The sequence below is a fragment of the Cyprinus carpio genome, chromosome B17 (assembly GCF_018340385.1).
Source record: "Cyprinus carpio isolate SPL01 chromosome B17, ASM1834038v1, whole genome shotgun sequence".
In the NCBI taxonomy this organism is placed as follows: domain Eukaryota; kingdom Metazoa; phylum Chordata; class Actinopteri; order Cypriniformes; family Cyprinidae; genus Cyprinus; species Cyprinus carpio.
This window is the reverse complement of record NC_056613.1, coordinates 5,779,064-5,901,563: the sequence shown is the minus strand read 5'-3', so window position 1 is coordinate 5,901,563 and position 122,500 is coordinate 5,779,064. Positions and strand designations below refer to the sequence as shown.

The 122,500-nt window shown below is 35.7% G+C and overlaps 5 protein-coding genes and 8 non-coding genes across 13 annotated transcripts; 2 read left to right on the top strand and 11 right to left on the bottom strand.

Annotated features, from left to right (window-relative positions):
• Window positions 1–2,565: 2,565 nt before the first annotated feature.
• LOC109106848 (synaptosome associated protein 25b) lies at window positions 2,566–47,089 on the top strand. Its single transcript, XM_042743309.1, is given in 11 exon segments — window positions 2,566–2,733; window positions 20,845–20,971; window positions 22,336–22,377; window positions 23,941–23,989; window positions 35,125–35,242; window positions 41,505–41,621; window positions 43,883–43,922; window positions 43,924–44,034; window positions 46,256–46,309; window positions 46,311–46,388; window positions 46,390–47,089. Coding segments are annotated over 10 exon segments (852 nt in total). The 5' UTR covers window positions 2,566–2,733; window positions 20,845–20,899; the 3' UTR covers window positions 46,561–47,089.
• On the bottom strand, window positions 26,651–26,733 carry trnal-uaa. The gene has a single exon. It is a non-coding gene; the product is annotated as a tRNA-Leu (tRNA).
• trnal-uaa lies at window positions 27,046–27,128 on the bottom strand. Its single transcript has one exon. It is a non-coding gene; the product is annotated as a tRNA-Leu (tRNA).
• trnal-uaa lies at window positions 27,860–27,942 on the bottom strand. Its single transcript has one exon. It is a non-coding gene; the product is annotated as a tRNA-Leu (tRNA).
• trnal-uaa lies at window positions 28,258–28,340 on the bottom strand. The gene has a single exon. It is a non-coding gene; the product is annotated as a tRNA-Leu (tRNA).
• trnal-uaa lies at window positions 28,653–28,735 on the bottom strand. Its single transcript has one exon. It is a non-coding gene; the product is annotated as a tRNA-Leu (tRNA).
• On the bottom strand, window positions 29,468–29,550 carry trnal-uaa. Its single transcript has one exon. It is a non-coding gene; the product is annotated as a tRNA-Leu (tRNA).
• Window positions 29,867–29,949, bottom strand: trnal-uaa. Its single transcript has one exon. It is a non-coding gene; the product is annotated as a tRNA-Leu (tRNA).
• Window positions 30,402–30,484, bottom strand: trnal-uaa. Its single transcript has one exon. It is a non-coding gene; the product is annotated as a tRNA-Leu (tRNA).
• A 4,572-nt stretch (window positions 47,090–51,661) lies between the features above and the next one.
• On the top strand, window positions 51,662–69,247 carry LOC109062627 (protein ELYS-like). Its single transcript, XM_042743308.1, is given in 36 exon segments — window positions 51,662–51,957; window positions 54,173–54,298; window positions 54,442–54,695; window positions 55,119–55,299; window positions 55,403–55,610; window positions 57,013–57,129; window positions 57,221–57,305; window positions 57,419–57,569; window positions 57,659–57,791; window positions 57,875–58,056; window positions 58,162–58,223; window positions 58,301–58,429; window positions 58,594–58,684; window positions 59,000–59,089; window positions 59,175–59,315; window positions 59,412–59,516; window positions 59,599–59,698; window positions 59,878–60,001; window positions 60,093–60,149; window positions 60,248–60,396; window positions 60,631–60,819; window positions 60,919–61,063; window positions 61,200–61,331; window positions 61,415–61,562; window positions 61,655–61,805; window positions 61,920–62,027; window positions 62,119–62,275; window positions 62,406–62,621; window positions 62,727–63,741; window positions 63,924–64,014; window positions 64,128–64,225; window positions 64,302–64,555; window positions 64,659–66,699; window positions 66,787–66,899; window positions 66,993–67,063; window positions 68,385–69,247. Coding segments are annotated over 35 exon segments (7,608 nt in total). The 5' UTR covers window positions 51,662–51,957; window positions 54,173–54,177; the 3' UTR covers window positions 68,584–69,247.
• A 5,814-nt stretch (window positions 69,248–75,061) lies between these two features.
• On the bottom strand, window positions 75,062–82,544 carry LOC109062637 (saccharopine dehydrogenase-like oxidoreductase). The gene is made up of 12 exons (XM_042743306.1): window positions 82,209–82,544; window positions 80,610–80,722; window positions 79,812–79,892; window positions 79,346–79,475; window positions 79,155–79,204; window positions 78,895–79,025; window positions 78,530–78,647; window positions 76,625–76,744; window positions 76,443–76,499; window positions 76,251–76,362; window positions 76,081–76,162; window positions 75,062–75,691 (listed from the first exon to the last, which is right to left on the bottom strand). Exons 1-12 carry the CDS (start codon window positions 82,405–82,407, stop codon window positions 75,601–75,603), a joined length of 1,284 nt encoding a protein of 427 aa, XP_042599240.1. The 5' UTR covers window positions 82,408–82,544; the 3' UTR covers window positions 75,062–75,600.
• A 2,969-nt stretch (window positions 82,545–85,513) lies between these two features.
• On the bottom strand, window positions 85,514–108,531 carry LOC109062636 (consortin-like). The gene is made up of 11 exons (XM_042743305.1): window positions 108,378–108,531; window positions 103,421–103,829; window positions 100,471–100,613; window positions 97,978–98,008; window positions 97,560–97,646; window positions 97,370–97,481; window positions 96,179–96,200; window positions 95,956–96,049; window positions 91,696–92,228; window positions 86,175–86,316; window positions 85,514–86,078 (listed from the first exon to the last, which is right to left on the bottom strand). The coding sequence occupies exons 2-11, from the start codon at window positions 103,758–103,760 to the stop codon at window positions 85,870–85,872; spliced, it is 1,713 nt and encodes a 570-aa protein (XP_042599239.1). The 5' UTR covers window positions 103,761–103,829; window positions 108,378–108,531; the 3' UTR covers window positions 85,514–85,869.
• Window positions 108,532–109,316: 785 nt separating this feature from the next.
• Window positions 109,317–114,118, bottom strand: LOC109062634 (dimethyladenosine transferase 2, mitochondrial-like). The gene is made up of 9 exons (XM_042743304.1): window positions 113,963–114,118; window positions 112,752–113,217; window positions 112,582–112,673; window positions 111,348–111,501; window positions 111,066–111,214; window positions 110,868–110,957; window positions 110,686–110,748; window positions 110,233–110,384; window positions 109,317–110,118 (listed from the first exon to the last, which is right to left on the bottom strand). The coding sequence occupies exons 2-9, from the start codon at window positions 113,194–113,196 to the stop codon at window positions 110,055–110,057; spliced, it is 1,209 nt and encodes a 402-aa protein (XP_042599238.1). The 5' UTR covers window positions 113,197–113,217; window positions 113,963–114,118; the 3' UTR covers window positions 109,317–110,054.
• Between the last annotated feature and the right edge of the window lie 8,382 nt (window positions 114,119–122,500).

Here is a 122,500-nt window from a genome sequence, read left to right as displayed (position 1 = left end):
TACTGTAGTACTGTGCAGTAAAAGCTAGTATTCCATTATCTGTCCTTAATACATCACAGCCTCTCATAATTTTGTGGTTAGTCCAATAATGGTCTAAAATACCAAATTGTAAAAGATCATAATTAATGGTTAATTTGCATGTTCAAGTTAGTTGATCCAATTTGACCTCATCAGATATTTGAGAGTGAGTCCTTTAAAAACTGTGATGTTCCATGCTGCTGTAATATGCTGGATGTCATATGCATTTGAATTATTAAGATGCGCACAATATATTTAGAAAGGTGGCTCTCTGTAAATGTGCCTCTTTTTATTATTTCACATGAATTTTCTCCTATATAATTATCTGCATCTGCAGCAGTGCGATTAAGCCTACACAAAGATGGGATATTGTTTCTGCTGCTTATTCACAGTTCAGCATGCAATCATCGATGGTAGGCAGATGATGAGGTTAATGACAGATTTCCCACCTTTTTTTTTTTTTTACCATGAGCAACATAGGATAAGGGCTCTTTCTGATGTGTTGTGGGGGTAGGTTCTGGCAGTGCTGATTGACAAGAAAGACTGAAGGGAATCTGGCTTAAATAAATGAGCTTTAATTGGTAACAGTATGGGTCCTGTAAATGTGCACTTGTGTCAAAGAATTCAGGATTAATCAGCACTCGCTCTGCCGGTGCGAACAGAAAGGAGCTGCAATGGTATGTAAATCACATCTCATAATAAAAACCCAATTCACAACCTAATCTGAATTTAAATGTCATCAAGACATCATTATGCCAGACTTCATTCTGGATAACAGCGGCATCTTCAGACAGTAAACAAGACTTGGGTGCTAAAGACATGGATTTTTTTAGCCGTAATAGTCTTGTAAGTGTAAATCAATATATTTAGTAGGGTTTCCTGTTTGTTGGATGTTGCACTGACTAGCAATACTGTCTCATTTGCATGTGCTGGGTCAATATTCGTATCCTCCAGGAGTTCTTTTCTCCTCTGCTGTCTAAGGGGTGTGTGTGATTTGTTGTACATTGCATGTTTAAACAGTCAAACTGCTTTTTGCCTCTTCGCTGGACAGTACTTTATCTCAGGAGATTCTTGACCTTCATCTGTCCTGCTGAATTAAGTATCCAGATTTTATGTCTTGATTTGTTTTAATGTAGTGAAGCACTTTGCCAGATTGTTTTGTACTACTAGCTTTCTGTTTCTTTCTCTTTCAGGTCCTCCTTCTCCAAAGTCACAATAACCTTGTCTAACACATCCTCTTCCACAGAAACACACTGTAGTTACAAATACAAACTGAAAGAACAGTAAGCAAGAACCTTTAGAAGTCCAAAAGCCATTAAATAATTAAATAAGTGCTATTGATCCGTGCCCCTTATCTGAATCTGTAAGTCTTTATAGCTAAAGCACCTTTATCTGATCTTGCTCCCATTAGAAGATCAGGGAGACTTGATGCTTGGGGCAAGAAACAAACAAGCAATGTTTTTTTTTTATCTTTTATAAAGATATTGGAAATACAAACAAGGCATCCATTTCAAAACCCACTGTAAATGTAGAAAAAGGGGAAAATCAAGGGACTTCAGCAAACTTCTGTTTCATTTGATATTTTACTCAGAGCATTTTGAATAGATTAATGGAGTAGTTCATCCAAAAAGCTGCACGTTTGTAGTGAACAAATCCATCATTAAAATGCTTCCAGTGGAAAACATTGTTTCGTCTGAATCAGGAGAGAAATATGCACAGATCAAGCACCATTTACAAGTGAAAGCAGTCCAGTGTAATTCTATACAAATATGTTAGTAGATTTTGATGTGACAGGGCAACAGAGGATGGACTTTTTCACTGGAGGAAGCGTTATTATAAATTACAGACTGGTATTTTGGCCAGAAGTGATGATTTAAAGTTAAAATGCTAAAGTTGAATTGTTAAATTTTGTTTATTATAAACACACAGCTTTTCACTTCACAAGATATTAAATAATGGATTACATGTGAATTATTGTGATGTTTTTATCAGCTGTATGGACTCTCATTCTGACGGCACCCATTCACTGCAGAGGATCCATTGATGAGCAAGTGATGTAATACTAAATTTCTCCAAATATGTCCCCATGAAGAAACAAACTTATCTTCATCTTGAATGTCCTGAGGCTAAGTACATTTTTTACTACTTTTCTAAAATGTGGTGTTGAATTGTGAAATAACAGTTGTTGATTTTAATTTAACGATGTCTGTAGTTTCAAAATATTGTCCTGAACAATGAAGCTTTGGAGTCAAAAAGGGTTGAGAACCACTGCTCTGAGGCCACAGTCTATTAGGTGATTCCCAAGGTCATTTCCTAGCATTTTAAAGGAGAACTGCTTAATTTCCCAATCACAATTAATCAGATGGAGCCAAAGAACCCATACATTCCAATATAACATAAAGCAGGGATCAACGAGCGCTAAATCTCTAGCAGCCTCGCCCTAGTGCTGAGGGTCATTATGACGTTTGAATGGCTCGTCATCCTGGATGAGGGCGGGGACATTTACACTCACACAGGGGCTGTATGGGCACGCCCTAATGAGGCTCATTATGATGTCAGAGGGGCACGCCATCTTTGATGAGGGATGAGGTTTTTTTCACTCACTCACTCACTCACTCACTCCAGAGCTGTGTGCACGCGCATTAGGTGACCCAAATCAGTGCTGAAGGAGGCAAGGCGATAGTAACAACCCCAACGTGGTTCATCGAGTGCGAGGTAGGTGTTTTGATTTTTTTGCACAGCTTTTTACATGAGCAGTAGGCGCTCAACTCCCACAGGTTCACCTCGTATTTTTTTCATAGTGTAGTTTGCGTGTTTACTTCGATGAAGTTTCGGAGAGATATCACAGCTGTAACTGATCAATTCAAAGCGTTGGCTCGTGCTCATGCCTGTTGTGTGTATTTCAGCACCGCGGAGAGCGCTCATTAAGAGACGCTCCCGCCAAAACATTAAAAATACACCGAACAAGGACAAACCTACTTATTTTAGCATAGAATTAACGCTTTTGTGTAAGTCAAGCGTCTTTTTTTAGACCTGCAAGACGTACATTATAAAAAGAATGTTTACTCAAACAACAAGTAAGGTTATTCTGGACTGCATTTGCAATCATATACTGTAGGAGGGGGAAGGTTTTTTCATATAATGGTTGAGTGCACTTTAAAAATGTAAGTGATTGTAATGGAGAATCCGTGCTATAGGAAAAATCTCTTAAATAATTAACTGCAAGTTAAGTTAATATATTCTAAATGAAAAAAAAAAACATGCATTTTATTCTATATTCATGGAGAAAAATGTAAAGATGTTCAGTATGCATTTGTTAAATATAAATATAAAATGCATGCATAAATGCAGATATACATAACAAAGCAAAATACATTTAAGGTTTTTTTTTTAATAAGGAAAATGTGAAATCTTTTTTTATTTATGGAAAAGGGGCGTTCCTAAAATTACCTGTGTGAGGAATCACATTTTAATGAATTTTATGTAAAATTTTAATTTGATCCTATTTGAGTGTCAGATATGTGCAGTTGATTGTTCTGTGTTGCATTTAGTATATTTAATTGATATTTATTTAATTATTTACTTTGATTTTAATGAAGGTGTTTATTGTTGTGCTTTGCCTTCATGTTATCATTGACCACAGTTGATGAAGAGACCTATTTTAAATTCTTGCATTTTAAAGGTTCCCATAAGTTGGTTTATTAGCATAAGTTGGTTTATTAGCATTAAATAATTTAATGACATATATAGTCAAAAATATGCCATATCATAATGCCAGAAATATTGTCACAGTAATTTTGCAACAAAACTCTGGCAACCATAGCTGTCCTTTTCTTTTCTTTTCTTTTTTATCTATATAACCCTATACTCCATGGTGTTATGTTAACTTGCTCTTATGTTAACGCAATACTATATCATAAGACATTGGTGGAATGTAAGATGAGCTTGTTGATAGATGATAAATGTGTTTGAAGTCACATTGAAGGGCAGCTGGGCCCTGACCATAATTGCATTTAAAGGTTTGGCTGTTCTCTATATCAATCAACACTGCCAAATGTTTGTCACACCTCTCCATGTGCAGTGAGCCAACAGACATCGATGTTCAAGGAGAGCCTTGGGACTTGTAATGTTGACATTGCTATTCTGTTTTGGGGGGAAGTGGCCAGTACAGATTGCATAACTGTTTATCTAGGCCAGGGTGTGTTTTCGTTGTCATCAGGTCTGTTTACAGCTTTATATTTTCCAACGGGGTGTTGGCACCGAACTCTTCCCTCGGAGAGGCTAGTGACATTGAACAGAAAGGCTCTTTGTTCAGGGTTCATGTGTGGATGTTGTATTGTTGCTTTCTTTTTAGATTAGTGTCAAAATTATCCAGTTTTAGAAAATAATTGATGCGCTTGATGCAGGTGGAAATTAACATTTTGGGCACACCTTCTACCTGTATGCATTTTGTTCCAAGGCTGTTCCACAGTGTGAAGTCTAGCACTGCTTTTCCTAACACATGGTGTTTAAAAATGAATCAAAACAGTGATACATTTATCTGAAAAGGATTTGGAGCATTATTTACAGACATCAAAGGCAATATTAACTAAGCTGTAAAAATGACTTTTTTCAAAGTTGTAAATAAAATAAGGATTATTGGAATATGTTTTATAAGGAAAATACAATTGCATTTTTTTTTTACTTCAAAATTTCACATTTAATTCAATGTGTTACTTGCCATTTCTTTGTATTTGTGTTTTGTTTTGTTTTTTAGCAATTTCTGAGTGAAAATTGTTTCTACACCAGATTTATCCATATGGAAATGTAATATATGACATATATTGCCATATATCAAGATGATATTGTCATATATGCTACCTATAAGGCAATAATTTTTCCATACATACATTCTCATTCACATATGTAAAATTCCCATACCAAAATTTGTATATGCACTAAATAAATAGTATATAATTGTTTTGCTGAAAAATTGCAAGAAAATTTCACATTTAAATTGAGTTAAACCTAAAATTTTAAAGTAGAAAAGTAGTATTTAAATAGTAAAATAACTTAAATTTAAATGCAATAATGTCAATTTTCTTGTAAAACGTAATCTAATAATTTTTGTTTTATTTGCAAATATATACATATATATATATATATATATATATGTAAACAATATTATTGGATTATGTTTTGTATATGGTTATGGTTTGTATTCATGCTCTTTTTAAATACATGTGTATCTTTTATATTTTACTTATATAATATCAAGGGTTTAAGATATACATGTCTATTTATTGTATTAAATATATTACACATTCATAAACATACATATTTTATGAGCTATATATATATATATATATATATATATATATATATGTTAATATATGAAATTGTTCCAATAGGCTTCATATATGTTTTTACTGCATATGACAACATATTTCATCCATGGAAATGTAATATATGCACTGTACTTTTTGTCTGATGATTTTCTATTTAAAAAGACCGAATTTGTTTCTAAATCACTTCACGTTGTGTGATTCAGCAGTGATTTTACGTTGTGACATGTACAGAAACATCACATCAGTCAGAGATTGTGATATAACACGCTCCTTAGGCTGCATATGACTGCGTGGATGCGCCGTATGTCAAACAGTCGAATGCGAATTGTCTGTTTGCTGTAATGTTCTCTTCTCTCGATGACTCTGGCGGTGACTAATGCCGTCCATGCTGTGCATACGGGCTGTGCAGATGACACGCTCATGTTCTGCTCTAGGCGTGCAATGCTAACATGTTCGGGCTCCTCTGTAGGGTCAGAGAGAAAGTTAGCAGCCCGCAGAAATTACTATGGCTGGTGGCTTTAATGGATGGCTTCGTACAAGCTACCTCCGCTCCATCAGATTAGTACACTGGGCTTTATCCCTTCCTGAATGGGACACTCACTTTGGTTTTAAAGCTGTAATCCCCTCTGGTAAAGATGATTGCTTTGAACCTCCCGAACGCTGCTGCACTACACAGCCAACGCTCTGACACAAATATGACAATTATATAATCGTGAAGTTTTCGAATAATCATTCCAAACTTTACATGTTTTTAAGGTGGCGGTATCCAGCAGGTTTTGTGGCGTCCTTAGGGTTGCGTCTCTTGTCTGTGTGCAATCTGTGGCATTTACCCAGAATAGCAACATTTTCTAAGGGCAGACTGTCATCTTTTTTTTCCCTCTTTTCAAAAAAGGGACATGTGGTCTTTGATAACACAGCACATTTCACGGCTTGTTCTTCGTAACCGTATCATGTCTGCTGTGCCTCTTCTGCTTGTCACGGGGTAAAACACGGGTTACATCCTTGAAAAGTATGCACGGTTTGCTTTTATGAATGTTTTGATGCTGTTTCATGTGTGTTGTCATTGCATGTTGGCTTACAGTTGAGAAGAATCTTAGAAGAGTTACTCTTAAAAATAAAGATTCTTCATGGCCATCGAAGAACATCCATGGAACCTTTCAGTTGTACAATAGGGGCAAAAGGTTCTTTAGATTATTAAACTGTTCTTCACACTAAGAAAAAGTGGTTCTTTTAAGAACTGTTCACTGAAAGGTTCTTTGCAGAACCAAAAAATGGTTCTTCTGTGGCTTTGCTATCAAAAACTCCATTTGGAAACTTCATTTTTTAAGAGTTTTGGACTAAGTTTTTTTTTGTGTGCTTTGAATGTCAATCACAACCTGTTTTATTTCAGCATACTGATGTATTTCTAAATGAAATATGACTTCTCATTTCTATTAGAAGAAACGTGTGTCCTTCCTTTCGGAATTGTTTGGCTTGTGAAAAATATACCATTTGGAGCCGGAGGGGAGGGGTTTTGTGATAGCAGACGAAAAGAAATATAGTTGCAGAGGTAGAACGGGATATTACTTTCTGATTAAAGATTACAAACACAAGCAATTTTTTTATTTCATATAATGTGCACTGATGCATTGTGCACAAATAAGACCAGGAATGTGCATTGAGAAAGTAAATATATATATTTTTTTTCTTCTTTTTTTTTTTTTATGTGGACCATTTTCACAGAGTGTGACGCATTTACACAGTTATTAACATCACAAATAGTGAGGTTTTTAAATATTTAAATGTTTTAAATTAAATGTAAATTCAATGAACATTGTAAAAAAAAAACTGTAAAATATATTATCATTAACGGCTGAGGCAGTGATGGCAAATTTAATATCTTCCTTTCTAATGTTATCAGTTCCTCAAAAAAAAGAGGAAAAGTCATCAAAACACTATCATGGATTTTTTGCTCTTTTGCTGTTGGGACAAATGGGAATGCACAAAAATTACATATGTTGTTTCTGTTCACCACTATATTTGTTAACCCAACTATGATGACTTCTGAGAACCACCAAAATGTGAAAAGGGTCCATTACATGCATTTATTAATTCATACATTCATAGAGGATACATTTTAATAGTGATCTGTTGTTATAATGCCATTTACTGTAGCCAATGGCCCATGCATGGCTTCTTATAGTACAGTGTTTTTTGGCCTAGTTTTTTTGCTTCATGTTTTATTCACCCTTTCTTCAACTTTAAGATGCCTGCCATGTAGAGTTTTAAATATGGAGCTCCAGTCATACTCTGGATATTGTTAAGTATGTGTTGTTGTTCCTCCTAAAGGCTTAAAAGGTCAGATGTTCACATATATCTTAGAGGAAATGTGATGCATTGAGATACAGATCCCTTGTTGCATTTGAGCTTTATTCATGAATTCCATGCAGAAAACCTGTGAGAAAATTAATTGTTGAATAGTTCATCTCCTCTCCTCTGGCACACTGAATGCATTCCCTCCTTTTAGTAAAGCTATTTGATGCACAGTCAAAAAAACAAACAACAACAACAAAAAAAAAACTAATGAATAATATAAAACAAGAAATATTGAACACAAATAGCCTGTGTCAGAAATAAATTCCACCTTTCTACCTCACATTTGCTTCCCATCCCCATTCTTGCCTTTGGCAAGGAGAGAGAAAATAGACTCACAGCACAAATATGGCCTTGGGTTAAAATCTCCATTTTGCCACTGATTTAGGACCAGTTGCCATTCCACGGATTCTGTCTGCAAACATAACGAGAAAAATACAAAACTGATGTCAGATTTTGTTTACATGCACAATATTTCCAAAGCAACACATAGGAGCATGCTGGTTTGTATCTCTCTGATGAAGACAGTTTCTCAGCAGAAGGCCGGCCGCTGCTCGAGGGACTCTCCTTGATCCCGGGATCAGGGTTTTAATGGAGATAAGCCTGTGGTGTGTTGGAGGCATATCCCGGGGGTCATATGTGACCAGATGGTCCCTTGTGAACTGTGTCATATGAAGGAATCATGGGATAGCATTGGAGGGCGGGACCTTTGGAAGCACAGGGTTGGGTTAAATATGTTGACAAGGACATTTTGGTCATGGAGGCCAGCAAAGGGCTTTTGAGTTACATTCCATCCGCTTTATTTGATGTTTGTTTTGTATAACATGTTATATAATTGAATTAAATGAGCAATAAAACAATACACCTTAAAGGACCAGTGTTATTTTTAATATTGTTTATATACTATATATATATATTTCCTATATATATATATATATATATAGTTTTTTGTTGTAATTACACTATCTTCCAGTTATGGCACTTCAAAAATAGCTGTATATTTTACCAGAATTTTTTTTCAAGCAACTCATCCATTGTAAATAGTTTGTTAGATGTTTTTCCAGTGCTGATTTTCTTCAAGGGCTTTTAAATGCATGAAATGCCTGTGATTTGACATCACAGCTGAGGATAGTGACTATTGAAGGGTCTAAGATGAATGGACTAACGGATAGATCTCTCCAGGTATTATCAATGTCCTTGGTTCAAACAAACTAATAAAAGGAGAAAACATGCCTCTCAACAATCTACTTCATAATGGTCACCTCATCATCTTTAAAAACTAAAGACATAAAACGTATGATATGAGATGAAGTCTTATAAAAGTAAGATGTCTAGTGATAAGCTATGAGAGGCTGTGTGTTACACTGCTTTTACAACAGGTAAAGGGTTAAAAAAAAAGCAGAAGCAGCAATATGTATTATTAATTTTTAGAAATTGACATAAACAGTGTATTCACAGTATAGTCTACATTTTGAAATATTTCAGCTTGCATTAAAGAAATATTGATTTTTAAATTGGATGTTTTATTATTTATTTATTTATTTTATATATATATAAATCTTGGCCACTCTTTTCAATATAATGAAAGTGAATAAAGACTGATACTGTCAAACTCCCAAGTTTTTAAAGCCATATGATAGCTTTTGTTTGAGAAACAGACTCAAAATTAAGTCATTATTATGGAAATTCAACCTTGAAAGCTCATTGCATGAAAATATTTTTTTCCACATAAGAAAAAAGTTATATTACAATAGCTTTGAATGAATAAACAGACTAACAGACTTTAGATTCAAACTATGCATTTTATGATAAATGTAAATACCATTACACAACAGAATCTGGTCCTATTTATTCCTAGTGCATTGTGGGTTTTATATGATCCAGTCATGTCTATGTTCAGCCCAGTGTCTCTACACAAAAACAATGTTGCATTAATAATCTTGACCTCATAGTTCTCGGTGAATAATGTATGTCTTCACTATAAAAGCAGAGACAGATGTGCCAGTGTGCAGCACTGACATTTCCACTGTCCTTGACATAGAAACAGCTGCATCTGAAACCCACAATGCACTTCTGAAGGTTTCTCCATCTTACAGCACATGCTCCAAGCTATGCGTCTTCAAAAGATTTTGAGTTAAAGACTCATTTTAAATGCAGTGGGATCAGAAATTGGAGACCGTTGTGATGTTAATGATGGGAAAGCGTCAAAATAATGAGGAATATAATAATATTCAAGCTTTATTTTTGTATCAAATCTGTTTTAGAAGAGCATAGGGAGTATCATATGAGAAGATGTATTGGAATATTGGCTTCAATGCGTTTTTACTGAAACAAAGAAGAGCAGCTATACGTGACATCCTCTCCATCACAGAGCTGAGATCATGATCGTGTGCCCTACTTTCAGAGTCGACTACGCCTCCTCAAGTGCAACGCCGAGCATGAATAATGTGCTTCAGCATGTTTTCCAAATGGAGGTATTATATCAGCCTTAACTGAAATTCTGTTGACATTAGGACATTAACACTGCCAATTCACTTGCTGCTAACATACCTCCTCTGGAGTTACAGGATTCAATTCTCCTGACATTTTCGTAATTTTATAGATGTGTACGTTTGGGGATAGGTTGTAGCTGACCTGTGCATTTGACCTTGTTGTGCGGCGGAAGCATCAAGACATCGGTCTGAGGAATGGAACCTGTTGTTTTCGTGACAGTTACATTAAAATATTTAATCACACGCTTCGCAGACGGCTGACTCATGTTAACTATACCCCACTTTCTCGGCTTTTTATCACACCTCGGAGAACTGTTGTCTTTTGGAAGGTGTCTGAATGGGTGATTAGGTTTGATGAGCTGTGCTTTAGTAATGAGCAGGATTTAATAGTTGATTATTAGAGTTAAAAGGGCTCTTGGGGGGTTACATGGAGTTTATTTTCTCTTCTTCAAACCATCTTACATGGTGCATGTGATGCAGTCTATTTTTAAAGAGATCGTTCACCCAACAAATGAAAATTTTGGCATCATTTACTCACCCTCATGTTGTTCCAAATCAGTATGACTTTCTCACACTCTTAAATGAATAGTTCACCCAAAAATTAAAGTTTGCTGAACATTTACTTAACCCCAGGCCATTCAGTATGTACTGTAAATGAGTTTGTAGCTTCATCTGAACATTCATTGGAGAAATTCAGCATTACATCACTTGCTCACTAATGGATCCTCTGCAGTGAATGGGTGCCGTCAGAATGAGAGTCCAAACAGCTGATAAAACATCCCAAGGTAACAGACATGGCACCAGTACATTAACATCTTGTGAAGTGAAAAGGTGCATGTTTGTAATAAACAAATCTATCATTAAAATGTTATTAACTTCAAACCGTTGCTTGAGTGAAAAAGTCATCTTGTCTGAATCAGGAGGAAAATATGCACAGACCAAGCACCATTACAAGCAAAAGCAATCAAAAACAGTCCAAAATAAATATGTTGGTGGATTTTGAATGTGAGAGGACAACAGGAGATGGACTAGTTTTCCGTGGTTATGGATTATGGACTAGTATTTTGGCCAGAACCAATGGTTTAAAGTTAAAACAACTTAATGATGAATTTGTTTCTTACAAACGCACAGCTTTTCACTTCATACATTAATTGATGGACTGGCGTGATATGGATTACTTGTGGATTATTGTGATGTTTTTATCAGCTGTTTGGTCTCTCATTCTGACGGCACCCATTCACTGCTAAGGTGGGCAAGTGAAATGCTAAATTTCTCCAAATCTGTTCTGATGAAGAAACAAACTCATTTATACATCTTGAATAGTCTGTGAGTGAGTAAATCTTAAGAAGATTTTCATTTTGGGGGGAACTTTTCCTTTAATATAGGTAAATAAAATAGATGATCTCTTTATTTGATGTGGAACAAGATGGATAGGTTGGATGGAAATCTGCTTTCTATGATTGTATGGTTCTTCAGGTTGCTTGGTAACTTGCAAATTACCCAGCACTTGTCTGTGCTGTTTGGATGTCCCACCATTTTCTCTTTCTCCCTCTATTTCTGTCCTTTACTGTGCCTTATTGTTGTCTGAGTTGGCATGTAAACATCTAGATAGTGATATGTCATGTTTGAAATCAAGTTTGGTTTTCCTTTGTTTTTCCTCTCGTTCTCTCCCTCTTTTCTGGTTGTCATGGTTATCAAGCTTTAAACTGAATGGGATTTGCTGTCTAATGGCTGTCTAGGGAACGTGAGTTCAGGTAATGGTAGAGGAGTGGAAAGAGTTTTGCTTTTACTGATATACAAGGCAGTATCAGCTTCAGGATGGAGGTCACAGCTGGAATATCCAGTGACATGGTTTTGAGTGGAATGCGATCTGATTATGCTGCATATTAAGGGAACATTTGGTGTGGCATGAGACAAAATCATGCATAAAGGCACTTCTGCAAGAGTAAACATCACATATGACTATAATTATTTGTGTGCCTGTGCCAGATAACACAGTGCTGGAAGTGTTTTATGGGGAGAAAAATCTTTAGTAAAAGTTTCCCCACAGGGTCATAGCCAGTTCCTGTCATTATGCCAAGCAGGATAATCTAAAATGTTTTTATAGAGGATTTATTCACTAACTGCAATATTACAGAATATATTTATGTGTAAATACACTCAATTATTATGTATTATACACTATAACTGAGACTGTTTTTAATTTTTAGTATATATATATATATATATATATATATATATATATATATAGAGAGAGAGAGAGACTATTATTTATATTTTCAGTTTTCAATTTTTATTTTACAATTATTTTTATTTTACAATATCACATTAAAAAAAAAAAATAATATATATATATATATATTAAAACACAAATATCTATATATATATAAAAACACAAATATATATATATATATATATATATATATATGTACTGGACATATAATTACATATATATAGTACATAATTTTTATTCATTTTTATTTCAGTTTTTTAATATAAAAAAAAAAAAAAAATCATGAACTCAACTATAGTAATCGGTTGAATTGACAAATAATGGTGTGAGAGATTTCTTTCAATGAATCTCATAAGTTGTTGTAAATGAATTCAACAGAAGAGGCGGGACAACGCCGTAAGCTTGGTATAAAGAGAGCCAGTGGGCCATAAATCCTCTTTGAGTAGTGGGTTAAATCTGTAGCCCCGTGTTGCCCAGCATGGCTGATGTGACGCAGCCTGACGGGGTTAATACACATCAGGCAGCAGGTCTCTAGAGGGGAGGCAGTTCGATCTCTTTTGGAGGATATACTGAAATGTTGAATGACGGCTCTGTTTATCTCACTGACCTCTATCCAAAACATCATTTTCTTTTTATGGCCTCTCTTCTGATATAAAATACACTCTTTCATTGCTCTCTTCATGAGATGTGGAGGAGGACATGGTAACATCTGGCTGTAGATGACTGGGGTCACATTCATCTTCTTCCTCATTGTGTTGAATGCTCAGTGAACTTTTTGTCCTTCATCAGGCAGACTTTTTATTCTATGTTTCATCATTGCCAGCTATTCTTAAGTGTGCAGGGTGACACATCCTGCCGAGCAATGTGCTTTTGGGATTTGTACTGGGATATGTTATAAAGAAGCATCTGCTCTTTTCTTTGTCAGCGCTTACCTGATATTGCTAGCAACATGAAGATTTGCTTAAAATGTGCTCTTTGGAGGTTAATCTGTCATAAGCTACAATAAACTCTTGCATAAAGTCTGACAAAATGCAAAAAGGTTCAGAAACATAGCAAGACAATGGTTAAAATAATCCAGGTGACTTCAGTAGTTAAAAATGGATTGTTTTAACGATTTCCTTGCCATGTTTCTGAGCCTTGATCGTGTAAGGAACCTTACTGTCTATGGGAGGGTCAGAGAGCTCTCGGAATTCATCAAAAATATCTTAATTTGTGTTCTAAAGATGAATGAAAGTCTTACGGGGTTGGAAGTACATGAGGGTGAGTAATTAATGACAGAATTTTCATTTTTGAAGATTAAATTTTTCCCTTTAACAGCCCTATTATATTCATATGCAGTAGCAGAAAAATTTCCCAATATTATTATTTTTTAAAATAATAGTGATTTTGACTGTATGTTGTTCATCATATGCTGTTGCTTTTTTAGTGTGATTTATTTGTTTTTTTGATTGTAAAATTGCATAAATATCTCAAAGGCAGACTCAGCTGGATGCTGTTCTGTGAAAATGTCAGATCACTCTGAGGACTCTGTTAATTATTCTGCTTATTTTATATTCACAATAGCAGCTGAGTCATTAATGGTTTTGGCCTGTCGTTAACATTAAGCATCACATTGCGAGGGTCGTTTTCGCATCAGCTAGTTCTTATCAAAGGTGTCTAGTTGGAAAATCTGCTAAAACGTTGAACTGGAGGTTATTTGATGCAGAAATTAAATTATGTGTCCTTTTCAGTCCAGATGTATCTGATTTATGCGCATCAAAATATTTCAGCCTTTTAAACCATGTTTTTCTTCTGTGCTAGTTCTTTATTTATAATAATCAAGATCCATCACCATCACATTAAATACAAATGGAGATGGCAAATATTGTTTGGAGACAACAGTACAAAGGTAATAATAACCATATTCAGAGAAGGTTTTTCTTTTTCTCTATTAAATGGACATACTGTATAAATAGATGCATAGTTTTTGTCATTTGTGCAACGTAATGGCATGTTTTCACTCATGAATATAAAAAGGTAATTTCTCCCAAATGAATAATCACTAGAAGTATGTAATAAAGTCATGTTCCTGTTTTTTATATAGGCAGAGTTCAACAAACCTGTTCCTCAATGTCAAGGCAATATATATCAACCTTTATACTTGCTCTTCACGTCAGAGGTGGTTTGCACAGCACAACACTTGCCAAAGGGCTAAACGAAATGAACTTTTGTATACTAAAAAGAAAAATGCAATGCACATGCCCTTGTATTGGTGTATACAAATGTGTGTTTATTGAACTCTCATTCTTGTACGTTGAATAATTTACCCTCATTAATTGAAAACAAAAAAAATATGTTAATAAAGGTTTCGCAAAGAGGAAAGTATCTTTATGATTGAAATTTATAACTGCTAGAAAATGTTTTGTAGTTAAGTAAATTTTGTAAATAAATGGCCAAATCTTATTCAGATACACACAAACCCACACAAAAATATATTTTTAAGCTGTAAATTAAAAAGATTATTGGAGTACATTTGACAAAAACTAAATAAAGAAATAAATAAAATAAAATACTATTTTACTATTGCAATTATTTGTGAAATTAACTAGCAATTTCTGAGTATTACACCAAATTTTTTTCAGTGCACTGTAAAAGTGATTTTTAGAGCTTGTAAATAAAAAGATTATTGAAAGTAATAATATAAATTATTGGAGCATATTTTACAAGAAAATATTTGGTTTTTCTACTTTAAAATCTCAATTGTAATATATGTTTCTTGCTGTTTGTTTGTATTATTTGTGAAATTTACTAGCAATTTCTGAGTCAAAACAATGCAACAATGCAAACAAAATAAAAAATAATAAATAAAAAAATTACAGTAAGCCCCGGTGACTCAAACAGTAAAGCCCTTGCTGCTGGCAAGGTCATACACCCAGGTACAACAAAAACATTGTACTTTGTTCCTTGAATGCTTGTATGCAGCATAAATTGCCTTGGATTAATGCATCTGGCAAATAACTGAAGAGTTTGTGATGCCGCCTGCCAAAATTGGCCCTGATGCATCATTCCAGGCCATTTTCATGACAGGAAAAGGAAAGTACGCCCACAGTTGGCATGTTTGGGTGGTGATGTAGTTTTTCTCTCGGGGTGTGGATTAACTGTGGTTCGGCGGATAAGACACGTCCTTGAAGAACAATGATTTACAAGATGGCCTATTCATCCATGGCACTGTAGAGACAAGGCTGGAAGAAAATGCTCGCCAATGAGAAAGCCATTGCTCTTGTTCCTTATCTGACACGTCGTCCATTATTAATGGAATACTGAATTAGGTTGGCTCAGAAGAGATAGTAATGGAGTGTGAGATGGAGAGAAAGCACGTCGATGAGACTGACGTTGTATACAGTGTAACCGGATCTCTAATTTCTTGTTTATCTCCTGAAGAAGATGCAGTTTCCATTGTATTGTTTGGGATAAATCATGCCAGTGTCCTCCTTAAAGACCATGCAAGCTCATGTCTGTTGGATGTTGGTGTAAGAATATTTTAGGTTGCCATGTTCTCATATTTGCATTTTTAGGACGCAACATAAGGTTTACATATAACTGTGATTATGTTGTGTATTTAAATGAATTATGTCTTTTGTGATCCTTGTAAAGATTTCAAGTGCAATATAAATCTAGATAAAATAAATAAAATATTAACAATATTAAAAAATGTTATTAATATTATATTATTTTCATTATATATATATATATGTATATATATATATATATATATATATATATATATATATATATATAGATAGATAGATAGATAGATAGATAGATAGATAGATAGATAGATAGATAGATAGATAGATGGATAGATAGATATTTTAATTTATTCCTGTTTGGCAGAGCTGAATTTACGGTTGTGCTGCTCAGTATTTTTTGTGGAAACCTTTTTTTCCCCTATTCTTTGATTAATAAAAAGTTAAACAGACCATTTATTTGAAAAAAAATGTCATTACAGTGACTTTTGATCAGTTTAATGCATGCTTGTTGAATGAATGGATTAATAGTATTCAAAAAGAAAGACAATTCCTACTGACTCCAATCTTTTGAATTGCAGTGCATTAAAAACATTTGTAAAGTGATAAATGCAATGATAAATGTTTAAGATAAAACATTTCTGTGCTACTTCGTTGCCACATGAGCTCAGCATGTTGCAGGTTTAATTAAGAAATTGACGTCAGATTCTGGAAAATAAAATCATTGTTGCATTTTAATCCAGTTTTGTATAAAAATATCTTAGCACTTCTCAGTACAGCCATAATTCTGAGAGCACAATAAGTCAAGAAGGAGATCCAGGTATTCTGTACGTTTTATTTATTTATTTATTTATTTTGGTGTTTTATTTTTGCATATTATGCAAAGTACACTAAAGCATAAGTATCATGCTATTCTGAACAGCCCATTTCATTGACATGTTTGGACAAGGTCATTTGTGACCTTCAAATTTAATTGTTACTATTGGTAAATGTCAAGTTCAACAGGAGTGCTTTAAATAACTAGCAAGTACTGTTGTTCTCTCCAGGGTGCAAAGAGATGGACAGCAGCCCTTCAGATACAGGTTACAGATGAATATAAAACTTCACTGGTTCATTAAAACTAAGTGGAGGTGTTCGAACTGCACACACCGTGATGCCACACTCTCTAGGGAGTGTGTGATTATTTTTACTCCAACTTCTGAAAAATATTTCATTAATTTGTGTAGATGGTGACAGATCCATAAACAACATGCTCACAATTATTTTCAGCTGGCGTATGCACTCACAAAAGAACAAAATAAAAGCGTAATTAATTTTTCATGCACTGCACTCCTTGCTATGTTGTATGGACATGAAACATTAAATATCTGGCGAGTCATGAAGCAAATATAGTTCTGAACTCACTGCTTGTACCCAACGGTAGATTTCTGCTACATTGACATCAGTCTGCAAAGCACATCATGGGCTTGACCTCAGAGTCCTCACACATTATAAAATCACAATGACATACTTTGCTGTAGGCTTCTGGGTTGCTTTTACATTTAGATTAATTTGTGTTGCATCGTTTTCACATACTATATGTCATGAGTATGTGACCTTATGCTGTCACTTTATGTACTTTTGTAAGCTTTGAGTTATTAAGATTTTCTTAGAAATGTTCTTTTTTCACCCTTAAGATATGTGGCTCTTTCTAAACATAACTGGCACTTGAGGAGGCTTGACAATTTCTTTTGAGGCATTGCATCTCTAGTGTGATAGTGAAAGTGTGAGGCATGGCAGTTTAAGGTTTCCTCACTGTGATTCTTTTATAACATGATTCTTTTATAACAGCTTCTATAGAAAGAACTGGAATAAAAAAAGAGAGCTATAAAGGATGATGCAGGGAGTGGGAATCTTAATACCATACCATATAGGCTGACCTATTTCCACTGTAATAGATCTGTCTCTTTTCTTGCCATGCAGCATGAATGCATTTTTTAACATGCTTTTGAGTTCCCCCAGATTCAGATTGATATAAATTCTGATAAATTTTAAGTTATTAATTACCAAAGTTTTGTCTTGTACTTGTAACTTTAATACTTAAAACTTTGAAATTATTTACATTTTAGTAAATCTGGGAGTTGATTCCAAAAAGAGTCAATTCTTAGGCGTTGAGAATCAAGAGTCAATTCTATAAAGGAATCAACTCTACTGTAGGCCCTGGAATGTTGTGATGATTTTGATTCATCAGTGACTTTGAATCAGTTGATTCAGTTCACCAAAGAGATTCGTTCAGATTTGTTTGCTGTTTAATTCGGTAAATAACCAATCATTATTGTTAGAGATTTCAGTATCACATTAGAGCATCACCAAATAGGCTACATGTTTGGATAACGAATCAGGTCAAGAGAAACTTTACATTTAGCTACAATGTTGATGAAATACAACTGAATATATAATAATTTAAATCTGCCACAATGAAGGATGAGATTCAACTACACTACACGCATATGTGAGTATATGTTAGATAGAATGGGAGCTCTCCATTTATGTATATATAAATGTAGATACAGGTCATAGTAGTTATTTGTTCTGTCAGTTTTCTATATTAAATGTCGTGTTGGTGATTAGAGAGATTCTAACGCTTTATTTATTATTAAGACTATACTAAGATATCATGGAGATATTTATATTGGAGAATAATTATCAGAAGGCTATATATGAACATAAAACCTGCTCCAATCGTTTTAAGTTCGATTAATATTAATGTAACGTAATGCTACATGTTAGCCTTTCCAAAATGACCTCACGGTTTGCCTTTGTTTTTTTTTTGTTTTGTTTTTTTTGTTTTTTTTTATATCTTCATACTTACAATCGTAATAGTGTACATTTTACACTATGTCCTGGTCACTATATAAGCCATTTTTAGAATCCCGTCCATCAATCCCAAATCAAATTTGGAGTTTATTCAAAAGATTATAGAATCAAAGAGCACTTCATTTTAGATACACAATAGAGCTGTTGATAGTTCATTCATTTCATTAGTAAAATAAAAGAGAGCACAATAATAAAAGCAAGAAGTCACAAATGTCATCCCACAGATCAGCAGGCTTTCAGCTTGATGCTCTATATAAATATGATTCTTTAGTTAATCTAATTGTCTTATAATAAAAAAGAGAATAAGTTAATTACTCATGTTTTCTCTGGACCTCTCACCACTGGAGCGCAGAGAGAGCGAGATATATAGAGCAGCCAGGGAGAAGATGGAGTATAAGAGGTCTGCTGCCTTTTCCAGTTGGCGTTAGATGAAATGGCTAATGACAGGGAGCAACGGCAGCAGTTCCAGCAGATTTCTGGCAATATATTTACATGACTTGATGCCAACTTACACTTGATTAAAGTAACATTGCATGCACTGGTGGTCATGTATTCCTGGCACCATCCAACCAGGGAAAAAAAGTGTTGACTCTTTTTGTCTCTAGCTCAACTGGCACAATGCGAGCAATGCAAAGGTCATGGCTTTGGTTCGCAGATAACAGATAAAATGACTAATTTGAAAGCATTGTAAGCGGTTTTGGACAGAAATGTTAGATGCATAAAAGAAATGCCGTCTATTGTCTGTTTAAAGACATTGTGTAGTGCTAAAGTGGTAGATCTTGACAAAATCTCTGATTGGTCCCTATGTTGATCAACAGTAGGCAGATTAAGCATTTTCCGTGCCAGGAGATGAGGAATATAAGGGATACATGCCAGTGCCCGGATGCCAAGATGATGCTGCAGCCAACATGACACACTTGTGTCCAATGCTTTGAGATAAACTAGATTATAAAAGCATCTATATATGTTTGTGCTTGAGTTTTAGTGAAAAGAATAAATTATCTCAAGGTACATGAGACACACTGGCATTTATGAAAGCATCCAAGACCCTTGATACAGATGGATTTGACATGAGTATAATTTCAGTGAACACTCTTGAAAATGACCCTGTGGTCAGTCTAGATAGAGCATTTGTCTCTGAAGTCAACATTAAAAGGTGCTCATGACCCATTTTACTTATGTGATTAGATGTATTTTTAGAAGATATGTAGGATGGTACTTTATTTTATTCATTATACATTGCATTTAGAAAATAAATAAAGTCAGTTTTGTTGACTATAAAGGAATAATTTACCCCAAAATGTAGCATACATCATTGTTCACCAATAGGTCCTCTGCAGTGAATGGGTGCTGTCAAAATGAGAGTCCAAACAGTTATAGTTAATAGTTCACAAGCACTCCAAACCACACCACTCCATCAAATAAAATAAAACAACTTCTATTAACTCCACAATATTATAATCTATTTGCAATATCAATCTGAATTACCTGTGGATTATTGTGATGTTTTTATCAGCTGTTTGGACTCTCATTCTGATGGCACCCATTTACTGCAGAGGATCCATTGGTGAGCAAGTGAAGTAGTAATGCTAAATTTCTCCAAATCGTCTCTCATGAATAAACTATCTCTTTGATGGGCTGAGAGTTAATTTTCAGCGATTCCTTGTCATTTCCTGCATTATTTTTAGAAGTAGCAATGAATTCATAATGTAATTCTCAGTACACATCTTCTATGCCTATCGTTTTTCTCTTTCTATTTTTTGAGCTTTGAGTAACCTGAGTCCTTGAATTGATGAGTCAGTTTCTGAGAATGAGTCTAGATATATTGACTGCCATGCAATACTTGATCGATTATTGTCTTCAGATGGAAATAGAATAAAATTCAGAGACGTTCATGCAATGCACGGCACTGTGAGTCACTTATGAATTCTGTTTGTTCATTAAACAATATATTATTTAACTTTTTTGTGCGTTTCTGTACCAGATCTGTCTGGATTGCTCACTTTGGTGTGTCTTCTTTGGCATAGCCTAAAACAAAGCATTTTTCATCTGTTTTCCAGCCTTCAAAAGCTACACTTCCCATTTAGAGGCGAGCACCTCATCCCTCCAACAGCCATGGCAGACGAGGCCGACATGCGCAATGAGCTGACAGACATGCAGGCCAGAGCTGATCAGCTGGGCGATGAGGTAAGTACACCTTCAACATGCATGGGAGATGCATGTCTAAAAATAAACCCTAAATACGACAGCTTCTGTTTATAAATAGACCTGTCCCAGCGTGAAGGAGAATGAACACACCATGACTTCCAGACGTGCCGTAGAAGACAGAACCACTCTAAAGAGCATCTCTGAATTAAGAAATCCGTTTTGTGAACGTCTGTGAAACGGCTCTATATTAAGATTTCTCATCTATTTGTCATGGAGCAGTGGAGGCTGCTTGGTTATCACCAGTCAGAAGCAGTGGTGATCAGAGAGAGGTTCTCTACTTATTTCAGACAGAAACAGCCTCCCTCACAGCGCCTGCCCAGTGGGGGTTCTGCACTGGCTTTGATAGACCTCTAATCACACAGGTCTCCTGCTGAACAGTCAGAACTTTGACACACAACTGCATGTGGGAGGGGTAACAAAAGGGAACAAAGTGGTTTTATTTTTTATTCAGTGGTGGAAACAGGCTTCCATGGTCTACAGAATGTTCTATATTGAAAAAAATAGTTGCATGTCATTTATGTATGGTGACATGCCACAACTGATAGATTTGAAGTTACGGAAATGTGAAAATAGACTAAAACTGGAGCACTTCGCATTTACAATATATGCACACTGAAAACCAGACTTCTGAAATCATCTGGTTAATTTGAAGCATTCACAAACAAGCCAGGATGCTTACAAAAGTAAACAAACATTTTCCAGAGGCTTTTTTCAAAATTTTCTCTCGATTAACAATAAACAAGCTGATCATTGTGTCAGATAAAAATTTTTACTTGCCAGCTAGTTGACTGTTTGTCTTAATGACTAGTGCATTAAAGTGGCACATGAGACAGTATTAACACTGAAAAAAATGACACCATTCACCTTCATAGCCTCACAATGACGAGGTGGTGCATGCTTCCATATGATCTATCCTGTGACTCTTGGTAATAGCTCTCTAAAAAGAAAATCAAGATCTCAATAATGATCTTTAATCCCAGCCTGCTATTGAGCATCCTGTGCCTCGGCGAAGTCATATTTCTTCAGCTCAGATATGTACACTGGACTGGAATGGGAGAGCTTTAAATATTCATGAGTGGATAATGCTATCTTGAGCTTTCTTTGAAGGAACAGGAAGGAAAGGAGGGGGAACAGAAATGGCTGTACATTCAGCTCTGTCTGAACTTGGCAACCATTAGTAACATGCTGTCGGAACTGACATTATGAACATTATGGCCTTGTACCAACTGTGGTGCTTGACACATAGCTTTCAGATAACAACACGAAGAACCAAACAACAAGCAGGAACATATTAGCTGTTGAGTGCATTGTGGGTAATAAGAAGTGTATTTTTCTTTTTACAGTCTTTGGAAAGTACTCGCCGCATGCTGCAGCTAGTCGAAGAGGTAAGATATTGATCTAACTCAGTAAATAACAGGAAACCATCATGCTGTTCTGTCAACATATTCACTTACATATCGCATATTGAAGATACAAATATAGACTGAAGTCATATATCCGGAAATGTTACATTGTGATCACTAGGAGAAATTCTTGCTCATTGGCTGTATATGAAAAGCTGTTTTTACACAGAGTTTGGTCCACTGCTTGTTTTCATGGCCGCTGAAGGTCAGAAATGGAGATGGTGAAATAGCACCGAAATTTCCGCTCTGTGATAAAAATCAATAATGATTTCAGAGAAGCTCCATCTATGTGTTACTGATAGGGCAGCGGCGAGACACAGGAGAGAAAACCAGTCTTTCTAGTGTCTAATAGAGATCAAACACTCCTGACCCCACATGTGGAGATGATAGATGGTGTTGAGAAAAAAAATGTGTTTGCTTTGGCATTATAAAGATTAGAAACCTAAATTTTAGTTTTAGTATTATAGCGAGTATAAATCACATTGTTTGTTTTTTTATTAAATGTTTTCTTCACCAACAATGTTAAAATATTTACTGTATTTTTAAAATCAATTTAATGCATCCTTGCTGAAAAAAAATATTAATTTCTTATAAAAAAAAATATAGACCCCAATTTTTGAATGGTATTGCTAGTATAATATGAAAGTTCAATTTGAGTTATTGCAATCAAGATGCATAATATTTTTTTATTTCTATATCTTAATGGTTCTTAAAAAACAGGCCCAGGACCAAGTTTTGTGAATTACATCTTGAAATTGGTTATCCAAAGTTATGAACAAATCATTCTCCCACTTCATTTTTGCCATTGCTGGAAGAAAATTGCATACTTGGGCTGCTAATGAACTTCAAAGGTTAGCGGTGCTGAACAAATATAATGTTCCCATCTGGTTCTTGCATCTAATTTCATGTTAAAAGCTTCCAGTTTCCATTATGCCATATGTCATGTTGATTAAGTGCTGAGTAAATGCACATACCTGTTATTATTAGTATAAAATGGGTTGACAGAGCTTATAAGTGGGGATAATTTACTAAATTAAGTATTAATAATTGTTTTTCATTACATATAAAGATTCCTGTAGGTATTTGGTGCTGTAATAATAAACCTCTGCAGTGCTCAATCATCTAGTTAAAATAATGAGGTGATGTGGGATTCGGAATAAAATAATCAGCTGTTTTATTTAGGTCAATAGAACCTGCACGTGCCTCAGAGAACGACTCACCATATTGCACACACACATGCTTTCATACCTTCAGAGTTCAATCCAGTGCTCTGTTTACAATTCTGAGCTAATTTTAGCTTCATACTGTCTGCCACCTCATTGCCTTCTTATAATTACCTGCCAAGTGAATTAAGCACTCTTGAAGAATTTCAATAGTTGTAATAATGCTGTGCGCTACAGTCTGTCCTCTGCTGAAAAGCTCTTTTATTCCCTGCTGTTCTTTTCTCATCTTATATCTATGTGAATCTCCTTTCTGTTCACCAGTAGGCTTCTCTCACTTGTTTATTTCCTCTTTTCTCTTGCTTCTCCATTCTTGATGGATTAGAGTAAAGATGCTGGTATCAGAACTTTGGTTATGCTGGATGAACAGGGAGGTAAGTAACGGTGAAAAACTCATTATGGAATCATTTAATGAGGTTGTGCAGTAAGTCATTTTTATTTGCCTATTTTAACTTTACTTTATGTAGGCTACTTGTAATACTTTGTCAGATGAACTGTATTGCAGATTAAAGAAATGATTTTAAACAATTATAAACATCAGGCAGTCATGTCAGAAGTGAAGCTTTGAGAGTCATGTAAAGAGGTAAATTGAACGATCGATGTTGCTGGTAATGACAAACAGCTTTCCTCTTCACCAGATGAAATATATCTGTGTACAATCCCTGGGGTGAAAGACTTTCCAGTTAACACACAATGCTAATTGTTTTATCAATAGTAATAACATAATCAACAATTTAATAGAAACAGTCACGTCTCTATTGACAAATTAAGCCTTTATAATGCTTGAGGCTTTATACGGTTGTATGTGGATAATAAGAAATGTTGAGTTCCTTTCCACATGGAAGAGAAATTTTAATTAGTCTGTCAAAACAACATACAATCCTTCTTCTCGTTGTGTTAAATTATGGAAGTTGTGTTCCTCAGACTGCCTCAGGACAATCCATTTCCTACCTTAAATGATCCTGCTACCGTTCTTGCCTCCAGTTTTAGAGCAGAACAACAGCACGTCTCATAAAGCTGTGCTCTGATTGCTGAATGTAATAGTCTCTTAGAACTCAGAAGGCTTCCAGTTAGAAGTCCACTTCAGGAGACATATAAAGAGACTTATAAAGAATGTACCTTTTGTAACTAAAGAACTACATAAAGTCAGTTGTCTAACTCAAGGGCACCGCAACAGTAGCTCATTAATCATATTTTCAGCATTTCAAACCAACAACCTCTGGGTACCAGCCTACAGTGTTAACTGTCCCAAAAGGCATGGTAGTTCATCTGTTTTATTTACAGATAGAATATGCTGAGACATTAACCAAGCACAAATTTAAATTTGTTAGGAGCGGGATTCAAACCCTACAAGGACATACATCCATTGGAGCTTAAGTCCGACACCTTAACCACTCTGTTGCTATTTTTTGTGTTGTAGTTGTAGAAATTGCTTCTCCGATATGCTTTCAGTCATCTTCATGAGGTGAAGCAGATTTTCTACAGTTATGCATAATGGATGTAATACTATAAAACTCCATAATAACGGGAAGAAGGAGGCGGGAACCGGCGAACATTCAAATAAATATCTCGGCCCCGCCCCACTCGTCACAATGGAATTGACCTTTTATACTTGGAGTGGGGTTTGAACCCACAAGGACATGTGTCCATTGAATCTAAAGTCCAAAACCTCAACCATCCTGGGGTGTGTTTCCCATACAACGATGTAACTCACTGATTAACCACCATAGTATGATGTGTTGTTGTTGAAACGAACTAGTTAGTTACGACTGTTTCCCGAACATGGTCGCATCTCCGTCGTTTGAACCACATTAGTTCAACAACATAGGGCCATTGTTAATGACGTCACACGCATGTGGTGGAGGAATAACTTCTGCTATTTAACCAATTAGACATCTCTAAGATGCTGCTATATTGAACATGGCACCTGATGACTAATTAAGTATTTTTTGTTTTCTGTCATTTTGCTTTATTTGATGTTTGATTCATCGCAGGTTACCTCTTACGTCATACTCTGGGGTTCCCTTTAGGTATTTGTTCACAGCTTGCACACTCTTCAAAAACGGCACTTTTAGAGGACACGCAAAAATACATAGATTAAAATGCATTTATATTTAGATATAATGGAATGTATAGATTGTACTGCATGTTAGCTTGCTTATTGTTCCCAAGACCATATTTATTTAAATCCATATCCCTTGCTAACAAGAAACTTTGCTTCTAACCACAGCTCAAGAGCTGTAGTTCCAACCACCTAAGTTTGCATCGCTGTTTTGTTGAACTATGTTGGTAATGACTGAACTTGCGACCATAGTTGGCTAATGATGCTTTTGGGAAACGCACCCCTGGTTGTTTTGTCAGGTGGTAGTTGAAGTGACTGCTCCTCTAACATGGTTGCAAAGGTCTGCTTTCTGTCATCTCTATAAGATTTTCTGCAATTATTCATAACAGAATTGACCGTTGATACTGGTTGTGTGGTTTGAACCCCACAGCCATAACAGTCACTTTGGGATGCCCCAACCCTTTTTTATTTTTTTTTAGTGGTATTTCAGAACCAGTTTTGAGAGACTCATTTGTTGGTAACAGAACCACATACAGTTGCATTACTGTATTCTACTCAAAATACAACATAATCTACCAGGACTAACCCACGAACACACTAGTACATTTGACCATAAGACCAAAACCCCAAACACCCTAACAACCCGGCCACCCTTGCCAGGGTTTTTTTTTGGGTGCTGTTGTGGAAATTACTTTTTTAATATGCTCTCTGTCATCTCTATAAGATTTTCTGCAAATATTCATAACAGAATTGACTGTTGATACTAGGAGTGGGGTTTGAACCCAAAAGGACACCTGTCCATTGAATCTTAAGTCCAATGCCTTAACCACTCAGCAATCCTGATGACATTGTTGTGCTCTAACCGTCTTTATTCCTTTTAGATGTACTTCGTAATTAGTTCTTAGAAAGCAGTTTGTTGGTATAACAACCACATACAGCTGCATTACTATTCTACATAAAACTTACAATTATCTACCAGGAGTGGGGTTTGAACCCACGAGGACATTTGTCCATTGGATCTTAAGTCCAACGCCTTAACCACTCGGCCATCCTGGTTGCTTTTTCAGGGTGTAGTTGCAGCAATTACTTTTTCAATATGCGCTCTGTCATCTTTATAAGATTTTCTGCCAATATTCGTAACAGAATTGACCGTTGACACTGGGAGTGGGGTTTGAACCCAAACGGACATCTGTCCATTGAGTCTCAAGTCCAATGCCTTAACCACTCAGCCATCCTGATGACATTGTTGCGCTCTAACCGTCTTTATTCCTTTTAGATGTACTTCGTAATTAGTTCTGAGAAAGCAGTTTGATGGCATAACAACCACATACAGCTGCATTACTATTCTACATAAAACTGAGAATTATTTACCAGGAGTGGGGTTTGAACCCACGAGGACATTTGTCCATTGGATCTTAAGTCCAACGCCTTAACCACTCGGCCATCCTGGTTGCTTTTCCAGGGTGTAGTTGTAGCAATTACTTTTTCAATATGCGCTCTGTCATCTCTATAAGATTTTCTGCCAATATTCGTAACAGAATTGACCGTTGACACTGGGAGTGGGGTTTGAACCCAAAAGGACATCTGTCCATTGAATCTTAAGTCCAACACCTTAACCACTCAGCCATCCTGATGACATTGTTGCGCTCTAACCGTCTTTATTCCTTTTAGATGTACTTCGTAATTAGTTCTGAGAAAGCAGTTTGATGGCATAACAACCACATACAGCTGCATTACTATTCTACATAAAACTCACAACTATTTGTCCATTGGATCTTAAGTCCAACGCCTTAACCACTCGGCCATCCTGGTTGCTTCTTCAGGGTGTAGTTGCAGCAATTACTTTTTCAATATGCATTCTGTTATCTCTATAAGAATTTTTAGAATTTTAATACTTTTAATTTTTCAATATGCGCTCTGTCATCTTTATAAGATTTTCTGCCAATATTCGTAACAGAATTGAACGTTGACACTGGGAGTGGGGTTTGAACCCAAATGGACATCTGTCCATTGAGTCTCAAGGCCAGTGCCTTAACCACTCAGCCATCCTGATGACATTGTTGCGCTCTAACCGTCTTTATTCCTTTTAGATGTACTTCGTAATTAGTTCTGCGAAAGCAGTTTGATGGCATAACAACCACATACAGCTGCATTACTATTCTACATAAAACTCACAATTATTTACCAGGAGTGGGGTTTGAACCCAAAAGGACATCTGTCCATTGAATCTTAAGTCCAACGCCTTAACCACTCGGCCATCCTGGTTGCTTTTTCAGGGTGTAGTTGCAGCAATTACTTTTTCAATATGCTTTCTGTTATCTCTATAAGAATTTCTGCAATTATTCATAACAGCATTGACCGTTGATACTGGTTGTAGGGTTTGAACCCAAAAGGACATCTGTCCATTGAATCTTAAGTCCAACACCTTAACCACTCAGCCATAACAGCCACTTTGGGATGCCCCAACCCTTCTTTATTTTTTTTAGTGGCATTTCAGAACCAGTTTTGAGAGACTCATTTGTTGGTAACACAACCACATACAGCTGCATTACTGTATTCTACTCAAAATACACCTTAATCTACCAGGAGTGGGGTTCGAACCCACGAGGACATTTGTCCATTGGATCTTAAGTCCAACGCCTTAACCATTCGGCCATCCTGGTTGCTTTTCCAGGGTGTAGTTGTAGCAATTACTTTTTCAATATGCGCCCTGTCATCTCTATAAGATTTTCTGCCAATATTCATAACAGAATTGACCGTTGACACTGGGAGTGGGGTTTGAACCCAAACGGACATCTGTCCATTGAGTCTCAAGCCCAATGCCTTAACCACTCAGCCATCCTGATGACATTGTTGCGCTCTAACCGTCTTTATTCCTTTTAGATGTACTTTGTAATTAGTTCTGAGAAAGCAGTTTGATGGCATAACAACCACATACAGCTGCATTACTATTCTACATAAAACTCACAACTATCTACCAGGAGTGGGGTTTGAACCCACGAGGACATTTGTCCATTGGATCTTAAGTCCAACGCCTTAACCACTCGGCCATCCTGGTTGCTTTTTCAGGGTGTAGTTGTAGCGATTACTTTTTCAATATGCTTTCTGTTATCTCTATAAGATTTTCTGCAAATATTCATAACAGAATTGACTGTTGATACTGGGAGTGGGGTTTGAACCCAAAAGGACACCTGTCCATTGAATCTTAAGTCCAACGCCTTAACCACTCAGCCATCCTGATGACATTGTTGCGCTCTAACCGTCTTTATTCCTTTTAGATGTACTTCGTAATTAGTTCTGAGAAAGCAGTTTGATGGCATAACAACCACATGCAGCTGCATTACTATTCTACATAAAACTCACAACTATTTGTCCATTGGATCTTAAGTCCAACGCCTTAACCACTCGGCCATCCTGGTTGCTTCTTCAGGGTGTAGTTGCAGCAATTACTTTTTCAATATGCATTCTGCTGTAATTATTCAAAACATTAGAATTTTAATACTTTTAATTTTTCAATATGCGCTCTGTCATCTCTATAAGATTTTCTGCCAATATTCGTAACAGAATTGACCGTTGACACTGGGAGTGGGGTTTGAACCCAAACGGACATCTGTCCATTGAGTCTCAAGTCCAGTGCCTTAACCACTCAGCCATCCTGATGACATTGTTGCGCTCTAACCGTCTTTATTCCTTTTAGATGTACTTCGTAATTAGTTCTGAGAAAGCAGTTTGATGGCATAAACAACCACATACAGCTGCATTACTATTCTACATAAAACTCACAATAATCTACCAGGAGTGGGGTTCGAACCCACGAGGACATTTGTCCATTGGATCTTAAGTCCAACGCCTTAACCACTCGGCCATCCTGGTTGCTTTTTCAGGGTGTAGTTGCAGCAATTACTTTTTCAATATGCATTCTGTTATCTCTATAAGAATTTCTGTAATTATTCATAACAAAATTGACCGTTGATAAATGGTTGTAGGGTTTGAACCCAAAAGGACATCTGTCCATTGAATCTTAAGTCCAACACCTTAACCACTCAGCCATAACAGCCACTTTGGGATGCCCCAACCCTTCTTTATTTTTTTTAGTGGCATTTCAGAACCAGTTTCAAGAGACTCATTTGTTGGTAACACAACCACATATAGCTGCATTACTGTATTCTACTCAAAATACACCTTAATCTACCAGGAGTGGGGTTCAAACCCACGAGGACATTTGTCCATTGGATCTTAAGTCCAACGCCTTAACCACTCGGCCATCCTGGTTGCTTTTCCAGGGTGTAGTTGTAGCAATTACTTTTTCAATATGCGCTCTGTCATCTCTATAAGATTTTCTGCCAATATTCGTAACAGAATTGACCGTTGACACTGGGAGTGGGGTTTGAACCCAAACGGACATCTGTCCATTGAGTCTCAAGTCCAATGCCTTAACCACTCAGCCATCCTGATGACATTGTTGTGCTCTAACCGTCTGCAATTATTCATAACAGAATTGACCGTTGATACTGGTTGTAGGGTTTGAACCCAAAAGGACATCTGTCCATTGAATCTTAAATCCAACGCCTTAACCAATCAGCCATAAGAGGCACTTTGGGATGCCACAACCCTTCTTTATTTTTTTTAGTGGTATTTCAGAACCAGTTTTGAGAGACTCATTTGTTGGTAACAGAACCACATACAGTTGCATTACTGTATTCTACTCAAAATACACCATAATTTACCAGGAGTGGGGTTCGAACCCACGAGGACATTTGTCCATTGGATCTTAAGTCCAACGCCTTAACCACTCGGCCATCCTGGTTGCTTTTTCAGGGTGTGGTTGTAGAAGTAAAGCCCTCTTTACTCCTTTTAGAAGAACTTCAGAATCAGTTTTAACAAAGCAGTTTGTTTCTTTAGTACCATTTGCAGACATTTAAGTTAATATAGAAATTCTGCTATCAGGAGTGGGGTTTGATCCCAGGACATTTGTCCATTGGACCTTATATCCAATGCCTTAACCACTCAGCTATCCTGGTCAGCTGTAGTAGATTGGAAAGGCACTAAAATAGCTCAGTGGATGCACTGCAGTCTGCATGCCATCACACTACCTCCTCAGTCATGCCACTCTCAAACATAAGATACAAAAAAGTGAAGATATGCTTCATATCACTGTCAAACAATGACGAGACGAGTCCCCCAACATCTCTTTCTTGCCACCTTCCCACTCTTTCTTCAGTCACGCGGCTCTTGCTCATGGGATTAGCAGCAAAACCCAATTAGCCATTTGGCTTGTTGTCGGTAAATGGTCGAAACCTAACCCTAGACCCTGTCAGTTGTACTTAAACTAGCTAAGAAGAATACAAATTTTACTTCAGCTTTTATGCCCAATTAAGGACAGATGAACAGACACTTGAATCATAGTATCATATTTGCTCATTTTTATAAACTTGAAACATCTTTTGTGCTCCCCCAGGGATTTTACAGTTTTCTAAAGCCCTAAAGGAATGTGTATCCCTTCAGTCTGTTGTACATTTCAGTTCATAAATGATCAACCATTACATTCTTCAGTTTACTTCCCCTTACCACACAATAACTAATATTTATGCTCCATATTTCCTTTCATTTTCTTTTGCTTTTTATTTCTGTTCTGTTTCTGATCATCTTCTTTCTTTCTCAGCATTTGCCTAACGATATTCACACGTTCATAATCATCCTGACTGTTTCTTTTTTCAGTTTAGCTCAAACAGTGATGGTTACAGTTACAGTGAGCAAGTGCCCAGTGATGCCAAGCATTCATGCCAGCAACCACTCGATTCCCTAAAGGCTCAGAAGAGCATCCCTATTACAAAATATTAGCATATGCTTTTTGATTTTAAAGGGATAGTTTACCCAAAAATAAAGTCACTCTTTTGTTGTTCTGAACCTTCTTCCACTGAATGATTATGATTCTTATACAGTACTGATTTTTTTGCAGTCTTTCCCCTTTCAATTTTATTATTTCTCTTAAAAATAAAGGTTCCAAAAGGGGGTTTTGACAGCGATGCCACAGAAGAACCATTTTTGGTTCTTCAAAAAAAAAAAAAAAATAAATAAATCTTTCAGTGAACAGTTTTTTTTTTTCTTAGAGTGAAGAACATTTTAAAAATCTAAAGGACCTTTTATGGAATGGAAAGGTTCTTCATGAAACTATAAATGAAAAAAATCTCATTTTTGTGCTTTATGGAGGACAAAAAACTTGTATTGGTTTAGAACAATATGAGGGCATGAAAATGACGACTTTTAATTTTGGGTGAACTATTTCTTTAATTATTGCTGTAATTTATCCATGTCAAATTGTCAACTGAGCACGAATTAAACAGGTAAATGCATGTGGGTTGAAAAGACACTTTTTTATTTGCGTATGTGCTCTATGTTTCATAGCCCATGTTCTCAGCACGACCTAACCTACCTAACCACTCACTGCATCATTCAAATGTCTCACGTTTTGAGTAGATGTGTTTCTGGACAGCTTAGATGTCATTTGTCATCATCGTTTGTCTGCCAGGATGCAAAGTCTCATTTCATTACTGTCACCCCTTTGTCCTGACCAGAACAACTCGAGCGTGTTGAAGATGGCATGAACCATATCAACAAAGACATGATGGAAGCTGAGAAAAGTTAAAAAGATGTAGGCAAATGCTGTGGACTTGTATGTCCCTGCGACAAGTAGGTACTGGTGAAGCGTCCAAGGCTCTCACCTGTCTGCTGCTGTCTGACTGTCTCTTGTCACTGTGAATGTTTAAGCCCTCTCTCTTTCTTTTTGTCCCTCTTTTCCTCCTTGCCTTCCCTTTCTCTTTCTCTCCTTGTGGCTTTTCCGCCCAATCTTTATTTCTTTTGGGGGCGTAAATTGACTAATGTTTAAATCAGAGCAACTGGAGCGCATCGAAGAGGACATGGATCAGATCAATAAGGACATGAAAGAAGCAGAAAAAGACATTTGACGGATCTAGGAAATCTCTGTGGTCTATGTCCATGTCCATGTAACAAGTAGGTGATGCCTGTCGCCTGCCTGCCTGCTTGCCTGCCCGAATCCGACAATTCTACTAGGAAAAAAACGCACGTGGCCAATTTGCACGCACGCTCTTGCTCGCTCCGTAGCCAACGCCACATCCCCCCACTGCGCTCTGCCTGGACTACTTCTCTGTGCATGGGGATGGTAGTAGAGCTAAGCCCATCTGCGGTGCCACTGGTTAACCCAAGTTGTAGCTGTAGGACTCTCTTCGGCTGAATGCGCAAATATGCTGGGCTCTATGCTTCACTGATCCGTTGGTCAAGGACTGTTGTTCGTAAATGTCAAGTCTGCTTAATATGCATGTGCTACTTTTTGAAATGCAAGAATTACACACTCCTTGAACAAACTTTGTGGACCGCAGATTAGAAATTCATGCTTTATTTACTTGAGGCTGGCAGAGCTGGTTTCCTGAAAGGCAAAGCATGTCACTGCATGTGGGTAACATGGTGGCCTGTGTAAACTGCTGACTGCTAATAATGTGCTATTCATACCTTAAAGGTGCACCGAGTCATTTTTTATTCTGTTAAGCACAGTTCTAGTCTACGAAATTTGATTGGTTAAGTGGCGCTCCAAGAATGAGCATAAACTCTCCAACAGCACTGGGACATTTCTTTGTTTGTATCCTCCAATGTTCATGTGACAATCAATCGGACAGTGAGGATTTTTCAGTGCGTCACTCCATCTGCTGGCTCTTTATTCAGTGATTCATTAGCAACACTGAAACAAACTAACCATGTTGAGCTTAATGTTTTTTAATGGGTCGTTTCAAAAACACTGATTCATTTCAGTTGTACTTAAACTAGCTTTTGAGTGAGTCACAATATTTACTTAATTCATTTATTCATTCAGGAAAGGACAGATGACTCTCTGTGAGTGAGTCACTGAATCATTTACTGAAATGGTTTGTCACTTTTTATAAACTTGAAACATCTTTTGTGCTCCCCAGGGAATTTTAGCAAAGCTTAACTAATTTAGCCCCTAAAGGAATGTGTATCCCTTCAGTCTGTTGTACATTTCAGTTCATAAATGATCAACCATTACATTCTTCAGTTTACTTCCCCTTACCACACAATAACTAATATTTATGCTCCATATTTCCTTTCATTTTCTTTTGCTTTTTATTTCTGTTCTGTTCTGTTTCTGATCATCTTCTTTCTTTTTCTAATTCTCAGCATTTGCCTAACGATTTCCACCCACGTTCATAGGTAATCATCCTGACTGTTTCTCTTTTTTTCAGTTTAGCTCAAACAGTGATGGTTACAGTTACAGTGAGCAAGTGCCCAGTGATGCCAAGCATTCATGCCAGCAACCACTGGATTCCCTAAAGGCTCAGAAGAGCATCCCTATTACAAAATATTAGCATATGCTTTTTTATTTTAAAGGGATAGTTTACCCAAAAATAAAGTCACTCTTATGTTGTTCTGAACCTTCTTCCACTGAATGATTATGATTCTTATACAGTGCTGATTTTTTTGCAGTCTTTCCCCTTTTCAATTTATTATTTCTCTTAAAATAAAGGTTCCAAAAGGGGGTTTTGACAGCGATGCCACAGAAGAACCATTTTTGGTTCTTAAAAAAAAATAAATAAATAAATAAATCTTTCAGTGAACAGTTTTTTTTTTTCTTAGAGTGAAGAACATTTTAAAAATCTAAAGGACCTTTTATGGAATGGAAAGGTTCTTCATGAAACTATAAATGAAAAAAATCTCATTTTTGTGCTTTATGGAGGACAAAAAAACTTGTATTGGTTTTTGAACAACTATGAGGGCATGAAAATTACGACTTTTAATTTTGGGTGAACTATTTCTTTAATTATTGCTGTAATTTATCCATGTCAAATTGTCAACTGAGCACGAATTAAACAGGTAAATGCATGTGGGTTGAAAAGACACTTTTTTTATTTGCGTATGTGCTCTATGTTTCATAGCCCATGTTCTTCAGCAACGACCTAACCTACCTAACCACTCACTGCATCATTCAAATGTCTCACGTTTTGAGTAGATGTGTTTCTGGACAGCTTAGATGTCATTTGTCATCATCGTTTGTCTGCCAGGATGCAAAGTCTCATTTCATTACTGTCACCCCTTTGTCCTGACCAGAACAACTCGAGCGTGTTGAAGATGGCATGAACCATATCAACAAAGACATGATGGAAGCTGAGAAAAGTTTAAAAGATGTAGGCAAATGCTGTGGACTTGTATGTCCCTGCGACAAGTAGGTACTGGTGAAGCGTCCAAGGCTCTCACCTGTCTGCTGCTGTCTGACTGTCTCTTGTCACTGTGAATGTTTAAGCCTCTCTCTTTCTTTTTGTCCCTCTTTTCCTCCTTGCCTTCCCTTTCTCTTTCTCTCCTTGTTGCTTTTCCGCACTCTTTATTTCTTTTGGGGGCGTAATTGACTAATGTTTAAATCAGAGCAACTGGAGCGCATCGAAGAGGGAATGGATCAGATCAATAAGGACATGAAAGAAGCAGAAAAGAATTTGACGGATCTAGGAAATCTCTGTGGTCTATGTCCATGTCCATGTAACAAGTAGGTGATGCCTGTCGCCTGCCTGCCTGCCTGCTTGCCTGCCTTTATCCGACAAATAGGAAAAAACGCACGTGGCCAATTTGCACGCTCGCTCTTGCTCGCTCCGTAGCTGCCACATCCCCCCACTGCGCTCTGCCTGGACTACTTCTCTGTGCATGGGGATGGTAGTAGAGCTAAGTCCATCTGCGGTGCCACTGGTTAACCCATAGTTGTAGCTGTAGGCCCTACTCTCTTCGGCTGAATGCGCAAATATGCTGGGCTCTATGCTTCACTGATCCGTTGGTCAAGGACTGTTGTTCGTAAATGTCAAGTGCCTGCTTAATATGCATGTGCTACTTTTTGAAATGCAAGAATTACACACTCCTTGAACAAACTTTGTGGACCGCAGATTAGAAATTCATGCTTTATTTACTTGAGGCTGGCAGAGCTGACCTACTCAAATTCAAATCATTTAACCACATTTCTATAAAAGGTGCACCGAGTCATTTTTTATTCTGTTAAGCACAGTTCTAGTCTACGAAATTTGATTGGTTAAGTGGCGCTCCAAGAATGAGCATAAACTCTCCAACAGCACTGGGACATTCTTTGTTTGTATCCTCAATGTTCATGTGACAATCAATCGGACAGTGAGGATTTTTCAGTGACTCCATCTGCTGGTTATTTATTCAGTGATTCATTTATAAACACTGAAACAAGAGACTAACCATGTGTGAGTCAATTAATCATTTTTTAATGGATTTGTTCAAAAACACTGATTCATTTAGGGAAAATAAAATGACTATCTTTGAGTGAGTCACTTCATATTTTAAAAAATTCATTGATTCATTCAGGAAAGAAACAAGTGACTCTCTGTGAGTGAGTCACTGAATCATTTACTGAAATGGTTTGTCACTGAATTGTTAGTTCATAAAAAAATAAATTAATTCCTTGAATCATTTAGCAATCTAAGTAACTAATTTATGGCGTTATTTCCCTGTCAAAAGTCGAGAGCGCATTATTGTAGCGCGAAAGTACATTAATATAATGCGCGAGCGCGAATCCCTCTGCACGCGCGCGCGGAATATAATGTGCGGAGCCCGAATCTCTCAGAACTGGGCGCACGCTCTCAGATACACGTTGCTCTTGTAAGAATTTTCTCTGGGCTTGCTCAGAGAGTATGCCTGCACTTAAAACGTGTTCAGTGCAATCGCGAACCTCTCCTCTTCGCTTAAAGTAAGCGTGTATGTGCTTAGACTGTGTCCCGTGCGTTCCGCGCGCATGGCCAAGTACTCTTCTCTTTCGAATTCTTTCTCTTTGCTCTTGGCATAAACGCTGTCAAAAACGGCAACAACCAATCAGAAATAGGCTTCCACGACTGACCATTGAAAACGCGACATCGTACATGGAATCTTATTGGTTGATGGGCATTTCGGCTCTTTTTCATGAGCCGGCTCGTTTGACTCAGCTCACTGAAAAGAGCCGGCTCTTTTGGCTCACAAACGGCTCTTTTAAAAAAAATAATAATGTTTTGACTATGATAGGGGTGAAAGCAATTCTAATTTAATTATTAAATGAAATCATACTCACAATGTCTCACAATTTCTTTAAAAATGCATTGATTTGTTATGAAAAAAGAATACTATTAAACATTTGCATTTAAATTACAACTTTTTAATGTATAGTCTAGGTAATTTATATGTAAAATAATCCAATCGCCCTCTTCCCAGACATTTCTAAGATACATTTGACATATTTAACATCAAAACAAATAAATCTGGTTACCTGAGATCGTCGATTCGGTGGATCCATCTCGGCTTGTCTTGATTGAACTTCAATATCAACCAATAAGATTCCATGTACGATGTCGCGTTTTCATTGGTCAGTCGTTGAAGCCTATTTCTGATTGGTTGTTGCCATTTTGACAGCGTTTATGCCGAGAGCAAAGAGAAAGAAATTGAAGAGAAGAGTACTTGGCCATGTGTGAACGCACGGGACACAGTCTAAGCACATACACGCTTACTTTAAGCGAAGAGGAGAGATTCGCGATTGCACTGAACACGGTTTAAGTGCAGGCATACTCTCTGAGCAAGCCCAGAGAAAATTCTTACAAGAGCAACGTGTATCTGAGAGCGCGCGCCCAGTTCCCGCGCGCGAGCAGAGAGATTCGCGCTCGCACATTATATTCCGAGCGCGAGCAGAGAGATTCGCGCTCGCACATTATATTAATGTACTTTCGCGCTACAATAATGCGCTCTCGACATTTGACAGGGAAATAACGCCATACTAATTAACTAAGCAACCAATCCGTTCAAAAACACTGATTTACCCTTACGAAAAAGAAGTTTATTCAAGTGTGCTAATGGTATACTTATTTTAAACTAAAAAATAGGAAAGTATGCTTTTAGTTTACTTTTTATGTACTTCTCAGAAATGGGCTTTATGTACTTCTAAGAAATATACTTAAAATGACAATTAAGTATACTTGACTTATACTTACAAAAAGTCTAAATATATTTGAACTATACTTGTGCTCCTAGAAACTGTGTTTTCATTGTTATACGGTAGGTAGTACACATTTTCTGTACAGAATTTCCAAGAAAAAACAAGTGAAGAAGAAAAAGAAACAACAGATACTAACACATGTAACACGATCATCTGACAAACAGCATCAAAACGGTAACATTATGGAATAAAATGTCGACTGACGAAGAGGTAATAATTACAGTCAAGCTTTGGGGTGTTGATCGACTCCATCTACATTTTGATTATCATTCTGAATCCAATTCATAGTCTTTTTCAGCTTTTTGTTCAAAATGTTATTTTTTTATGAAACTTACCCACATTAAAGTGTTTTTAAAAAAAGAATGCATGAAGCTAAAATGTTTTTGTTTACAAGCAGATACCCTGTTCTTTCTTTGGATGTTTTGTATGTTCAGATATTTATATAACAAAATATATACAAATTAAAACCTAAATAGGGACATAGTAGTATACTTAAAGTGTGATGTAAAGTTTACTTAAAGAAACTTATGAGTATACTTGCAGTATAAAACTACTAAACCAGTACTGAGACTATACTTCAAAGTGTACAAAGTATTTAATTAGTAAACTGTCAGTATACCTAAAGTTCACTTTTAGTATAATTGCAGTACAAAGAGGTAAACTCTACACTTACAAGTATACTACTAGAACACTGATATTTGTATACTTGCTACATAAAGTAAAATTGAAAATATACTTGAACTTTACTTAAGTATACTTAATAAAATAAACTTGAAGTATACTACTTTTTGGTAAGGGTAATCAGAAAAGAAGCAACTGACTGTCAATATCAGAAAGCTGATACAGAAAACAACAGTATGATCTTGCAGAACTGTATGGCTTCAAATATGGCTCATCCAATCAGAATTTATAGTAGAAACTTCTTGCTTTTTAAAATGGCATAAAAAAGAATATTTGAACAAATTAGTAAATGTTTACATGGTTATATACATTGTACAGGAAGATAAGTTAATGAAGTAATGCTTTATGTAGTGATTTCTTTGATTGATAGATATTGTTTGAGAGTTGTGGGTAGATTAATTCTTCACTGGGAATTTTGTTATTAACTTTAAAATGATTTGTTAATTAAAGAAAAAATTACTTAGTGCACCCTTAAACCTTGTAAATGTACAAGCTCATTCAAACAAGTTTTCAGCAGTATCCAAGTGGGCACAGACATCGATTCTTATTATTCTCTGTTTCATGAGTTGCAAATATTATGCTAATAATATTCTGTGTGACCAACTCTTGCATAATGGTGCAGGCACTGCATAAATACTCATGTGAGCAACTGTCACTGGCTGAAAAGTGTTGAACGGTCATCAGCGATAATGCAGGCCATCACCAAACGCCAGTTGTTTGATGAAGTATTTATGAATGTTAACTATTGGGTAGATTCTTATTCCTTTTATGTATTTGGGGTTGAAGTAATCAAAGTGTAACAGAGCAAAACAGTAAATGTCTATATATTTTTTTACTTTTAAAGTCAACATGAAAGGCAAGTTTGTGTAATGAATATTCAATGGGAAAATGTCAAGTGGGAGCTTGATTTTATTAGAAATCGATTGGATTGGGAAACTGGTCTTTTTATGACAGGTGGCTTGATTAGAGCTCTAGTAAGCCGAAAAGAAAAGTTGTTTCAAGGGTGATGCAAGTTATTACATTTAATGAAAGATAATGAATCATGCACAGTAAGAATGTGTATTAAGAAGGTAAACAAGGTAAATTTTGATTTCATGTTGACTTTAAAGCATGCACAAATGAATGTAAAGGAGATTTTGGCTTACCTCAGAACTTTTATTCATGCTTCTTTTTAAAGACACGCACCTGTGTCTGTGTCAGTAATGATTAAGGTCATGGTTGAGTCTCACTGCCTCTGGTCAGAGCTTTTCATATCAGCTCCTGTAGTCACAATGGCAGTGGCATAAGGCGATATGTACCATGAAATCTCCATATACTGTAGAAACAGCCCTATCTTACATAAAAGGTTGAAATGAAAGGTAATAGCTTATAGGAAATCACCTGCATTGCTTAGAGAGTTGCTGTGAGCTTTGTTCAGACAAGCAGAAAAAATCCCATTTTTTAAGTACATATGTATATTGACCTCAAACCTGTTAAAAACAAGTTTTTGACAAACCAAATTTTTCAGTCATATGTTTTTTTAAAATTCAGATTTCAAAATGTGTTTACTCCGTTTTTTTCCCATATTTGGCACATGAGTACCACAAGGGCTGAGGCAAAACTTTCCATTACAATATCAGGTTGTCCTTGTGGGTAAACTATAAATGTTTCGGGCCTTGTGAGAGGGAATTACTGTGAGAGGGAGGGCTTACCAATAAAAAATACATATATGCTGGGCCTCTTGAATTTTTGTAACATTTCTCAGTTTTGTGTAAGAAATTCTCTTGAGATAATGTTAAACTTAAGGGATAGTTCACACCAACATGAATACTCACCCTCATGTCTGTATGAGTTTTCATCTTTGGAACACAAAATAAACTGTTTCTGTTTCTAGTTTAAATCAGTGGCAGTATTATTTATATACTGTTATAGTATATATTAATATATATTTAATTAGCTTTTATTTTTATATTTTTAGTTTTTATTTCTCTCTCTATTTTTCATTTTTTATTTTTTATTTTTTTACATTTTAGTCATTTTGTTGTGCTTTTGTCTTTTTTTTTTTTTTTTTTTTTTTTTTTTACATTTATTACATTTTAATTTATTTTCATTTCAGTTTTTATTTTAGTACTTAAACTTATTTTATTGTGTTAGCTGCCAGGGCAATATATTAGATTTTTTAGTCTTTCATTAGTATTTATTTTTTTATTTTGCCTTTATCTTAGTTAAAGATTTAAAGATATATATATATATATATATATATATATATATGTATATATATATAATATATATATATAGTTTTAGTGAAAAATAACAACACTATGTGCTGTAGTTATATGGACAAAAACACTGAGGCATTTTTCAGAGCATTTTCTTATGTGTCCCACAGAAGAAAGAAGTTTGAAATTACATGAGGATGAGTAAATTGTGGCAGAGTTTTTTCTTTTAATGTCTTTAAGTTACTATGGTGACTGTTATACACTGGATATTGGCTGTCTGAACAAGCAGGTCTGATTTCATCACTTACAGAATCACTTACTAAAGATTGGATTTGAAAAGTGGGTGCAGTGTGAACAAAGCCTTAGACCTTTTCTGTATGCTTACTGTTACTAAACAGCCTAACTCCCTTCCCTGCCTGAATGCAATGCATGTTACTTGTTATGAGAAATGCTTTTTATTGGTTTATTGATTTCATTAAAAAGCTAACATGCTGTATCTAAATGTTTAATGAACAGACTTTAGACACTTGTAATAGGTCTAATCTGTACTCTCACTGAGAACATGTTATTTCTGAATGCTTCTCTTTGTCTCTTCACCTTGATAATTGTTGTGAACCTCCTCTAATTGACTGTCACGTCTCCATCAGTGTCTATGTAATTGTCTGTCACACCCCACTGTAAGTGACGTGTACGTTAGTTCCAGGAAAGTGTTGTTCATTTATTCATGAGCACCTTTAGTGCATGTAATTCCATAACATGCAGATAATCCTGACCACCATTTCCTGTTTTAAGTGTTCTCTATCTGCATGTAGTCCCTCTCAGTGCATGTGTAGTGCTTTATAGTGTAACTGAACACCGTTCGGCTTCTCACCCTGTGCCTCTCGCTTCCTGTGGTTGTTCAGGCTGAAAGGTGGTGGCCAGTCATGGGGTAATAACCAGGATGGGGTGGTGTCCAGCCAGCCGGCCCGTGTGGTCGATGAACGTGAGCAGATGGCCATCAGCGGAGGATTCATCCGCAGGTCAGTTACTTAGGAGAGATTACTGCAAATACAGAAGAATTCAGAGGACTTTGGTGAGTAGATATTTGAGAGAGTCCTAATCTTATATATTTTGACAAATTATGAAATTTGTCATTTTATTTTATAAGCATGTTGTTAGCTATACCAACATCATGGATTTGATTCCCAGGGAATGCATGAACTGGAAAAATGTATACGAAAAAAAATTATGCTTAATTAGCTAAAAGTACATGCCAAATGTATATATAGTCAATTGTCACACCAGTTTTTAGTATGGAAATGCATAATAACAACAATAATATATAATTATAAGTATAATATTTAATTATTTAAAATGTATTATTTTATTTTAATTCATTCATTTAATGTGAAAAAATACTCAGATATTATTTAAATTGTAAAGTAATAAATCAGGTAATATTTGTTGTACTGCCTTTTCATGACAATTACGCGAATCGGTTATTTGTAGTAGGCTACTCTAATGCAAAACATAGTAGTAGTATTATTAATAATAATAGTAGTGTTGGTAAAATCTTGTTCATTTATGTAATGCAAAAATAATTATATTTTACAATTTATATTTTTTAAATTGTAAAATATAATTTTATAAATTACTGAATCAATGTGGTATGTAGTGTACACTGTAAAAATGATTTTTCGAAGTTGTAAATAAAACAAAGATTATTGGAGAGTATTTTACAATGCAGACTTGTAATTATTTATGAAATTTACTATCAGCTTCTGAGAATTTTCACATTTATTTTTGGTACAGTGCAAGGAAAAAATTAAACTGAAGAGTTTTTGAGAAGATGAAAGTAGCAGGAATATTCCAAAATATTTGGAATAAAAACTAAAATCGTGATATAAAGTCTTGCTGTTTACTATTGCTATTTGTTGCTATGGCTACAGGCATCACCTGCCAGTTAGAGCAGTGTATTGACTTCAGTTACCTGTTCGTACAGACATTTTTCGATCATTAGCTCTTGTCGGCTGTTGTGTGGACAGATCAATTTGAGCGACATGTTAGTAAATACGCTTGTCGGTCCCAAACACTGACTGTGTGAACGAAAGCTAATTGTACTGTGGTTGTTTTCATCTATCCAATGTATCAGCAGTAAGTACACCACGCTTCACTTGTCAGTGAGTCACGAGGATCTCTATAATTGTCTGTAGAAGACGAATGTCCGCTTTGTGCCAGACTGTAGCTGCGGGCAAGTCAGGAATGGTCATGAAAGCACTGAGCTGTTGTTGGTCTGCTGTCTCAAAATATCCCCTGTCAGTCCACAAACAAAATGAAATGTTTAGCTAGAGTCCATATACAACTTAATTGTTTTAGACAGTTGTTCTAGTCATGCTCGTGTAGACAGAATCCTTGGGTTAGGTAATGTGAGTAAACAGAATCACCCACTGTATCATCATGTGCTTAATGTCCTTTTTCTGTCCTGGACAACCTATCAGACTATGGAAGCATGTTTCCGCAACAGAATAAAAAAATTAAAAAGGTAACTGTGACATTTTATCTTACAATTCGGACCTTATATCTTGCAATTTTGAAAAAAAAAAAAAAAGTCTGTATTGTGAGATAAAAAGTCTCAATTTTTTATTACATGGCAGAAAAAAAACAATTGCAAGATGTGAACTCAGACTTGTGAGATGTAAACTAGGAACTGTGCCTGAATTCAGAATTCAGTTTATAACTCGCAATTCTGATTTTATATAGAATTCTAAGTTTACCTCTCACAATACTTTTTGTTTCTCGCTGTTCTGAGAAAAAACTCAGAATTGCAAGATATGAACTCAGAACTGTGACTTATTTCTTGTAATTCTGAGTTTGTAACTCGCAATTCAGATTTTTTTTCTCAGTCCTGAGTTTAATTAACTAAATTCTAAAGGAATTCTGAGCTTACATTTAAAAAAAAAAAAAAAGAACAAGAACTTCAGAATTGCATGATAAAAAGCATGAGCCATGAAATAAAAAGTCAAAAATACCTTTTTTTTAATTCTGTGACGAGGCTTCCATATTGGACAGATTAGACAATATTAACTTTATAAATATATGTTCATAATTAAATGCAAAAAATGTTACATCAAAAAAATAATAAATAAAAATATAATAACTACATCATAACTCTCTAATTCAAAAATACTTAATTAAAAATTCAATGTAACAAATTAAAAATGGGTTGCTGGTGAAGATATTGTGCCCATCTCAATCAGTGCTCTCAATAAATCCAGTCTGTTTTTTTTTTTTTCATCTTCAGGGTAACAAATGATGCACGAGAGAATGAAATGGATGAGAATTTTGGAAGCAGTTAGGGAAGTATACATCGGGGGTAACCTCCGGCCACATGCTCTCGACATGGGCAACGAGATTGACACCCAGAACCGTCAAATCGACAGGATTATGGACATGGTAAGATCATGATATTGTAATACTGGAGAAATTATTACTCAACACAAGAGCATCAACAGAGACCGCAAACTCTCTCATGAGATAAGAGCTTCTAATTATACCACAAGATGCTTGTTTGTGCTTTAATGTCAAATCCCACTGTACAAATACCTTCTGAGATCAATATTTGTTTGGAGTAGAGCAATTATGAATTTTGGATCATAAATGCATTTTATAAGGGCATCATTATTCATCATTATTGTGCATTATTGTTGCTATTGCTCTTAAACTGAACCCCTCAGAACAGTGGTTTTCCAAGGGGGCTGCAGCATGAAATTGTTTAAAGATAAAAAAATAATAATCTAATTAAAAAATTAAAATCAAAATATACTATAAATCAAAAAAAAAAAAAAAAATTTCAACTCAAATTCATAATTTGACATAATTCATACTAATATAAAAAATAAATCTAACTTAATTAAAATACCAAATTGATTCTTTGATTTCAGTTAATATATTACTATAAACATTATTATTATTATTATTCATATGAATATATTAAAGTAGTCTAACTTAATTAAAATACTAAAAAACACTAAAATCATGCTTGTTTTCTTTTCAATAACTATTGATTTCACTGAACAGCAGTTCATGAAACTTCATAAATTACAAAATGAATTGTGATTCTCCTTCGGGGCTCAGCAAACTTCCAAGAGGCTATTTAAATAAATATATAATTATGACTCAATAATATAATATATTATATGTTACAATATTAAAATAAATAATATAACACTTCTATAAATTTAATAAAACACAAAAAAAATCATGTAAAACAAAAAAATAAAACATTAAAAAAAATAAATAAATATTAAGACAATTAAGCATAACCAATTTTCAGTACTATAAAGCATATATAACATGTTTGTTCATATATAATAATAATAATCATTATTTGTTCTTATTAATTTAATGTGACAGTACTCCAATATTTTAAAAGTAAAAATTGTAATCAAATAGTAATTAAATCAGGTACCATTTGTTGCACTTTCGTATATTATTAAAATCATTAAGACCTTTTTTTGCATTGTGACATTATTTTCATGATGAAAATTAGCACAATCATAAATGCAACAAAAATTATTGAGGTTGTTTCCATGTTCTCAAAGTAAGAAGAACTAGAAAAGTTTGGTTGTAATGGTTTTTACTGACTTTGACACACAAACTACTTTTCACAATTACTGTATTATATCACTCACAATGTAATAACAAAAAACACAACTGGTGTTCTGTTTTATTATTTTTTGTCTTTCTAGGCCGACACTTCTAACAAAACCTGGATCGACGAAGCCAACCAGCGTGCCACCACAAGAGGGGTTGGGCAGGCTAACCCAGAAAACCCCTGCGAGAAACAAGTTTGGCGTGCCTTCCCCTCCTGCTGTATACCTGCAAACAGTGCACATGTGCTTTCACAACCGACTGGTTTTTGCAACACATGCACTTATCAGCCCCTCTACGCTCTATCTGGGAAGTGTCGCGTGTGTCTGTCTTAACTGATAGTCTAGTAAATGGTCACATTTACTTCTGTCTCTTTCTCTCCAAGGTTTTTTAAAGACATTGGTAGTTGATTGGCTAAGTCACGTTCAGTTTCGTCTTCAGTCTTTTTGTTGGTTTCTTTATTTTTTTTTTAAAGGTTATATTATTAAATAATTATATATACACCATTGTGGTAGAAATTCTTAAAGGTTTCGTCATCTGTGTTGAGCATATATAACATGTTTGTTCATATATAATAATAATAATCATTATTTGTTCTAATATTAAGACAATTAAGCATAACCAATTTTCAGTACTATAAAGCATATATAACATGTTTGTTCATATATAATAATAATAATCATTATTTGTTCTTATTAATTTAATGTGACAGTACTCCAATATTTTAAAGTAAAAATTGTAATAAATAGTAATAAATCAGGTAACATTTGTTGCACTTTCGTATATATTAAAATCATTAAGACCTTTTTTTTGCATTGTGACATTATTTTCATGAAAATTAGCACAATATAATGCAACAAAAATTATATGTTGTTTACATTTTAAAGTAATAAACTAGATAATATTTGTTGTAATTTTTTACTGATTTAAACAAAAAATAATTTTAACAATTACTGTATTATATCACTCCCAGTTAATAAAAAAAACACCTGTTGTATCTGTATCTATTATTTTTGTCTTCTAGGCCGATTCTAACAAAACCAGGATCGACGAAGCCAACCAGCGTGCCACAAAGACAAAGATGCAGTGCATAAACCCAAACCACAAATAGAAATGCTTTCTCTCCCCTCCCCCCCCCATACCTACAACAGCAAACATTTCACATTTCACCTTCACCCGACTGGTTTGCACACATGCACTTATCAGCCCCTCTACGCTCTATCTAGGAAGTGTCGTCGTGTGTCTGTCTTAACTGATAGTCTAGTAAATGGTCACATTTACTCTGTATCTTTCTCTCCAAAGGTTAAATGTACATTTGTGCATATTTGATGGCTAGAGCTCACGTCAAGTTTCTTCTTCTTCTTTTTGTTGGTTTCTTTTTTTTTTTTTTTAAGTGTATATTTATTAAATATATATATATACACACATTTTTTGGAATGAAATTTCTTAAAGGTTTTCAGTCATCTGTGTGTCCATGCTCTTTGTTTTACTCGATATAAGCCATGCTTCATATTCAGATGTAGCGAGACAGGAGACGAATAAGATTGTGAGGTGCAGGAGATCACATGACGGATTGCTTATCTTAGCCTGCCATTTTGTAATCGCCTTTAGACAGTGTTCAGTATTCCACCTAAATGGGTCATATATGTACTGTATACAGCGTGTCACTTTCACTTATTCTTACCCACGTCGTTCCCCAAGTGTAGACATTACCATACAGCATGGGCATGTCAGTACATGCATTCGGTTTGAAGCAACATCACAATAGTGCCACTCTTTTTATTTCTGTACATCTGCAAAATGTGTCAGTTGATGTAAAATTGGAACTAAATACCAATAAAAACTAAACAAACCTGAATCTATTGTTTTCTGCATTGGTTCTTTGTGTGATGCTTTGTATCTGATTTAATATCTTCCTAACCCAGAGACAATAGCAAGCGTTTACTGTTGATACAAGAGTGTTAGAGTAGCGCTGTACTAACTCAGATCCTCTTTGAACCAGGGGGTTTATGTGGATTATGCCTGACAACGTCACTAAGCACTTCCAAATGCTGAAATACACAAGTACACACACACTGGTGCAATGCACACAACATGGATAAACATGACCAAGTGTAAACTTAGGTGTTAGGGGACGGCTGGCCAATCGTGATTATTGAAGTCAGCTGCCAGTAATGTACAGCAACATTATTAACAGGCTGGAAAAATTTCAATTATTTGAGAAGATTACACACCATAATGAACAGATCATAATCAAGATGGAGTAAATAGGGCTTAATATATTGGTATAATTAAAATATAAATTTTCTAACATAAAACCATAAAATGGTTGTTGTTTTTTACAGTATTTTCTGGCAAACTTTACCGACTGCATTCATTATGGGTTTATTCATCAGGCGTTTTTTCTTATTTGTACATAACAGAAAATATGCATATTTTAAAAATCATCATAGTTAACATTACTACAGTAAATTAAACATTGACTCACAAAATGTTTTTACTTTTATTCTAAGTGAAAAATTCTGTCATATTACAGCTAATTTAGCTTTTGTTTACGGTGAAATGAAGTTGTTAAAACCAAATTATATAAATATAAATTTTATACTGACCTAACATTTTGGCCTGTGATTAAAGAAAATATAATGATTCGTTGTTATATTAAATAATATATATATAATTTTTTTTTTTTTTTTTTTTTTTTTTTTTACTGGGATATTGTAAGAATGATTTTGACCTTGGGAAAAGAAATACTGTTGAATTATATAGAATAAAAATGTAAGGTTTGTAAAAAAAAAAATAATAATTTTGGCTGAAATCAAAATTTTTTTTTTTTTTTTTCATTTAGAATAATCGGTAATCTGATTCGCAGAATCTTTTTTGCAATTTCCCTTAAATTATTAAAAGCCAATTTTTTAATGACATCAGCAGTCCAGGTCAGCACAAAAGCAGCACAAAGATCCGTAAGTTTGAGATTTGATTAATTCTTTTTATTGATTTTTATGGGTATTAGATGTTTGTCTCATCTGAAAACATTAACACATTTGATAAAATTGCATTCTTTCAATTTCAAAGCTTTAAAAATGTTACAAATGACCCTCTTATATGCCAATTTTCAGTCCCTCAATGCGAAATGACTAATTACATCTCTGTATTTTATTTATTTTCAGAAATGTTATTAAATATTGTATTTCTGTTCTTTTCTGAAAGTCTGAAAACACCCTTTTTACAGAAATACTTTTTACAACAAGAGCATATTCATGTTACAGAGTTCAAAATATCAGCAGTATTAACTGCAGTGATGCTGCTCAAGAAACATGGTCTCACTTGTGATACTAAACTAGTTAAATTAAACAACCAGGCTAAGATGCAAATCAACCAAAATATAAATTCAGAAATATGAATCCATTTTTGTTTTTCTCTTTGTTGTGGAGAAGAAGCACAATGCTGTTCTCGTCAGATGGAGATAATGTCCTCTGCTGTCCAAGCTGAAAGAGATGTTCTCAAGCATAGCCTGAGTCCTGACTTTCATATGGCACACTTATCGCACAACCTCAAAAGCAAAACACACATGAAAGGACCATCAGCCAAGACTGCAATATCAGAGACGTGCTTCATACTGCACTGCAATCTCTTGATGATTTTCTTCTGCCACATTTGTGGAAATGCATTTGGCAGATATGCATCAGTGACTTCTAGATGTACTCTGATACAATATATTACACTGCTGAGATAGAAAACGGTGTCTAGAGGATGCTGAACGAGTTCATACAAGTACAGTAATCAAGTGTTTCCATTTTCATTTCTGGAGACTGATTGGACATTATAAAAAGCCTCTAAAGAGCATGTGAAATCCCTCAACAAAATCACAGCTTCCTTTGTGTTGACGAATTTCCTTTTGAAAATAGTTGTTTATTAAATAGCCACCAGGCTTATATATACACCCTAAGACTGAATGGTAATGTATCACATTTTCCATAAAGAAATATTAACCAGCACAACTGTTTTCAACTTTGATAATAATCAGAAATGTTTCTAGAGCAGCAAATCAGCATATTAGAATGATTTCTGAAGGACCAATAGAAAGGCACCATAAAAACAGTCCACATTCTGCACTACACTCAAGTCTTTTAGAGCAGAGAAGAGCATTGGTGTCACATGGACTTATATTATGGTAGGCATTTAACTTTAGTGATATTAAACTGTCCTTCTAAAAGAGATGTGTAAAAATTATTCTCTATTATTTAAGGACCAATTATAATGTAAAGAAGTATGCCAGTCATTCATTAATGATGATAGGAATTTCAATAAAATAAAAAATAAAATCAGATAGCATTTTATTTCTGTATTGTGTTATATTTTTATGTTAGTAAGTTAGTTACATTATGCAGAGCTCATTTTGCTCTGCATAATGAGCTGGTGGGATTATGGTTTGTTGTGGTGTGGTGGGCCGCTCTGTGGCAGAAAGTCCAGGGCCATTTTTAGCCCCAGTCCGCCTGTGGAAACAGGTTCAATAAACAATGTTTTTGTACTGATGTTTTAAGAACAATATTAAGTAACTTTGAATGAACATTTCACTAACCCTATATGTTTGTCCAGAGCTTTAAGACAACCATGCCAGAACGTTCTGAGGTACATAGATGGCCTCAAAAATTACACACTAAACGCCTCAAAACTGCACATGAATGCATTTCACAGTCAATTCATTTTTGTTAATATTCTTAATTGAGTATCTGCCATCGATTTCTACTTTAACGCTCTCGCTCTCTCAGGCAGAAATTTCACCTGTGCTCGGTAACCTTATTTAGCGTGTGAAGCAGATGGGATGTGACAGTTCTTTGATACATAATTTGCTCTTCAGCGCAGGTGCTGATTGAACTGGATCATTATTCAGCGATTGACACCCACTCTCACCACCCTCTCTTCTGAGTCACAGCCCTCCACTGGCCTGTTCTTCTTCAGCTCCCAGCCTACCTCCTCATCGCCCCCTTTACATCTCGCATCCCCTGTTCACGCTTCTGTACACACACCGTCTCCAGCGTCCTTTAGCCAGAACTCATTAACAAACGCTGACAGCAGCTCCAAAGGCTCTCTAACTCTGACTCACTGGCTTTTTGTGACAGTCTGAATGCATTTGTACATCTGATATTATTTGAATAATCATTTAAATTCGTAAACACGTGCACACATATCCCTCATTGTGAAGCTTACTATAAACACTGTTATGATGGACGCATTAGTTCATCTCTCCAGGGATTCATATTTATTCACTTTGACATGATGGGGAAGAGCGAGGATGTGTGGGGGAAGGGAAATGTGAATTGCATAACATCCGAGCTCAATCTTAGCATTAAGAAGAAGGAAGAGGAGAGGGAAAGAGTCTCCATTTGCCATTTACCCTTATAGTGAAAGGTGGAAAAATAAAAACTAGGCTACAACCAGAGGTGTGAAAACAGGATGACTGGGACAATGATGTAGGCTACATGTACAAAGAGCAAATATTTGGCTCCTGGCAATGTGCAAAATATATTCACAGTACCAAAAATAAACAACAGCTTAGCTCCTCCCACCATGAAAAAGGTAAATAAACACAGAAAAACTTCAATAAATGCAGAATAAAAAGAAACATGCATGCATTTTTTTTTTTGCTATTATAGTGAATTACGTTAATGTTCATTATTTTATATTGTTGTAAAATTAATTAATACCATAAGCAATTTTCCAACGATTTACATCACACAGAGTGTTAATTAAAAAAAAGGCATTACAATAGCTTATTTTTACCATTGTTTTATTATACTAAATTTGGTAATGGAAATCAATAATTGTTACTACACTTTTACTATAATAAAACCATGGTTAATTTTCTTAAGGGTGTGTTTGCAGATGAGACATGTTTGTGTAGACTGACAGCTAGTGGTCAAAGAGGAGCAGTCGACTACTAACTAAGCAACTTCTAACATCTTAATTAATGTTTCATTTACAAGCACAATATATTAATGATTACTACAAGAACGGATCAAGTGTGATGAGGCCATTTTTGAAACCGCTAGGTAAAGATTAGGCTATAATTATGAAACTAGGCTACTTGAATTGTTACTATGTTTTATTATGTTTTATGTGTCCTCTTGAAGTGCTCACAGTTGTATTATTATTAGAAGAGGTAGTATATGTTTTATAAAGATATACTCGGCCAGTTATTTAATTATGATTTATGAGTGGAATAATTAATATCACTTTAAGATTCAGTATTAGTAAAACAAACAACAGACAAATCACATCAAAATGTTATCATTTGCACAGATGTGGTCTCGTGATTATGAAAGACGCTCTCACATCTTTTAATAAGTGACTGCAATAAAAATTTTGCCGGCAGGATATGAAAATAATTTCCTTGGTCAAGGGCAGCTGCTTGAAATCTCGCGATACTCTTTGTGGCGCGGGATTTGGCTGGAGCAGATGAATGCGCAGTAGTCGTTCTGCAGCGCTATGGAAATGGCGCCTGTGTTCAAGCAGCAGTAGTCGGCAGTTATAACGATTTACACTGAACTCACGGGAATCCAAGTTTTCTCTTTGCGACTGCTTTAAAGTTCAGCATCACTAGACTACGAGAGTTTATCCATGCGAACCGAGTCCGGATTATGTCCGGAAAAGAGTTGCCACCAAAGTCGTGTTTGAAGTAACGTATATCCAGTTTTCTTGAGGGCCGTCTTCATCATCAGCGCGCAGGTACAACGCTGTTGTCTGTGGTAATTTTTTAGCTTTATATGTCACATTAGGATATTCTAGAGCAGTTTACGTGTTTCTACAGCTCAAGACCATTTAGCACTCATTTATTTGGATTGTTTGGTATTAAAAGCTATTGTGAGTTAGTCTCGTGCTGTGACCGTTAGCTGGCGTTAGCTTGTGCGGCTAATCTGAAGAGCTCATGGTAACAGCCTGCGTGGGCTCAACTCAAGCCACAACACGGCTCTGTATGAGACCTTTTACCCGCTGCATGTTTTATTACACATCGTACTAAGCTTTTTAAACTTTTTGTTGGCCTGTCCTCGGTGTATTTTGAACCTCTTGTTTGTTTTTATATGCTCTGTTGGTAACCGTAACAGTTCATGCTAGCGGTGCTACTGTTTCCAGGAAAGGTTGTTATAATAATACAGACCATACATTAGCCCCAATATAAACTATGCAATAGAATTTACTCTTAAAATATCTGCTTGGAAAAGAAGCGGTGTTTGTCAGTGGTAATTTGAATGTATTTGAATGGAATTTATGCCAGTGCATGTAATGACGCTGCATAACGTCAGATTTATCATGTATAAAGTGATATTTAGAATCAAATACGACCGCAGACGCGTGTTTGTATAGTGTTTGTGTACTTCACCTAGTAAGTACTATGAATAAAACTGAGCTGTGAGCTCTGATTTCAGATCAGGTTTCTCCATGTGAGTCTCACGCATGGGTGGGACTGTAGTCTGCGCGGGCACATGGATGAGTCCTATAGGCTGTTTGCTTTAGATGACCATGCTTTTCCAGGGGGCACTAGCATGAACCAAGGGTTTTGCAATTTTACAGATCCAGACTGTCAGCCGATCCAGGGACTCCAGGAAACTTAATAATTACTTTCGTTAGAACATTATAGCTTTTTATAATATCTTACTACCGTCAGTGAATTATGTTTAGATGGTTTGAAATGTCATGCATGTTGTCGTTTCACTAGAGTAAAATAGCTGTCCTTGTGGGAAATCTTTCTCTAGTCTAGACGTAATCATGTAATTCAGATTTTCAGTTAAACTTATGAGTCACATTATGTGTTTTTACAAGATAGTGTTATCATGCCTGTACCACATGTCTTAAAGCTGGTAAACAAAATATATGTAAACATCTTGGTAGAAAATACTAGGATAGTCTATATTGTTTTCTTTTAAATGTTTTTTGAAAGGTTTTGAGTTTTTTTTTTTTTTTATAAATTTGCATTTCATAGAAATTAATTAACGCCATTTCAATTAGAATATTTTCGACTGATAAAAATTTTTAACGCATAAAATATGAAAATGATTTTTTTTTTTTTTTTTTTTTAAACAGACATTAAAATGTCCAAATATTACCATAAACAGCAAAAGGATTTATAAGTATACATTTTTAATATTTTGAATAGTTCACTGCACAAAATTAATTTTGGTTGGTACAAACCATATTATTTATTTTAAGCGTCTGTCTTGTTTAATGTGTTTATTTTCTTTTATCTTTTTTTTTTTTAAAATAATTGTGGTGAGTGATTTTTGAGAATGCGACCTGTCCATGTTGGTGGATTGGATTTTTACCAAACAGTGTTGTTTTAAGTATTATGTGCTTGTTGTTTTTATTTATTATTTTTAAAAATATTTTCTATAAAGTTTTTTATTTCTGTTTTAGTAAATTTCTAATATCCTTTTTCGTCTCATAGATGTATTTTTATTTTAGTTACAGAAAACAGTTTTCAATAATTTTATTTAAAAAAAAGTAACACTACCAGATGAATAATAATATACATCAAAATATTGGGAATAAGGCATGATTGGGTGTACAGCCTTTTAATGTATCGTAACAATGCACAATTAAATGAACAGTTGTGTTTTATTTTTACATTTTAGTAGTTTTTTTTTCCATGGCTGAATGTCCATATGAAAAGACCCACCAGTTGATAATCACTGTTTTATTGTATGTTTGGAGGAAACACAAGTGTGGTGGATACGTATGTGCCAACTGCTCCATTGGAGGCACAAAAGTGCTGACAACTGCTGTTGTGTATTAAGTTCTTCTTTGTCCATAATGTTTTCAGTGATATTTCAGCGTGGTTTTTGTACTAGTTCGAAACATTCTGTTTGTGTTCAGTCTTTTGAAATTATTATTTGCCTAATGTTTCAGGGCAGGCAGATTGATTTTTAGCATGTTTTTTTCTCTTCAGTAAGCATGCGTGACCTGGCAGCCCAAGTCACCAGCAGCTTGCTGCGCTTCCCGGAGGTGACGATAGATGCTCTAGGAGAGGATGAAGTTACGCTGGACTCTGTGCTCCATGGGAGATTTACTTATGGTGAGTCTTATTTTTCACTGCTGGCATGTCCTGATCATCTCCAATGTCATGTTTTAGATGTTTCATGTATGTTTCCTAGGTTACTATTAGATCTTCAGTTCTCCTATTGTGTTTCACTGACATCTCTTATTTATTGGGTGCAGGAAAAAGTGGACTGGCCTGGCTTGCCTGTGGGCCTCAATTGGAAGTGGTCCATGCTGTTACTGGAGAGCGTGTCTCTGCCTACCGCTTCAGTGGGGTGTCCGAGCACCCGCCCACAGTGCTGGCCGTGCGGGACTTCTGTTGGCTGAAGCGAACAGGGCTGCTCATCGGTCTGGAGGAAGCTGAGGGCAGCATGTTGTGTCTGTATGATCTTGGTATCTCCCGTGTTGTCAAGGCTGTGGTCATCCCAGGCAGAGTGAGTGCAGTGTTTTTTTTTTTTTTTTTATATATAGAAAAAATTATAGTGTATACTGATATTTCGAATATATATCGTTATATTTTCTGTTTTCAGTTTATAGATCTTTTTTGTTCTTGTTTATTTTTTAATTATTTCTTTAGTTTTAGTTATTTTAGTAGTCTGTTAAACTAAATTAAAATGATAAGTTAAGTTTGTGTTTTCATATTTATTTCAATTAACACTTCACAAATAATTCAAATAATTTTAATTTTTTTGAATAAACAACACTAAAAGTAAGTGTAAACATTACATTTGATTATGTAAGTGATTTCTTAAAATGCATCCTGGCTGTAATCTTGTAATTATTTCACATCTGTTGTTTTATAATGACACTACTGTGAGTGATCACGTGATTGAAAAGAGCATCTGCTTTTTCTGCAGATCACAGCCATTGATCCCCTTGTTAGTTACGGAGGGGCCAGCGCTAACACGCAGCATCTGCACCAGAGTTTGCGCTGGTTCTTCGGTGTGGCTGCTGTGGTCACAGATGTTGGTCATGTAATGCTGGTTGATCTCTGTCTGGATGACCTGTCCTGTAGTCAGAGCGAACTGGAGGCTTCAGGTGGGACTATAGTTTTTTTTTTTTTTTTAAGCAAAAGCATTCATGTGAACAGTTAAAAAACCTTTCCATAGTCTCAAACCATTTTCATTTGTTTTGGCCACAGATCTAGAGGTGGTCAATAAGTCTCCATCTGAGATCCCACGTTTACGGGAGGGTGTGACGCAGCAGGGCAGACACCTGTGTCTTCAGCTCAGCAGCCCTACAGGAACTGGAGCGACAGCCCTGCAGTACATCCAGCGCACCAACCAGCTCGCTGTGGGCTTTTCAGATGGCAACCTACAGCTCTGGAACATGAAGACCCTGAAAAAAGAGTGAGTGAAAGACTTAAAACAAGCTGATTTTTTTTTTGCCCATTTTAATGTAATTGTATGTTAAATTTGACATGAAATGAAAACTCACCCTGTCTATTTTCTAAATGCATGTTGTCGACTATATTGTGAACAATTCATTTCTTTTTTTTTTTTTTGACCTCGTAATTCTTAATCAATTTCATAATGCCATTTCATCTTCCACTTTTCTGTGTTGATACATACCAGGCTTTTCCAATCATTTAGTCTGCTTAAACCTTGGCACTTTCTTAGAATCCACTGCAAGCTCAAATTCAGATCTGCCTCCATCCAATCAATGGATCCCACCCTACATATTTCTTTTTCAGTTATCTGTTTTACTCAAGATGCAGGGTTTCCCATACATTGATTTATTTGTTGCAGCCCGCCACAATATCCATGTGGACCGCCACAAATAACTGCCCCCTGCCATCAGCTCCCGTGTCTCACACACACGAGCGCCACTTTAGCACTATATTTTGCAACTTTCAGACCCTTTTATCAACTTTTTTCCATAAAAGGTACATGCCGACAAACCTAGCGACTTTTTTGGATAAACCTTAGCTATGGTTTTGTTCAGTTGGAAGATTTCGCCATTGCTGCCCCGCGAGCACGAGGTCTGATCCCTGTGCAGTGTCGTCTCTCTCGGTCTCTGTTCTGTGCAGTGAGTGGGAGAGAAGCAGCGCGTTCAACTGGCCGTACCACAGCAGACTCGTCAGTAAATGAGTATAAAACAGCATTTCCAAGCACCTGTCGCTTACTGACTGTCTCCATGAACATAGTTCGTCTGTTAATGTGCACAGTTTGTTACTCAGACGCAGGCAGTTACCACTCTGTCTGGGCTTATAAACATGAACATAGTTCGTCTGTTAATGTGCACAGTTTGTTACTCAGACGCAGGCAGTCCGCTGCATGAGGCAAAAAAAGTAATATTGCCAAACCGACCGCATATAGTCACTCTGTAGTGTAACAGTTAGAGGTATGTGGATTTTATCAGATGATGTCGCTCTTATAAATCAGGATTTAAGGAGTAAAGTGAGAGTGAACCCCATGATATTATTAATTAAAATGTATATTTGTTTTATGTATGGCAACAGAAAAAATGTGAACGGCTTTTTTGGGCATTCAAGTTGTATACAGTATGTGAAAGTTCAGAGAGTGGAACAAGTCCGAGTTGCTGAACGCAAACCCGTCGTCATGACGTCATAAATATGCTAATTAATGTGACGTCATCTGCCGCCACAAGTCTCACAAAATCCTGTGGGAAACACTAAGATGTATTTCACATTATGGAAGAAAAGATCTGTCACTACATCTGTTTCGGTGCGGCTATAATGTATTGATGCACCAATGAATTTGTTTTTGAACATGTCCTCTTGCTCTTCAGATATCACTCACAGCTAGAGGGTGGCAGAGTGCCTGTCTATGCATTTACCTTCCAGGAGCCAGAGAATGACCCACGGAACTGCTGCTATCTGTGGGCAGTGCAGTCTGCACAGGATCAGTAAGTTTGCGGTTTCATGTGCTGCTATCGAAATAATCTGACTTTGTCTGGTTTGGTTCTGATTTATTCTGGTGTATTTTTGTCTTTGCAGTGAGGGGGATGTAGTCAGCCTCCATTTGTTACAACTGGCTTTTGGGGAGAGAAAGTGCTTGGCTTCAGGGAAAATTATTTATGAGGTACAGAGTTATTCAGGATTCTCCATTCTCAAATTTATTTGAATGTTACAGTTTTTGTATATATACAATGTTCCTGCAAAATATTCATTCAGTGTGTGATGCTTGACTCTCAGGGTCTGGAGTATTGTGAGGAACGTTACAGTCAGGACTTGAACGGTACAACATTTCCTCTAAGAGCTCAGGCCATCAATACCCGTCTGATCAGCTGTCAGTCCATAGAGAAGTTTCGCCACCACCCTGATCGTGACGACAGCATGACTGAAGGTGTCTTTATATATCCAAATCATACTTTGTAGAGTGATTGATTGACATTGCATGTTTTCTATAACATTTGTTTTTCTGTTTTTTTTTAGTGACGTCTCCTGATACAAGTGTGTCAGTTTTCAGCTGGCAAGTTAAATCGTATGGACAAGGCCAGCCATCAACCTTCATTGGTGTTTTTGACATTAACCGATGGTACCATGCTCAGATGCCAGATTCATTAAGGTGGGTATGCTTCTAGTAAAGGTTAAAAATACAGTCAGATGTGTGGTAGGGACATGTAAATAGACGTTCTCTTTCCCATTCAGAACGGGCGAATCCTTACGAAACTGTCCGTATCTGGCAGTGTGGTCTCTTGACTGTGTGATCGAAACGACAGCTCCCTGTACACTGTTGGACATCCTGATTCATGAGCGCAGTCTAAGTAGGGGTCTGCCCTACACCTGTCCTCCACCGGAACAGTTCTTCAGTCCCACAACCTACAATTTTGGCAAGCCATGTTCATTTTTTGATATGATTGTTAATTGCATGTGTAATGGCTGTGTTATGTAACCCCATTTAATGTCATAACCTCTGTATTCCATTTGTATTCTAGATGGAAGTTGTTTGCTTAATGCTGGAATTGTGCACTTTACTTGCTCTGGCTATCAGAAAGAGGTTAGATTTTGGCCCTTTTGTATACTATGCTAAGTCTTTATTATTTTTGGTATGTTAAATTCTTTCTCTACTCTCAGACCCTGAGCTACTTGAAGAAGGTGGCACCAAATTTAGGTGACAGCATTTCTAATGGATACTCACGCTGTCTCATGTCTGGCCTCCTATCCTCTCGTCTGGCTGATGTCCAGCCCTCCAGCCTCTCACAGGTATCACACCCTTTATTAAACATTATGCAGGATTAAATATACACTAGTTTATTTGTGTGCTTATTAGCTTAATAGATCTCACTCACGTGTAGAACTACTGGCATCAGAGTATTTATACCAGTAATTCACATTTTTTCATTGATTGCTTTGTAATTTGCATTTAGGAAGAGCAGCTTGATGCCATTTTGTGCACTGCTGTGGAGACGAGCTCATTGGGACTTATCACTGGCTGTATTAAACAGTGGACCACTGAAGGTGAGAATGGGAGAAGTAATGCATTTGTAGTCTACAAAAACTTTAATTACAATAATTTGCACTGCTGTTGAAAATTAGTAAGTCATTGATTTATTCATTTATTTTATTTTTTTAAACTTTATTTTCACCAAATCAACATTTAATTCCTCAGAAATACATTAGAAGCAGTACTATTGTGGACTAGTATTGCAATTTAAAATAACTTTTCTGTTTTAATATTTTGAAATATAGTTTATTCCTGTGATGGCAAAGCTGAATTTTCAGCAGCCATCACTCCAGTACTTCATATAACTTTCTGCCAAATTTCTGCACAAGAGCAACCAGGGTCAGCCGTCAATCTGCGCTACATACTGGAGTGGGCCTGGAATAAGGTTGTGCGCACCAAAGAAGAACTGGATGAAATATGTGAGTTTTCTGCACCCATTTCTCTGAATTTGGTTTTATTGCAAATTAAACAGCGTTCTGATTGTGCTTTTCTCTTTTTCTCCAGGTGCTCCGCTCTTTGACAGCTCTGCAAACTTCACGGATCCCCAGACACTGCAGCTGCTACAGCACAGTCAGCGCTTGCTGGCAAACCTCAGCACCATTTTCCACTGTTTGCTAAATGAGGCTCAGGAGCTCACACAGAAAGGTGTCGGGAGTATACACGGACATCACACTGTTCTGTGCTGTTATATGTGAAGTTGAAAATCACTAGAATGACTGACTTATTTTTGGTTACTTGCAGGATTGATTGGACTCATGAATAAATGCATGGTGTCTAGCTTGATCTCCCAGTACGCTCAGGTGGTTCTGTGGTTCTGCCGGACTGGTGTGCTTCCAGAGGGCTCTGGTATGGTTCTGGTTCACTCAGATTCTTTGAAAAACATCTGTGCATTGCATATGATGAACTCAAACTGTTCATCTGTCAACAGAGGATGATGATGTGCTGCAGATATCAAGGCCCTTTTACAGTCATTCTGTTATAAAGAATTATTACATCAGCCAGAGGGAGGAGCTGCGGAGACTGGCCAAGTAAGTGGCTACATTTCCGAAGAACCATTGGGATTTTTATTTATGTAGCATAATTTATATTGTTTAATGAATTTTATTTATTCAGGATTACTAAAAAAATGCATAAATTAACACATTTATATCTCCAGAAGTCACATCGTATTTAACAAGGTACAAAAAAAACCCTTTTCTTTCAATAGGGACAAGTGGTGTGCAGATTGCCTCATGATTGATGGCCTGGTGAGTCAGTGTGGGGAACGCCTTACAGAAATTTGGAAAAGGGACGAGGGTGGAACAGGACAGTATCCTCCCCCTTCACTTCATGTAAGTCAAGACTTGTTGAATGCATTTATACAACGTTGCTGCCCTCAACTGTGCTTACTTTTTTCTTTTTTGTGATCTGTTCCTGGTGCAGGCCTTGCTGGATATTTACCTCCTGGAAAACATTGAAGAATCTACCAAACATGCTATTGTATCCTTTTGGGGTTCTTAACTCTAATACATCTTGTTATAAATATTGTATTGAGTGTTGTTTGTTAGTAAAGAATATTCCTTGACTCAGGCTCTTAGGTTATTTATTTGCTACTGGATGTGATGTACTCTTTTCCTAATAAAAGTGGGGCATCCGTGGAGTCTTTTCCTACAGCGTTTGCCATTCCCATTGGTCAAACTAAAACAATACAAGTCCTTTTTATATCATAACAACAATAACATAAAAAAAAAAAAAAAAAAAATCAATGTTTTTGCGCTTACACTAGTATTTTTAAAAGAAACATTTTGATTTTGGCTTAATTTATAAGTGGTTTCAATGGTGACAACATTAAATGATCTACTAGCAGACAGCTATATCAGTTTAAACACTATTTTATTATATTTTGTATGAATGCCAGAGGTACTTACAAACTAATACTTAATGAATAATTTGTATTGAATGGTTTTCATCTCCTTTAGAGCTCTCTGGAGCTGCTGTTACACCCAGCCACCAGTCACTCTCTGTGGAGCTGGCAGCACGAGCGTGTCTTGCAGGCTTTGATGTGCCAACAGAAACACAGCATTGCCCTGCGCTACCTGCATGTGATGAAGCCTCCCCTGTGCACTACCAACCAAGCCAAATTGTGCCTCTCTGTCCTGCTTCATAACAGGTATGTTTGTAGTGTACCATTGGGATTAATATGTCAGCTTAAAGTGGGCTCTTTTGTAGTAGCTAGACTCTTACCCTTTGATTGTTTTGGGCTGACCAGGTGTATTGTGGAGGCCTGGGCTTTGCTAAGGCAGCATTGTAACAAATTGAACATGGAGGAGATGATGAAGTTTCTTTTTGAGACCTGTCAGGACCTGGGACTGATGCAAGAGCTGCTGAAACTGCCCCTTGGACTTGCAGAACAGGTGTGTGCAAATTTCTGTAGTGCTTAAGTGCAGCCTTGGTGAGCAGAAGAGTTCTTGCAAAAAAAAAAAACCTTTGGACAATAGTGTATATTATCACTGCTTTATTCTTACCTTTATCTCAAATGTACCTGTTTAGGAGTGTTTGGAGAGGTTCCTTCAAAGCACTGGAGGTTTCCAGAATCGGGAGCTACTCATGGTCCACTACCTCCAACAGGCAAATTATGTGCCTGCACTTCAACTCAACCAGACCCTCAAAGTGAACCTAGCAGTATGTTCAATTTCATATTATAGTCTACATCTGTATTTCATGTTTAAAAAAAAAAAAAGTTGTTATAATTTGGTTGAATTCAGGCTGATCGGGATCCTAAAATGAAGGAAAGGTCAAACACAAGGAACTCCATTCTCAATCAGTATGGAAAGGTTCTTCCTCGCGTTCAACGGAAATTAGCAATTGAGCGAGCAAAACCATACCAACACCCTGCTACGATTCACAGAGAAGGTACTGATGACGGTCATACTCACTTGGTCCGTGTGTTAGAATTTCAAATTGTTAGGATAAATTCCAATTGCTGCTTTTTTTCTCACTTCTAGTTAAAAGACCTCAGCCTCTGTCAACTGTAGCTAAACGTTCAGCCTCTGAAAATGTGATGACCAGAGCAGCCTTTATCAATAATGTCCTCTCAAAGATCGAGGAAGTATGGGTTGGCAAGAACACCACTCCCAATTCATCTCCTTTCAAAAGGTACTATAAGTAGTTTTTCCCAGCTTATATGTGAAATGTTTTCTTTAAAACCAATTTTGAATTAATTTTTTTTATTTTATTTTTATTTTTTTTCCTGTTGGATTTCCTGTGCAGCCCCAAAGAGTCCGAAATGCAAGTGCCTAGCATACATCCTTCCTCTCCACATAAACCCGAGGCCTTTGTAGGAACTCCCATAAACATGCTAACCAAAAGAATGTCCAGGTAAAACAGTCAAAGACTGGTCTTAGTGTTTCGAAAGTTCCTTTATTTGTGTCTCAGAAGACACTAGTAACATCTCTGGCTTTGTCACCAGGCTTCTGGATTTGGTTGTGCAGCCGTCTTCCCAGAATTCTCCAGAGAGCTCTAATTTGCCTGGCACTCCTACAAGGTCCATTACTTCATGGGCTGGACCGAAGAGTGTCAGCAAAGCTCCTGAGCTTAGTCTGCTGCAAACTCCACAAGTGGTAAAGGTGAGACCGCATGGTTTGTGAAACTACACAAATGCTCACAGACTTATTTGTGACTTTAAATGTGCTGTATGTACTTCCTCTAGTGTTTTAAGAAATTACCCGCCACAATTTTGAACTCTTTGGTTTTCAGAGAGCTCGAGCTTTGGCATCAGGCCCGGTTATCTCAGCCTTTACCCCACAGTCAATTCTGAGGAGCAGCCTACGTCCCACTCCTGTGGCCACCCCTTCTGCCTCCCCAGGCCGATCAGTCACTCCTCCTCTCCGCTCCAAAGAGAGCCGTATTACCTTCATAGAGGAGGCTGATTCTCCAGAAGCTCCCAAGGGCTTTGTCCACTGGAACAATGGGGTAACATGCCTCTTTAACATCTAAAATGAAATGTTAAGATGAGTTTCCATGAAAAGTAATAAAAATCATTTTTAGCTTTAATAATATGGTTGTGGTTCTTCACAGATTGCAATTAACAGGGAGCTTAATACACCTAAGAGATCTTCCCAACCTCCTAAAGCAAGTTTTGCAGCCTGGAGTGAACATTCAGATGCTGAAGAGGAAGAAGCAGCTCTAAAGAGGACGTACATGCCCTCACTGGAAGAGAAAGAAAATCCTGATGTAGAATCTCAGAGTGGATCCTCTGTCAAAGAGATCCCTGCAATGGAGTCCAAACAAGTGCTTCCCACTCTTGTGCGACGGCCTAGTCTGGGGCAAGAAGCAAGTCTTGTGTCCAATCAGTCCGATACCACTCTTGAGTTCCATGATGCTCCTGAGGATTTTATGGCAACACAGGCAAACAGCAGTGTGGATCGGGAGGTGACCGTAAGACTTCCAAACACTTCAGAGGAATGTGAGCCTCCTGTAGAAGAAAACACAACGGCAGAATTACCCTCTGTTACGCCACCTGAGGAAGAGCTGAAAATACCTCATGAGAGCGATACAGAGGAAGACTCGTCCCATGGAAAGACACCTTCAGATGCACAAGAAGCCCAAAGTAGGAAAGGAAAGCTTGAGGTGCATGTTGATATTGAGAACGATTGTGTGAGGGAAGTAATTGAGGAGGAGCTTGAGGAAACTTCAGAAGCTCAGGTTCTCAAGCCGGGTGTAGTTACAGAGCCGAAGCTTGTTGTTCCAGTTCAGGAACCAAGTTTAGATTCTTTGGCTGAGATTTCTAAACATCAGGAAATCCAGGAACCAGCAGAAGCTGAAGATTCACAAAACACATCCTCCATTTTTGTTGAAGCTCTCAGTTTTCCTCCTACTATAGAGCCTGTGAACGTGTCTATGGAAGAAAATGCTGCTTATGACACTATTGATGAACCAGCTGTCACCAAGGTATCAGAGGCAGTACCAGAACAACTAGTTTGTGAGGCTTCTGTATCTGAGATTTCAGCGGTTGAGTTGGTGAACCACGAACAAATGATTAGTGAACCTGAGATTAATGAAGAATGCAAAGAGGAATCTATGGAAACCTCAGGTAATTTATTTATTTATTTATTTTTTTGTTTAACAAATAATTGCAGCTTTTGTGAACATGAGACTTTCAAAAACATTTAAAACATTTTCTGACCCCAAACTTTTAAACTGTACTGTAACTGTTGTTTTATGACTGATAATTGCACTGGTAGGAAATTAATTTCTAATGGATTTATATTTTAGATTTGGATGCCTTTGTGGAACAGCATTTATTTGGTCCAGATCTGTCTCCAACTTTAACCCGGTCCAGTATTAGGGAGGGATCACTCAAAAGGTGCTTGTTAATGACTTACCCATCATGCTTTCTGGGTGCTGCTTTATGTATGTTTCTCATGTCCTGACATTTAACATTTTTTGACCTTTGTTGGTGCTGTCTACACCCTATAGTGAACCAGGTAGTGACATTAAGGAAGTTCAGCCCACTTCTGAGAATGCTGCAGATCTGAAAACACCGACATCAGAACCTGCTACCTCAGAGTCCAGATGTAAGTCCTTCTCAGGTTTAACATTATAGTTAAACAACATAATGATCCAGAACTAACCTCTGGATTCTTCCTATAGCTGTAGTGAGCTTGAATGACACTGATGAGCTCTCCAGTGCTGAATCGTCAGAGGGTGAAGAAGAGTCTGAAGATCAGAAGGTGGAGGACTCCGGTAGTGAGGTTGAGATTATAGATGAAGTAAAGGGTAATGGCAGCAGTAACCACCAGCCTGCTCCTGCCCTTTACATGGAGGAACTCCCACCCCATGAGCAGTACCTCCAGGAACAAGCCAATGCTGTGCTGTCACTGGTTACACCTGAGGCACAGCTGAAAGTAAGTGCATCACTTAAATCTTACTTTGATGTTAAAACTTTGTGACCTGTTGTACATGGATTTATATTCTCATTGGTTTATTTGTTGTTATTTTGCTCTGCAGGTTCAAGACACTGACATCACAGAGGAAGAAGGTGAAGTTGTAATGGTTGGCCTTGGCCCTTCAGAACTAGATGAGGAAGATGCAATGTGTTACACGGAGCTTAAGCCATCCACCACTCTCCTTTTACCTGTAGAGCTGGCTGAGGAGCAGCATACACATCTTGTAGATGGAAGAACTTTACAGACCCTCAGCAGTGCACCAGATGGTACAATGCCAGAAGAGTCTGATGGCTTCACGCTCATGCTTGATCCAGATGTAGAGGAACTGCCTGATGTTTCAGAGCTGGACCACAATGCAGCATTGCTACCTCTACAGGAACCAGAAGAACCTCAGGATGTGGAGAATCAGCTCACAACTAACTCTGAGGTTGTCATCTTGGAGCATACGGTTCAAGTTCCAGACAACAGATTGGAAGACATAAACGACTTGGTATCAGATATGGAACCTGTTGTCATGGGTGCTCCTAAAATTGAAGACCAACCAGCTGAGGTCCTCCAGATGGTGGAACAAATAGTCACACCAGAAGCAGAAACTTCTCTTCAAGAAACAAAATATCTTTCCAATGGTGATGGGCTAGAATCTGGTCCTTGTGAGATGCAGGAAGAATCACATACTCCTCTTCATGGGGAAGTGTTGGAGTCTTCTCTGCCAGAGAAAGTCTTGCCTTCAGAAGAACTTTTAGGGAAGGTCAACGAAGTTGCTACATTGGACACAGAGGTGTCAACCGCTGCAAAAGATAATATAACTGAGTCTAACCAAATAGACACTACACTTCTATTGGCTGGAGAAGTTGAGGAACTTTCCACAACCAAACAAATGGGAAGGCCGAAGTCACCAGGAAGGCCAAAGTCACCAGGAAGACCCAAGTCACCTGCAAGAACAAAAGTTGAAAGATCTGGAAAAGCTACAGAGGAAGTTCTGGAGAACATTAAAGAGGTTCAGCACAGCCCATCACGGAGAACTAGGAAAACAGTAACATTCCCTGTCCCTATCCTTGATGGAGAGAAGGATCTTACTGAAGAGGAACAAATGGATTCTCAAGTACCTTCAACACCAAGACGCATCACAAGGAGTGGCAAACAGCTCCAAGACTATCAAGTTCCTGTAACACCCAGAAGAAGCACAAGAAAAGCAGATTCAGAACGGCATGCTAATGAGAATGACCAAGACATGCCTTCTGAGAAAGTATCAAAGCCTGCAAGTCCGGCACGAAAGACCCCACAGAAAGTAACACCTAGGAAAGGATCCCGACGAACCAGGAGCACAGTGGTTGGTGATGATGATGATGATGAGGCCCTGTCCACTGATCCTGTTCTCAGTGATGACTCAGAAACACAGACCAGGCACAGTATAAGAAAATCCCAAGCACCAAGTGTTGAAGTTCCAGAAGCTCATCAAGAAGTCCCAGAGGAGACGATGCAGCCAGCCAAAGCACGTAGTAGTCCTAGTAGGGTTACACGCAAGTCTACCAGAGGACTAGCGTTAGAAAGTTTCCAACAAGATCCTGCAGAAGAAGCCACAACCCTAAATCAACCTCTTAGAACACCTCCAAGAAGCAGGAAGGAGACTGTGGCCAGCACTGCAGAAAAAGTGAACAATGCAACCTTTATTATCGATGATGCACAACTTCAGAGTGTATCAAGAAGACTTACGAGAAGCCAGCACTGGAATCAAGGTGAGGATCTTGATAAAGAAAGACCCGATTTGACTCCTTTGAAAGTAGAGACTGAAGCTCCCCAAGCTGATGCCCTTGTAGAGCGACTCAAAGATGAAGAAGCCAGGGAGGAGACTGTTCCTTTTGTAACGGAAATTATACGTGCCAAAAGAAGACCTACTAGATCTGCAGCACCTCCTTCACAGAATGAAACTCAAATAGCAGACATTGAAGAATCAAAATTGATGGTGTCCGATGTAATACAGGAACATGCAAGCAAGTCACTTTCAAGTGCTAGACGTACACGAGCGAGCAAGGTAGCAGAACAAAACTCTACAGCTGTCAACAATTCAGTTACTCCCGTAGCTGATTTGAAGAAAACAAGAGGTAGTCTCTATTGTAATGCCACAATTTGCAGTATTTTATAACACTTTGTGCCTACAATCCATTTTATCTGCAATCCTTTAATTTTAGGAAGGAGAAAAGAAACTGTTGTGCGAAATGAAGTTGAAGTTCCAGAGGTTTTGTCATCTTCTTTGCCTCAAACCTATAGCTCCGGAGGTGAAGCTGATTCTCAATCCAAAGAGGTAAGCAGACCTTTCTAAAGTTTAAGTACCAACGCAGTTTTCATGTGTGCTCCATCACAGTTTAAACTTCATAAATTCTTCCTTTTGTTGTAGGACAATGGCCCTCTTGATGATGTTGCAGTTGAAACTGAGGTTGTTAAGCCCAGAAAGAAGAGGACAACCAGGTGAATGGTCGCACATAGTTCTATTGAATATAAGAAGTAGCTTACGTGCATGGTTATAATTCAAGCAGGTTTTTGCATTGACGAGCTATAACTACAAGATTCGCAGTTGAGTAATGTTGGTTGTGCATCACCTTGCCTTAGTTTGATTTATGGCTGGGCGATTTGGCAAAATAATAATATCCCAAAAACAGATTACGATTTTTAACTAGTCAACTTAAAAATCTTATTACAACATGATTCAAATAACTTTTTCTTTATTGACCCTCTAGTTAAAGAAAATTCTATTCTAAGTGCAGCACACATGAAGTTGTCAACATGATGTAAATGTTAAACAAATCACTTGTTCAATATCTTTGCAGAAAAGAATGAACTACAACTACATCCTGTGCAAACGTGTCTGAAAGCCTACATGTTATATGTTCAGAAATAATAGGCTACAATGAAAATGCTTCAAAAAATTCTCAGTAGTCAAAGTAATTAAAATTCAAAATGACTGCTTTTATACATAGAATCCGAAAATGTTCTTTCTAAACTGCGCACTTGTAAATATATCTGTACATTCAATTCAATTATTCTTTTATTAGTGTTATACTCCATCTCTACTGTGTAATTCCTATGACTGCTGCACTAGTTTGCACTTTGTCCATACTTTCTTCTACACTGGAAGCTCCTGTCACTAAGACAAATTCCTTTTCTGTGTAAACATACTTGGTAATAAAGCTCTTTCTGACATCTGAAGGTATAACACCAGTAGACTATTAACAATAAATGTTCTGTGAAAACAACGAACAGCAGCTTTCAGCCTGTCACCATGATGCAAACATCACATGCTTTACAGGTTTTTTTATTAGATTGCGCTGCTTTTCCATTGTTTTTTCTATGTAAACATGGACGCGTTTGACTGTTGCACTAGCATCTCTTGCAGCATCTCATGCATGAAACAGCATTATAAAAACGCAGCGCTCAAATTAAAATGTTCACTCACATCTTCTTGCATGTTTTTTCTATTCCACTGTCCATGTTGCACCTTTGTCAACACAAATGCGCATTCTGTGTAAATGGAGCATCACTCGTGTGCAGTTAATCATGTGCACGTACATGTGGTTGGATTGTTCTTTTCTCTTTACTGTTATGATTGGCATATTGTCAAAGTGTCTTATAGTAACATTTTGTAATATTTCTATTCACAATCGTGATTCCTCGATTTCTAAAAAATTAAATTGCAGCAAAACATTAAATTCGAATTTAGCGATAAAATCGGAAAAATCGTCCAGCCCTAGTTTGATTATCTTACCCTAATTTTCTGTCATCTTTTTAACAGAACAAAAGCTGCTCCAGAACCTCCACCTCCTGTTGAGATCAGTTTCCTCTCTCCCGTCGCCAGTCCCGCTGAACCGATCGCTAGAACTGAAAAGAGAACTGAAGAAAAGGAAACCCCTTCCCTGAGGATGAACCTACGCCGCAAACGCATGATGGATGCCATTTTTCCTAAACCTGTAACAAGGAGGAAGAAGCTTTGATTGCGAATTGTTTCATTTGGACTCGTTTCCCAGTTTGATTTATTTTTTCTGCTCTCCTTGTTTTATAAGAGCTCTGCAACCTGCTGTTTTCTAATTAAGATAATCAGTGGATAATGTTTGGAATAATAAACATCTAATTTGGGATAAATAATTTTGTATTATAAATTATGCTGTTTACCGTAAGGAGCACTGAGGGACTTGAGCACCAGAAAAGAAAGGTTTAGTTTTTAAATGTGTTTCTACTAATTGATGCAAATGTAAATAGCCTTTTAGGTATGTTATAAATAAAATTTGATACTTATGAATTATTTTGTTACTTGTTTTGTTTACAGGAAAGATTTTGCAACGTGTAAAGTCAGATCAAACAGTTACAAGGTTTATGGTTGTACCACTTGGGAGATGATTCATATAGGTGGATACTTTACAATAGTTGAAAGTGTAATAAAATCATCCATATTGCATGGATGAACTTCTTGTTTTGATGCTTGGCACTTGGTCTCCCCTATCTTGAGGCCTTAAGCTGGTGAACACAGCATTATTCATTCATTGCAGATAATAATGTACATTTATTTTCCTTCAAATGCATCAGTTTTATTTTGAACAGCATTGTAAACGTATTTGTAATGCCCGTTTGCTTTCAAATACAGAACAAGAGTTTACAATCTTTGATGTATTGTAGTTCTTTACAGAGGTACTGGTTCGACCAATTTACCACAGTTGTTTTCCTGCAAAAATGTATAATGACTAACCAAAATGCAATATATGTGCATTGCTTTTATAATACTTCTTGGTGTTGCAATGGTGTTCTATAATATTTACCAGCCCAAGTCAAAACTGTAAGTCTTAAGTATGTGCAATAGCAATAACAGGTATGTTTGCTTTAGCAATTGCTACTGATAACCAGCAATTGTTCAAGCAATTGTTCATCTTAAAAGCCGCTATAATGACCTAAATGAGAAAAGAGCACTTTATCCTAGCATTTACCTCCATTATTACAGCAGGCAGACAGTGGATGTGATCTTTAGAGAAGCCAAGGCTACTGTATTATTCATCATGCTGGGCCCTGGTAGAAAGTAAGAGAAACAAAGTGCTCAGGTTTCAACCTGTCACTCTGTCACTCATTGTTTTTTTTGTGTCCAGCGTATCCACGTGAGCATGAGGACGAGAGGAATGGAAATGGCCAGCAAGGACTGTGTGAAAGTGGCAGTCCAGGTCAGACCCTTCAATTAGATTAGTACGACTAGATTATCTCAGACTAGACTGCAGACTTGTGATTAAATATGTTTTTAGGTTCATTTGTAGCACTTTATTTGGAAGTCTGCTTCAACAAGTTGAGCATGAGATTGAACCATAGCTGTGAGACTTTAAAGCTTTTTCTAATACAAAGGAAGCGGGATGCAGGCAGTCGCTGCATTATCTCAACCTCCAACAATATCAGTATTCAAGACCCTCGTGACTCGCAGAACAGTCGCATTTTCTCTTTTGACTACACTTACTACAATGCCACATTACTGGCACATGGTCAGACTGGCTCTGGGAAGAGTTACTCTATGGTCGGTCATGGTCCTAACAAAGGCCTGATACCCACACTCTGCGAGAGACTTTCAGTCTATCAGGAGCATGCAAGACAGCAGGCAGTGTCAGGTTTGTCAATTATATTTACACAACATCTCACTTGTTTTGCAGAATTTACACTGCAGTGGTGGCTCAGAGACGCTTCTGAAGTGGCATTTAGGTGTCTTTATAAAGACTGGTTAATGGTGCTCAGAGGTCGCACGAATGCATTTACACAGCAATGATAACTGTATGCATTGATATTAGCTGGGTCAATGCAGGCTTAAGTCTGGCTTTAATGTATTGTCTTTACACAGAGTTTTGAGAATGCACAGAGCATCCTTAACTTGGCTTTGCCTTTTGAAACGGTTTCTGTGAGGTTTGGCTTGGTGTGATTAGAATTATTTTCAAACCATACTCAAGACAATTGAAACTAGAAGGATAAATTATACCTTAATGATATAACCTGTTGACAAATATAGTAGGTTTAACATTCATTAGAATGAACACCTTTGGGTCAAAAAGCAATTATAATTGATTTTGTAAGTGATACATTGAATTTTCATTGTCAGGACTGTTCATCTAGTAAAACAAATATTTGGGCCTAAATTTAAGTATTTGAATTGCATAGAAAATTTACATCCATTTGGATTACACTGTTTAACATAAACTAATAAACTTAATGTGATGCATATTTGTCAGTCATACATAAGACGGGTAAGAAACGCGTAATTTTTCTGTAATAGTACTAATGAAGTAAATGTTTTACATTAACCAGGTTTATACAGTTATCAATGGATTTTTTCAGTCTCTGAATATGGTTGTTCCACAGCTAGCCGTATTTTAACCATGTTCATACTCTTTAACTGAATAGAAGTCATTTCTACAATGATTCAGATTTATGGTGATTCTAAGCTATTTGAATAAATGTATTTTGAAAATATGATTATTGAAATAAAATCAAATTTAAATAGCTAAACTATGTGCAGAAGTCTTACCCGTTTCATTTATGTATGACTAATAAATTAGCGTTCATTATATTTATAGTGTTATGTTAAAACGGTTTAAGTGTCAAAAACATAAATCTACTGTAAATCTACTAAGCAGTAGCTAAAAAATACCTCTTAGTATGAAATGGAACTCAAAGGGATAGTTCACCCCAAAATGAAAATTATGATGTACTCATCCTGAAGTTGTTTTAAACTTGTATGAGTTTTTATTGAACTTTTTTTTGAAGAATTTTTATAACCAAACAGTTGCTGGTCCCCATTGACTTCCATAGTATGGAAAAATTCTGTAGACGTCAATTGTGATCAGAAACGGGTTGTAACATACATTCTTCAAAATATCTAATTTTATTTTGAACAGCCGAAAGAAATTCATACAGGTTTGGAAAGTGAGTAAATTTAAATTTTTTGCATGAGCTATTCAATCTAAAGGATCACTAAAGTATAGTTTTACCCTTAAATAAATACAAAAGTACTTTTGAAAAATACATTTAGGCCAGTCAAATGCTGCTTACTTTACTATGACTCTTATTACCTGATTCTTTCAGTTTTTGAGTGAAATAATCATCTGCCATTTGGCATTTCTACAATGGAAGTTTTAACTAAAAACACTTATGTATATAATATGATGGTATAAGTTCAAAGCTTTTGTATTGTAACAAAATGTAACAAATAATGCACCTTTCAATTGTGATTCTTATTTTTCAGGGAGTTGAATTCAAATTGGAAATCAAGAACCTGGCAATGTCAGACTCTAAGGGTCATGAGCCGGAGAAGGTCACTGCGGTGAGAGTGACATCTGTGGAGAGCAAACAGGTGAGAAATTTGTCAGCATTTGATTTAATTACAGATAAAGCTCCTTTCTTTTTTAGATATGCATGACGCATAAGAGCAGCAAGAAGAATTTCAACAGCGAATAGTCTCTTTCTCAGAGTACAGAAGAAAGTAGGACTTCAAAAAGGAATGTACAGAAGTCTTTACTGTCAACCAGACACAGATGTGGTCTTCCAAAATGTAATTAGATGTTTTTGAAAACATGGGCTAGTGTAATTGAATAAGAGACTAATGAAATTACAGCATCAGATGTAGAGCCGAAGCACGAGGCTGTTGATGTTATATTATCTCAGAGCATGCACAAAAAATTTCTGGATCCCCCCTGACATTAAAGGCATAGTTTCCCCGAAAATAACAATTTCGTCATCATTTACTTAATTTTATGTTGTTCCAAACCTCTATGAGTTTCTTTCAAAAGAAGATATTTTGAAGAATATTGGTAACCAAATAGTTGCTGGTAGCCACTGACTTCCATACTATGGACAAAATAATACACAGGTCAATGGCTACCAGCAACTGTTTGGTTACCAACATACTTCAAAATATCTTATTTTGTGTTCAACAAAAGAAAGAAACTCATGTAAGATTTGGAAGGAACCATTTTGTAGCAATCCTTTTTATTCCCCTCAAGGTCACTTTTAAATTTCTTCTTTTTTTTTTGCACTAAAAGCAGTCCTTATTTAATTTTACATGCCTGTTTTCAACCCTTTATCTGACCCTCATATTTAAACAGGCAATTTTTGCTGCTATGCCTTTCAGACCTTTCATAAAAATGAGATCTGTTATCATCTAAATGTCCAGGCCTTTTGTCTTGGGTATGGATGTGGTCCAAAGCCAAATTTGTCAACCTTAAGTTTCTGATGGAGGAGGTGTACCAGCAGCAGGTGGTAGAAGGAGAGGGGGCAGACAGAGCTCCTTTTCCCAGGGACAGAGATCCGTTCTGGGAATCCTCTGGAGCCCCTGCACCTGGGAAGTGCTCACCTGTGGCTGCAGTCGCTGGCGTTTTGCATCCCTCTGGAGGAGCAGGTGGAAGTGGTGGGTCCGGAAGGAAAAGAGGCGGCCATACTGCAGGCACAGCTAGTGCCCTGCAGCCCAATGGGATTGTGGGTAACATTTCTGCATTGAAATGTATTGAACGAATTAAATATTAGTGGTGCTGTGATATTTATATATTGTAGGCCCCGGGGTGAAGACAGCATTCTTTTAGACCCGTCAGAGCTGCTTGGAAAATGACTAGACTTTTAGCTGGTCTTGGATCAGTGCTGTGGCCTACGCTGAATACAACTAGAATACAAGACCTTTTCAAGTTGCATGTGTATTTATGTTTGTTTAGACTGCAGAAACCGGAGGCTCTGACCTCAGCTCATCTCTCTGAGCCCTTCATCAGGACTTGGAGCAGCTGAGAAATGCTAACGCAGCACTGAAGAAAGAAAACTGTGCTCTGAGAGAGCAGGTCAACTTGGCCAGAAATGGTAACTACTTTCTGTTAAGTCATGTGGGATATTATTGCTCTGTCAAGATACTGGTCAGGGTGAAACACAAATTGGGGGCTCGTCCGGGATTGAAACCCAAGTTTTTTGTTTAATTTTTCTGGATTCCATATTTTTCCTGTTTTAATTTTTCTCCATTCAGGTTTAATGGTTAAATTAGATTTTAGTAATCAAAAAGCATGTCTGATTTAAAATATGAGACGTATACAATATAACATCAATTTATCAGTTCAGACATCAATGTCCTTTTGATTGTACATGCTTTGACTGTGACATGTCTACTGTCTATACAATGTGCGTTTGTGTCTCCATAAGAGGAAGCAGACCTGCTGGGTCTCAGACTGTTTGTGGATGAACATGCATATCTCCTGAAGGACTTTTCAGAACAGTTGGAACAGTGCGTCACCACTCTTAAACAGGATGTGGCTGCCATTGTGCGTTGAAAGAGAGAAAAGTCTGGGATTTGGTCATGATAGGCCCATTAAATCAATCATCATGCATGAACTTGTAACTTATAAGACTAAGTCTTGATTGAAGGTTGACAAATAACTGGATTCATGAAAAAGACGTATTGTAGTATTTGCAATTTTTTTTTTTACTATTAATGCTCTGATCTTGACTTGGGAGTGCATTTAGAATGGGACACTACCTATTATTTTGAAACCGTTAAATGTGGTATATACCGTATATTACTGTTTAAACGTATTACTCTAGACTAAAAGAACCCTGTCAGTTGGTATAATACTATAATATTAAAGGTTAAAATTAACAAATCATTTGTATAAAAAAATATTTATGGACATTAAATGGCTTTCCTGAGGCAAATGTATTGTAACTTACATGACATTGTTTAGAAGTGGTTTTATTGGTGTCTTTTCAGGGTTGAAACATTGAGTGAGAACATGACAGTGGGGAACCATCAGGAGGCCCTCAGAGAGGACCTAACTATTGTAAATATAATATTTTAAAACATTTAAATAAAATTTTCTAAAAAATGATGGGATCATGGGACCTTGTGTGTGGATACATTTATATTTTGATACACTGAATAAAATGTTTATGAAATAAACCTTTCAAATCTGGCTATTGAGATTGTGTTGGAACATTAAGGGTTAAATGAATGACGCCCAGCCCAATGCTGTTAGCACTGTGATTGGTGGTCCAGCTATAAATTACACATTACAGAGGGCCAAAAACTGACAAGTCATTACACCTAGATGGGTAGGGTTTGAGTTTATTAACTTCTGCGGGGAACGACTAGAGGACCTCATTCACTATGGAAAAGCAGGTAACATTAGAGGGGACATCATTGCGAATTTAACTCATTTAATTCTAAATTTTTCAACAGACGTAAATGTCTGAAAATATTAAAATGATGTGTCATTAGTAACCCCTTGAAATAATTATTTTTTGAAATTTTTATGGAAAATTGTGTTTTATGGTTGGTCACAATTGTGAACGGTGGTGTTAAATATGCCATTTTCAAGATGAACCTTAAAAGAAAAATTGGAGTTAATTGGAAAAGGAAAGCCTACACCAGAGGCCATATACACTAAGCAACTACATTTCAGTTACATAATATTAGACACAGAATACAGTTTGATATATTCTTTATTCAGTTAGAAACAAACCAGAACAACATTCTGCAATCTTTTAAATAGGCTTAACTCACAGATTCATTGGTCTCTAAAACATTTTTTCCTCTCATTTCTTGTATTAGTAAAACTCTTCTGCTACAGTTACAGGATTCACAAATATAACAACTCATGACAATATTACAAAAACTAGTTCTTTCTCTTACTCAAACTATATTTCTCTCAACTCTGGGTGTGCTTTTAAATTTGTTTTTAGAGATGTCTGTCATCTGTGAGAATTAGCATTTCTGTTAGTGATAAAAACGTCATCAAATGGAAGTATTTCAAGAATGTTTACTCCACACTCATAGTGCAAATTTCTCAGCCATTTGAGTGCATGCTAACAACCCCATCCCAGTGTACCATGCACAAGCGAGGACACTAAACCTGAAAACAGCAACACTGCAAGGAAGCTTTAAATGGCAACAAGACTTCTCTATGCTCAAGCAAGCAAAGGAATAGACTGATGTTAAAGTTGAGCCCTGTTTAATCTCTCACTTAAAGGACAGAGAACTGAATGCCGTGTTTGTTGAGGCGGTCGATGAGGGTGGTCTTGGCGAACGTCGCTCCTGGAGTGTAAACACCGCCGCTATGGAGAATCACCCAGTAATATACATTCAGAATTTGCCACTTAAAGGGAGAGATCACCCAAAAATGAAAATTCTGTCATCACTCAAACTGTTCCAAACCTGTATATGTTTCTTTCTTCTGCTGAACACTAAAGAAGAATATTGGTAACTATACAGTTGCTGGTCCCAATTGAATTCCATAGTATTTTCTTCCACACTATGGAAGTCAATGGGGACCGGCAACTTTGTTTAACAACATTCTTCAAAATATCTTAAAATTTGAGTTCAACATAAGAAATTTCTCCAGGTTTTGAACAGCTTGAGGGTGACAATTTTCAGCTTTTGGTGAACTAAAAATACAAACTGTTTATTTAGGTTTAGTTTTGACGTTATATATGGCTCGACTCACGTGTTCGGAAGAGAATCTGATTCGTTTAACATGGTAAGAGCCGCTTGAACCATAGCGATTGGTGTAGCGACATATCCTACCTCTGGAAAACACAACACACAAAAATAATGGATATGGGAAATATGCACTGATGTAGCTACATTAATATGAGGCAGATCTGAATACATTACCTGGTCCTTTGACTAGAGTGCGGATCTTGCCATTGGGTTTGCCCTCACTAGGGTCTGAACCTTCAGTGTAACCCTCTCCAATAAAGATGAAACGGAAAGAGGAGCCCTCCATCTGCAGATATCACATTTAAATGAAACCGATCCTAAGAAATACAGCTGATAGCCTAGATGATGAAGATGTGAGTATTATACCTGTTTTCTAGTTGGACCTGCTTTGGAGAAGAAGCCGAATGAGAAAAACTCTGGAAACTGCAGACAAAGTATATATTTGATTACACAAGATCCATAAATTAAAATGTACGCATCACATTAAATGCACTGATTTTTGCATTAAATATATCTTAGCTTTCACAACATGATACAGTATGTTTTACCTTAATGAGCAGATTTCTGCCAAAGCTGAACTTTACAAGGAAAAAGAACATCAATCCAGCGAAGACAAGTTTGAAAATGTTGGAAATACCGCCGATGCCAACATACGCCCCATACTGTACCTGTAAGAAACATACATAGAGTGTCAGCACAAGTAAATATCAAAATATTTTTATTCAATTATTTTAAAGATAGATGCCTATATATATATATATATATATATAAGATGCCTATATATATATATATATATATATATATATATATATATATATATATATATATATATATATATATATATATATATATATATATATATATATATAATATATATATATAAATATAAACATTTTTATTCCACACAGTTTCAGCAGGGGGACAACTCTCATGTTGCGTGTGGGTAGTTTTGTTTTTTAAGACCCGATTTTCAGGTGCACTACTTGCTGAACTGCCTTTAAATCTGAATTACACTGACTTACGAGAAAGACTATTGAAACAAAGTCTATGAATAACTGCTTTAATCTTTTTGTTTAATAAGTCAATGTTATGATTCTTCTTAAACCTCATGCATTTACTGTTTCAGCTAGTTTTAGTCCAGTGTAACTGGTTCAGTGTTGAGTTAACTAACACTCCCATTTGTAGTGTCCCCTTGCTGCCTTTTTCAATAATTCTTAATGAAAATTATAAGTATGTGGGGTTGGTCATTGATAATGAACTAGTGTTTTTTTAATGTGCTTTTGTAATTATTATTATTATTATAATTATTTTAATTTTGCTTAAGTTTTAGTACTAATATAATATAATATAATAATATATATATATATATATATATATATATATATATATATATATATATATATAATATATATATATATATATATATATATATATTATTTATGTAGTGGTCAACCGCTATATCACCAAGGCCGATATATATGCCGATATATGGCATTTTTCAAATATCGGCATCTGCCGATACGTTTTTCTGATAGGCCGATGCGATTGTGGCGGGACTTTTTTTTTGACGGCGCTGAGAACAGCAACACAGTGCTGACATTCTCCCTCTTGTTCGCTGTCGTCGTTAACAGTTCTGTCCACTCCACGGACAGAAGTCTGTCTAATAATCAGATAGAACTGTTAAACAAAGGAATTAAAATGTGTACAAAAAAGTATTGTAACAATTGGTTTTAAATTGTTAGTAATACAAAGGCAAGCATTATAATACTTTCTCGTTTGCCGTCAGCATTCAGCAAATACGCATTTTCTAATTTAAACAAATCTTTGAATGACTAATGAACATCTAATTTCAAAAACCTTGCAAACTTAGTCGAATCCAGCTGTGAGATCTTGTGAAGTGTGCATTCGTGTCCAGCACGATCACGTGTTCTCTGTGTGACGGTCGGTCCGTGTGAATTGAATACGGACAGGAGGAGAGTTCAGCTTCACTGAGACGCACGATTGACAAACTTTAAACTCATGATTTCAAATTATGCTGCGCTTTATGTATTTGCCCACTGTCATATTCATGTCATTTTCACTGTGTGCTGTATGTATAATGAGTGTTGCCTTGGCTTTATTTGAAGAACAAAAAAAAACGTGATTTTCAATGCACACAAACTTCTCAGAATAGCTACTGAATGCCCTGTTGTTTACATCCTTTTTAATTATATTTGTATAAAATATTTGTTTATTTGTGAAAAATTCCTTGTAGTTTAAGTATAAGCATGTTTATTTTACACATTTATTTTTTAATCCATTTTCGAATGATTTCAAATTTCTTAAATATATAAAAAAAATGATATCGGCTTTATGTCGGCCATCGGCCACCCTGCTTTATCGGCATCGGCTTTCAAAAAACCAATATCGGTCGACCACTAGCATTATTTCATTTAAAAGATTGAATGACTTACCGGAGACTCCTTGAGTTCTTCAGTTAAGTAGCGCTGGGTCCTTTTCACCACTGATGGGTCGGTACCCATGAAGGGAATTGCATATTGCTGTAACTCGTTACTATAAAACAGTGTGCCCCTGTAGACAGAAATTCATTTTTTTGTTAAAAACAGACATGAGCATATTCATGAGCACATTAACATTTCAGAATATTACTTGTTTGACTATATTTTTTATTTTAAAAATGCAACCTTGGTAAGCATACGAGACACAAAAATGTCAAAATTGACCCCAAAGAGTGGAAAATGGTTGTGAAAAACCATTATAAATGGACTTCTTGAAATACTACCGAGGATATACGAATTCTAATGGTTGTCATACACACCTCCTTTTAATTTTAGGCCCCACCACAGGGAGAGGCTTGTGACCGAACTTCTTCCTGAGGCTCCGCAACTTGTTACTGTCGGCTAAGCCATAGATGGCCGACTGCCAGGTGCCATCATGGATGCAGCCTCCCTACGAGCACACACCAGAATGTGGGTCAGCTGACACTTAAACACAAAGGCCTTTTAAAAACACAGACTATTTTAGTGTTAAGAGCTTTCATTCTTAGGCTTTTTACATTTAAAATTTAAGAACACTGACCTCTGGCCCTGCACTTGCAGTCAAAAAACTCTCAACGGCTGTTAGTGTCCCTGGTAATGGAAACAAAAAATGTAATGTATTAATATGTAAATGTATATAATTAAGGATATAGTTATATCATTTGTTTTATAATATAATATAATATAATATAATATAATATAATATAATATAATATAGCATGACAAATATACCTTTAAACTGGTCCCTGGTATAAATGACACCCATGTCTGCAGGAATGGAGTCAAAACCACAGCTTCCCACAATGTAGACACCCTTTTCAGCAGCCTGGTCATGGTAGTTCAGCTGCATACTCTCCAGGAACTACAGCAAATAGAACATTTACACATTCATTTCTGTGATTTGGGTTTGCACTCGAACCAAAATGTTGCAAAATGTCAAGTCAACATTAAATCCAAATAGACCGAATATGCTTGATACACATTTGTGGTCTTATAATTCATCATGTTATTCCAAAGATTATGTTTTCATAATCTTTTTTTTTAAATAACTTGCACATTTCCTTTTCCTGTTTCACACGGGACTGTCACATTATGGAGGTATTGTGACTACTTCATGTTGACTGTAATATTGTTATGATCAATGCCAATTTATGGTTTTATTTTGATTTCGAACATGATAAAAGAACAGGAAAAGCACCTGTGGTTCTCCGGAGATATCAATGCAGTGTGCTCCGTTCTCCACACACGACTTGACAACAGGGTCACCAAAAAATCTGTACTGTAGGAAAATATCAAAGTTCTGAATTAGTAATATAATGACACTATTTCTTCAGCAGCAATTCAGCATATTAGAATGGTTTCCGAAGGATCATGTGAGAGACTGGAGTATTGCTGAAAATTCAGCTTTGCATCACAGGAATAAATTACAGTTATTTTGAATTGTAATATTTCACAATATTACTGTTTTACTGTATTTTTGATCTAATAAATTTTTGGCATAAAACCTGCATTACTGACCCTAAACTTTTAAACGGTAAATGAAAATTTATACAGTATTCTATACAAAATGTCAACATGACAATTATTTAAAAAAATAAATAACAATAATCTAAAGCTGTAGTCAAACTAGACTTTAAGCTTCTGAAATGTCTTTGAGCATACAAAACTCTTTCGCATGAGCTTGCGTTTCCAGCCTCCTGCATTTGCATGCGTTATGAATGGAATTGAATGGAACGGAGAGTTTATTGTGACCGACCCTTAATACAAGATCATCTGATGCTCAGTGTACAAATGTGATTATCTTGTTTGAAGGACGGTATTGCATAACCACATATAGTCACATACAGTTATCAACCTGATGTAGCAAGCTGGGTAAACATCAGAGTGTTATATTGCAAAAAGCCATTAATCAATAGCCTGATGTTTTATGACATATATCATATATAATACAGCTCATATACAAGGGATTCTGTGTGCTACAGTCTTGCGTACTTACAGGCCCCACACAGCTGAGCACAATAACAGCCTGTTTGCACATAGCAGCCAATGAATCCAGATCGCCGACATCTGCGACGAGAATATCTACCTCGGACTTCAACTCCGGCATACCTGAGAATAAACATTTTACGATATTATTTATGCAAACTCTGCTGGGTTAACTTACGTGTCATATTTAATGCAAACTGGTGAGACTGTAAATTAGTTAAGATTATGATTTATGCATAAATGCAAAACGGTCTAGGCCAAACTCCATGTCATAAATAATTCAGTTTGTCCACTAAGATCCGATAACTTTCACTAGATGGAATCCTAAACAGTCCTATCTTTATTCAGTGACCCGCCTGGCTTAATGAATTCTTATTGAAATCTAAATATAACTCTGAGCAAATGTTCTGCTTGAGCCCATCCATTCAAAGCTACGTGATTAAAGGCATTAAATATGTCACTGAAATATAATTTTCCATCAGCTGTTGAGGATTAATTAAACCATCTCTATAGACCACCATAAGCCTATTGTTTAAAAAATGCATGTAGATTATCCAAGCTAAACAATGCAATGTCCCGTACAAAGGCATTTATTAGGCAAAGAAGACAAGTATCAAGCATTAAAGAAAAACTGTTCACTGCCGATTGCCACGATGAGGGTCAGGGTCAAAGTCAAGTCCAATCCAATATAGTTGGGTCAGTGCAATCCTTCTGACACTTTCAAGTCATTGCCAAGTTTGCTGCTCCTACACTCTATGATGCATCCTTTTGTACTTCTGCTAAAAAGCATAACAAAATTGAAATGCAGATGTTTTCGATAACTCATTCTGCACAACTCTCCTGGAAATTTGCTTATATAAATATGTGACATCTGCTGAGCATGAGGTCAAAGGAGAAATAAGGTTATACAATGCAATTTTATTTATTAGGAGACTTAGCAATTTAACTGTTAAAAGATTAAATTATCATGTAATATATTACTTAAAATTATTTTAATTATATTATGCGCTTTTGTCATTTGAACTGTTTTTAAGTATTACTATTTGTTTCATTTTTATTTCAGTTGTCAATACAGTTAGTAATTTACAGTAAGTTATTTGTGTCTGAAATGGATTTGTTATTCATCCAAGGCAACATTTCTAAGTTTTTAATGTAATATTTATGCTTTATTTTATTTACATATTAAACTAACGTTAATAGTTTTACTTAATAATAACCTTGTCATAGTCATACTGGTTCTACGCACATGCAAAATTAATACATATTCATAGACATCAATGCATGCACTCATATGAACTCAGTAATATTTTTTTTTTCTTTAGTCTTGCAACATCTATTGCATTACAAAAATACCATTGTCATCAAACGTTTTGTCTAAAATACCATTGTTCCCAGCTGTGACCAGCAGATGTTTCACAGCAATAATCAATCAATGACTGAAACAAGCCAAGAACATTTCTGAAACACTTTTTATGATTTTACAAAGCTAAAAAATAACTGTACTATGGTATTTTTGCAGAAACTATGGTATTTTTGGAGTGCAAGTTCACTAAATTCAAATGTAGACGTTTAAAGCAAATCTAACATGATTGAAGGAGGCTTCACGCACTTAGAGCTCCGGCGGCCTGCTCCACAACTTTCTCCAGCTTGGTTCTGTTCCTGCCGGCTACGGCCCATTTCAGACTCCCCTTGGGACCCTCGGATGCGGTGCGGGCCACCTCCTCCACCACGAACTGCCCCGTGAAACCAGAAGCGCCAAAGATGATGATGTGGTAGGGCCTGCTGGATGAGGTACTGAACGACGCCATCGCGCTGCCGAGCTGCTGATCGTCTGGACTGATACTAGAAGAGAGAGACAGACTGCGATCAGCGCGGCGAACACCTGACAGAGAACGACTGACAAACTGACTCGCGCTACTTCCGCTAACGCCTACAAGTCGAGGTTCATTCACGAGCGTCAGCGACGTGCAGCTCTGTATGCGCACCCTCTGAAATCATCAATAAAATGACGGAGAGAGATGGATGCCCAGTCGAGGATTCGTTAGATAATTGTACATAGATTTAGAAGGTGTTGTAATTACAAAAATTACGCAGAATCGAGCAAATATTTTAAGTGTTGTTGACCAAAGAAGAATTGCGTCGATCCTACGCATACAGTACATCTAGAACACAACCGTGAAATACGTCACGTCAGCTCGTTTTTGATTGGTTTACTCGGTTTGTAGGCGGAACGGATTTTGGGATAAAACGATTCTTGGGATTACAGTTTGATATGATTTATGTTGTTTGCATTGTTATACGTGGAATTTGAAATTAATCTAATACAAAAGTTAACACACAGCATAATATATACACACCCACACTATTTTTATTGTTAATGTTAGATAAATTATGAAGAGTTAATTTGCACAAACAGATAATTCCGTTTTAATCATGTTTATATATATATATATATATATATATATATATATATATATATATATATATATATATATATATATATATATATATACATTTTTATCCTGCATTCCAGTAAATATCAATCAAACTGAGGTTGGGTTGTTTTGATTAAATAATAATAACTTAAAAATAAAATTAAAACAAGTCATACCATGATTTATGAAAATTAATAAAAACAGGGTTATCTGTATTTGCAAATAAACTTTTCATATATGTATTATAACTTTCTTGGGAACACAATCAAAGATTTGTATTATCACAACAATTGATTTATTTTAATTTGTGTATTTTAAAATATTTTATGTTGTTTACACTGTTATATTAACATAATATTAATATATCCAATATGCCATAATATGATGTTACATAAATTACATAATTGTTATATTTTGATTGTTAGTATAGACTTTGGTATGCAGGTAAATAATTTAGTTGGCACATTCACAACCCATTTTCTTCTGGAATGCAACATTTTGCCAGGATATTCAATATGTGAAATAGAAATTTAATTAAAAAAAAAATAATGGATATATATTTTTTTTAAATATTTAATTATTAATTCAGTCTTTAATACATAACAAAACATAGCTTTTGAACTTCATTCAAATAATACAGAAACTCCTCAATCTCAACAATAAGATTTATTCACCAGGCATTTTTGGTCAAAAGACATCTCATTGCATTTTCCTTTTGAAATTTCCCCCCCGAGACAATAGCTAAACAGATTTGAACCATACAATTAAGAAATACAGCAATCATCACATGATATATACACAAAATCAAAATGAAGTAAAACAAATGTAAGTTCCAAAGTCTCAAATTGTCTCTGTACAGACAGTAAAAGAGTGCATGCACCAGAACGTGTGATTCTAAAAGACTTTGCTTTGCATTAAATAAATACTGAAAACTCACACAATAAAGACATTCAACAGTCATCTGAACCAGCCAGACAACATGCAAATAAAAAACAGAGAACACAAAATAAACTTTTACAGTTCTCGCCAAGTACGTTCATGCACTTGAGCAGAGCACAGCAAACTGACATCTATGTGTTAAATCTACACGTTAATTTAACTTCATTTACTGCAGACTTATGCTGACATTACCATAGTAAGACTGTGCTTCAGAAGGAAACATGAAAGAAGTTCAAGACACAGATTCGGTAGAATAAACACAGGATGCACTTATGATAACAATAACTAAATAAGAAATAACACAGGAGGTCATGGTTTCATAACAAAAAGAAAATGGATTTAAACATCATGATTACAATAACTTTTAAGATTATTAACAAGAGATATGCCTGAGCAAATGATATTAAAATCATATGACATTCTCGTTCTAGTACCAGTACCATACACTGGAGGCCTGGTTTAGGGGAAAAACAAATCCTGGTTAGCATAGTTACCAATTCATTTCTATGTGGAAAATGACATATTTAATAGATTTGGCCATTTAACCCCCCCAAAATAATAATTATAATAATAAAAAAAAATTATATATGTATATATATATATTGTATATTGTGTGCAATTTATATAAATATTATCAAATAAAATTTTTATATAAAAATATAAAATACACTAATAAATATCTAAACTTATATAACTTATATACTATTACTATATATTATAATATATATATATAGTATATATATATATATAAATACACACACATAGGGCTGTCAAATGATTAATCATGATTAATCACATCCAAAATAAAAGTTTTGTTTACATAATATATGTGTGTATACTGTGTATATTTATTATGTATATATAAATACACACACATGCATGTATATATTTAAGAAGAATATGTTATGTTTATATATTAAATATATTTATATATAATATAAAATATAAGAATATAAATATATAAATGTATATATACATGTAAATATTTTCTAAATATATAATTTATGTGTGTGTATTTATATATACATAATAAATATACCCTGTACACATACATATATTATGTAAATAAAACTTTTATTTTGGATGTGATTAATCGTGATTAATCATTTGACAGCCCTAATATATATATATATATATATATATATATATATATATATATATATATAAAATACACACACACAGCTGTTTGACTTGTACTTTAAAATGATAAATTTAGATATTTATTAGTCATGAAATTCAGTCTGATGGATGGTGTAAGACACTGTCAACTATATGTAAAGTATCAGATTTTTTTGAAAGAAAATATATTGATAATCTTCAGTGATTTAACATTCTATTAATGATCAAAATATTGCAGAATCTACTGGAAAATTATTTTTTTCCCTTTGATTAATAAATGGGTAACTATGATAACCGAGATTTGCCTCTTTGCTGACTTTATATCCATCTATAACTATATGTATATCTGTAATTCCTCAATATACACATGTATTGCTTTCCTGTACCTATAAACATCTTTCCATAAGTCCATCCAAGCCCATCACAGGAAAATGCTACGTCCAGGCTCAAGATGATTATGTCTATTATTATATCTTAAGTACCATGCCGGTCATTCACTTTTCCAATGAATAAAAGACAAAACTCTGTCAACCAAGTATTAAGATTTCGATTTAAGACTCTAAAAATGAAGTCTCTTCACATGAGGTTCAGTTGATGGCAGTAAACAGTGGGCTACTTGAGTCAAAAACTGGCCAAAGTGGTTTGCTGTGCCTTCCAGGGGCCGGACGTCCCCTCGTTTGGGCTTCATCCGTGACAGCGTGACCCAGCAAAGGCCTACGTATGAGGATATCTCAGCATTAAAGATCACGGAGGCTACCGAGATGAAGAAAGGTCCTGCTATGAGCTCGGGGACAGCCAGTGTTTGAGCTCATCCATGCCCCTCTGCACCCGTCCGATGTAGAAGTCCATGTTGTGGGAAAAGTCTGTGCATACACTGGACTGGGCGTCTCCGAAAGTGCAGTAGAGCGCAGTCCCGCCCACACTGATCACCACGGTAGCCAAGCACAATAAGAGGAGGAGCAGCCAGGAGTCTCCGCCCACCTCATCTGCATATTGCATATAAGCAAATCAGTGTAGAATCAGAACATGTTCAGTTTGAATACTGCAAAAATGAGTTTTTAGAAAACAATAGCAGTTCTTACCGTGGTCCAGGCCCTCGTCAGGCTCTCGGAAACGGACTTTGCGTTTAGAGACGGGTTTAGGGGCGGCAGGGACAGAGCTGTTGGCTCCTTCCAGAGAGACTCTTCTCTTCAAGATCGACACAAGACCAGCAGCTGGAGTGATCTGAAGACAGAGGGCAGGTTATTGAGAAAGATTCCTGGATTCACAAGCTCATAGTGTCTCCAAAAAATTAGGATGTGTTCTACACTAACATACTCTAACCACTAGATGTCACTATGAGCTGAGTGGGCAGGAAATTTATTGCCCATGTATGTAAGAACCAGCCTTTTTTTTTTTTTTTATTTATTATTATTATTTTGGCTGCCTGGATGTAAGGTTCAATGTAAATTCAATGTAATGTAAAATACAGCGTTTTACCAAATTACTATTATTACTATTATTATTATTTTTTTTTAAGAATTAACAAGAAAATTTCCCAATTGTCAGACTTGCATAAAATAAGGGTTATTAAAATACATAAATTAAACTTAATTTAATTCAGCAAATGGACAAGGCAACATTTCTCATTTACACTTAGTTTAACCTGATGTACTAAAATAACTAAAAAATTAAATAAAAATAAAATAAAAATCTATAAAAACGATACAGACAAAAACTTTAAATATAAAAAAAATGCACAAAAACTATAACAGTATCTCAATTATACTAAAAATTAATGTTTTTACTTTAAAAAATGCTGCATTAAAAGATTAAAAACATTTTAGAGACATTTAATTTCAAGCTGTACTCTCTTTACATACAAAAATAAAAATAAATCATTGTTCATTATGTAAATACTCTGAATGGAATAAAAATTATTCTGAATCATTCTTAAAGGGATCAAATAAATTCTAATACTAAATAATTGCTGCTGTTAAAAACAAACAAACAAAAAAACAAACAAAAAAACAATACATTATACATGTTCTTTACTATTCAGCAAAAAGCTGGAATCCATTGGGTTTACCCCCTTCATAAATTATGTACATGAGAATGACAGTATTGGAGGAGGTCAGTCGTGTTACATCACTGACCACAGAGGAATGGAAAAGGTCACAGAGAGGTCAAACTGCTAAAGGCCAATCAGCACTGAGAATGAGTGGACATTCTGAAGAGCTGCCCTCTGAACAATCAATACTGAATCCCATGAATAAATCTGAATATATAATGACGTGAGTGAGGCTGCATAGTGTCGTTATTGTTAACTTAAACCATAAGTAAAACAATTAAAATATATATTTGAATTGAAATAAGGTGAAATAAAATATATATAAATTAAAACGTAAAAATTAGAAATGGAAAAAATTAAATAAAATGTGTAAGCTGAAGTACTAATAAAAATAAAGCTAACAGAATATATATAAAATATATATTTTTTAATTTACAAAAGCACATACACTTACTAAAAGGTAAAAAAAAAGCTAGAGAGTCACTAGGTAAGCAATAAAGGAAAGAAAAATAAAATAAAATTAATTAATAGAGGAATTACTTTACATCGTAAAATTTGTAAAAGAATAGCAGGATTGTTTTTCACTAAAACCCTTGCGGTCCACTTATTTCACCCTGAGAGCTTCCATTTTTGGCAAGATCTGTCCCAATGAAAACAAATTTTCAAGCACTGCAATTATAGTTCTCTATTTTTGCTCCATCACAGCAGTTACATTTGTCAGGAGAGACTGAAGCCAAACATTTTTTCTTCCAAAAGCTGTAGAATGGCTCAATTCCACAAAGACATTTAAAAGCAGCAGAGCAGAACTCACTGTATAAAATGTCCAAATTAAACTGTTAAAGCAATAAGGCACATGAGAATGTGTTTTTACCATGGTAAAGGGTGTTGTTCATCTCTAATGTTCTATGGAGATCTCTAATCAGACTTTAGCGACAGAACTATCTGTTTCATTAAAAGGCTTAAATACATTGATTTAACAAAGTAGAGGTTAACTATACTTTAACACTTAACTATAGACTTAGATGTTAAACTCAAAATGTTTTGCTTTTAATCTCTCATAAAAGAACTCCTTTTAGGAAGTACAAAGCACATAAGCAGCTTAACAAATGAATAGGACTAAAAACAGTTGCATTAATCACTTGAGTAAATGACACTTGAGTAATTAGACTTCAAAATACACCACAATGTGGCGAGCCCTTCACGAAGTGGACCATTAACAGTGAGCAATCAGCATAACAGCCCAAATATAACACATGCTTATCATCGCTAATGAAAGTTTCCAGCTCCTCAAATGCACTCTGATGATGCTCCTATTTAGAAAAACATCACGTTTGTTGAGTGCAGACATAAAGTCAGTCAGGTAATGTTTGCTCTCTCTGTGGTCATTCAGCATTATTAGCCACAAAAGGCCATAGTGGCTCCATCACTGACCAGACATGGAAGACAAGAAAAAAAAAAACATCGGGTCTGCCGTAGAGCTTCAGAATAAATCCACTTCCACTGCTGCGTCATTAATTACTGAGTGAACAGATACAGCATGGAATTAAAGATAGAATGAACAGCATGGAATTAAAGATAGAATGAACAGCTAGTTGATCATGTGATGCTGTAGTTATGATGCTGAAAAATCAGCTTTGACCACTGTAATAAACTACATTTTAATATTTATTAAAATAGAACACAGTTACAACAATATTGTAATATTATTTCACAATATGACTCCTTTTACTTTAGTTTTGATCATTAAAAGCAGCCTTAATGAGACTTATTTCAAAAACATCTCGCAGGCTAAACTTTTGAATATGCTTGAACAAATCTCAACAGTGCTGATGGGATATCATACTCTGGCAGTGCTGTGTACTTGTTCTGGGCAAATCTACTACAAATGAACCGATAAATAATGAGTATTGCATATCATAATACAAACATGTTTTGAATTTGGTTTTCCAGGTCAGTAGGTTCTGGCTGGTTAAAAAGCATCAAAATCAGGTCCTACTGAGCACAACTTAGTGTGCAAGCACACCATGTTTCTGCAGTATGTTATCGACCTTTCCAAGTAAAGGGAATGCTCAGACAAATGTTCAAAAGTCAAACCATTTTAATGAACTCAACAGATTTGACAATTGACGGTGCAGGCTGAAGGTCATAATCCACATGTATGCTGATAAACGCCATCATTGTTGAGTCACAACTCTCATGCAACATCTATTCTGGCACACACACAAAAAAAGATATTTTGAGAAATGTCTTGTTTTTTGTCCATACACTTAAAGTCAACGGGACCACAACATTCTTCAAAATATCCTCTTTTGTCTTCCTCACAATAGAGAGTCTGACAGGTTTCATGCAATTTTTTATTTATTTTTAATTTAATTTTATTTAATTTTATTTATATTTTTTGGGGGGGGTGACATCTATGACAGCTGCAGCCAGAAAGTTTTTTTTTTAATGATATTAATACTTTTTTTTCTGCAAAGATGCATTTAATTAAAAACAAAACTGAGAGTAAAGACATCACAAAGATTTCTTATTAAAATAAATACATAAATGCTTTTGAACTTTCTATTTATCAGAGTTCTGAAAAAATGTATCAGTAATATTAAGCAGCACAACTGTTTTCAACATCGATAATAATAAGAAGAAATGTTTCTTGAGCAGCAGATCAGCATATTAGATTGATTTCTGAAGGATTATGTGACACTAACAACTGTAGTAATGATGCTGAAAATACAGCTTTGCATCACAGGAATAAATTACATTTTAAATTGTATTAAAATACAAAAGTTACTTTAAACTGTAACAATGTTACACAATTACAAAATGTAGCCTGGGTGAGCATAAGATATATATATATATTTTTTTAATCTTGCCGACCTCAAACTTTTGAATGGTAGTTTTATATTGACAGCACTAAAATTACACAAGATGCAGGGCTATACACTAGTCTTGAAATCAAGATCCCCCCGCCAAGAGACGACACATCACATGTTTGGGAACAGGGCACAAAAGCGTTTAAGACACAGGATATTGGCTTCATGAAAGCCTGTATTGTGCTGGCAGAGATCAGTGGTCCAGATCCCATTGTTGATTGTCTTATTGAGGGTGGAAGTGTCATTATGACATCATCACATGCGTTTTCATTCAGCTCTGACATTCAGGGGAAAGGTCATCCTTCAGGTCACCCAGCTCTCCCAATCACTGCTAAGATTTAGACCTCTATTATCTATGCTCTTATCAGACGCCTTTCTTACCTCAGTGACTTACAAAGAACAAAATGAGGTAATTACCAAGCCGGGACCTGAGATCATACAAGCTGAGCTTAAAAAAACCCAAGCACACCAAGAAAATAATACAAAATTACATCACGCTTCTATGCGAGTCTCTAATGATGAGTTCTAGGTTCATTACAAGTTAAAGGGATAGTTCACCCAAAAAATGATTTCTGTCATCACTTCTGTCCATTCTTTCTTCTGTGGAACATAAAAGAAGATATGTCTATAAAATGGAAGGCATTGGACACCAAAATGGTTTAGTTACCAACATATTTTCTTTCATGTAGTGCAGAACACAACTCGTATAGGTTTGGAATAAATGATGACAGAATTTAAATTTTTGAGTGAACTGTCACTTTAAGAACCACTGAGACATGCTGTCGATTATCACAGACAATTCTGACTCCCAGATGGGACATAAATATGGCTATTTTACAATTATATGAATCTATTTAAATAATTATCTTATGTTAAATAAAATCATGCAATTGTATTACTTAATTGTATTACTAAAACAAAAAAAATTTGATGCTTGAACTTCTTTAAATTATTTTTGCACAAATAATTAAAATAAATGGTCTTATTTTAAGATATTATTAGATGCAAAATTGTCCTTTTTGCATTGGGAATATTGTTATAGTTGGAAAGTGATATACAGAGGGCTCCCTTTCTGGCAACCTTAACATGTGAAAGTTACTAGGGTTGAAATAAGGTTTCATAATATTGCATAGACAATGTTTGCGATCTATTCTGTCTTAGAAATCAACATTATTGTTGTTAAACATGGAATATTCCTTTCAGTCAATGGCTAAAGCAGCTGTAGAGGTGATGCAAGATGACATCACTATGACATCACTGGATGCTATCATAGTTTCACAGTTCAAGTTCCACAACATTGCACTTTAAAGGGTGATATATGCAAATTTTTCTGTGTTAATTAATACACTTTCTCTTATCCCAACTTACGATACAGACATTTTTTAAAGTCATTTATAGGTTATTGTTTTTTTAGTGAGTAAACTTGGTGATGCTAGTGGCACAGAGTCACACTTTCCTTTTAAAATATCTCTCAAATTTGCATACTACTTACAATATATGCAGAACATTAAGTGTTACCGCTCTAAGAATCAGCAAAGTGCTAAAGGGCCTAATTAGAAAGACCTTTAAAACTAATCTGATTAGAAATCAAACTAATTCTCAAAGCAAAGCCATGCCAAGCACAAAACAACAAATAAGCCTCTTTGTCATTTGAATTAAATTGAGTGAAAATCTGTCACTCACCTCTTCCACCTGTATGCGTTTGGCCATGTCATCCAGCATGGACACATTCATAATATCCAGCGACTCCACCCCGTTCTCCTCTAGATCCAACTCTGCTGTTATCTCAGGAGCTTCCTGCTCCAGGGGCAGCTGATCTGCTCCTCCTTCCTCCAGCTTCAAAGCCTCCTCTACCTCCCCTCCATCTTCCTGCTTAGTGTGTGAGACGGACTCCACCACATCCTGCCCCATATCCACAGTGTCTCCCATTCCCTCCATCACCGGCTGGGCCTCCACGTTGCCTGGTAGAGCGGTGTCCATTGGTGACTGGGGCTCGGGTGTTGCATCCCTGTGGGAAGCTGCCATGCTTACGCTCTCTTCTTCTGCTCCTGCATCCTCACAGGCTGGAGAGGAGGAGCTGTCCGTCACAGCCAAGGAGGAGGAGGGGTCATGCTGCTGTTCGCTCTGGTGGGATTGTGGGGCGGTGCTGCTACAGTCTTCATGCTGGATGACTTCCTGTTGTGCCTCAGATGTACTCTGATCCTCCATAACCTTCCCTGTTTTAGAATGAGAGAGAGAAGATGGTTTATATGTAACTAATGAAACATTCTTGGGAGGTTCGAAATGGAGTACTAGCATACGGCAAAAAGCTTTTTGTTAAACGTGAAACGTTTAGAACAAAACATTTAACAATATTGTCACTTTACTATATTAACTTCAGCAAGCAGCATCACGTTATATCATCTTGCAAATATATGGTTATTTATCATAAATATTTTTTGAATTAAATTAAGTTTGAAAAATTAATACAATTGTAAGGTTCTTTTAACTACAGTATATAAATAAGTTTACAAATGTCTCAAATCAGGAAAATAAAATCATTTTTATTACAGATATTTCATTTTAATTAATTTTTTTTAGGTTTAATATTTGTAATAATTATTGTTAATATTAATTGTGAATACTGTCAAAAATGTTTTTGTTTAATATATATTTATCATTTAAATAAAATAATAAAAAGTAAGTTTTTATAATAATTAATATATAATAATTATAAATCATGTATTTAAAACTATTTAAAGAAACCTTACATTTTGTATTATATATATATATATATATAAAAACGTTTTATAATATATGTTTTATTTCAATGCAATTACTTTATTTAAAAAAAAAAAAATGTTTGAATCTTTAATCAATAATTTTAAATAAAAAAAAATCTTTATTTAACGCAAAATAAATAAATACTAAATAAATATTCTAATAATAAATTAGAAAAAATATGAAAAATGCTGGAAAAATAGCATGAATAGTATGGTGTATTATGTCTGATTTCTTTGCATTGAATGGCCGTGTGGTCATTTGACCATCAGACCCTTGTGTACAACAGAACAGATCGATGGCAGACGATCAGTCACTATTGATGCATCCTGGCGCTGCTGCCTGAAGCCCTGTGGATCAATAATGCAGGACTCCACTGTTGACTTTTCTCTGCTCCCTCGGCGGTCATAAACGCACGCTGGTCACTGTGCTGCTCAGAGACAGGATCTAAGTGATGACAGCTCACTGTCAGAGATCAGAGAAAGGCACACGGCAACCAGTGCCAGACCGATACAGTCTGATGCTGTTTATAAAAACAACACTCTCCCTCACTCTAGCCCTGCCCCTGCGTTAATTGCGTTAAATATTTTTAATGCGTTAAACTGAAAACATAAATTGCCTGTATTAACGTGCTAATTTTGACACCACTAATATATATATATATACACAATTTGATAAATTGTTCATTTTAAATTGAAAAATCAATCAATCAATCTTATTAATTTCTTACTTTTGCCAGCCTGGAAATCACTTTTCAAAATTTGCTAATAATTCTGGGAGTTTATAACCAAATTAACATGTAGCATGTATATTTTAGATTAAGGTTTTAATGATTTAAAAAAAAAAAAAAAATTAATGAAAGGTCATTGTATCATTATGGTATATCATTATATCATTAACATAATGGCCGTAACATTAATCTGTATTGGACTAAATATTCTTTCACAGTAATTGCCAAAAAACACAAATTTTATCTTTAGAATGATTTTCTGATCAACTAAAACACATCAGACAATCAGAAACCACAGTCAACATCTAACAGAGGGCCTGATATTATGATGAACTTTTGGATCAGAATTCTGCCTGAACAAGCAGTACGAGTGAACGCAATCAATCTCGAACTTGTGCGTCTGGGAGGGTTATGGCACAGGGCAAGATGCACCTGCTGCAGGAGTCCCGGCCAAGCAGAAAGCCTGCTCAATGCAGAACAGGTGCTGTGTGTGTGTGGTGCTGCCATGCCTGGCATGTAAAAGTGAAACCGGGTCAGGGAACTCAATGCGAGTAACGCGGTGTTCAGGTAACATACCCCAGCAGCACATCAGCTGCGAGAGCGGGTGAGAAAGAGAGTCTCATCAATAAGGCATGATCTGGAGGGACAGGAGGGAACTCTAACTCTGTGTGTGTGTGTGTGTGTGTGTGTGTGTACTTAAAGAAGGGGACATGGGGTTTGCCTCATCCACAGATGATGCAAGAATCTTTCTAGGTGACTAGGTGTACACAACTAATATTAAAAGAAAAAAATAAAACTGATCCTATTTACGTACTTGATATGTGTTAAGTAGTTTTATTTGCCATAAGAATTTATTTTTTAATATACATTTTTCTGAAACAACTAAAAACAATCTGTTGAGGTAACCACAGTGAGACCAACAGTATTTATCATTAATATCACAGCTTAACTGTTGTTAATTGATATTTTGCTAAAACATTAAAAAACTTATCATGTTTTCTCTCAAAATAGGAATTAAGTTTTTTTTTTTGTATATATATTTGGGGAAGAATATATGTATATATATATATATATATATATATATATATATATATATATATATATATATATATTATATATATATATATATATATATATACACATACATACACACATACACACACACACACACACCACTTATATATATATATATATATATATATTATATATATATATATATTATATATATATATATATTATATATATATATATTAGGGCTGTCAAATGATTAATCACGATTAATCACATCCAAAAATAAAAGTTTTGTTTACATAATATATGTGTGTATACTGTGTATATTTATTATGTATATATAAATACACACACATGCATGTATATATTTAAGAAGAATATGTTATGTTTATATATTAAATATATTTATATATAATATAAAATATAAGAATATAAATATATAAATGTATATACATGTAAATATTTTCTAAATATATAATTTATGTGTGTGTGTTTATATATACATAAATAATTATACCTGTACACATACATTTTTTTACCCAAAAAAAACATTCATATATACTATATCAAACTTCATTAATCAATAAACACAAATAAAAAATATAAATTAATATGTAGTGTATATGTATATGTATATATATATATTATATACATAAATTCCATTGTGTCTTCTCACAAAATAGGAATTAAGATTTTTTTTTTTAATTGTATATATTTGGAAATAATAATATATGTATATAATAATATATAAAAGGAAATGTATGCATGTATGCACATACTTCTTGAAAAATCGAAATCTTAATACCTATTTTGTGCGAAAACTGTACGTGATGGAAAGTTTTTAGAAAAAATGTAAAAAATTAAAATGTTATATAAAAGCACTCAAATGTCAAAACTTTCAATGACAAAAAGTTTTCAAAAGTAACTTAGGAGTGGTAAAAGTCGAAAGTATTAAGCATAAAATAATATCTACAGAATTACTATGAATCATATGAAAACTGAATGCAATTGTAACCGGGCTCAGAGGAAAATAGGAATTACGTCTTCTGCGACAGTTTTTCTGGTGATTAAGGTATAACATAAGACAACTCTTATATTATATTTAGTGAGAAACTGTTACATTCTTGAGCAAAACAGGGACTATTTTTGGAATCAGCAACCCAAAAAAATTAGTATTGGATTTCCTTCAGTAAATATGATGCAGGGTGGTGTTATTTCACACTGAATAAATACATACATAAATACAGACATCATATTATGGTAATTACTCTGATGGTAGGCTAATTTTAATTTTTTTAATAATTAACCTGTTAAATTGAAATAAAAAAGCGCTAATGAATATATCTAGCACACATAAAGTATCAAACCCAAGAGGATGTGTTTTCCTGTAGTTAATGCTCTATTTTAGGTGCTCTGGCCTGTCATTGGAGAAATAAACTCACCTGAGCTGCATGAACGCTCTTGCGTGTTGAGGTTTTGCTCTCCTTCCTGTGTTTCTCTGATCACACTGTTCCTTTGCACTTTGGACAGCTCGCACTATGAACGCACGCAGACAACACTGACATTACCCTCTGGTCTTTAAACATGTCAATTTTTTTTTCTTAGTACAATTAAATACATATAGACATGCTGTTCCAAAAGTGAGCATCAAAGAGGCAGTCTTACCTTCTCAACGCTCCATGCAGGTCTGAAAAAAGACGAGAAACAGTGAAGTGTCAGTCAAAATCATCTTAAGGAGCTGTTGTATCTGTATTTTTTTTCCCTTGGTCCATCTCTCTCGTAGCGGGACAACGTGCATAAAAGGGGACGCAAATCTAAGGTCGCTCCGCTCAGCGGGAATCTAATATTAGCACGGCACATTTCCCATACTGAAACTCTAGCGCTTGTCTCAAATTGCTGAAAGCACAGCAATGGGCCATATGCTTAAACCATTACAGGACTACAAACTGCAGCCAGAGCGCAGAAATGAGACACAGACGAGCTAAATTTAGGAGGGGAAAGAGAGAAGCTCAGGTGTGGCTGCCGGTGAAAGTGTCTGGCTCGGAGGAACGGGACAGAAAGACACAGCTTTTACCCCGTACTTAAATTGTGTAGTGGCTCGAAAGGTTAAATATTTACTTGTACTCCATTTACAGCACCGCTAACATATTTTTACAGAGATCAAGTTCTGTAGGACATCTGATCTAGGAAAATATGCATTATAAAAGAGTGGAGAAAAATACTTAGAATCATTTTTAGGGAAGCAAAAATTTTTTTTAAATAAAATATTGTTGAGCCAATCTGTGTGGCTGAAGTAATGTAGCAATGGAACAAAATAAAATATAAAATGTGCATTATAAATAAAATAAAAAAATATTGTTGACCTGACCTTTGTGGTTGGTCTATTGTAGAATGCAATAAAATAATAATTTAAAAGACTTGTGTTGATCTCTGTGGCTGAACTAATAAAGTGTGCAATGAAAAAAATACAAATGCAAACAAACAAATAAATAAATAAAAAAATTATAAACAAATAAAATAAAATATTGTTGACCTGATCTGTGTGGCTGAACTAATGTAGCATGCATTAAAAAAATTACACACACACACACACACACAAACATATACATATATAAATATGTAATATTAAATACGATATAAAATTATATTAAATATTGTTGACCTAATATGTGTGGCTAACCTATTGTAAAGTGCAAAAAAAGAAAATAATTTCTGCATAAAAAGGGTGAATTAAAAATAAAATAGTGTTGACTTGATCTGTGTAGCTTAACTAATGAATAAACAAATAAATAAACTAAAATAAATAAATAAACAGAACTAATGTAGCGTTCATGTGCAGTGTGCAGTTTAACTCACTGTCTGTGCGTTCTGCAGATGTGTCTCAGTTTCTCCAGGTGTTCAGCATCCAGGTCAGTGTCTCTGTCTTCTGGACCGTCCTGACACTGGCCAACCAAACTCCATCTCCTCTCTGATCACAGAAAGATGAGGTTAAAAGGTGTTCTGTTAAGAACCAGCTCTGGGTAACGGTTTACCAGAATCCACTTACCCCACTGCTGCTGTAGGGCGGTGAGGTTGGACAGCAGACGTTCGTGATAGAGTCTCTCTAACTGTATGAACCTGACTGCTCTCTCATCTGGAAAATGCTCTGGTTGAGGAAAATCTACAGGAAGCGGGAAACCCCAAAGCACCAATGCACTTTACAACACAGAAACTAAAGAATGCCTCAGTGAAATACTATCATATAAGACAATGACTGGCTGCAGTAATGCACTGAATGTAATACAATAAACAGCATTATATCCATAAACATTGTAAGCATCCCCGATTCAGTTACAATAACAAAGGCAATGGGGTATAAAATAGGAGCTATAATGGAACAAGCGTCAAATGCTGTTCAAACACACCATTACACAGTTCCCTCTATATTATCATATAATTGAAAAAATCAATAATATTAAGGATACAGTCCTCCTCACGCATATATGACTCTGCAATCTGTAAAGAAGAGAGTTTAGCCTGGAGTTATTATGCATTACATTACACAATGAAAAGCATCATTAGGTAACACCACACAATAACTCTAATGTATTACATTATATAAAACAGGTCATTAATTAAAGTACATTTTAAAAGTGATTTATGTATCATATGAATCTATACAGATCTGTTAAGCAGCTTAATGGCAGCTATTATAAAGTGTTAAATATACAGATGATGCACCTAAAACATGCTGCATAAGGGCTTATTGTAAGTTTACAGATGTTATATACCTGATAAACTAGTCAGTTCTCCTTTGACAGCATTTATTCTGCTACACCTGCATGTATATTATTGTTATCTGAGGTGCAAAGACTCGTTCCCATTGAGTAAAACTCCTGACATCTGCTCTCTTCAGATGTCTTGCAGGGTAAAGTTGAAGTGAAGAGGCAGGATGAAAATCACTACAGCATGTATTCCTCTGAGTGCGGACATGAGAGATGTCTCACCGAGTGGGCGGCAGTAACACGTCTCTTTTTCGCTCTCCTTTATTCCTCATCCATCTAATCTTCATGAGGCTGCTCACGACTAAGAGATCTACATAAATGAGGCACTAATTCTTTGTTTTTCTAGTATTTTTTCCAGCACTGATTTTCTTGGTTCTCTACAAATTTCTGAAATCAATTCAGTCCGAAAAGCTTAATTTACAGACTCCATTTTAAACTTGTTTTTTGTTCGTTAGTAAGCTTGTTAGTCTGTTGGCACGTGTTGATAACATTGACTGATAGCAGCACAAGATAGGAAACAGAATAAAATGACTGAAATAGGTTGAAATACTGTAATTAAAAATAATTAAAATAACATTTTAACTAAATAAAAAAATACACTAATAAAAATGACAAAAGCACAACAAAATGGCTTAAACTTGAAAAGTGAAAACTGAAAAAATTGAATCTAATTAAAAATCTAAACAATTTAACAGTATCGAAACAATACTAAAATAATACTGCACACACACACACTTATTAATAAAATCTTCTTTCTAAATGTATGTTATGCAAGCCTGTTTTCACAACAGGAAAAAATAAATAAAGGTAACTGAAATTTTTTCTCTTTCAATTCTGACTTGCAGTTTTGCAATTCTGAGAGCATATCTCACAATTTTCCCCCTTTTTAAATTTTGATTTACATCTCAAATTTGTCTTTTTTCCCCGTTCTTTTTTCTGCCATGGAATAAAAAAGGTAGTTTATATCTCGCAGTTCTCAATTTTCTTCTCAGAAATGCGAACTTACATCTTTCAATTCTGATTTTGTCAAAGAATTGCGAAACAAAGTTCGAAGTGTGAGATTGAAATGCATCATAAAAAATCTTGTCTATTGGCATAGTTCAAACAGCCATATAAACATTACAGATCCTATGTTAACATAATTATGAATCATATGACTATTTCTGGCCCACTTTTGCAGCTTAATTTTATTAAATGGTCTGGGTGATCTGAGGAAGGGGCTTTGTTGTTCATGTTTGAGTGTACACAGTGCACTTAAAAAGTCAAAAGAAAATCCAGTTATCCAATTTGTTGCCTTTAAAACCTCTTTTAAGAACAATATCCACAGGGGAATAAATGAGAGCAGTTCCAGCAGAGTCATCTTGTAGCTTCACATAAATCTCTCCTCAGGATGAAACTAAACCAGCTGAGCAAAGATGTTCTTGTTAAACATGTTGAATAAGGTCTAGCTCAAATAAATATTTTAAGGTGCCGGTTATTCTGCTTCCTATCAGATTCATCATGTACCGCTATCAGTCAATGTTATCAGCATGGGCCAGCAGCGACAACAGACTAACATGAGCTTATTAATGAACAATGTGGAACAGCACAGGAAAATTCATCTCACGTTCTGGCAAACACACAATAGCGAGGCAGACTGAAGTAATAAGAGGTTTGCACCATCTACTGGCAATGAACAGATGCCCACAAAAACAGCTGCTAGGTCACACATCATTTTCAAAATCTAGGTTTTCAATGTATTTTTGTCAAATGTAAATTGCAGAAAGATTTTTTTCAATTGTTTTGTTAGTTAAAGATAAAAGTACACTACCGTTCAAAAGTGTTAGGGTACGCATTAAATTAAATCAGTTTATTCAAACGATTTTTAAAGGATCATGTGACACTGAAAACTGGAGTAGTGATGCTAAAAAAATTCAGCTTTGCATCACAGAAATAAATTGCATTTTAAAATATACTCAACAGTCATTTTTAATTGTAATAATATTTCATAATATTAGTTTTTACCGTATTTTTGATTTTTTTTATAGTTTGAAAGTCTATTAGTAACAGACAAGCGTTTGCTAATGAATGATGAGACAATTAGTTGTTCATCTCTCACATTTCCTTGTTAAGAACGTTCGATTTAACACCTCATTTAGTATTTTCGAGCAGACACACACACAAAGGAGATGATGTAGAACAGGAGTACGAGACCTGATGGAGGCACTGTGGCAGAAGAGGGTGTTCTCCCTGCTCCTCCAGCTCCTGCAGAGACGCCACCAGGGAGCGAGCGAAGCCCTGGGGAGATCCAGCATCGCCGTGAAGCGTCCCTTCAGGGCTCACGAGCCCCTCTGACACTGAAAAGACAAACATCGCATCCTCTTTGAAAAGTGTTGACACTGACACTTAGACCTGTCAATTTATCGACTTATTGCGCAATATATGTACATGACCTCAATAATTTTTGGTGATGCAATTTATCACCCATTATATTTACTTAAAAATTTATGTCACCGTGTTTTTAACATTCCACTTGCGTCTGTGTCATTTGCAGCTTCTCATACATAATGTGTAGTCATGAGGTGCTAGTTCAAATTTAAAAGTTGCTTCTACAAAAAAAAATTTTCATCTGCACATATGATCTGTTCTCCTAAATTTCACCAAAATGTTTAATATTTGATACTTAATTTTCATGATCTAAATATTCTTAAAAATTTAAAGTTTGTTTTCATTTGGAAGTGTGTAGGCCATCTTGCATTATTATGCTGTTACATTATGATTATATATTCAGTGGCATAAAATGGTCTTTAAAATGACAATAATATCGCTTATTGCAATTATTTCTGGGGCAATATATCGCACAACATAAAGTTGTTATCATGACAAGCCCACTGACACTAACTGTACGCTATTTTAGCATAATTATTACCAATAGACTTCTTATTTTACTGTATGTAGTTCAGTGTTATTTTAGTGCTGTTTATACATTTTTTTTGTTTAATATTCTGAATATCTTTTTTATATTTTCAATTTTCATTTTAATTTTAAGTTAATTTTTTAATATTTGTGTGTGTGTTTTAACCATGTTACTGCTTAGGTTTAATTTTTTTTTTTTTTCAATTATGTATTATTTAAAGATTTTAAAGTTTTTGTTTTTATTTATTTCCATAATTATTTTACACTTTCTTTCTTTCTTTCTTTCTTTCTTTTAGTGCTTCAACTGATTTCATTTAGTTTCCAAGGAACATTTCTAATTTTTGTTTAGTTTATCCATCTAATATTTTATCATATTTCAGTTTATTTCAATTAACAAAAATGTTTTTAATAGTCTTAGTTAACAGTAATAACCTTGATGTGATTTTCCAAGACACATCTAGCATATAGGTTTCTAAATGCTCCAAAAAAAATTGAATTGAGATGTTACACCCAGTTAGAACATCAACACAGATACATCTCGCTCTAGAGGTTGGCCCTTACTATTCACGCCACGCAAACCTGTCTGAAATTTGCACGACAACAATGGGATGCAGTCACTCGCTCTACAGCAGAAACAGAAACAAAAGTCTAGCACTATTACTCAGGGTGTCTGAATCTTCACAGACAATAGAAATGCTTCTCCACCCTCAGCCTGATCAGTCGAAAGACAATGTCATTCAGGATGAGACCGTTTGGACTGGGTTGTGCCACAAAAACCATTCAATGTCCAAGGAACATTCAATATGAGTCATTTTTATTTTTATATCCAAGTGATACTAAAAGAATCAGATTTTATATTATTAGTATAAAAATTATGATTTATTCTAGCACAGCACTGCTAACTATGACAAAAAATAAATAATAATAAAAATATCCTCTTGATTGGCATAGAAAACCACCAAGCATCATTTCTTTACATATTTCTGACTTTAGGGGAAGGAGTAAATAGTTGTGCTCAAAAGACTAATTCTCAGAAGATCTTGTAACATTTCAGTGGAATGAATTTCACAAACTTCACAAATTCTCTTAAGAATTTAACTGAAAAAACCTCCACAGAGGAACTGCTAGATGAGCTAGTGATTTGTTTTTGTGCAAGAACCGTGGCAGTGCATTCACACACATGCACTGACACATGACGGGTTGACTGCTTCCAGGTCAACATGTGGAGAATTTCACACTGTGAAGGTTGGGAACTGATTAACTGATTCTGCCTTAATGTACTATAGGATCTGTTATTTTTATTTATTAATTTGTTTAGTCATAGCACTTTCAAACAAACAGAATTTCACTGTATGAAAGCTAAATAAATGCTGGAATGTGACAGCTTAGCTGTCAAGAATTAATAGATTCACACTTTGGGTTGGGTAAAAAAGTTTTATTCTGTTATTTTAGTATTATTTATATACTACTATTATAATATTAATATTTATATTTATTTTTTTGTTTTTATATTCTCAATTTTCATTTTAATTTTAGTTCAGGTTTTAGTAATTTTGTTTTGTTTTTTGTAATTTTTAAGTATTTCTATTTAGCTGTAATCTATTTTTATTGCAGCTTTGGTTTCAGTAATTTTACTACTTCAACTTTTTTTTTATTTGATTTAATTTCTAATTTCTGAAATTCTATAAAGCTGAAATAAATCTTAAAAGAAAACCATTCTTCTCTAATTAATCTATCTATTTATTTATTTATTTTTAGTTAACCTTAAGTTTAACATTTTATATTTATTTCATCTTTATTTCAATTACAATTTTTTTTTTAATAGTTTAAGGGGTTGTTTACTTTACACTGTTTTCAATTAAAGATGGAAATCTTTTATTGGTTTTGGCTGTTCATTTACATGACAACAGCATTTTGGAGGCCTGAAAATTCAAACTTCTAAAAATAGGTTTCAAAATGCAAGTTTTCGAAATCGATACTGTTATCACCTCTGTGTAAACAACAAAAACTGTGAATTTTTTGTAAAAGTCGCATAATACAAAATTTTTTGTTGTTTGTGGGTCCGTGTGAATGGGGAACATTTTGACAATCTTGTTGTTGGTCCATGAAATTTTTCAGAAATGCACAGTAAAAACTAAACCACACACACAGGATTGTGAGATATGAGTAACGAAGGCTAAATCTATGCTAAAGCCGGAGGTTGTTTCTCAAACCGTGGTCTGGAACTCAGTTAGAGATTGTCTGTTACCTGTGGGACTGGGGCTGGGTGCTGGTGAGTCTCGGATGTGTCCATCCAGCTCTGGAGAGTAGGCTCCACTGTTGCTATCCACCTCTTCCTCCTCCTCATCTTCTTCGTCCTCCACCTTGGAGATGTCATAGTCTTCGTCATCACCGCTGTTGTTAGTGTTATCCTGTCGGAGGGGCCTCTGTCCACCACGGGGCCCCTGTTCGACCTCCTCCGCTTCCTCCACCAGTCGGTTCTGGTTCTCGTCCGGGCTGCAGCTAGAGTCAGAGTCGTTTTGGAGGTCAGGGTCAGTTACTCCTCCCCGCCTCACTGGGCCGTCGCTCTGCCACTGTCCGTCGTCCATGAGGTCCCGCTGACAGAGGGCATGAAGATCCACTCGAACCCCTGCAGGCCTCGCAGCCACTCAACGATGCTGGAGAACAAATCAGTGGGACACTTTAATGACTGTGATCCATCATGAAAAGTAAAGAGCTCGCTGGCCTTTAAGAGAACTGACTCATAGTTTACCCATAATTCCACTTCAGGCTGGCTGAGAGCAGTGCATGAATGAAAACACTTGAGATTTGTCCATTTGTCTGTTTTGTTTTGCATTTGTTTACAGCTGTATTAATCAGAGGCCAAAAGCAAAATAGATTTTAGCTAATGTTTTGGTTCAGTTGTACAGTTCTGGTATCATTTCACATGATATCATTAGAGACTCTTTCAAAAAGGATTTAAAATGTAAAAAAAAAAAAAAATTAAAAATTGTTTCAGTAATGCTCATATAAATAAATGTATATGCTAAATATTATAATTAAAAGTAACATTTCTAAAAAAAAATCTAATATACAATATAAAAATTACACATTTTTACAAAAAAACACAAAAAATCATACATTAGTCCCTTTAGTCACTTTCCAACCACCATATAGCAAGCTGTAATATACTGAATTACGAAATGCACTTAAGTCTATATGCTCTCTCTCTCTCTCTCTCTCTCTCTCTCTCTCTCTCTCTCTCTCTCTCTCTCTCACTTACTCACACACACACACACACACACTGATTGTTTGGTTCCCCTGAATAGTGAATTCATACACCATGGAGATTTTCCATAATAGTCCCCACTGGGTTGTTATAGAAGAAAGAACATCATGCTTATTACCATACCGTCTCATGATAGAGCTTACGCAATATCATACAGCATCTTACAGATCTTAAAGCAGACTGGCTGTTTGTTTTTCATCTGCTCAGGGGGATTCTGGAGCTGCAGACTGAATGAATGAATGAATGAATACTACAACGCTTATAGGTCACTGCGTACGATGATAACGCTGAAGGCAGTTCAGTGTGCATTAAGTGAACAAACTAAGCTGAATCCAGTGTTGTTATGGTCAACTAAAACTGTAAAATACAATTCCTGTTAAAAACAACAACAACAAAATACTGGGTTTTATTTATTTTTTTTTTTTTTAAACTTAAAGATTACAAAAAAATGTTGGCAACTAACTGAAATAAAAAATTAAGCTGAAGTACTTCAAGATAAATAGAAATATGTACAAAAACTAATAAAAATGATAAAAACAATGATAAAATCGCAAGACAAAATTACTAAATCTAAAACCTAAATGAAAACTGAATAATTAATAAAATACTATACTCAAAAATTGGTATAGGACTTCTTTTAAAAAAATTCAAAATTTATAACACATTTACAAAAAAAAAAAAAAAAAAAAAAAAAAAAAAAAAACTACAACAACGTCATCTTCTTCTTCTTCTTTTTTTTTTGTAAAACATACTCCAAAAATCTTAATTTGCAACTTTTTTATTTTGTTTTGTTTTACAATACATATAAATTATTATAATTACAATTATATAATGCACTAAAATACTCAAATAATCACTCATATATTGAAAGCACTGTCAGTTGTTCACTGTTTTGAGTTCAGAGTTAGGAGAATTAAAGATTTAAAGTTATATGGAATTGGCTGATAAATAATGTAAGTAAATTACAATTCTAAAGTCATTTCAATTTCAGTTTTCTTTCTGCATTTTAACAACCTTTTCCTTTCCAAATATAGATCAGAGACAGGAAATAAAGGAAATGTTATGAGCTGGCCACAAACAAATGTATGTAACTAATGCAATACGAGTCAGTCATAGATAATATTAGTTTAGTTATATAGATGACTTACAAGCTAATAGACATGGAACCATAAACACAGTACCATTTTTTTTGACATTTAATCTTTTTTTGTTTTTAATTAATTTTATTTCTTTTTTCTTTTTCTTTTCTTTTTTTAACTTTTTAGTGTAGTATTTTCATTTCTTTTGCATCTTTTATGATTATTTTAAAATCCTTTTTATGTTAAGCCCTTTGAATTACTATTGTGTATAAAATGTGATATAGCCTATAATTAAACTTGCCATGTCTTGCACATATAGAAATGCCATTATATTGCAATTTACAAAATAAATGAAGTGAACCAATGAATCTTTATTAACCAGAGCGCTGCAGACAGAAAGTGCTTGGCTGTTTGTGAAGAGGACCTGATCCTGATGTTATTTGGCTCTAGAAGTGCGTGCGGATTGACTCACAGTGGACCCCAGGCGTTCATTCGCTTATCTGACAACACAGTGACTCAGTGAGCCGAGGACCATCGGATCTGTGCCTGCAGTGTGACCACCTACATACATCCAGACCACATCAACGACAAGCGTCAGGTGAAGCGCTTCACACATGTAGGCTTTCTATCAATTCCTAGTGACTTAAAGTGATAACAGCTAGCTATTGACCGCTTTCATTTCAAAATCCAAATGCAAAAAAAGCTCATCAGAAGAGTTTTATGTTAATAGTTGAGACTTTAAAGGAGACAGCCACAATAACATGAGGTCAGTCACATTATGGCAAGCAGAAATTTGGGTATGTGAGCTGCCATGCTCCTTCATCCGCTTTCTTTTAAGAGAGCTCATTAATAATCAAAGACAGCTGCACTCTCTCATTAGCTCCTTTAACAACACTAAAGCCTGAGGGCTGAATGAGCGAGAGTGAGAGTTGAGAAATAGGTTTATTCATCCTGAAAAACAAGCATGACTGGAGTAGCTAGACACAAATGTGTCCCGTACGCACACAGCGTTCTTCAAAACCATCTGTGAAATTAACATCAATCCTCTATTCTGACTTAAAACTAAAAGTTTTTTAATATTTAAATATACTTCAGCTCTATGGAATAATTAATTTCTATTTGGATTCTCATTGGTCGGTCTTGGCAATAGAGTGCAGCACTTAAGCTCCAGAATTAAAAATAAAAAACATATTTTCACTAAAAGGGAATTGATTTTGAACGATAATTTATAAATCTTTAAAGACAGACCTATTGTGAGCTACGAGGTTGTTAATTGATGGTATATGCTTTAGTTGAAGCCATCAGTCTGTGTTATTTCAACAAATTTTATTTATTTTCTTATTTCAACTTTTTTTTTTTTAAATAATTGTTTGGTAAAAACTACATTACCCATGAATCTGCAGAGAAACATCCACCAATCAGAGAATCACGACCTACCCACTCACATGAAGCAATGTTTATGACATACATATTTGTATGCATATTTTGCATAAAAAAAAAAATGTCATTTTGATTGTCATTCGCAATGTTTTATGGGATTGTAGTTCTTTTCCTCATCAATTTAAAGCCATTAAGTACACATTGTACCTTTTGTTTTTAGTCTGACTTTAAAATACGTTTTTTTGCTTCAAATTAATGTTTGTAATGTTGTGATTTACCTTGTGGTTGGTTAGTTTGGTTCAAGGTTTATCACTCTTAAACTAAGACTTGTTTTTAAAAATCCTACTGAACCAGTGATATGAAAAAATGTGGACTGTTGCATTCTACATTTAAGCTGTTACGTAACGCGGGTACACCTTTATACCTTATTTTCCCCTAAAAAGTGCATATTCGTATCTTAAAAGTTCTTATCATTACATAGAATGACATATTTGTGCCTAAATGGTACATTTTAGTAACTTAACTTAAACTTGTGTACCTTTTTTTCTGAGAGAGTATTTTCTGTTTAGGGCTGCTGTCATTATTATATAAAAAAAATCTAAATAAAAATTTAATTAAATACAAAAAACCCTGTCATGGTGTTCAGGCTCATGTTGCATCACCTTGAAATGGTTTATTGTATGATAATGGCCAAGTGACTCTATATTATATCTTATTATGTAATCATAATAATTGATGATAATACCAGAAAAGTCCAGGCTAGCAAAACTAAACTCAAAATATGACCTTTGGGAGGAGTTGTGACCTCTATGGCGAGTCAATACATTGAAATGACATTCCTTTCCTAGCCTAATCGTGATCTACTTCCCTGTATATGGCGCACAGAGAAAGTTATTTAACACATAAACAACATTTGCATATGCATATCTCACGCTCAGCGAAGCAAAACAAAGCAGACAAAACTCATCATTCTGTTTTGACACATGACCACTTTAAATCATTTTTTTTTTTAACTTAAGACACCATTCACATTTAAAGATTATTTTCCATCACAACATTATGCTTATAAACTGAGAGAGACCAACACAGGTCGCTCTGCAGCTGGATAAACAGATGTTGATATTATGTAATACAGTGTGTCAATCATCGTATATAAGCTACACACACACACGATTCTACGTGCATCAAAAAATCAGTCACATTTATATATAAAAGCAGGGTTAAAGCTCTATGAGAGCCGCTTTCATCATCTCTCACATCACATTTGTGTAAACTGCTTTAAGAAGTGTTATTAATCACATGAGGTGCCGGTGGAGCGGGTATTGCAGATAGAGCTGTCATTAATTCAATCGCTAACATGCATAGCATCGTAAGTGAATCAAGCATTTATTGCAACAAAGTGCACGTTTCATTTTGCTTTTTGAAAGCGGATATTATCTTTCATGAATAATGTATTCAAAATAAGAGGCAGCACTTACAGATCGATAGGGCAGGTGGATAAATTCGGATGAACAGGCTACCGCGCTCTTGACTGTCGGCTGATGTGTGTTTGTGTTTCTGTTGCACGTCTGCGCAGCTCTTTCCTGTCACTCATCCGGGTTCTTCTTCAGCCGCCTGCGCAGCTCCTCCCTCCCGCCACTATCCGGGTACTTCCAACTCAAGGCCTGTATCTCATGAATATTACACAGTCTATGGTATGAACCACTGATCTATATATGATATATATTCTATATTATAGATCAGTGGTATGAACCTAAACGTAAAACAATTAGTTTATACATATCTATGTAATTAATATTCAAGAACCAGGCTTGGCCTTCGCTATAAAAGGACTCTTCGGTGTGCGTCAGCGGCAACATAGATATGTATATTTATATATATGGGAAGGTGTTTAATTAGGTCAAGCAGATGTTGCTTGGTAACCGTCCCTACTCGTAACATAATTAATATTCATAAACCAAGTCTTGCGTCATAGTAGGATTTGTAAATTTGTAGGGGATCATTGATTATTATATAGTACTCTACGCCACCTTGTGGATGAGATTATACGGACATACATAATATACATTTCATAACAAAAATCAGTGAAAAATATAAATAAAAAATAATGACAAAAATAAAATTAAAAAAATATAAAGAATTAAAAAAAAATTTGGGGTGGGGGGGTTGGCGGGGGTGTAAGTAAGCTTCTGAACTAAATTAAAATTATTGAATCAGTTGCATCTATTTTATTGTCCTATTAATACACCTATTTATTAAATTCTTTCTCCACATAATATTCTTAAAAATAAATAGAAAAAATAGATAGATATATATATATATATATATATATATATAAATACATATAGATAGATAGATAATAAGTGCGTGGCTATTTTCATTATTTCAAAACCAAGCAAAATTCTTACATTCACATAGTTATTTATTTTTTGTTTATTAAAAATTCATATATTTAAATACAACAAACATTCAAAAAATGACAAAGACAAAGAAACAAACAAAAAGTCCTTTTGAACATTTACATCATTAATGGGTTCGGTAATGTAACCATTAGAATTACAGATAGTTTTTATTCCTGTAATGTTATCATTTAAATGTGACATTTCCTACTTACTATCAAATCAAGCAGGTATTTGGTGTACTTGTAGTACACACTTCATGGCTTCAGTATGGCAACAATACCTCTCTGAAAATCTGACAGTATCTTTTTTTTTTTGATACCAAAAAAACGTCTCCAAACTCGTCCATAGGTATCCAACCAGCAGTCACCGACAACCAAAACGAGCACTGATGAAACCAGCTCCTCCAGTTCACATTTTATGACCAAATACAACTTTATAATAATGTAAAGTCCTTCATAGACAAGTCTGTCTTAATAGGCTCTTAGTCATCATTAAGGATTTGGGTTTCTTTAAGAAATACAGTCTTTTTATTCTTTAGCTGTCTCTTCCATATCAAACAATGTCTTTTGTTTTTCATCCATGATTAGCTCTGCATGTCTGTATACGGCGGTGTTATGCGTGACCAGTGTTCGTGGTTTCCAGCGTCTCCTCATAAAGCCAGCTCTGAGTGAAGCTTCCGGACTGCTCCATTAGCTCAAACAGACGCTTGAACTCATCAGGGTACACGTCGCCACACACCGCCCTTATATAGGGTTAGAACTCGTCAAGGAAGCTGAGCTTTGAGATGAGCTCTGATCCACTGCCAGGACTCCAAGAGCTTTGAAAAAACAGAATATAAAAGGAAAGTATGAATACAGCCGCCCTTATATAGGGTTAGAACCTTTGAAACTCTAGTTTGTATCTAAATACAGGTCAGAGTTCATAAACATACTTAATTTGTTCTATCAGTCTGCTTTTCCTTTTGGCAAGGCACTGTTTCACCATCAAAACCAGAGTGCTGCCGTTCAAGGGAGTCAGGTGAGAGTTAAACAAGTCCTCACGTGGAGTTATCCGCACCAAGCAAAGGTTATCACTCTGGGATTGCTGTGGAGGAAAAAGAAAAAAAAAAACATACAAATGACAAACTTGGGAGTTTCTCAGCTCATGTTTTGATAGCGAACATAACCTGCAATTACGTGAGTGAGTGATAAATCTACGTTTATTCAGTGAGAAAAAGAGTCTGGCTCAGACCAATGACTCATAGATCAATTCAGACTGATTTACTAATGATTTCAAGTAATTCATTAAGAAGAACTGCGATTCATTAGAACGAAGGATGTGATGACACAGTGCTTCTCCTGAACCACGAATACAATAGTGATAGTACTTGTGTGCTAATACTTACAGTGTTCTTTGAGGAGGGCCTTCCACTGTTCTTGGTTACAGTTAGAAAGGATGACAATGGCTCCTGGTAACGAAGCAGAAATTCACAAATATAGTACTTGCACAAACACACCAATCATTAATTGACAGTTATTCCCAGAAAAAGGTAACAATAATGCATATATAATGATAAAAATGTCTCACCTCATGCAGTAACTCAATATCACAGGCCATCTGCCAGAGAACAGTGAAAGCTTGGTAGTTCTTATAATCTCTTGGACGGGTCACTAGTTTCTGAAAGAGAAATAAATCATAATTCATACTTGGATCGAGTTTGAAAGCTCAAACCCCTGCTACTTATATAGCTTAAACTTTCTCGTAGATGGAGACATGCAAACCCACCGTGTATTCTTTCTGGCTGATGAACATGATCAACTCCACACGTCCGTAGCGGAAAATGGAGCGGCGCTCAAACAGGTTGTAAATCAGCTTCCACATTATGTTCTTCTCATTTCTTTGTGAGAAGATCCCCACAATTTTGACTGGGACATCTGCTCAAGAAATGGGAAGAAATGAAAAACATTTACACATTTATTCCTTGCTTAAACAGATTGTTTACTCATTCTCATATTATTTTCCTTCTTTCTGCCCTTTCACAATAATCTGAATGTTTAGGCCACTAACCTGCTGACCAAGGAACCTCAGAGATGGCAAGGTCAGAGAAGAGCTTCTCTGAGTACATGGCCGGAGGTTTCATGCTGCCGTGGCCGATGGGATCCAGTTTGAAGAAGTCACAATGAACCACATCCAGCTGCCCTTCCAGTTTCTGCTCCAAGTCTTTTAAGATCAAAGGTTATTTTAGAGGTGTGCTGTTTTTTCATATCTATCGCGGTTACATTGACATTGATGTTCTTCATAATCAAATAAAGGTAAACAGCTGGGAGGAGATTGGATGTGTGTCAGTATATTGGATCAGTGCATTAGGTCTTAAAGGAATAGTTCACCCAAAAATAAAAATCTGCTGAAAATGTACTCACCCTCAGGCCATCCAAGATGTAGACGAGTTTGTTTATTTGTCAGAAAAAATCTGGGTAAATTTAGCATTACATAATTTGTTCACCAGTGGATCCTCTGCAGTGAATGGGTGCCGTCAGAATGAGAGTCCAAATAGCTTTTAAAAACAATGTCTTGTGAAATAAAAAAGATGCAGATCTATCGTTAAGATGTTTTTAAACCATCTGTTCTGGTCAAAACACCAGTACATAATCCATTATAATGCTTCCTCTAGTAAACAACACTTAATCGGTGTATATTTCTCTCCTGATTTAGATGAGATGACTTTTTTTTGCTGGAGGAAGCAATATTATGGACAGTTGACTATTTTAGGTGGAAGCAACAGTTTGAAGTTAAACTTCTTATTTAAACAAACATGAAGCTTTTTACTTCCTGAGATGTTAATTGATGGACTGGGGTCGCGTAGATTATCGTGATGTTTTTATCAGCTGTTTGGACTCTCATTCTGACGGCACCCATTCACTGCAGAGGATCCACTGGTGAGAAAGTGATGCTGAATTTCTCCAAATCTGTTCTGATGAAGAACAAACTCTACATGTACATCTTGGATGGCCTCAGGGTGAGTTCTGAATAACTGTTGTAGTTTTAATAACAATCCAAAATATATTTACTTAATTCAGTTGGGAAAATAGGGAATATAACAGGACAATAAGTTAATTAACTTGCAAAATAGTGTAAAAACCAACATTAAAATTAGAATTGTGATAAGACTGTGGATTGTCATCCTGCCTGAAAAATACTGTGCTTTGATACTTTTGCTTATATTGCCCACCTCTAGGTTATTTATTAGGGAAATAAAAGCTGACAGTGAGCAGAATGAGATGAGATCATTTCGGATGTCTACCTTCAGCTCAGGAAGGAAGTTTGCATCACTTTCCAGGGCAACTACTCTTTGAGCCCCACGGTTCAGCAGAGAGCGTGTCAACACCCCAGGACCTGCGGCCAGAGACAAAACCCAAATTAATATCTTTACAAATACTGACAGCATTAAATTATTAGTTGAGGAACACACACCTGGGTTACACTCAAATATAACAGCTTTCCCATCATCAATGTCTCCAGCAAGGTGGTCAGTCACGATTCTTGCGAGGGAAGGGTTTACAATGAACCGTCTCAGGTGTTTACAGGCCAGCGCTTTCTGCGTGTTCTCATCCACATCGCCCAAATCTAAAGGATCGTACCGGCAGAGGGGGCGAAACTGACCCTGCAGGGGCACGGCGACAGCAGAGAGGTTCCTCTGAACACCTCCTGAGGATGGAGAAATCCACTCTGGTTTGCCCACCTGAGCCGGGGTCTTCCTTGACCCGGAGGGGAATGGGTCTAGAGAGTAAGTTCTCACAGAGGTGGACAAAGTCCTGTGTGTAGTTGAAGGCAGAGTGCAGAGTGATGCAGATCTTGATGTTCCACTTAGAGTTCTTAAAGTCAGGACAAAGAACCTACATCCTCCACACGCTGCCATGATGACCAACAAGCTTGAAGCCTAAAATCATATAATATGCAATTAACATAGTAAATCCAAACCTCACCGATTTATTTTTTACTGTAATATTGTTGCATTATATATACATATATATAAACCACATTTTACCCAATACATGTCAACATATTCTGTTACACCAAATACACAAGATAATGATATTTAAAAAAGCATCATATGACCCCTTTAAAAGTTTAGTACAAAGAGAAACCCAATGTGTTTTATATAACATTTATTATATAATATTAATATATTATTTATAATATGCATTATAGGCAAATTCATAAAATACAGAACTACACAGGCTTCCAAAATCTTTTGACCTATGGATTTCTATTAAAAATTCTAATAAAATATTTTTTTTATAGAGATTGTAAACACAACGAGCAGTTTGTAACAGATCAAATATTTCCGAGTTGAAAAATTAACTAGAAAAACGTGTTAAAAACCTGATATTTCCTTGGTTTAAATGACTAGATAAGCATTAATACAGCCATTTCACGTGGTTATATAAGTACATTCTGATCAGACATTTTCTTCGCGTAACCCAAATATACGCTATTGAAAATAACTCTCTAAATGCACATTTGGACCTGGGCTTAAATTCATCACATTACGTACGTAACTATAATCCTGTCCCATGCTGTGGCAGCAAAACGTAACGTTACTCGTTAACTGTCAGTCTCTCCTGATAAACACATGCAGATTGTTGGCTACACATCTATAGATAATGTGAACCCATACTAACCTCAAATAATACGGTTCTTGTCCACGGGATCTACATTACTGAAAGCTGCGCAGCACGCGCGTCTGTGACATTGAACTCCTCATGTTGTTGACCCGATTGTTCCGCAATCCTATTGGTGAGGCGCACAATGTACGTCATGTTACCGCGACACGCCAAAATACTATGCCAAAGTCCTTTTAAAAGACTGTTGATCTGGCAACACTGCAGCCTGCAAATACACCAAAACATAACTGGATGTACTGAAAGCAAAAAGGGACAAATGTCTTGCTACACTGCACAACATAAAAAAAAGAGTCACACACCACATCTCTGATATTTTTTATTTTTTTTATCCGTCTCGCAATTGTTGCTTTGTTTTTTCTTATGTCCGAGTTTTTGCAATTTAATTTGGCCTATGCAAATTAGTGTAATCTGTCCGTACTGACGTCCAAACTCAGGGCATAGGCTACTACTGTTTCCATGTAGAGCAACAATACATTTTAATTAATATTCTATTTTGATTAATCTGTTTACCTTCTTACTGAAACAGTGGAATATATTTAATCTGAACACTAATCCAAACGTTATTTTCTTCACGAGAAAGCCTTGCATACAAGATGCAAGTGTGGAACAGAATGTTGTAATTGTAATTGGCATGCAATCTGAATCTCAGAGTGCACCAGATAAATCAATCAATCGATCAATCATTCAGAATAGCTCAGTTATAAATTAGGGAGATGACCACAAAATGTTGTCACCTGAATGACTGTTCTTGTTGGCATATGAAAGCAATGGATCCAAACCCATATGAGGAAATTCGAAATGACAAAAAAACGAGGTGTTATCCATTTGTCATTAAAAAAAAAAGCAGACATATTCCATTTGCAAAAGTTCCTCAATTTTCCAAGTTGATGGCAAGCAAACCACTTTAAGTGATAACTCCTCTACATTGAAGTTTTCTTATATTGTGAGGTATAGTGATACCCCAAGACTTGATACTAACAAAAAGTCAATGCTTGTCAAGGAACTATACCTAACTGATTTGAAGCAACTAGCACATTGACAATTTCAGTTTAAATGGGTCTAGTCCTTCAATTGGGCCTTAAGAACCTCATTGCAAGTTATTTGATTTTAACAATAAAGCTATTTCAATAGATGGCAAACTTTATCACTTCCACTCAAAAAACAATGTAAAGTTAAGAAAGAAAAAAAAGTGGTTGCTGGACAAAAAGAGGCCAGACAATTTTTATTTTAGAATTAGAACATTGTAGAACCGAAAAAACCAAGCTTGCCATTTCAGCTAGATTCTACTGGCCTGGAATGGGGGTGGATATTGATAAATGGGTAAATACTAGGTTGCTATTTTTTTTCCTTTTCAACATTGCTGTGAGACATATAAACTGATTATGTTATGGAATGTATTTCTCATGTATTTATTTCTGAACATCAGGTTTTGCAATGTGCCCAGTGCCAGCCCAAGTACATCCCATTATGTGTATGTAAGCTTGTTGTCCACAGATGTGCATGGGTTTTGAGATAGAGAGGTCACGAGGTCACAAAATATTAATGTATTAATGTTGCTATTTTAATTTTAAGGTGGACAAGCCTCTGGAACAGCTGGGCATGGATTTAGTGGAGAAAGTCACCAGGACCAATAATGGAAATGAGTACATTTGTGTCCTGGTTGACTATTACACAAAATAGCCTATATGCTATTCTGAATAAATCTGAAGCAGTCATCTCTCACTCCTTTCATCTCCTTTACAAGTTTGGGGCACAAGGCACCAAGGCACAGAGTCTGTTGAATGACGGAAAGAAAAAAAAAAAAGAAAAAAAAAAAAAAATCAGTCTCCATGAACATTTTCATGTGGGCATACCATGTACTGCTATGTATATATATATTTTTTGGATATATAGGCTGCAATGTTTGTTTTGGACTTTATATCATGCTAATACATGTTTTTGAACATGCTGTGGTGCCTCTTTGATTTTATTTAGGAAGATAGTGACATGGTACCATGCAGTGCATTTCTACCGAGGGGAACCCCCCAGCAACATTGCTTAGCCCCTGCCCCTCCGGAGGTCTGTGCACACCACTGGTAACCATGTATGTAAATGACATAGTATATGCACTGCAGTACCATGGTATTTGTGGCAGCACTATTGATAAAAAGCAAAAATCTCTGCATGCTTCTCTTCTTTTCTGGTTTTTTACCTATGTTTTTGTGATATGAAATGAGTTTGTATGATGACTGGATTCAAAGCAGTCATAAACTGATGCAGGAAAATTATGCATGACACTTCTGAGTGTGGTCTCTAGGGGGCGCTGTTGCTCTTTCTCTGATGTTGCTGCACTTCGAGTTATTTTACCGCTAAGGATGTGTGTTCGAAATTAGAGTGCTGTTTACATTGGCTATCTAAAATAAAATAATCTGTAGTATAAAGACTTTACGCATCTTTAAGATAAGAAAAAATATAACTGTTTTTTCTAATTGGCAGGATTAACAGGATTAATAAATTTTCCCTGCACATCCAATGGATTAATCTTTTTTTTGGAAGTTTATTATTATTATTATTATTATTATTATTATTATTAATATTAATAATAATCTGTGAGCTGATTAACCTGATCTGTTATCTTAGATAATTTAGAAATTTCATCTGGTCTTGTTGAGATATATAGTTGAGTATCATCAGCATAACAGTGGAAACTAATCCCGTATTTTCTAATAATATTACCAAGGGGCAACATGTATATTGAAAATAGCAGAGGACCTACAGATCCTTGTGGAACTCCATATTTTACTGGTGATAATTGAGATGACTCCCCATTTAAATAAACAAAGTGGTAGTGATCGGACAGCTAGGATCTAAACCATCTTAAAGCTTGCCCTTGAATACCTTTATAGTTTTCTAATTGATCTATGAGTATGTTGTGATCTATGGTGTCAAACGCAGCACTAAGATCAAGTAAAACTAGCAATGAGATGCAGCCTTGGTCTGACGCAAGCAAGTCACTTGTAATTTTAACATGTGCAATTTCTGTGCTATGGTGGGGCCTGAAACCCGACTGAAATTCTTCATAGAGATCCTTTTTTTTTTTTTTTTGCAGGAAGGAGCACAATTGAGCAGACATAAATGGAAGATTTGAAATGGGTCTGTAATTTGCCAGTTCACTAGGATCTAGTTGTGTTGTTTTTAATAAGAGGCTTAATGACCTCCAGCTTGAATGGTTTTGGGACGTGACCTAAAGATATAATAACGAGTTAATAATATTGAGAAGGGGTTCTTCTGCTACAGGTAACCACTCTTTCAGTAATTTAGTGGGTACCGGATCTAATAAACGTTGTTGGTTTAGATGCAGTGATAAGTTTATTTAGCTCTTCCTGGCCTATAGTCGTAAAGTCCTCCGGTTTATCTTTGGGTGCGATGAATGAAGCTGAAGTATTAGACGCTGTAGAATCTACATTTGTTATTGTATTTCTGATGTTATCTATTTTATCAGTGAAGAAATTCATAATGAAAGTCATTACTATTAAACTGTGAGGGAATATTTAGATCGGGTGGCGTCTGGTTATTTGTTCATCTAGCCAGTCTATAGCCTGTCTATAACTGGACATACTGTTTTTCCACGCAATTCTAAAAACTCCCAAGTTAGTTTTTCTCCATTTGCGCTCAAGGCTACGAGTTTCTTTCTTGAGAGAGTGGGTATTACTATTGTACCATGGCACAGTACGTTTTTCTCTAATCTTTTTCAATATATAACATATTTATATTTATATACAAGTATAAATATATATACACATATTTTTTTTTTAAAATATACACAATAAATATACACAAAACAGACACATATAGTATGTAAACATTTTATTAATCGTGATTAGTATCACATTTTGCAGCCCTAAAGCATACACATGCATATACTATTTATATACTCAAGTCAAGGTAAAAACATAAATATATATATATATTTATCATAGTCTTAACTTATGCCTGTCTAAATATATAGCTTGCTACCATTTTGTTAATGCATAGTGCGGACTATATGACATACTATTTTTTAGATGATTGCACTGCATCTGTATTGTAACATGGCCTAGAGAGTACATATACATTCAGTGAAGTTCACAGAAACCAGTTACCTCAGAGTCAGAACTAATTTACCAGTTTACTCAAGCTGCACCAACACTGACAGAGCAGTTAAGCATTAATGTGCTCAAAAAATTCTATTCAAATACAGGCCAAATTCAAATATAAGCCTCACCTTTCTATGTTGCACATCAGAAAAACAGTTTGTTGTTAAGAGCATCTGTTGAGAGAATTTTCATCAGTATCACTGTCATTTTGTTAAAGGTTTCTTCTCGTGATCAGGCGGTCTGGCTTGTTTGTCGTCATCATTGCTATTCATTTCAGACACGTACTGTATTTTCATTTTCCTCTCACCGAGCGGAAAGCGTGTGTAGGATGGTGCTGTAATGAGATTGACGTTTCTAGCAGATGTGCTGTGATTTAATTCACACCAGCTTTTCATGCCCTCTCTGTAGCCTGATCATTCCTGACACTTGATTAGAGTCTACAAAACTCTCAGAGCTCCCAAATACTCCTGCATGGTGTGTGTTGAGAAAATCATACAGTAGACCTCAGCAGCCAGACAGTGCACAAATATTGAGATTGTTTCTGTATTCCAGTGAACTGAGTGAAAATTGGCATCCGTGGTTCCACAAAGAACCTTTAAAATCCATGGAAACTTACCATTGCTCAAAAATCTTTAGATGTAAGTCCATTGTATTTTTCTGCAGGTTTTCTCATCCTCTGTGACTGAATACTGTGCATCCAATCACTTGGAAAAGTTACATCTTTAGTGATGTTTAAAGGAACACTCCACCGTTTTTTGAAATAGGGCTTATTCACATTATTTCCTACAGTTAGATAGGTGGGCAAATGCATTTTTGTGTCAGTGCATGCATTGTTTTAGTTTGACTGGGTCGGCGTTAGCTTAGCTTAGCACAATGAATGGAATCCTTTATTGCCAGCTAGCATGGCCTGAGTAAAAGTGATCAAAAAATTAAAAAAAACCCCACCTAATTACTTCTTATGGCCTGCGTATTCACAACGAGTACAAATAGCGATCCAGATTAACACTAGGCGATTTCCTAGGCAGATATTGACTTGGGACTATATTATGGGGAAGCACAGGCGAAGCACTGCTGCTTAGGCGAAGCACTGCTACTTCGGCGCAGAGATATCACGCAATACATGAAATCCCACGACTTCCGTCAACATACCGGCGTGCAACGCGTCAAAAAAACAGAAGAAGAAGAACATACCGGCGTGACCTGCACCGAGTGTCTTCGCTTTTGGATGATTTATTTTGAGAAGTTACAGCAAACATGGTTATTACCTGCATAGCAAAAGGTTGTGAGAACAAGCAAAGGACATACACGAATGTAATGTTTCACAGAATTCCATCTAAGATTCCATCAGGCAGTTGAGCGATCGCAACCTCCTCCTCCTGTCGTTCTATTTCCAAAGCACGCAGCTCGTCTTCTGTAAACTCTGGTTCAAATAGGTATGGTTCTGGTTCTTGACTGTCTGAGAAGTCACCCTCTTCGTCTATCTCAAAATCAGCCCTGTTCATCACCATTCGTGTACTGTAAGGAAAATAGCCGGGCAGCTACTATTCACGCCGGTATGTTGACGGAAGTCGTGGGATTTCATGTGTTGCGTGATATCTCTGCGCCGAAGTAGCAGTGCTTCGCCTAAGCAGCAGTGCTTCGCCTGTGCTTCCCCATAATATAGTCCCAAGTCAATATCTGCCTAGGAAATCGGCCTAGTGTTAATCTGGATCGCTATTTGTACTCGTTGTGAATACGCAGGCCACAAGAAGTAATTAGGTGGGTTTTTTTTACATTTTTGATCACTTTTACTCAGGCCATGCTAGCTGGCAACAAAGGATTCCATTCATTGTGCTAAGCTAAGCTAACGCCGACCCAGTCAAACTAAAACAATGCATGCACTGACACAAAAAATGCATTTGCCCACCTATCTAAATGTAGGAAATAATGTGAATAAGCCCTATTTCAAAAAACGGTGGAGTGTTCCTTTAAAGGAATAGTTCACCCACATTTGCTCTCTCTCAGTCCATCTAAGATGTAGATGAGTTTGTTTCTTCATCAGAACAGATTTGGAGAAATTTAGCATTCCATCACTTGCTCATCTCCAATGGATCATCTGCAGTGAATGGGTGCCGTCAGAATGAGAGTCCAAACAGCTGATAAAAACATCATCATTATAATCCACAAGTAATCCACATCACTCCAGTCCATCAATTAATCAATTGTGAAATGAAAAGCTGCTTGTTTGTAAGAAATAAATTCATCATTAAGGCATTTTAACATCAAACCATCGCTTCTGCCCAAAGTACCAGTCCATAATCTAGAAAATGCTCCCTTCAGTGGAAAATGTCCATTGCCTGTTGTACTTTCACATTAAAATCTACCAACATATTTGTTAAGAACAGTTTTGGACTGTTTTCGCCTATAAACAGTGTTTGATCTGTGCATATTTCTCTCCTGTTTTAGATGAGACTTTAGCAATATTATGGATAAAGGACTCATATTTTAGCTAAAAGCAACCATTTGAAATTAAAAAGATCTTAATTATGGATTTGTTTCTTGCCAACACACAGCTTTTCACATCACAAGATGTTAACTGATGGACTGGAGTCATGTTGTGGATTATTATGATGTTTTTATCAGCTGTTTGGACTCCCATTCGCTGCAGAGGATCCATTGGCGAGATGTTCTGATGAAGAAACAAACTCATCTACATCTTGGATGGCCTGAGGATAATTTTTTTAGCAAATGTTCATTTTTGGCTGAACTATTCCTTTAACTTTTGTATGAACCGGAAATGACGATATTACTATTATAAGACATTTTTTTGGAATTGGTTTAGATTTTTCTTTGTTGTGCACATATATAAGCACATTATAGATATTTCAAGTTCTCAGATGTGTCAAACATAGAAATCACTGTCGAAAATATCCCTGTCTGTGGTTGTTATATCCGTCATTAGTTCGTCTGAGGTCTTTGTTTCAGATTGTGTGCTTTGACTCCAAAGTGTCTGTCACAAAACATCAAATATTTCTCACAGGTAATTTAAGTAGGCCTACTTTATTTATTTAAATATTTTTAAATGAGGTTACGCTAATTCTCTTGTGCACTTGTTTTTAGTGTCATGTTCTGGAGTTGAATAAACACACGCACCCTAAGGTATCCATTCTCGCCCTTTTTCTGGCTCTCTCCCTCCTCCTGCTCTCTTTTATTCATCCGTTCCTTGTCTAGGTATTAACTGCCATCTGCTTTTTGCCGTTTGGCTGGTCGGGGCAGCCGTTCATCATATTTCAGGTATGTCATTTTCCTGACTCTGGCTCAATGCTTTTCTGAGCGTGACCTTGTGGAGTGGATCTTTCCACTTGAGAGGGAGGGAAAAAAAGCAGACAAACAGGCTCGGAAGACAGTCATTTCTGGCCGGGGATTAGTGCTTCAGTCCTGCTGATAACCTGGCTCATCTATAGAGAGCCGTCTGCATGGACTCACCCAGGAGAACACTGGGGATGAAAAGAAACGCCATGGAAACAGAACGTTAATAATCCGCTCAGAAGAGCTCTGTATTGTAATGTTCCCTAACTGCTGCTCTGAATAAACCCAAAGATGCTTGTGCTGTTGCAGAGCTGAAAGAGCTTATTTTACAATATGTTCAGAAATGAGCACTTTAACTCTTTACAGACGAAGATGTCAGATGGTACTTCTATGATAAAAAAAAATGCAATCTTCAAAATAATATTATGTAAAATAAATGATTTCTTAATTTTACCATATTTAACTAAATAAGCATATTTAGTTATTATTATATGTTTATGTCTATATATTTTTCAAAAATGTAAAATACTCAAAATATTACCATTAAATGTTCAAAAAGTATGTACATTAAATATTATTACATTATGAATGTATTTGACATTTTTTAAATATAATTTTCAAAATGTAGAAATGTAGAGAATTTTGAATTTTGAAGTATATTCATATAACTGTAATACGTATGTTAATATATTGTTATATATATATTTCAATGTTTAAATTTTTAAATATTAAAAAATCTTTATTTTTACATCATATGTTTATATGATATTTTACATGTATTTCTATTCCTGTGTATTTCTTAAATATGCAGTATTATGCAGAAATGTATTATGTATTTATTACATTTGCATAGCATATCTAATATATATAATATATATATATATATATATATATATATATATATGGCTGTCAAATGATTAATCATGATTAATCACATCCAAAATAAAAGTTTTGTTTACATAATATATGTGTGCATACTGTGTATATTTATTATGTATATATAATACACACACATGCATGTATATATTTAAGAAGAATATGTTTATGTTTATATATTAAATATATTTTATATATAATATAAAAATATATAAGAATATAAATATATAAATGTATATACATGTAAATATTTTCT

What these genes read in the sequence shown, in the direction of transcription:
- LOC109062637 (XM_042743306.1), bottom strand. Translation starts at nt 82,407, where the DNA reads ATGGCGTCGTTCAGTACCTCATCCAGCAGGCCCTACCACATCATCATC. An exon ending in CTGCAAGTGCAGGGCCAGAG is followed by an intron (nt 79,026 to 79,154) that starts GTCAGTGTTCTT and finishes GTGTGCTCGTAG; the next exon opens with GGAGGCTGCATCCATGATGG. An exon ending in CAGGTCCAACTAGAAAACAG is followed by an intron (nt 76,363 to 76,442) that starts GTATAATACTCA and finishes TGATATCTGCAG; the next exon opens with ATGGAGGGCTCCTCTTTCCG.
- LOC109062636 (XM_042743305.1), bottom strand. Translation starts at nt 103,760, where the DNA reads ATGGACGACGGACAGTGGCAGAGCGACGGCCCAGTGAGGCGGGGAGGA. An exon ending in ACCCAGCCCCAGTCCCACAG is followed by an intron (nt 100,614 to 103,420) that starts GTAACAGACAAT and finishes TTGTCTTTTCAG; the next exon opens with TGTCAGAGGGGCTCGTGAGC. An exon ending in AACGCATACAGGTGGAAGAG is followed by an intron (nt 86,317 to 91,695) that starts GTGAGTGACAGA and finishes CTCTGTCTTCAG; the next exon opens with ATCACTCCAGCTGCTGGTCT.
- LOC109062634 (XM_042743304.1), bottom strand. Translation starts at nt 113,196, where the DNA reads ATGGCAGCGTGTGGAGGATGTAGGTTCTTTGTCCTGACTTTAAGAACT. An exon ending in ACTTCCTTCCTGAGCTGAAG is followed by an intron (nt 111,502 to 112,581) that starts GTAGACATCCGA and finishes TTGATCTTAAAA; the next exon opens with GACTTGGAGCAGAAACTGGA. An exon ending in TCAGCCAGAAAGAATACACG is followed by an intron (nt 110,958 to 111,065) that starts GTGGGTTTGCAT and finishes TTTCTCTTTCAG; the next exon opens with AAACTAGTGACCCGTCCAAG.